The 144,179-nt window shown below is 31.3% G+C and overlaps 1 protein-coding gene across 1 annotated transcript; it reads right to left on the reverse strand.

The window, feature by feature from the left end:
• Positions 1–11,208: 11,208 nt before the first annotated feature.
• On the reverse strand, positions 11,209–117,833 carry LOC142333793 (putative fatty acyl-CoA reductase CG5065). The gene is made up of 9 exons (XM_075381315.1): positions 117,761–117,833; positions 30,038–30,237; positions 23,784–24,032; positions 23,544–23,689; positions 21,737–21,846; positions 20,094–20,286; positions 14,623–14,871; positions 12,949–13,206; positions 11,209–11,406 (listed from the first exon to the last, which is right to left on the reverse strand). The coding sequence occupies exons 1-9, from the start codon at positions 117,765–117,767 to the stop codon at positions 11,253–11,255; spliced, it is 1,566 nt and encodes a 521-aa protein (XP_075237430.1). The 5' UTR covers positions 117,768–117,833; the 3' UTR covers positions 11,209–11,252.
• Between the last annotated feature and the right edge of the window lie 26,346 nt (positions 117,834–144,179).

Here is a 144,179-nt window from a genome sequence, read left to right on the forward strand (position 1 = left end):
GCCACTGATCTTATGTAAAAAAATTTTTAAATAGAGATAGCTTTAAAAGTTCACACAATTGGTGATATTTTTAAATAGTAATTAATCAGGAAAAATAATTGTTTTATAAATTTTCAATGTTTATAATATTGCAACACATTTTTTAGTCCTTCTCTTTAAATAACGACAGGTGAATTAAATATCTAATAACCCATATAGTTCTATAAAATCAGAAATAGCTCACGAAGTGGAATTTTAAAAATGAAAGGATATGAAATAACATAAAATATCAACAACCCAAGCAAAATTTAACATATTTAGATTCAATAGATGCATTACTCGTGTTTCCATCATTTACTTAGAGGATCCTACAGAAATTAATTCTTATCCTTTCATTTTAATACATTAGTACATTTCCGACTGCTTTCCTGGTTTTAATAACTAGTACTTGAATTTATTAGTTCTGAAATAAACTATGTAAATATATCATAATTTAAAACTAAACAATAATTCTTTTTTTTAAGACTTTATTTTATACTTCGGCTGCATGTATAAACAAAGAAAACATAACTTAATTGTTTTGAATTATTTTTCCATTATTCCATTTGTGTGTTTCTCCAGGAATCGTTTTTTAAATTATATTCCATTTAAATTATATAAAATCTAGAAGTGAGGATGCATTTCAAACCTGGTATAGAGATCAGTAGTATTATAATGATGATTCAATTTTGAATGAATTATTGTATCAATACAAAAGCAAATTACATTAACTAAACCAAAAACATATAGAGAAAGTATAATATGTACTTTTGTTTGTTTTCATGGTTCGCATCATAAAAACATGGATAGGCTGGGATGGAATGAATGCTCCAGGCACCTAATCATTCATGTATTTCTGGTCAGTAGTATCATGTTACAGCAATAAGTTCCATCATTAGTTATACAATATATTATTGTGAAGTTTCTCATGAATATAGAGGGTCAAACCCTCTGAAATTTAAACTAAATTGCATGTGAAGTTTTTTGGAAATGATAGTGTCACATAACCAAGTAAATGAATACGTCAGCAAATTTAAAAGAAGGCATGAAGCTGTAGAAAATGAGTCGAATTAAGCACTCAAGAACAAGTGTGATAAATGATAACAATCCATTTATTTTTGACTTCATTGAAGATCGGAGGAAACTTATGGTTGATGAAATTGATTTGGAAGTGGATATCAGTCATAGAAGTGCCCATTCCATTATTAGAAAGTGCTTTGGGTTTTGCAAAGTTTGTATGAAGTGGGTTTCAAGACTTTTGATGCATAATCAGAAACATCCAATAGGAAATTTGCCACAGGATCCTGAATCAATTTTGATGAGGGGGAAAAATAGGACATAAGTAGCATAGGAGTGGAGAATCCTAATCCAGCGGGTTGGTCTAGTGGTGAAAGTGTCTTCTCAAATCAGCTGATTTGGAAATCGAGAGTTCTAGCATTCAAGTTCTAGTAAAGGCTGAACTTTTATACTGTTTTGAATACTAGATTGTGGATATCGGTGTTCTTTGGTAGTTGGGTTTCAATTAACCACACATATCAGGAATGGTCGAACTGAGACTGTACAAGACTACATTTCATTTACACTCATAAATATCATCCTCATTCATCCTCTGAAGTAATACATGAATTCCTGTAGGCTAAACAGGAAAAACAAAGAAAATGGAGTGGAGAACCCTAACTGAAAGAGTAGGAGCCAATAGAGTAAGATAATATGTTATATCATACCATGCCAAAATCAGTCTGCAAATTTGATGAATTGAGAATATGTTTGTTTGCTCAATGTTTTAATATCAAGATAGATAGGTTGTTGACGTTTTATAATGGTAGTTTACAGGTTAACTTGATGATTCAGATTATTTATTTTGAGTGTAACCGATATATCCATCTATCTTAAAGTTTATAGTGTTATTTTTTGTTATTATTAGTTTATAGTATTGATCATAAAATTAAATTCCTTTTTGATACTAGAATAAAAATATTTATTTTAAAGATATTTTACAACCAATGAAGTGAATTCTTTAAAAATTTAAAAATATACTAATTCTTCTGTTCATAAGAAAAGGATGATATACGCTATCTTTTTAAGGGTATGAGGATTTCGGCCGTTTACATTACTGCTGCTGGACATGTTCGTTATATCAGCTACGTCATTGTTTAGATGAGTGAAACGACTTATGAATTTTGCTTTTTCTAATACTATAGCAGAGCTACAACTGTAGAAGGGAAAGTATTGTAATCAGTCCAATTTGGGCATGTGTGGTTTTCACTGGATCTTGACACCTAAGGAACCCAAAAAACCAGATGGAAATGTTCACAAGTACATATATGTATTTGGTGTTTCACGCCTTATACAACACAACTACTTGTCCGATTTTGACCAAACTTTGTCAGATTACTTCTATTTATGGGGCATTGATGCCATTAAATTTTCAACTTAAAAGGTCAAGGAAGTGAGGCTGTAGAGCAAGGTCAGTACCTCAAGATTTCACATAATTAAGGTCTTATTTATTTTTCTTAGGCACATTTGTTAACAATTAAAAAAAATGTTCGAAAAACTTTTTGCAAAATCACACCCCCACCCCAAAAAATGCTCTAAATAAACTAGTGACTAAATCTGTATAGTGTGTAATTAATACCCACTCCCACCACAAGCAGTGCTAGTGTAGCACTGATGTACAGCTGCTGTAGTCGTCTGCTATGTTGCTACAGGGAAGAGGTAGTATTAAATAAATTAATAATATTTAAAGTGTAAAAAAGCATTTATGTGAGCGTGCTTTAGTTGAATCATTGAATTAAATAAAAAATATTATATTTAAATAAAATGATAAATATTTTAAATTAAGTTGTGTGTGTAAGATGTGCATCAGAAAAAAACCGTGTGCCGGGAAAGTCCTACAACTGTGTTGTCAGTTTTTTCATCTGAGAGATCAATAAATTTTGTTCTGTAATCAGTAATTTCTACCCTTAGTTCTTCAAAATTTCTTTTCTAATAAACATCATTTTTTTACAGTTTCTACATTATTTATTAGCAAGGAAATTTTATCATCCAATACAGTTTATTTTATCATCCAGTAACATTAATTTGAGGCCTCTAATTTTTCTCATTCCACGAAGTTCTTCTTTCAAAATTTTTGAACTATTTTTTCAATAAGAAGATACCATTTGAAAATCTATAAAACAAAGTATTTTAATTTGAAATAAATATGTGGGAAGATTTTTTAGATTGTTGAAGCAATTTATAAGAACAGAAACCAAAGCATGATTTTCATAGATTAAACTATTATGCTTTGTAAAACAAAAACATTTCTGATTGATCGTTGAAGGTTCTTCCAAGTGTAAATTACTTAGGAAGCAATTTGGTAATGTCTGAAATACTGAAATTGGAAAATTTTCAAACGAAATCTTTTGCTTGAAAAAACAGATTTCCAACTTCAGTATTTCAGACATTACCAAATTGCTTCCTACGTAATTCAAACTTGGAAGAACCTTCAGCGACCGATCAGAAATATTTTTGTTTTACACAATAATACTTTAATCTATGAAAATCATGCTTCAGTTTCTATTCCTACAAATTGCTTCAACAATCTAAAAAATATTCCCACCAATTTATTTAAAATTAAAATGTTTTGTTTTGTAGAAATAATAATGATTTTTTTAATAAGTTCTTACATTAAACTAATTACGTAAACCAGAATTATCTGTAAACCAAAAATCCCTTCTTCATAAACACACACATAAATATATATATATATATATATATGGGTATCTTTTCAGAATTACACAGTTAAAAAAATTTTGTATATTTAACATTAATTAGACTAGGTTAGCATAGGTTAAGTTAGGTTAGGATATGTTCTTCTTCTTCTTTCTTTTTCCAGTTTAGCCTCCGGTAACTACCGTTTAGATAATTCTTCAGAGGATGAATGAGGATGATATGTATGAGTGTGAATGAAGTGTAGTCTTGTACATTCTCAGTTCGACCATTCCTGAGATGTGTGGTTAATTGAAACCCAACCACCAAAGAACACCGGTATCCAAGATCTAGTATTCAAATCCGTGTAAAAATAACTGGCTTTACTAGGACTTGAACGCTGTAACTCTCGACTTCCAAATCAGCTGATTTGGGAAGAAGCGTTAACCACTAGACCAACCCGGTGGGTAGGTTAGGATATGTTAACTTTCTTTTTCTGTTTAGCCTCTGGAACTACTGTAAGGTATTACTTCAGAGGATGAATGAGGATAATGTCTATGAATGTAAATGAAGTATACAGTCTTGTACAGTTTCAGGTCAACCATTCCTGAGATGTGTAGTTAATTTGAATACTATATCATGGATACTGATGTTCTTTGATGGTTGGGTTTCAATCAACCACACATCTCAGGAATGGTCAACCTGAGACTATACAAGACTACATTAACTTACATTCACACATATCATCCTCATTCATATTCTGAAGTAATACCTTATGGTGGTTTCAGAGGCTAAACAGAAAAGTGGTAGGTTGCAGTTAAATATGTTAACTCTTCAATATAGTTAACTATGTTGAATAATAAACAATAAAAAAAGATTTATTGTCTTCACTGAATAGGAGACTTTCATATAAAGAAACAAGTTACTTTTTTCCATGAATAATACTGTAGCAGCATTTTAAATAAAGAAAAAAAATAGGATTAGAACAAATATAGTTATTTTTAAAAAAAAACTTTACCATGGTTAGTGTACAGTTAATAAAACAGATACCAAGATTAATAAACTACATAAAGCAGTAAACATGAAGGAATGTAAAATAAATAAAAAGTAAACATAAACTAATTTTTAAAATTCAACATACATCATATTTTCTTTTTACACAATTTATTAAGAAATTTTAATACAAAATTGATCTATTCATATAAAAATCATTACTTACAAAAAAATATACATAAAAAAACTATTTTCCAAAAAATAATATAAGCTACAATTACAACAGAACTACTGAAGAAAGAAGCATACAATATACTTAAAGAAGATCTATATATAATTTTTTAATCGAAACTGTCTTATTTGCTAGCAGCATTAATTAAATTAATGCGATACGTTCATAAATTTTATTTTATTTAAACACATAAGTACCACATATTGTTCATTATATTGTTTTATCGTTCGTTCAAACAATATATACTTTTCGAACAATTCAATCATTCAAACAAGTTGTACTTCTTAATATGAAGAATTTATCTAAAATTATATTTGTATTTTGGGGATAATAACGGAAAACACTAGAGTTAGAACTGTATTAAAAAGTTACAACTCAAGAAGCAGCTACAAATATTTGGGATTTTGAGGCTTTTCATTGTTGTTAATATGCTAAATTCATGAATGTTATTTAGTTACAATTGGCAAAAACATTTAATAAAATCATGTGTAATGAAACATGGTGTAACATTTTCATGGTGGACTGTAGGCCAGCCTTTTTCTAATTTTTAATAAAATAAATGCACCAAATTTTAAAAAATGACACTAAATAATAACAAAGTATACTTTTTCATATTTTTATCACTTTTTTAATTATATGTTAAATTAAAACAAAACATCTGTTAACAACTAATAAACCTTCTAATTTGGCTACAACTTCTGCAAAGTAAAAATTAAAGAAAAAGGAAAATTAAAATGAATAAACATAATTTAAAAGTATATTTTATTAAAAATTTTTATTTAATATATATTGCTATGCTGACAACAAAAAGTACTGTCAATATAAAAACAAGTCATTTGTAAAATACTGTAGTTTGATAACAAAAAAAAGATGTAAATCAGTTTTATTAAGCTGTGGAACAAGAAAACTTACAATTTTGTTTTTTTGCATAAATTCATTTATAAATCAATGAGTATATCCAGGACCTTACCAAGGCACTGGCAATGGGACATTTGCCAAGGGCGCAAAAATCTGAAGAGCGCTTGGAATGTGAAACAAACCTTTTTTTATGATGAAAAATACAATATAAATAATAAACCATACATTTATTAAAGGGTTTGTTTCAAGTTTAGACCTAAAAGGATCGTCATGGGTACCCATTCATGTAGGTCATTTTTTTAACCAACATTATTGTTTTAAACTAAGTTTAATAATAAAATTGCTAATATAAATTAAAACATCTAGTTAATTAATATTTATATACATATACGTAAAAGTCAAATTACTTTAACATTACATTGTGCACACCTATACATAAAACTTGTAACTCTTCGAAAGATAAAAAAACTCATAAAACCATGTAATATTTAATTATAATTAAAATTGGTTTAGTAGTGCGTCATTTTCAGACACGATGTTATGCGCTACAAAATATAAAAGGAAGAAAATGACAGATGAACTTGCCAATGATGAACAGCTGAGTTTAGATTTCATTAAAATGTTACGTTACAGCATTATAAATGCTATAATATACAATTGGAAGAAAGCTTTCACTGCATTCAACAGATTGCACAAGAGATCTATTTTTTAACCGTGAAAGGTTTAATTTCATCATTGATAGATGAAATATAAGAAAAAGGAAATATATATTGACAGCAGCTTATCCATAAATAGACAAAAATAAATTCATAAATGAACTGAAATGTTTTAAATACCAAATAAAAAATTTATTGGAATGTAAAGTTTTCAGCACTATTTACCATATGGATATTTTAAATATACTGAATAAATGGGATTTAGAAGAATCATATTCAAGTATTGTACAAGCTACATGCATATTTCTGACAATGTCAGCAACAATAGCCACAGCTGAAAGAAGTTTTAACAAATTTAGAATAATGAAAAATTATTTGAGTTCTACAAGTAATCAAGACTGTACTTCAGATTTAAATATTTTGTCAATAGAGTATAAATTAGTGAGTGATTTGAAATTTGATGACATCATTAATGATTTCGCTAATTCAAAAACGAGAAAAATAAAACTATATGTGCATTTTTTAATTTAGATTTTAAGTATGAGGAGTTAAATTAGTACCACAAATAAATGTTATGTTTTATTGTAAATTTATGTTTTACATTTTTATTATTTACAAAAAAAAAACTTAATCTTGTACAATTTAATTTTATTGCAATAATTCTCATAATAAAATTATCTGTTTTTGCCGTTTAGTTGTTAAAGAAATGACATAAAAGGGTGCAATATTTGATATTTGCTAAGGGCACCAAAATCATTGTTATGGCTCTGGGAATATCATCTTGTTTTAACAATACAATACAAAATAATTATAATAATAAAATTCATTAAATTGTACATCTAGAAAGTGCATGCATTTTTCGATGAGACTTAAATATATATATAAAATAAAATAAAAAAAAAAAAAAAACAGAAAAAAGCTCAAATTGAGAATATTCTTATTATCTGAAATTGGTTAAAAATTCAAGACAACAATAAATCCAAAATAATTATTCATATACTTGTAGAGTAAATTCAGAATATAAAAGTCCAAATTAATATAGTTCAGCATATAAAAATTCAAAAAAAGCTTATACAAAAAATTTTATTAAATATGAAAGAAAAAATTAACTACTGATCTTCTATAATGAATTCCAGAATGATAAAAACTACGAAAATAATCTTATAACTAAAATATATCATGGTAACAAAGATAAAATCAAACTTAACCGCATGCAATACACAAACACAAATACATACATTAAAGAAAAAATACTGATATAAAGAAATACAGAGTGGTCCATAAGTAGTAATCCACATTTTGAATCGCCATAACTTCTAGCGGAAGTGCATTTTCTGACAAGTTTAACTTTTAACATATGGCAGAAGTTTTTTTTTACACGTTGAACTTCTGTAATAGTGACTAGGATTCTCTAGAGCAATAAATTCAGTATATACGTTTGTACTCTGCAACCAACAACTTGCAGAAAGTTCATCACTGTATGCGTCAGGAATATGTACTGGATAGACCACTGCATGTTTAAACAAATACTTCAATGCAACTGGCACCATACTGGATATGCCACGTACAGGGTGAACAAGAGCTATGAACGTGGCCAAGAACAAGGAGCAGTTGCAGCAGGTGTTGATGTCATCACCCCAGAAATCGTCGTCTGCTCGCACCACTGACAATTCCCAGAACATGCTCATGCTCAAAAATATGAAATTGAAACCAAATCATCTGAGATTCATCAACAAGTTGAATGAAGATGATCCTGATTGCCACCTGCAGTTTGCTGAAGAATGGCTCACCAAGTTACAAGAGGACCAACAGTTGGAACAGAGAGTGGTGTAGACTGATGAAGCCAAATTTCACCTGTTCGTTAGTGTAAACAGACATAATCATATTTACTGGTGTATGTCAAATCCAAATTTGGTAATCAAATACGATGATAAAAGTCCCGGCATCATGGTCTGGGGAGGTGTTACGTACCAAGGAATCATTCACCCTTTCTTTTTTGAAGATGGCATCAATGATGAGAATTACCTTTCTTTTCCTGTTTAACTTCTCGGAATTACCATTGAGGTATTACTTCAGAGGATGAATGAGGATATGTATGAGTGTAAATTGTCTTGTACAGTCTCAATTCGACCATTCCTGAGATGTGTGGTTAATTGAAACTCAACCACCAAAGAACACAAAATTTAGTATCCAAATCTGTATAAAAGTAACTGCCTATACTAGGACTTGAACGATTGAACTCTTGACTTGGTAAGACATGTTCACCACTAGACCAACCCGGTGGGTTGGTGAGAATTACCTGGAGCTCATAAGAAACACTGTTTACCCTTTACTCTAACAGAGAGACTTCTTTTGATCAGTTGTGGTGGCAAGGATGTAGTTCCCCTTCATTATACAACAGTACAGAAGCAGTTGGACCAAGCATTCCCTGGACTTTGGATCGGACACTGCAGGTCAATAGAATGGTCGACCTGCTCTCCTGACCTCAACCCACTAACTTTTTCCTGTGGAACTATTTAAAAGTCGTAATTTATTCCTGGAACATCAACACCTTAAAGGACCTGATTTTATTACTGAAAAATTTACTACTGTTCCTCATGAACTGTGGAAAATTTTGTGAAAATGTGTCTTGCGATCACAGGCCTATATTGACACTAATGGCATGCTAGTTGATGACACAATGGAAAACCGATATTAGAGTGTTTCTAATACAGAATAACCCATCTATTTGTTTTTCATGCCTACATTGCAAGAAGTTATAGCACATTAAGGTACGGTCAACTACTTATTGGCCACTCTGTACATATATTATATAAAAAAAATTTTATGGACGTTGGAAAATGTGCAATTAAAACAATTTTTTGTTCTAAAAGAATGGATCATTGAGGCTGATATAAAATTGCTCTGGATATTAAATATTGTGTAGGTTGAATATTGTCTTGATATCTGCAGGGTAATTAAAGAAGTGTATATGAAAGTAGACTGATTAGGTAACATTCTTGACAAGTTTTTTGTCATTTTGACACATGTTTATTTCACATATCTGTCATGTTTTTTCAAAATTACGACTGTTTGAAACGCCACCATTATTTTACAAATACACTGTACTACTACAGTATTATTCAATAAAATTACATACCAACAAAATCAAAGTAAGTTTTTCTGATTTCATTGTTCACACCTTTATAGATTTTAAATTCTTAAAGTATAAAATTAAGCAATATGTTAACCAAAGAAACAAAAAATAAACAGTAAGTTTTAATAATCTATATCAGTCCATTAATAGTGTTATAAACTGAAATTAAAAGCTGAAGAAAAAAAGAAATAAACGATTAAAAATAAATTTAAAGTTCTTCATTTCTAATACATACTAGGTTTTAAACAGTTTTCTTTTATAAATTATCTAGAATGATATTTTTAATTAAAAAAATTAGATGAAAGAAGAAATCAGTTATAAAAATAATTGTAATTCAAGTGAAAGTCTAAATAATTAAAATGAAATTATGAGTATGGATTATAATAAAAATATATTTTTGTTTATTTAAAAATTATTTCTGACTGCCATATCTATTATAAATTTGTAAAATACGTCAACTTTATAGACGTTTAGCTAACCTCAATTCATAATAGTAACTTTCTGATTACATATTACTCAAGTTTTGAAAAACTGAGTAAAACCAACTTTATATAGCCGTTTTATAAAGCAATCACGAACTGTAATATTTCTGAACATAGCTATCAATTTTCTTTCTTAAATATCCAGGAAGTATTTTCTTGTTTTCATCTGAGAGACTGTCCAGGAGTTATTGTTTTAAAGGTTATGCAAATAATCAAATTAGTGTCTCAGTATTTAATCAAATTACTTCCTAGTTCCATTAAAATTGAAAATGAAATGTACATTTAGAAAATATAACAGAATTTATAGGTTAAAAAATTCAACATAGTATAAACAAAAAATATTATTTTTGAATAATTTTTAGACTGTAAATGGGTAAAAAATAAAATGTTATAATAATAATACACAAAGACACAGTACAAAACCAAGATCTATTTAAAAAACTTATAAAAAAAACGTTAAACTCCCTGAGAAAGCCAAAAGACCAGGCATTAAATAGATTGAAGAAAGAAAACGAGAAGAAAGTAGTAAAATGACAGAATACAGGAAGAACAAGAAAAATAATTCTGTTTGACTTTATGTGTGCATGGTCTCTAGACGTCTAATTGAAAAAAAAATAATAATAATACGTGGTCAGGATGGACCCAAACAGATTAAATAAAAAAATCTTTGATAAGGAAAATGAAAAGCAAATTAAATTACCTGAAACAGATGGAAAAGGCTTTCTAAAGGATAGGTTTGAAAGAAGAATACTGTTGGGATAGAGGTAACTTCCGAAGAATAATTTACTGTATAAAAGTTTTTATGGAAGAAAAAAGAAAGTTAGAAAGAAATGAATAGATGAGAAAAAATAAATCCTTGCTGAAAAAATGAGAAATGCATAGAACAAGAGAAAAGAAACTAGGAAGACATGATATTTATGTAGTTAAGTTAGCCATAATACCTCACTCCAATGACCATTTTTAAAATTACAGTTAATACTTATTTCATGAAACACTTTCTCTTTATACTGCATTAAAAATAAAATTAATATTTACAAAAAACAGTTAAGTTTGATAAATCAATTAGTGTTTAAATTAAAAAAAAAAAAACATGAATTTAACAATTACTAATATTTTTACCTGAAATTATATAAATCATATTACAAAATGATTAAATTGGTAGAGTGGTATGATTTTCAAGATGAAAATTAATTAGTCATCGTCAAAGAATTTATTATCGGCGTATGATGTAAATTATCCGAATATAGTACGAAACATTTAAAATTATCAAGCCAAGATACTATTACCCACAGTATAAAAAAAGCTAACGAATATTTGGTTATTTTATCTAGCCAAAACAGCCTGAAATCAAATAAAAGAAAGAAAAAAATTATATTTCATACATAACAAAAAATAATCATTGATCATTAACAAATCAAAATAATAGATTATAAATGCACATTAAAAACAACTTGTATAAAGAAAGTAATTTACCTGAATGTTTAAAGAGATGTCAAACAACTCAAAAAAGTATAAAAATAACATTGAATATCTGTGAACTGAATGATAGACATTTAAGAGTTTAAAAAGATGTACAATTCTTTATTTCACTAAGAAAGCATTATCTAACTTGAAAAATTAGCATTTGCTATACTGGTAAATCAATTGAGAATGTAACTTTTTATACAGGTTTAAATAGAATTTTAAGGATGATTTTAAAAATGTCATCCGATAGGATTGCAGAGGAATTTAATATTAAAAATTTAAAGATTCAATAGACAATTTAAATATCTTTTTTTTCATTCACCTCTATATCTCAATATCTGAATAAAATGTAAGATTTTTTGTTTGTTTCTAAACAAATCTTGCCATAATTATTTAGCTATATGTACAACAATTACTAACAGATTACACAGGATCTCTTTATTATTTTGCAATATCTCACAATTTAAGATCAACTGTTACCTAACTGTCTGTTATAACTATCCATTCATTTCTTGGGTCCACAGTTTTTAAAGGTTTCATTTGTTCTATTCTAATTTTAAGAAAAAAATTTATTTTACACATTCTACAATTCGACTAATATTTTATGGTAAATACAAGGGTTATTTTTTTTTTCAAGGTCCAATCGGTCACAAAATTAAAACCACAGTGAAAATAAAAAAAATGTTTATTTGTAACAAGTATTTACATAGTTATGCTATTTCTTACATAGTTGCCACTCCGATGTAGACATCTGTCATAGCGTGGTACCAACTTTCCAATACCCTCGTCATAGAACGGAGCCGCCTGTGTTTTCAGCCATGTTACTACGCTGGTCTGCAGCTCTTGGTGGAATTCATGGAACGTTGCACAACCATCACTGCAGCCTCATATTGCATGACTCTTCAACGTCTACGAAGGGCAATTCAGAATAAGCGGAGAGGAATGTTGTCATCAGGCATTGTCTTTCTCCATGACAATGCTTGGCCACACACTGCAGCTGTAACAAAGAAGTTCCTGCAGCGTTTTTGTTGGGAAGTGTTTGATCACCCACCATACAGCCCGGACTTGGCTCCATCCGATTTTCACCTCTTTGATCACATGAAACGCTGGCTAGAAGGACAACATTTTGGCACATACATCGAGCTGCAGACCAGCGTATAAACATGGCTGAAAACACAGGCTACTCCATTCTATGACGAGGGTATTGGAAAGTTGGTACCATGCTACGACAAATGTTTAAATCGGAGTGGCGACTATGTAGAGAAATAGCATAACTATGTAAGTATTTGTTACAAATAAAAAAAATTTTATTTTCACTGTGGTTTTAATTTCATGATCGATCGGACCTTGAAAAAATAATAACCTCATATATTATAAATAAAACATAAATATTAATTTAGTGAAAAAATAAATACTAACATCTTTAAATTACGTCTACAGCGAGGTAATGTTGACAATGGTTCTTTCATACAATACTGACGTGCACCTAAAAGTGTTGAAGTTAAATATTCATCGATATCATAATTACAATTTTCCAAATAGAATGTTTCACGATCTTTTTCATTCATTAAATATGTAAGGCTACGAGCACGATCTATTTTAAAATGCCAGTTACGTATTGTAAAATATTGTAATACTTCCATACCAACCCATATACGATTTTGAACGTGTACCATACTGGAAGAAAACAAAACAAACATAAATAAGTATAAAAAAAAAATTAAATTAATGAATGAACAAGTTTAAATGAAAAATAAAATCTAAAAAAAAGTCAGAAAACTAGTATATTAAGAAATAAAACCCAATGAATTGGATGCAATAATATCTATTCGTGGATCTGATGAAACAGAAATCATTCACAAAAAAATAGCTATTTCTTAAAATAAAAAGCATTTGATATATTTCATTAATAGAGAAAATAAGAAGTCAAATAGTTATCTGTTTCATTTTCTTATGATCGGAAATTTGATTTACTAGATTGAGTCAGTGTCCATCTAGTATTTCCTGCTTAGTGGCAATGAATTTAAGCTGCAACCTGAGGAAGTCTGTCTCAAACAGCTTTAACATGGCAAGAATAAAAGAAAATTAGCATTTTTGTAGGTATATTAAAATTGGTGAGGAAGTTAAAATACAGCAGAGACTATCCTATATAATGGGTACCTCCCCTCTCAGTGTTAAAAGTAAATAAAGAGAGTTTATAATGAATGACTAATGTCACAGCCAATGGTTGCTCATTATATTATTTGTAATGTACATTATATTAGATGATTCCCAACCGACCTTTCTACAATTAACATGTTGCTGCTGTTCTGAAAGTCATACGGTAATCAGTTCTTAAATAATAATTTCATTACCACTATCGGTATACTTCCTTTCAAGGTCACACAGGATACTCGCTTATTCTCATGTTACAGTTGCAAAACCATGTTATATTGAAGGGATGGATTTACATTGTATTGAGAAGTGATCGACAACATGTGTTTGAGTGCATGATTGACAAAACAAGGTGACAAACAATGCTGCAACTCATGAACACTTTAACAAATGCCTGCCTTGTAAAACAGTAATAACTACTTGTAAGAGTGTTTCTGGCAGTGTTAAATAACTACTTTGTTTCTGGCAGTGTTAAAAGCAAGTTGCATAGTAAATGAAAGATGATGCATGTAACAAATCTTGCTGTTGTTGATTCAAATGAACAATCTCTGATTAAAGCTATTAATAAATGAACGACTATACTTATGTATTCATGTGGTTAGCAATGTATAATTGTATTGAAAAAAACCTTGAATATGAAACCAATGTTTATGAATGAATTACTGGTTGGAGACATGGAACAACGTGTTGCAGCTTTTCTGCCGCATTTCCAAGTATGTCCTTAAGGCAAAAAAAATTAAAAAGACCAATTTTTTAAGATTTTTGTTTTTATCTATCTATATACTTCCCTGTTATAGCTGTAGTGGTATATATACTTTCACAGCTGTGAAAGTAAAAGAAAAGAAAAGACTTATAGTAGATCTGTTGATCTACCTAAATAACAAACTAACGAACTAAGAGTTCATAATCATGAGTTAAAACAAATTGTTCACAACTTACAATCGTTTTTGTCTTGCAAGTAAAAATATGAAGTCAATTATATAAGCCGGCACAATTTGTAGAAAGAATACAATTAGAAAATGTATAAGACGATTTGTTCTGATTGTTCCATTTGGATACCATAATATGTTTTCAAATGGATAAGTATATCCAATCTTACGACCTCTTTCTAAAACTTCACCCCATGTTACTGGTATAACGTCACCTATAGATAAATTGTAACACTGTGTTGGTTCTTCAGATGAAATGCTGTTATAAAAAAAACAGAAATAATAAATATTATTTAACATATAAAACAACATTTTGAAATATTAACAAGCAATAATAACAGTCACAGAAAAAATAATTCAATGTATCGTAGTTCCTAATATCTAAATTGTTTTGAATATGTTTTAAATTTTACTTCAGAATTCCTTAATTACATTCAGTTGTAATTCAATAACTAACTACATTAATTCATTTCCACACAAATATTCCTAAATTTAGATGCATGAAGTACTTAAAGCTTAAAACCATAAATGTTTTATTAACTCAATAGATGTAAACACTCAAATATTTATTTAGACTACTATTTTTATGAGGGATATTTCATGCTTGAAAAGTAATCTTTTGCATATTTGCTGCCATTAAGTATTGCTGAAGCTAGTTTGGAAAATATATTTGTCAAATAATGTTGCACCAGCCCAAGTGACTGAAAACATGTTAAAATGATATAGCTTGTTAGTTTATAAGGTTTGGCTAAAAAAAAAAAAACAAAAAAAAACGGATTCATGCTATAAAAACCTTTATATTTTATTCTCCACAATTTTAACATTATTTCTTTCAACATACTCCCCTCCACAATCCCTTCATCACTCCATGCTAATTTTCCATTGGTCAAAGCAGTGTTGGAAGTCATTTTCAGAAAGCATGTTCATTTTCTCCATCGTTTTGGTCTTTCACAGCTTCAACTGTCTAAAATCTAATTCCTTTCAGTGCTGATTTCACCTTGGGGAACAAAAAAAGGTCACACAGGGCAAGGTCTGGTGAATAGGGTAGATGTTCCAACATAGGAATCCCATGCTTAGTCAAAAATGTCTTGATAGACAATGCAGTATGGGTGGGTATTGTCCTGATGAAGAATCCATGACTTGTATTTCCACAATTCAGGGTGCTTTCTTCTTACTCATTCATGAAGAGAAGTTAGAACCTCAAGGTAGTATCCCTGATTCACAGTTTGATCTTCAGGTACCCAATTTATGTACACAACAGCATAATGTTGAAAAACATGGTTGTCCTGACATGGGTCATTTTCAATCACTTCTCGTTCCTTTTTGAACTGTTTAAACAACTCAAAAACCTGAGTGCATGATAAACATTCATCAGTGTATACTTTTTCTAACAAAGTATGAGGTTTTGTGGCAGATTTTTTGAATTTCACAAGAAATTTCACATTTGGCGCTGTTCTTTTAAAACACTTAATATTTTTCCGACAGGCTGCAAATTCCAACGAAGGGGTCTGCAGTCAACTCGGCGGCAGGGATGGAGAGAGGGGATCTCAAGTGACTTAGCCATATGCCTTTTGACCATCACGCACACATTGTTTGTCGTGATCTGTCTTGCTTTCTTTTAGCCACACCTCATGTATCCAATAAGACAGGTATTCCATAATTGATTTTTTAAGGTCAATAATATACAACTCATCATATTTTCTTTCTGCTAAATTTTTATCTTAGATACTAGCTAGGCAGGCCTCACTTTTCTCATCCTTCCTGGCTAGTGTTCATTATCCTCATGTTTGTGAGAATAATACTGGTAAGTAACAATTAAAGCTTATTTACATTACAAAAACTATCAGTGTATTATAATTTCTTCAGAGCAACAGTTTGGTCAGCACATGGCTTGAAACTTTGTGTGATCTATAAATATACAGCTTTCAGAATCGGCTTCCATCTTAAAAATAAATAAATGTGCGTCGCACATTTAGTAAAAGTGGCAGTGGCTGTATTGGCTGAACTGCTGCGCCGTACACCATCACGCATTTAATGTCTAGATAAAATAGACTTTTTTTGCAGAAAAATTAATTTCAAATATTACACAAGTGGTCTCTGAATTCGATTTGACCAATGGACTGAGTATAGTCATGTTGAATATCAGGAAGGAACATAATTCGGTTGTTACCGCAAGCCATTAAAACAACCACCATCCTGAAATGGAGACAACAATAGTCTTATGTTCTTTCCAGGTATAAAAACTATGTTAAAACAAAATGTCAGCTCAATTGGATAAGTAGTTTTTACATGAAAAAGTGTCACAGACACTACTAATTTTTTTATATATGTAGTAGATAATAAATATATAACAGATTTTTTATTTAGTAGCTTTTTATAACAACTCAGTAATTAGTTATTCAAAATTAAAATTATTACCTTATAAAACTTGTTATAAAATCTTAACATCTTTGGTTTTTGGGTGATAAATTCATCACATATACTCAGAGTGAAGACAGGAAATACAAAATAAACATTTTTTATGTAAAAAAAAAATAGTTATGCTTAACTGGGATTCAAACCCAAAACCTTCTGGATGAAAATCTGAGATGATATCACCGCAATGTTATAATCATAGAATGATCAGTTAATAAAAAATTACATTTTTTTTTTTTTTTTTGTCTTCAGTCATTTGACTGGTTTGATGCAGCTCTCCAAGATTCCCTATCTAGTGCTAATCGTTTCATTTCGATATACCCCCTACATCCTAAATCCCTAACAATTTATTTTACATATTCCAAACATCGCTTGAATACACAATTTTTTCCTTCTACCTGTCCCTCCAATATTAAAACAACTATTCCAGGATGCCTTAATATGTGATGTATGTCTCTTCTTTTAACTATATTTTTCTAAATGCTTCTTTCTTCATCTATTTGTCCCAATACCTCTTCATTTGTCACTTTATCCACCCATCTGATTTTTAACATTCTCCTAGCACCACATTTCAAAAGCCTCTATCTTTTCTTCTCAGATACTCCGATCGTCCAAGTTTCACTTCCATATAAAGCGATACTCCGAACATATACTTTCAAAAATCTTTTCCTGACATTTAAATTAATTTTTGATGTAAACAAATTATATTTCTGACTGAAGGCTCGTTTCGCCTGTGCTATTCGGCATTTTACATCACTCCTGCTTCGTCCATCTTTAGTAATTCTACTTCCCAAATAACAAAATTCTTCTACCTCCATAATCTTTTCTCCTCCTATTTTCACATTCAGTGGTCCATCTTTGTTATTTCTCCTACATTTCATTATTTTCGTTTTGTTCTTGTTTATTTTCATGCGATAGTTCTTGCGTAGGACTTCATCCATGCCGTTCATTGTTTCTTCTAAATCCCTTTTACTCTTGGCTAGAATTACTATATCATCAGCAAATCGTAGCATCTTTATCTTTTCACCTTGTACTGTTACTCCGAATCTAAATTGTTCTTTAACATCATTAATTGCTAGTTCCATGTAAAGATTAAAAAGTAACGGAGATAGGGAACATCCTTGTCGGACTCCCTTTCTTATTACGGCTTCTTTCTTATGTTCTTCAATTGTTACTGTTGCCGTTTGGTTCCTGTACATGTTAGCAATTGTTCTTCTATCTCTGTATTTGAACCCTAATTTTTTTAAAATGCCGAACATTTTATTCCAGTCTACGTTATCGAATGCCTTTTCTAGGTCTATATACGCCAAGTATGTTGGTTTGTTTTTCTTTAATCTTCCTTCTACTATTAATCTGAGGCCTAAAATTGCTTCCCTTGTCCCTATACTTTTCCTGAAACCAAATTACATTCTAAAATACCAATTTTTATGGCTAAAACTTGTGAATGGTAAAACAAAAAATAATGTAAAAACTAATAAATTAACTTTTGCACAATATAAAGCTGCAGAAACATGCAGCTATTTTGAGTGAAGCATCTATAATTACTTTTAACAAATTGGGGTACATGCTAGTTTTATCATGGAAAGAACGGAGATAAATTTTTTTTTTTGTTTATTCTGTGTAAAAAACACTTCAGTATTATCATTGCCTGGGATAAAATAAAGTTTTGGAAAAAAACTGGTGTTTTTCACCAGTTTTCCAAAACTGGGAAGGTGAAGTTTTGGAAAAAAAACACAAAAGTATTGACAATACAGAAATGAAAATATTTCAATGTTATATAATCATTGGAAACAAAAGGCAGAACAACAATAAAAGTGGGTAGACACAGATGCAAAGATAAGACCGAAAAAAGTAATTTTTTATCATTTATTTTCCCGAAAAAAAATTAAGAAAAATTGTATAACTTTCTTTGAATGTCAAACTTAACTAATTTTCATCAATTATAAACGATTATTAAAAATAACTTCATTAATTAATTGTACTATGTCAATTTTCTCCATTCTTCAATATTTTAATTACTGTAATTTAATTAAAAAAAACAAAAATAGATTCAAATTCAATTAAAAGAAATATTAAAAGATAATAAAAGCTATATTGTAAAGAAATAATTAAAACAGCCTAAAAACTGTTTTATCTGAAGGGACAAACCTGCAACAAAGAAATCATGAATTCCTTGATGTACTGGTAACTGATATAGGCAGTCATCTTCTCCACATACTGAATTATTTAGAAAACCACTACTAGGCAGTGTTCATTGCTATATTTATCTGAGTAAATATGTCAACCATCTCGATATACTTCAAAAAAATTGTATAATGTATTGTTTTGATTATCAATACAATAAACGCTTTGATTAAAACAGCTGTGTATGTCAATGACCTACAATTCATACAATTTGATAAACTTACAATCATAAGCATAATATTCGAATAAACATACATACTGAACTCAGTAAACAGCTAGCTATAATAAAATAACAGAAATGAATGTTTCTGAATAAATACAATTGAAAAAAGAAATAAATATAACCGCATACAATCTTTTTTTTTTTGTTTACCACCATTAGGTATTGCTTCAGAGGATGAAATGATGAATGATTTGTAGCGTGTGTGAAAATGCCATGCCTGACTAGGATTCAAACCCGGGACCTCTGGATGAAAGGCCGAGACGCTACCACTTGTGCCATGGAGCCCAGCGGTGGTTAGACTCGTCATTGCAAAATCAGATGATTTTTAAAGTCAAGAGTTCTAAGGTCTGAGTCCTTGTAGAGGCAATTGCTTTTATTGGATTTGAATGCTAGACTGTGGATATCAGTGTTCTTTAATGGTTGGATTTCAATTAACCATACACCTCAGAAGTTTAACGAGACCCTTGTAGGTACAGTAAAAAAAAAAAAATCCATGGTGAAGTGGTAGGGTCTCAGCCTTTCATCCAGAGTTTCTGGATTTGAATCGCAGTCCGCACGATATTTTTCATACTCTACAAATTTCCATTCTCATAAAAAAAAATTACCAAACCAGTCAATACTCATCATCTAAAAAAAAAAAAAATGTAATAAAAACTTACGGAGTTATTCCACGTAAACATGAAGCAGCAATAATAGCATTAATAGCAATATCTACTGGTATAACTTCAGCTCTATTTTCACCGTGGCATAACATAGATCTAATTACTCCTTTAGCACCAGCAACTATTACACCGACTGGTCCATTAAGGCTATCAACCCATCCTGGTACTGGTTCTCTAAAAGCTGGACAAACTAAAAAAAACAAGAAAAAAGTTAAAATAATTTTTAATATGTAAATGAAATAATCTCATAAAGAAGATAAGTAGAGTTTTTAATTGTGTCTAATTGTTAATTTGTTAATCTAACAAACTAATCTCATCATCATAATGTAGAGATTACAGTATGTTGTCTAATATCAAAAATGTATTGAAATGAATGGCAAATATATAGAAAAATGGTATATATAAATATATGTCTATTTTTTGTAACAATGTGTTTATATTTTTTTTTATCACCTCATACCAGGTGTGTAAATATGAAACTGGATCTTTGTACAGAAAATACACATTTGTTGTATAAAAATGATAAAAAATATTTTATTTGAAATATTGTCCATCGTTAGCTATACATTTTTCCCATCTCTCTGACAGTTAGATCATAATATATATCACACCCTTTTGATCCCACCAAACACACATCATTGTATTCTTTCCAAAGCGATTTGGCCTTGAAATCAATGTTGATGTTTCGTCTGGAGTTACCCATGATCTTTTACGCTTAGGATTCTCGAAATATATCCACTTTTCATCACCTTCACAATTTAATGGAGAAATGAGATTTCTTTTGTACTCAGCAAGCAGCATTTCACAAGTGGTATTTTGGTTTTCTTGCCGTCTTTCATTCAGTTCATGTGGAACCTATTTACCCATCTTCTGGATCTTTCCCATGGCTTTCAAATGTATGGAGATTGCTTCTCATGTTACATTTAATTGATCTGTGAGTTGTTGTTGTGTTTGAGCATCATCCTCATCCAACAATGCTTGCAATTCGCTGTTTTCAAACTTTTCGGTGGTCTTCCACGTTCTTCGTTTCTCACGTTAAAATTGCTGCAAATCATAGTTTGTAGATACAAAATTCGACATGATCAACGCTAATTAAAATTACGCTGTTGTATGAAACTTGTATTGTTGTGAGTTGTAAATCTTTGTCAACTGTCAAAAAAAGAAAATGGCGCCAATGAAGCAGTTTGACAGTAACTACATTGACAGCTTGGGCCATCTATGGGCAAATTCCGGTTTTATATTTACAACCCGGTATTTACAAACCTGATGGGATTGAAGTAATACCTATTACACATAATTAACAATAAAGTCTACTTTTTAGTGCAGTCTTATATATTGTTATTCAACAAGTGTTATAACACACTATTCATAGCAAAAAAATACATCCTACCTTCAGTGAAAGTGAAAATATTTATTTTTATCAGTAATTTCTATAATTCTTACAGATTTTCTATGAGTAAATTGATAACTCTCAATAATAATGCAGAAAATAAAAACTTTTATTAAGTTATAAAACTAAATTTTTTTCAGTCAAGAGGTTTGCAAGAAATAATAATTCTGCAAAGACATGAGAAATATTATAGTTTCATTTTGAATCTGTAATTTTATTAAAATAATTAATTTAATTCATTAATACTAACCAATAGATGGTCTAATAACAGCAGATGGTATTCTATCAGAATATTCGTTTACCAGACTTTCAGCTAATCGTTTCGAATATGTATAACAATTTGGATGTGGACCAAGCAATCTGAAAAGAAATTCATAAAAGTTACTGATAATTGAATATTAAGCTTTTTTTATCCATTTTTAATCATCTTAATTTTAGGTAGATAACAAAGGAAATAGTTCAATCACTATTTTGTCTTGATTTACAGGTTTCGGGGAATTCTGTAGAGTATGTTTTTTTTAATAACATTAGGTATAACAGTGGTAGAGAATCAGATCAAGAACTAATATTTGAGGTTTCTATCGGATGGTTAAGCAACATCTAATCCTTATGTTATCAGGAACAGGAAATGGAATCCTTGAACAACCTACAAAGGGGAAGGATTCCCATCCAATTTATTCAGAAAGAAAGGGGTCTCATTGATACTAAACGAATAATAATGCTTTACATTCATAATGCTTCTTTCATACAAGGGATTACTTAAACATCTCACTCAGATTCAGAAAGATTAATGTACTTTTAATGAAAAGAACTGAATTAACACAACAATGAAACATAATTTTTGTATAAATCTGATAATAAATAAACAACTAATTTTCATTAAAAACCAAAAATTTTAAAAGCATAAGGATAGGTTCAGATTTCCTGAGGAACATTCAAGCAGGGAAGTTCTTCCAATTAATTATTTTTTTTACAGTATGTAAGAGCTATAGAATGTATGTAGAATTCTTGTAAGCAAACATGATCAAGTCAGTTATTTTCCCAGCAAAACAAAGCTTTATTTTAACAAACTCTGTCTACTTGTGACACAGTTACAATCAAATTCATTTCTAATTTTTATAAAATCCTGCAGTAAGCTTCCTTTTGATTAGGTATGTGTAGCAATTTTTTATAATATTATATGGTTTCAACCCTTCTAAACTGAGGAAACGAATCACTGCTCGCATTTCTTCTTTGGTGACAAATCAGACAAAGGAGCATGTATTTTAAACACAATCACAAATAGGTAGCAATGGAAAAATACTTTTAATGAACAGCTGATAGATGCTATAAGGTATAGCAGAACAATCATTACTGTCTTATATGTGATTAGGAGGGAAATCAAAATTTCCCTTTACTTTTTGATTTTCCCTCATATATACAGAATGTCCCATGAAGAAATGGAGTTACTATCAGGACATGTTCTACTGGTGAAAATAATAAAAAAAAGTTTATATAAACAGGTCTGAAAATGTTCTGTTTTTGACGTACGGCTAGTGAAAATTTTCACCCGGATTTCAGCACTTCTCTTAAAAAGAAGCCACACTGTAATTTTTTGAATCTAAATTAATGGTTTCTTATGTAATTTGAGCTGCGAAATAGGATAAAACAGCTCCCAGAAGTGTAACTTCAGTAGTTTTTAAGATATCCGAAGTAAAACACAAAATTGTAACTGGAAAAACAAGTTTTTTTTAGGCTTATAGTATAATAGATTTGTTAAATGACTATAAATACAGAAGATTTATTAACAAAAATTGCACAGAATTTGGTTCTGAGAAAATTAATGTAAATAAAATGGTAATTTTATTTCTCAAAAAAAAATAATACAGTAGTTTTTATTTCCCAAAATAAAAATTAAATAAAAAGATATCTAAAACCTTCAATAAAGTAAAACTTTAAACCTTCGAACATTTCAGTTTCAAAACCATCTCTGTATGATTAACATTACTGGAGCTAAAAATTCTTCAAATCCTGATATTATTAATTTTTTAATAACTCATATGATAAATCAAACAAACCTCGGTGTTATCATTTCAAGAGTAGTAGGATCCATCCATTGAACCGCTCTTATAATATCATGTGGATTTGCAGGAGAAGGATAAACAGCTTCTTCAAGTATTTCATATTCACAATGACAAAATGCCGTTGAAAGATGAATGAATGCCTAAAAAACACAGTTAACGAATCGTTAATTTAATAATTTTTTTAAAATTTACATAATTCTATAATTTTAAGATCAATAAATAAAAATTATATACTTTTAAATCAAGCATTTCCGTGCATAGTTCTAATATCCTTTGTGTGCCGATCGTATTATGTTCAATAGCTGGTTTTAAACCGGCTTCCAGTCTTAACAAAGCAGCAGCATTAAATACAACACTAACTTCTTTTATAAGTGTTTCTTTCTGTTCTGAATTTAAACCAAGACATTTTGCGGTTACATCGCCCTCAACTGCAACCAGTTTCTTAAGTAAGTGTGGCTGTTCTTTTCGAAGCTTTTCAAATACCTTTAAACAAAAAAAAACAAAAAACAATCATTATATTCAATCATTCTCTCTAATGATAGATGAAAAATATATATAAAGCCTAGAAAATTTTGGTGAAGTGTATTACAATATTATGAAATATGTGTGTAAATGAATTTGAGAAAACTGAGATCTGCGATGAGATTTTTTTAATATAAACCTAAAAATATAATCTTTTTATTTTTACATTTATTCTAGAAGAATCTTTTAGAGCTTTATTTAAAAACAACTGAAAAAAATAAAAACATATGTTTAAAGCTTCAATTCCAAAGGCCTTACTATGATTAATTTTAATACAAAAAACTCTTTGGGCCTGACTTACAGAACAAAGTTTTTCGAAGGAAGTTTTAATATTAGAAATAGACACTCAGAGTCCATTTTCTACAGTGGCTACATTGATCAGATGTGACCAATTGTGAGGCCATTCTCAAATTCAAAAAATAAGAGCCTATTATTCCATACGATGACATACCACACTGCAAACGCTGTTGTGTAGCAAGTGCTATTGTAGCTGTGAAGGATTCAAAACTAAAAGGACAAAACAAAAATTTTGTTTATTAATAAATCTGTTAAGGCAGAAATGGGCTTCATAAAAGGCCCACAGTCATTAATAGAGTTACAGTCTTTGTATAAATATTTATGATCATTTGTTGAAAGAATTGTTGGATTTGGTTTCAGTTCTCAGACAATCTGAAACTTGTACAGATGGTAAAGTAATTCTTGCAACACTTGAACTATGTAAAAACATTGCATGATGACAAATTGAAGATGTGGGCTTTGTATGACAGCAGCTCCCAAAGTGTCAATATTGTCTGGCATATGAAGGGTCTCCGCCTTTTCATGTAAAGGAAAGGGCCTGGAAGTTTCTTTTTAGTGCTGAACCTGTTTCTTCAAAATCATGTACCCATGTGTTGGCCGTACACGATTGTGGTGTCCTAAATTAAACTGGCAGTGAAATTGTATAGATGCAGCCTCCATAGTGTCAATTTTACAAAAAGCTTTAATGACAAAAGCATGTTGTGCACCACTCCAAGTATTCATGATTATTAAATGGCAAGTTGGCATGAGCTGGTAAGTTATTCAGTGCTGACACTCTATCAATACTACTACCACAAATACCAAAATTTCCCATTTCACTAAATCACATGTACATTAATGGTTCAATCTAGAACCACGTCAAAAGTATCGTAGAAAATGATTTAGGCCTTTGCGGTGCTTATCTATAGAACAGTGTTTAACCATGTAAGTGATAAATAACTATTGATTTTTCAACAGATATGATGGATGTAGTTCAAAATAACAGTAAAAAAATCAATGTTTAATTTATAACATTCCTACAGAGTGGCGTGTGAAATGATCCAACACTTGGTTGGGTTAAAAAATATTTATTTGAATCACAATACAGAGAAGTAAAATACAGCGTGTTTACTATATACCTAGAGATTATGTCCTGCTTATCACATGTCCAATATGAACACCATCACATCTAGCAACTTCTTCAACACAAACGCCTATGTTGTTAATAACTCAACGACCCATATCTTCGGTTATCTTGTTGCATGTTTCAATGATCAGCACTTGCAGTTCCATCACAGTATGAGGATGTTTAGGGAAAATCTTTTCCTTTAGAAATCTCCAAAGAAAATAATCACACAGATTAAAATCAGGACTGTTCTGGGGCCAGTTCTGTCCACATGTAAAACGATTAGGAAATCGGTTTGAAATGATATTTGCGTTAAAAATTTCATGTAAAAAGTCATGTAACAATAGCTGTGTATGGTCTGGCTCCATTATGCCAAAAGCTGTTTTATGTCATTTTCTAATCAAAACCCTTTTGTAAAAAGCCGAGGAACAAAATTATTACACAGCATTTTTAGATAACATTCACTATCTGTTCAAAAAAGAATGGCCTGTTCAAAAAAAAATACACATTTTGTTTATTAACAACTCCATCTAGGTGAAAATTTGCATCAACTGGAAACCAAATATTGTTCAAAAATAAGTCTTGGTTCACAGCCCATTCAGCGAATACATTCTTTGATGTTTATTGTCAACTGTTAATTTAGGCAACACTGTTATTTTGTATACATACAAATACAAATCAGTTTTTAAAATTCGCAGATTGCCTCAAAATTCCAAGTTGTGCTGCTGCGTTTCTTGTTGATTTGCTCGGGCTCCTCAGCGACGCTGCTCTGACAGCTTCGACATTCTGTAGAGAATGAACATCGGCAGGCTGTTTGTGCTTACTCTCAAATACTAAAGCATCACTATTAAATTTTTCGTAAAGTCTACATATTGTTTTATATGAGGGCGACCACTGAGTTTGAAATTGTACTATCTTTGTGTAAGCAACACACTTTTCGCTTCATTAAAAAAACAACACAGTCTTTACGCACTGTTCAACAGTCAGTCTTCCTTTGACAGCCATCTTGGAATGATACACAAACAGTGCACTTGAAAGAGAAGAAACTAATATTCATGAACTCTTGACACTTCTGCTAGCATAAAACACATCAAAAATTATTAACATTAACAATTACTGCCCAAAAAATGTTGGATCATTTCATGCGCCAACCTGTATTTCTAAAAACTCTGAAGCACATTTTTAAATTCTTTGTTATTTTTAGTTTTAGTTAAATTTTTATCAATGTAGGTATTTTTTAAAAGTGTGATTTGAAAATGTAAATGCAACAGTTGTTAGTGCTGTAAAAGCTAACCTGATTTATCTGCTCAAAAGTTGTCTCTATTTGGATCATATAAATAGTGTTTTTTTATTAGTATAAAAGTATGATGATGAATCATTAAAAGAAAGTGGCATAATTATAGCATAAAAATGTTATAACAGTGAAAGTAATAATTTAATTTTTCTAGGAATTAGCAAAGATGACTTGAATTATGAATGAATCATATCATATTTGAATGAATTTCTGGTTATTTACTGGATAATTGATAGAATTTATTTAATAATAATAAAATCAATCACTAAAAAGATTTATGCTTGAACAAAGCAATCACAATGGAAAATATTTAAAAAAATAAAATTAAAAAAAAAGAGGTGCCTGTCCTATAAATAAAATGCTATCATAGTACTCTCCTTTTATTAAAAAATATAATTTACTTTGAATGAATTCAAATAATCTTAAATTTTAGATAATTAATGATAAAAATATTCTTTTAAACCATATATCTCACATTTTTAGTTTTTAATTCCTTCTCATAATTTCTCTTTTTCACATATATTATTTTTTATATTACAACTTCCTATATTTTAATAGGTTTCATATTACTTTCACATGAGATTCATTAAATATTATATAAGAAATTATCTTTAAAATGATATATAACACAACCGATTTATATTTATATCCATAATACCCAAAGCTAATTAAAAAAAAAAAACTACTGTACAAAATTCAACAAATAGGTGTAGTAGTAGAGAAGTCTAATACTACACTTTAACAGGTTGACTGCCAGACTGAAAAATGAAAACATTTCTATCACTGCTATACTTATTTTGCTAAATATATCCATCAGGGCTGCCATTTTTTTTTTCAATTTCAATAAAGATTTTATTACCCTATTACTAATTTTTGATACCAATTTCACTTTTTGAAATATTCAAAAATAAAGCTGAGATATCAATTTGTGTCTCATAGCAACTGAGGATAACAAGACACCAATTGATGTCTCAGAATGTTTAATATATTTTAATTGAATTAAAATATCTTATACTTACTAACAACTGATTGTATTATTTTTAATTCTTCAACTCCAGAATTGTTTAAATACTATTTTTGTTATATTAATTGCTATACTTTTTAACATAAATTACTAAAAGTCACTCACTTCTGTAATAAAATAACATTTTATTGATAATTATACTTTGAATTGAGATTTTTTAAGTAAAATTTGAATACTTGATATTAAAATCTAACTAAACTTTGTCATTAAACAACAAAAATTAATGCAAATTTTATTACAACACTTTTTAATTACGTTTACTTTGCTTTTATTTCATGATTCCCAAAAAAAAACACTCTTTAATTTGAAATTTAAAGAAAAACTTCCGTGATATATACAACACAAAAATATATAGAATTTTATCTTTAAAATAATATGCAATTTGATATAAAAAATAATTTAAAAATAAACAATAATATTACATCTTAAGTGTGACAATATGCTGAGACATCATTTGATGTCTCATAACAGTATTGGATTGCGAAAATGAAAAATCAAATGATGTCTCGTAGCAATAACTGGCTGAGACATCATTTGATGTCTCATGGCAGTCAACCGGTTAAGAGTTAAAAGTAGTAGAAGGGTTAGAGTTCAGAATATGAAAGTTCTTAAAAGGTCACCACATCTAAGGTAACCAGTAAGATAGATAATCATTAAAAGGAGTAAAATAAAACTTGATTTTTTGCATATGTAATATGTCATCCATAAATACGATATACCTTCCTCAGAGAAGAAAGTAGCTGGATTTCAAACCTCATTTTCAAAAGTAAGCCTGGTATGAGATAACTATTCATTTTTGGGAGTGACTTGTGACTTATGCCAAGTTGCTTATAGTCATTATGACTATGGCATTTAACATACAGTAATGATTTTATTTACAAAAAATGTTTTTTTTTCTGTGTCTTCTACAGAGAAGAAGGTCTCCTGTAAATAAGAGAATATTTTTGGCTGAAGAACAGCAGTAGATAAAACTGATAAAGATGTATAATTTTAAACACAAAACGCTAAAAAATTATTTAAGATAAAATAAAACATTTAAAACAAGATGCAAATTTTGACTGTTAAACAATCATTATCAGTCAAAAAAAAAAATTTAGAAATGATAAATTTTAAAACAGAATTAAAAAAAAAAAAAAAATAGAAAATAAAACAACTTTAATAAAAAAATAAAGAATGTAAAAAAGTAATACAATATTGTTTTATGCAGTTTAAGTCAAAAATAGAAAGTTAATTCAAACGCAGTTCAGTCATTTCAATCATTCAAAATGGTCAGTCCAAGCTAGAAATTAAAGTAGTTTAGACTATGATTAAAATACAAAACTTTTGAAATGAAAACTTTAGTGTTACACTAGTTTTACACTTTTGAGTTGAATAAGTAAATATTACACAATTTTTTTTATAAATAATTTCTTTTTTTTAATGTTTAATAAACACAGGAATCTCCTAATGAGTTTGAAGTGGTCTAAAATTAAGCACCTTTTCAAAAAACAGAAATGGATATGGTAATTTGTTGCTTTAATTTGTGTGTTCAAATCTTCTTTCTTATGGTTATGATGCACATAAAGCACCTGAGGAGAAACGGGTATCATTCATGGCTATTTTCTCTAAGAGTAATGATGTTCAATATACAGCCAGCTCCTTTGGTAAATAGAGTATAATTCTATTTATAATACCGACTATCACTTCATTTCGGATGCCTGGCTTTGCTTAGCATTAATATATTCAGTAGTAGAAAAAAATAAAGGGAAACTACTTCATTCCTCATTCTCCAAGCAAACCTGGCATGGGATGATTTTTATTCTTGATAATGGCTTTGTTGTTTTTGGGAGTGATTTGTGATTCGTATTGGATGGCATTATCATTTAGATAATCTTTTTGGGGTGTTTCTTAAATATTAGTTTATTATTTGTTTTTGTTAATATTTCTCTTTAAGTTTTATTTTTGTATTTATACTTAACTTTACCACCAGTCCAGTATCTACTGAGATAATTATTTAACTATCAAAATGTACATTTGATTTAAATATCTATTTTTTAGTAAACAAGTTTTAAGCGTTCCAAATTATGATCTTTCTTCATATTTTGTAAGTACTGACGATTTTCACAGTTCATCAAAAAATATCACTTAATATCTTAAAAGACAAGAATTTCCTAAAGAAAATATAATCAATCAGCCGTATTCTGGTAATTCTAACTGGAACTACTTAAATTTAATACAAAAAAAAATGTAATAAATATTTATCTTACCGGTAACTTGATTAATTCCGTTATTCTTGCTTGAGGAGCAAATCCTCTTTTAGCGCGACATAAAATATAGATTGTTTTTATATTAGGGCAAGTTCTTAATAATTTTTCAACTAAAACTTTACCCATAAAACCAGTACCTCCTGTTATTAAAACTGAACGATCTCTATACCATTCTGGAATACCTCCATCATCTGATAATTCTGAAATAATAAATTCAACATTACATTACAAATTAATAAGTATTATATATATATAGTATAAATAAAAGTCAATATATGTATGTGGTTATGTAGGTATGTATGTATATTTCTTCCACTTTTCTTCATAAAACCACATGATCAATTTCAACCAAACTTGGAATAATTATTACTTATTAAACAAAAGTACTGTGGGTGTTAGACAACCCATAGGGATATCTAACATGGGAAGAACGAGGGGTGAGAACCTTAAAACATTATAAAAGGTTAAAATTCTGGAATTTTTTTTGAGAATATTCCACAATATTTTTGAATAATATTAAATTTTTGAAATCGATAGAACTTTTTGTTTTGACAAGCGTATAAAAAAGAAAACAAAATTAATAAATTTGTCCAAGACTGAACTATAAACCTGCTAGATTTGAAAGATTATATTCAACAAGAAGGAGTGCAAAGGAACTTTATATTTGTTGTAGAAAGTTAGTGAGAATTAAAAAAAAAAATGGATGGGCAGAAGAAATTATGATCCCCAACCAATGCCTCGTATATAAGTTAGTATATATATATATATATATATATATATATATATATATTTAAATTAAATAATTAATTAAAATTTTCAACTGCAGGTTGGCATCCATTGATTTAGAAGTATTGCCTTTTTTATAATATGGGTAGTGATGAATTTTTCAAAATGTAAAAAATAACAAACCTGGCTAGTATCTGAATCTAGAAGTACCTGAATGAACAGCAAATTTTAAAAATAAAATTTAATTTATATTTTTAAAATGGAAAGCTGAATCAAATTTAATAGATATAACATTTTTAATTATTTCAATGACTTACTGCTGTTCTCCCCCTAGTGTCTAATGTCTATGTAAATGTTATTACTAGTGGTTTATTTCAAGTTAGGTGGATGTATATTTAGAAACTGTTGTCAAAATGTATATTGGATTGAGTAAACATAAACAAAATACACTACAAATTTAACTTGCTGAAATTAATAAAATTAAAAAAAAAAAAAGGTAATAAATAAATTTTTTTAACTTTCATCACAAAAAAAAACACTCAAAATTAACATAAAACAAACACACCATATATTTTTATTCATAATGCATCAAATCATCCAACCTCGCATAAAATATCTACATTTAAATGTATAATCCACAAATCAAAACATCATAACAAGGTCACCTGAAGATGACCACAATATAAAATACCTGGAAAACAACAGATACAACACTGACACTTTAACAAAACTCACATTAATAATTATAAAAAAAATTCATCGAAAATATCGCGTAATTTTAAAAAAAGATTCAGATGAAATGTGATAAAACAAACTATTACATAAAGAAAACAAACAGAATCACAAAATTGAGTAACTAAATTGCTCTGACAGCAAAAATTTCTTTCTATATTGGTCAAACAGGATGTTGTCTTAAAACAATGATACAACGAACAGTTTTATTTAAATAATTAACACCTAAAAACAAAATATAAGATAAAAATCTCATAAACATGATTTTTCTATACTCGGACAAAAAGGAAAGGAAATTTATATATATTCAAATATATAATATATAATATTATATTATTATATATATTATATATAATATATATTCAACATTAAATCTAGAAACAAGGTCAGACACAACTTCAGAAAAATCAAAAGAACAATTTATTTTATCCAAAATGCAAGAAAAAAATAAAGGGAAAGAAAAAAAAATAAATCAAATACCAGACCAAAAGTAATACAAATCAATTAAATTAAAAGATTTACAATATAAAATCAAACAAAAATAATTATAAAACCTAACCTTAGAAGAAATTTTATGTACACAACCTTATTTTTTCCCTCTGCGACCATCGTTAGGTATTACATCAGAGGGTGAGATGAAATGGCAATTTTGTAGTATGTGAAAATGCCATGCCTGACCAGGATTTGAACCAGGGACCTCTGGATGAAAGGCTGAGATGCTACCACTCGCACCATATAGGCTGGCTTATGAAAACACTTGATAAAAAATAAACTGAATTTGATGACCAAGCAGCAATTATAATAAAATTAACTCTAAACCCAGAAAAACATTAAAATGTAATAAACCGTAAATAAATCCAATGTAATTAAAACTAAAAGGAAATAACAATCAAAATGATAAAGAAATTAATAATCCTAAAATTCCTAATTCTACTATTCCTTACACAGTAATATATATTTGATCAATCCAAGGGATGCCAATAAAAAATTCAAAGTTAATAATAATTTTAATATTCTGTTTTCTACAAAAAAAGATGCCCACACATTTAAAACAAAATGAAATATAAAAAAACAGACTATAAAATACTAAATATATACAAAGCTTAAATCCAATTAACCTTTCGACTACATACTTAATACATCACGGACTAAGTTAAAAAAAAAGGAAGGTGCCAGTAATACATCAACTGATGTATTAAAGGCTGTTATTTTTATACAGAATTAAATACTAGATTGCGGATACCAGTCTTCTTTGGTAGCTGGGTTTCAATTAACCACATATCTCCAGAATGGTCGACCTGAGACTGTACAAGACTATACTTCATTTACATTCATACATATTATAACAAGATCGATATAAGGGACCTGGGTAAAGGATTCCTGCCAGTTAAGAAGAAAATAGTAGAAAATGTAATAATAGTAGGAATCCAGAAAGGGGCTAAAAGAAAACCTTTTAATTACGGTAACAGGGCTGCTTAACAATCGTCCTTTGTAATACTGCCCACTGACACACCTAAACAGATGTTGTTCAATAAAAAAAGTTACCGGACCAGGATAGGAATCTCATGGGAAAATGTGAGAGCAGATTATCATTCTCATGCTTCAAGTTGGGTCCAGTCTTGCAGGATAGGATAGGAGTATAAACAGTTGAAGACCAGTTCTAACCAGTTGACAGACAGTCTGCAAGAGAGTTCTAAGCGAGGAGTTATTATGCGAGTTTGAAGTGAGACTATTTAGCGAGGAGGTCAAGGAGGTGAAAAGTGAATTTCTAGTGTGTATGACGCGATTATGCTGACGTCACAAGTAATTCCAGTACATGAAATGTTTCTGTGAGTTACTGTTAGACTATAAGTGAAAGAGATAATGTACTAAATTTCATTCATAAATTGTTAGGGTAGTTTTATTTGTGAACAGCACAGGTATTTGCAGTAAAAGAACTTCATACTTGTCTTATCTATTGTATTATTGTTTTTAATACAGGACTAGTTGTTAAAAGTGTTAAGATTAGCGGTCCTGCTAATGTCTTTTACCAATGGGACTTAATTCTGGTTTTATTTAACTACCTGTGCATAAATCCTAATGATTACTTTAATTTTTTTTGTATGTAATCACTGTTTATTATCATTATTATTTGTTGTTGTGGTTGTGATTATTATTATAATTGTGAGCTATTTATTATTCTTATTGTCATTGTTATTATTGATCTGCTCTGTTTTATTTATGTTTTTAAACTAATAAACTGTAATTATATACACACATTCAGTTTTTTTTTAATATTAAATATTCATTATCCCTGGATGGATATAAAAAAAAAAAATTTCTTAAGAGGGCCATGGAATCTATAAAAAAAAATATTTAAATACAAAAGTTATAATTTATAACTTTTTAATCTAGGTCAAAATAAGTTTCTCCTGTTACTTAAAATCATTTTGGAAATTATTTTTGTGATGAATAGTCATACAAAAAAAAAAAATGAAATAATGTGATAAAGTGCTTTTATTATTTTTATAAAAATTAGAAAGAGAGAGAACAAGTGAGAGAGAGAGGTGAGACGCATTAAAGATGAAGCAATAAGTGAATTATTAAGATAAAATATTTTTAAGAATTTTCAAAGAATAATGGAGAGAAAGTTTTATATATATATATTTACATTAAATGTACATTATATATTATTTCTTGAAACAAAGTAGTAATATTTTTTTTACTACAATATACTTTTAGTAATAACTGAATTTTTTATTATTCTCTTTGTTTAATAGTATTTTATATTGCAGATAATTCACTTTACATTTTTTTTTTTCATTTTATTTTATGTATAAGTACATAACAATTTATATTTTATTATGAGTTAGAATTTTTTTTTCTTTTTTGTAATTTGTTTTGTAATATAAAAGAAAACTGAAGTGCTAACAATAACGTAGGATAAAAAAAAAATAAAAAAAAATTTTTTTTCAGAATAAAAGAAAAATTAAAAAACATAATTAAAAAAAAGTTTCATATTAAAATTTTAAAATTGCAAATAATATTAGGAAGGATCAAAAAGAATGTCTTATACTTTTTGGATCATCATAAACTAAACTTTCATGAAGAAAAATGGTGTTTCTATGATTTGTAACATCCTTTAACAAGTCGCAAGAATCTGCATAAATGAAAGTAGATTTTTATTTCTTTAAGGTATACAGGTTTAAATCCAATGAAAGGTTATTTTAGAGAAGGCATATTATTTTGATATCTGCCAATTTACTGGCTTCCTTGATAAAATTTTAGAATCCCGCCTTTCATCTAGATAATCCTGGCTTTGAATCCTGGAATCATGATGATTTTCCATATTCCTACACATAAACTATCTAGTACATGTAGTGAATTATCATGTTTAAATAACACCAAACTTAGCTGAATTTGAATACAGAACCTTCTAGATAAAACATAGTGATACTATCATTTAACATACATCCATTTATATAGCAATTCTTCATAAGGTAAAGAAATTAAAGCAAAAATACCTGGACTTTTTTAATGTCAATTTAATTTAAAAATTCATGTCTCTAACTAAGAAGTAATCAAAACAATGATTGTTACTGAAGTATGGGATAAAAGTGTTCTCAGTAAGACACAAATCTGTGCTTTTCACTTTCAAAATAAAAAATAAAATCATCTAGACCTTGGTTTGAATATTACAGCAATCCAAGATATTTAGGAGTCACGCTTGACCATATATTATCATTTAAACAGCACTGCATGGAACTTAAAAAAAAGATTTCTGCGAGAAATAATATTATTTGCAAACTGATAGGTTCGACATGGGGAGCACAACTGTAATGCCTTGAGCCACGGTAGTAGCTCTACGTTTTGTCGGTAGGAGTGTATGCAGCCCCAGTATGGGAAGAATCTATACATGCTAGAAACATCAATGTAGCTCTGAACGATACCCTGCGCATTGTAACTGGTTGTGTGAAATCAACACTAATTCACATGATTTAAACTTTAGGTGGTATAATATCTCCTAGCATAAGACAGAAACTGGTGGGAGAAAGGGAAAGGAGAAAACATCAACAGATACTGAACATCCTACATGTAACCATGTGGGTCTAGAAAAAGCTGAATCCAGAACAGAACCTATAGAGGCTTTACCAACAATTCAATGCGAACAGTTGTGAAAGGAGGCATTACCAGATGAAATGTATCTTTTACCTGCAGGGGAGTTTCCTAGAGAACATCAACTGCTATATTCTACTTGGTGAATGCTGAATCGACTTAGGATTAGAATGGTAAGAAATCGAAGTAATGTGATGAAATGGGGATTTGCAGAGAGTGATAGGTGTAATTGTGAGGATATCCAGACAATGGAACATTTGCTCCTGTGCTCAAATTTGGGAAAAGCTTGTACACATGACGAACTGCTGGTTTCAAGTATCAAGGCGATCTGAGTTGTTGAGTAATGGAAGTGGAAAATATGATATTTTTTTTATCCCTGGACACAGATAAAATGGATAATGGATAAAGTAACTGAGGAAAATATTTAATAATTCTTTGAAATGTTTGGGAAAAAGTCCATTCACCAGAATCACAAAAGATGAGTAATCTATCTATACCTTGGTAAAAATAATGAAAGAATGCAATTGAATGATGTAACATCTACTATTCATGTCCCGAGGCTGTGTAAAAAATGGTAGTGTTGTTCTTTAAACCCCAATTCTTTAACTAATCTTCTTGACAATTACTATTAGAATTTATTTTCCACTTAGTAAGACTAAGTGGTTTATAATTTACTTGGATACTCCCATAAATTCTGGAGATGAAGAGGATTTTCATTAAAAAGAAATTTGATTTCTGAAAAGTAATTTGTTGTAGCATGATGTGACAAAAAAAATCATTTATTAATAATGTATTTCACCCATCCTGAATAACAATATTCCAATTTTCTAAGAAATTATAAACATGATAGACAACCATTGTATGTCTTGAAGCATTCCTTTGGTTGTGAGTGGTAATATTTTCAGCTATAGTAATGTACAAAGATTATTACTTCAATCTGTGAACAGACAGGAATACTAATAATAATATTTTCATATAAGTACAAACCTTAAGAACAAATAAATTAATTTTAGATTATTTTTTTGTTGTAAAGTAAGTACTTATAGTGGAGATAATTTTTCTCTAGTATAAATAAACCAGTCAACGATTTTTTTAAAAGTAAAATAATACACGGTAACATTGATAGTGTACGATTTTCTTAAGTTTATTTGTCATTATCATTACTAAGCACAGTGTTTTTATGCATAATTGTATGTAATTTGAAGTCATTCTGAAGCACAGACTTTTTTTACATTAATTATCAAGAAGATTAGTTAGAGAATTGGGGTTAAGAGAATAACACTGCCATTTTTTCCACAGCCTTGGGTTATGAACAGCAGAAGTTACATCATTAAATTGCATTCTTTCATTAATTTTATCAAGGTATAGGTTATTCATCTTTTATATTTCTGATGAACGGACTTTTTTCCATATAGGCATTTTGTGGAGGCTATCTACATAAAAATAAAATTACAAAATTTATAAAAAAAAAAATTATATATACATATACCGTGTGTCCCACAAAGATTTTGATTTAGTATCACTCACCCATTCGCCCCACCAATTCTACTGAAAATTTACAGACCTTTTAATGAAAGTTCTATGAAAATTTCAATCTTCTAACATTTATAGAAACAAAATGCCGGCTTTCAAATATAAACATCGATTTCAGATAAACCAAATTTTTTATTCATTACAAAACGGCTGGTATGATCAAAGATAGATGATAATTAAAGTTATTAAAAACAGTTAGATAATTAGTAATGGTTCTGACTAAATATTAACTTGTTTTATTCAATTTAAACAGCTATCTAACAATACATCATCTGTTTTTAATCATTTTTACTAGCTACTTTGTAATGTATATATATATAAAACTTCAAAAATTATACTAGTCAAATTTTTCTTTTCAACTATGTGATTTCGATTCAAAATTGAGTGGTAATTGCTATTTTTAATTTAGTTTCAACTTTTAAAAGTAGAAAATTAAATAAGAATTGCATTTTAATATTTATTTGGTACTTTTCAAGAAGATGCTCTCAGCCAATCTGTAGTTAGTCAATTGTCATTGTAGTTAGTTACTTGTTAGATGGTGCCACTGAAAGAAGAAAATAAATAGTACATATTTTTTAAAAAAAATATATACATTGTACTGTAATATCATTAAAATAATATGAGGTCTGTAAATAAAGTAATGAGACTGGATCAGAAAAACTTTTTATTTACAATCCAATTATATATTTTAGCATTTTAGCACCTTCAAAATAGTTCCCTTGGGAAGCCATACAACGCTTCAAACGGATTTCCCACCCTTCATAGCAATGTTGGAACTCAAAAACTGTAAAGTCCTTCATATGGTTGGTTATATTTTTTTTATATTTTCCAACTGTTCCAAAATGGTGTCCTTTGAGGCATTTTTTAAAGTTGGGAACAGTAAAAAGTCACAGGGAAGGTGAATACGGTGGTTGAGGAACTACAGGAATGTTTTTCTTTGCCTAAAACTCATTAATATAAGAATGCAGTGTGACATGGTGCATTGTCATGATGCAGCATCCAGTTGTCTTTGATGGCTGGTATAATGCGAGCAACTCTTTTCTGCAGTCTTTCAAGAATTTCTTTGTAAATATATTGATTTACAGTCTGTCCTGTAGGCAAAAACTCCTTATGGACAATGCCATTACTATCGAAGAAACAAATTAGCATGGTTTTGACTTGCTCATTTTTTTTCTTTTTTGGGACGTGGTGTTTGAATTGTGCCATTCTTTTCTCTGGTGTTTTGTTTCTGGGTCATACTCAAATATACAAGATTCATCACCAGTAATAATATTTTTTGGAAAATCAGGATCAAATTCAATTCATCCTAGAAGATTGCAGCACACTTCCACCCTGTTGTTTTTCTATTCAACAGTGAGGTTTTTTGGGACCAACTATGTACAAACTTTTTTTATGCCCAATTCATTTATCAAAATTTGATGGACTGTGGTACGGTTCAAATTCAATTGTTCAATCATTCTTATAGTTAATTGCTGGTTGTACCATATAAAGTCTCTGATTTGCTCAAAATTGTTATCACTTTTTATGTTAACACTTTTCCAAAGAGTCTGCAACTGATTCCTGGCCATCTGAAAATGCTTTAAACCACCTAAAATCTTGGGGTCGTGACAGAGGGTCATCTCCATACGCCCTTTTCAATTTTGAAAAGTTTCAGTAGCATTCTTACAGAGTTTAACACAAAACTTAATCGCACAAAGTTGCTGATAATTAGAATCACTCATTTTTGTAACGCACCAACATAAACTCGTTTCACGAAAAGTTTGTTTACATTCTACGTGGCAATAAAACACTAAAAATATTAATACAAAATATAAATCAGCTGTTCATATAACTGTTTACTAGTAACTTTACAGTGTTGCCACTTTATAACTGTATAACTTAATAAAAATCTAACCTGTATTTCTGCATTAAATTTAAGGTGCACTGTATTATAAATTTATATAAAAATACAATACAAATTTATATAATAAATAAATCTAAATGTATAGCGTATGTTTGGTTAGATTATATTTATATTTATCTATTTATTACATGAAGTTACATTATAATTTTAATTAATTTTTTCTTTTTTCAGTGATGCCATCTAAAAAATAACTAACTAACTAAAATGATAACTGACTAACTACAGACCGGTTGCGAGCATCTTCTTGAAAAGAACTACTTATTTTTTAAAATTTATAAACAGACTAGTTGAAAATTTACTTTTTACACATCATTGGTTAATTTAAAAAAAATGGAAACTAAAGTGTCATTAAGGTTTACTTGTAATACAAATTTTTTATAACTTTTATAATGTTAATTTTTAATAAAATTAAAAAAAAATTCATATACGAGATATCAGCACCTAAATAAAGATTAGATAATTAATTTTTACATCATAAAAACCCAGTCAGTTTTTTTTTTTTTTAAAGCAGTTCAAAGATGCAATATTAAAATGTTTCAAAGCAAAATATCACTGATAAATTTATATGGAAGGGCCAAGGTACTATTTCAGATAAGGGTCTCATGGAGAGATGGGATTATCTTTCAAGATCCTTTCTTTTTCCCGTTTAGCCTCCAGTAACTACCGTTTAGATAATTCTTCAGAGGATGATATGTATGAGTGTAAATGAAGTGTAGTCTTGTACATTCTCAGTTTGACCATTCCTGAGATGTGTGGTTAATTGAAACCCAACCACCAAAGAACACCGGTATCCACGATCTAGTATTCAAATCCCTGTAAAAATATGGAACTCTCGTATAATGGAACTCTCGACTTCCAAATCAGCTGATTTGGGAAGACACGTTCACCACTAGACCAACCCGGTGGGTTACCACCGGGTACTTAATAAAGGGTACTATTAATAAAGGTTACATGCTTAAAAAACGAAATAAAAAGTAATATAGTTCGATTTTATTACAGATGAAATTTCATTGACCAACAAGAATTTTCCATCTTATAATATACCCAGTAATTTTATACTACGGTAACAGCCTGTTACTGTTTTTTTTTTTTTTTTAAATGAGTATAATGTACACCATATTATAAATAGTAAATCTACTAAAAGATAGACATGCAATTATTAATCCTATATTTCATAATTAAGTTGGATAACAATAAACCATCAAGTGAATATTTTTATTGAAACTTAAATTACACTCTCTGTTTGTGTGTGTATATATATATATATATATATATATATATAAAAATATGTATGTATGTGTACAGTCATTTCAGCCTTTTTTAATGAGTATAATATACACCATATTATAAATAATAAATCTACTAAAAGATAGACATGCAATTATTAATCTTATATTTCATAATTAAGTTGGATAACAATAAACCATCAAGTGAATTTTTTTATTGAAACTTAGATTCCAATCTCTGTTTGTGTATATTATATATATATGTATGTGTACAGTCATTCCTGCCGTGGTGTAATACATTGGTTGTGGTAATAGCATACTGTAAATAATTGCCAGGTAAATAAACTATGTATAATTTACACTTCCTTTATTTACTTTGAATTAATTAATTAATACATTAAATCATAATAGTTTCATACTTTAGTTAATACAAAATATATGTTATAGTTAGAGCAGATATAAAATTAGTAATGTTGTTTTGTTCACAGTTTAAAAGAGAGAAAAGTCTTAAGTTAATAATTTCCATTTTCTTAATAATACTTACGCTCAGCTGGTTCATTATTAAAAAATTAGAAAATTATATGATATGTATACATTTATCAGGAGTTTGAAGAAAACGCATGAATATATAAACACACATGTGTTATATACATATATAAATATATATATATATACATATATATATATATATATATATATATACATGTGTGTTTAAATTAAGTATGGTAACCCTTAAATAACATTTTAACAACAAAACAAAGAAAAATGAAATCTAGTAAATGCTGTAACTTCAAACTAATCTATTTTATTCAGAATGGGACTATCACACAGTTGTCTTCTCACCCTAAAAAATTACCCATAAAGGGAATAACAAATTTTAAATGTAAAGGATAAGGGTTGTGATAAATAATTTTAAACGTTACGTAAAAAAAAAAATCTGATGTAAAAAATTTCAAAATATAACAACCTTAACCAAAAAAAAAGGTAGCTGACCTTTTTCAATGAAAATTTTTTTTTAATGAGAGAGTATAAATCATTTATTTTTTAATTACTGTTGAGTTTTTTAATCGTTTTATTTTGAGTTTATATTATACTTTTTAAAATTATTATTATCATTTTTCTTTTATTATATATATATTAAAATTGAAAAATCCATTTTTTTGTTGTTGTATTTGTTATATGTTATTGTATTTGTGAAAGTATTTTTATATTAACAATAAGCATAAGGTAAGAAGCATTATTGAATTCTATACTGTTGGTGGTAAAAACTTTTTATACTTTTGTCTTTAATATATGTATAAACACACACACACACACACACACACACACACACATATATATATATATATATATATATATATATATATATATATATACATACACACACACGCACAGAGAGAGAGAGAGAGAGAGAGAGAGAGAGAGATGAGCAAAATGTTAATAAAGGTTAGGCACCCTTCAATAACTATTTAACATTAAATTTATCAAAATTCTCCTACCTAAAAGCAATCATGTTTTTCTAAATTTGATCACCAGAACCCAAAGATGCCATGGGGGTCAGTAAGCAAAAAAGTTAAATTGAAAAGATAGTACTACATCATTTTCAATGATATTAAAAAAGAAAAATATTAATGTGAAACCCATCAGGCTTTGATTTCCTAACCAAAAAGGTGTTCAGTTAATATTTTTCACAGATAGTTTTAAGAGTAGCCTACAGTACACCTCAAATAATGGTCTTACACTGAAAGATAATTGTTTTGAGTTAGTAGTATTCACTTGACTTACATAATCGGTAGTGTTTCACTATTGAAGCCCACCGGCTGGTCTAGTGGTTAATTTGTCATCGTAAATCAGCTGATTTCAAAGTCGAGAGTTCTTAGGTTAAAATCCTGATAAAGGAAGTTACTTCTATTATGGATTTGAATACTAGATCTTGAACACCGATGTTCTTTGGTGGTCAGGTTTCAATTAACCATATGTTTCAGTAATGGTTACTCTGAGACTGTACAAGAACCCACCGGGTTGGTCTAGTGGTGAACACGTCTTCCCAAATCAGCTGATTTGGAAGTCATGAGATCCAGGGTTCAAGTCCTAGTAAAGTCAGTTATTCTTATACAAATTTGAATACTAGATCATGGAAACCGGTGTTCTTTGGTGATTGGGCTTCAATTAACAACACATCTCAGGAATGGTCGAATTGAGATTGTACAAGACTACACTTCATTTACACTCATCATATCATCCTCTGAAGTAATACCTGAACGGTAATTCCCAGAGTCTAAACAGGAAAAAGAAAAAGAGACTGTACAAGGCTACACCTCATTTACATACATTCATACATATCATCCTCATTCATTTTCTGAAGCAATACCGTACTGTGGTTCTGAAGGCTAAACAAAAAAAGAGATCTGTTTTTTACTATTGAACAGTGATGATATTTATGTGATGACAGTATGATAGCAATGATGATACTTATATTGAACATGATATTTAAGGGGTAAAGTAATCCACTTTTTAAACTAACTGAAAATATTAAACGGCTACCGTTTTGGTTAGTTTAATCAAAGTTTTAGCATCATAATTTTTTGTTTTTCAATACTTTTGATGTATAGCAATCTTACCCTTTCTGTTTAAAATTTTTTAGCTGTCCCCGTAAGAGCTTGGGGTGTGAAGGTCTCATACTAAAAAATAGGTTTTTTTAGGCTAACATTTTATAAATTTCTTTTACTTTCTCGTCTGTGGCAATATATAATGTTACTACTATAATGGGAAAGTATATACATTGAAAAAAAAAAATCTAAAAATTGGTCCTTTACATTTGTGCCTTAAGAAGATAAAAACTTTTTTAATTCTATACTTCGAAGTCCAAAAAATGTATTTTATGTATTATGTATGTATTAGGTCTTATAACTCTTAAACCTTGTTGACTAATTTTCTTCAAACTTGGTAGACAACAGGTATGAAACAGGGGACAGGGGAAACAGGGGAGAAATAATGTATTAAATTTTTGTAAAGTTAAAATAATTTTTACAAACAATGTAAAACTTTTTTATTTTAATCAACATCCCACATCAAAAAAAAATCTTTATTTAATATTCACCCCTCTTCAAAAAATTATTTTATATATTTTTCTTTTTACTTCCCTGTATGAAGTAAAGGAAGTATTATGAACGTGAAAAATTTAGGTTTTCAAATTTCAAAGGAAATATCTATTTTGACCATTCCTGAATCCATTCTGACTAGTTTCAGCGTGACATCTGTACATACCAATGTATCTTGCATAACTCAAAAACGATTAGCCGTAGAATGTTCAAATTTTGGATTTAACACTGTTGCAACATCTAGTTGTGCACCTTACCTTTTGATAGCAATCGACTGGACCAATGTCCAAAAAAGCTCAAAATTCAAAAACTTTGGATTTTGGACTTTTTTTTAACTGCAGGAAAAACCCTCGTTGAGATCTTTTCAACGAGATATCTCAAAAGGTACTTATTTTCATTGGTTCCATAATTATGGGATAATGCAATTTTAATTAATGAAATATTTGTATTGTACAAGGGGAAGGCACATCAGTTCGAATCCGACTTAATTTCCAATTTTTTTTTTTTTAATTTAAATATATTGATTTATTAATAATTATTAATCTGTGATTGTAAAAAAAAATTAACAATAAATAATAATTCAATAAAAAAAAAAAAAAAAAAAAAATGAAAAAATTAGAAGTTATTAGTGAAATAAAATTTTATGTACTTTTCATTTTAATTTAAAAATTGTTACAGAAGTTAATAAATATTAATAAATCAATATATTTAAAAAAAAAAGTTAAAAAAAAAAAAAAAATATATATATATATATCCGTCAGACTTCAAAAAAAGTGTTGTAGTAATGATACCAAAGAAAGCAGGGGCAGATAAATGTCAAGAATACACAACAATTAGTTTAACTACTCAAGCATCAAAAATCTTAACTAGAATTCTATACAGAAGAATTGAGAGGAGAGTGGAGGAAGCGTTAGTTGAAGACCAATTAGGTTTCAGGAAAAGTATAGGGACAAGGGAAGCAATTTTAGGCCTCAGATTAATAGTAGAAGGAAGATTAAAGAAAAACAAACCAACATACTTGGCGTTTATAGACCTAGAAAAGGCATTCGATAACGTAGACTGGAATAAAATGTTCAGCATTTTAAAAAAAATAGGGTTCAAATACAGAGATAGAAGAACAATTGCTAACATTTACAGGAACTAAACAGCAACAGTAATAATTGAAGAACATAAGAAAGAAGCCATAAAAAGGGAGTCCGACAAAAAGGGAGTCCGACAAGGATGTTCCCTATCCCCGTTACTTTTTAATCTTTACATGGAACTAGCAGTTAATGATGTTAAAGAACAATTTAGATTCGAAGTAACAGTACAAGGTGAAAAGATAAAGATGCTACGATTTGCAGATGATATAGTAATTCTAGCCGAAAGTAAAAAGGATTTAGAAGAAACAATGAACGGCATAGATGAAGTCCTACGCAAGAACTATAGCATGGAAATAAACAAGAACAGAACAAAAGTAATAAAATGTAGTAGAAATAACAAAGATGTACAGCTGAATGTTAAAATAGGAGGAGAAAAGATTTCGGAGGTAGAAGAATTTTGTTATTTGGGAAGTAGAATTACTAAAGATGGACGAAGCAGGAGCGATATAAAATGCTGAATAGCACAGGCGAAACAAGCCTTCAGTCAGAAATATAATTTGTTTACATCAAAAATTAATTTAAACGTCAGGAAAAAATTTTGGAAAATATACGTTTGGAGCGTTGCTTTATATGGAAGTGAAACTTGGACGATTGGAATACCTGAGAAGAAAATATTAGAAACTTTTGAAGTGTGGTGCTATAGGAGAACGTTAAAAATCAGATGGGTGAATAAAGTGACAAATGAAGAGGTGTTGCGGCAAATAGATGAAGAAAGAAGCATTTGGAAAAATATAGTTAAAAGAAGAGACAGACTTATAGGCCACATACTAAGGCATCCTGGTAATAGTCGCTTTAATATTGGAAGGACAGGTAGAAGGAAAAAATTGTGTAGGCAGGCCACGTTTGGAATATGTAAAACAAATTGTTAGGAATGTAGGATGTAGAGGGTATACTGTAATGAAACGACTAGCACTATATAGGGAAATCTTGGAGAGCTGCATCAAACCAGTCAAATGACTGAAGACAAAAAAAAAATATATATATGTAAATGAAATCGGATTCGAACCGATGTGTGCATGGTTACGGTTCCGACACGTTCTCACTTAACACCACATAAGTATTTGAGGAACGTGAAACAAAATTAATAAATAAATTATTATAATATGCTAATACGGACACCACAAAAAAATGTAATTCAATGTGGTGTCCACCACAATACAATTGTGTTACTGTCCTCTTTATTAAAGAACTGAAGGATCGTAACTTACTTTCAAATAAGTTTAAATGAAATGCAACAAAAAATATGTATGTGTTAATTTAATAGGCGTACAAGGAAGTCATGTGGTGTCTACATCAGATTTTTTTTATAAAAAAAATCGTAATAAATTTTTAAAATGCAAAACAATTTTAAAATAAATTACTATTTTCAATAAAAGATAAATTGATATATTTCATAATGTTTGGTTGAATACAATGATTTTTATTGTAATTTAAGATTAAATTATCTAATAGAGGAAAGGAACATAAACGTAATACGCTCCATCGTGATATCATCATATTTTAAATTACTTTTAAATCGAATTCCTTTCCCTAGAATTATTTCATATGTAACACATATAATTTGCTTAACGCATTCTTTTTTTTTACAGTTTTTATTTTAATTTGTATAAAATTTAACTTAAAAAAAAAAAAATAAAATTACATTTTATGTAATGAGGTAGTATTTAAAATTTCTTTTTTAGAAGAAAAAAAAAATCGATTAGATATCATTATTTTAAGCTGTATAATTATCATTTCAGAAACAAATAACATAAACGAATGTGTGAATATCTATAGAAAAGTAAAAGTCTATTTCATATAATGACTTAATAATTAAAAATTTTGTAATAAAAAAAATAATTACATAGCACGTGCATAGTTAATAATTATATACGAATATTTCGAAAGTTTAATAACATTTCTTATATCATTATTAAAATTAAAGAACTTACAAATTAACTGTTATCTAATCAATGTTCTACAAAATCTACTGAAGATAAACTGATAACAACTTATGTAGATGTTCTTATATACGTAAATAATAAGAAAGGAATTTTTGAAAATCCGAATTTAAAGGGTTAAAATTGAGTAAAAACGAAATTTACTAATTTGTTTTCAATTTCACGGTAACAAATAAACATAACAACTTGATTTTTGGGGTACATAATTTTCATGTGAATATCTAAAAACCAATTCTTTAAATTCAACCTTGAAAGGGGGCGAAGAAGGGAAAAAAAATTGATTAAAAATTTTCCCAATTTCAAAATACTATTAAACCGAGGTATTCAGTAGATTAGACCTCGTAAGTACTTTTGAGATAGACCTCGTAAGTACTTTTGAGATAAATATCAAAAAATCATTTCCTTGTTTTTCTTAAATTTCAATTTTTTAAGCGATGCGACGATGTACGGCTTAACCAAAATACAAGCAACCCATCGGGACGGTCTAGTGATAAAACTTGTGATTACAAATCAGTTGAGAATCGAGAATTCTTAGGTTCAACTCCTCTTTACACGGATTTGAATACTAGATCGTGGATACCGGTGTTCTTTGGTGGTTAGGTTTCAATTAACCACACATCTCAGGAATAGTCGAACTGAGAATGTACAAGACTACACTTCATTTACACTCATACATATCATCCTCATTCATCCTCTGAAGAATTATCTAAACGGTAGTTACCGGAGGCTAAACAGTAAAGAAAGAAGAAGAAGGTTCAACTCCTCATAAATGTAGTTATTTTTATTCGGATTTCGATTCTACAAGAGATATCTCTAAAGTAAAGACCGCTGGGAAATTTCTCTCGTTAAGTTGGAGAACTTGTATCGTTCATGGTCAAGGTAGTAATGTACACACTACATTGTTGTCAGTAAATTGTCGCGTTGCAGTATCTTTGATTACGTGAGAGTTATTAGGTTATTAAAAAAAAGGAAACTCGATGTTGCCGCCGACTGTGAAATACGTGGAGTTATACGTTTTTTAAACTATCAAAATGTTAAGCCGGCTGAAATTCATACGCAGTTGGTTGCTATGTACGGTGATAATGTAATGAATAAAAGAAACATACGAAAATGGTGTGAAAGGTTTAGAAATAATAGAATTAATGTTCACGATGAAGAAAGTTTAGGGAGGCCCTTGATAATCTCTGAGAACTTGTTGAAACGCGTCGATGATGAAATCAGAAAAGATTGTCTCACAACGATTTCCGACCAAGCACTTATTTTTCCTGATATTTGAATAACTGTTATCGGTTGCTTTGTTCATGATCGTTTAGGTTTCACAAAGGTTTGTGTTGGGTGCCGCACGTCTTACCGGAGCTACAAAAAAATTTGAACGGGATCTGCTTTCGAATTTTTGATGCGCTACACAGAAAAACGATGATGGGTTCTTTAATTCAATTGTTACCGGCGATGAATCATGGATTTCGTATTACAAGCCAGAGAGAAAACGGCAGTGAAGTGTATGGCGTCATTTCTCAATCATCAACCAGAACGACAAAGGTCAAGTCACAGCCATTTGGACGCAAACTGATGGTCACAGTCTTCTCGGATCGGTGTGGCATACTGCTGATCGATTTCATGCCTGTGAAATGACTATAAGTGCAGAAGCCTAACGCAAAACTCTACGTAAGTTACAGTACGCCATTCAAAATCGCCGACATGGGTGGCTGACCGACGGCGTTGTCCTGTTGCACGATAATGCACGTTCACATGTTTCGGGTCCGATAAGTGATTTACTGAGAACATTTGGATGGGAAATTTACGATCACCCACCATATAGTCCGGACTTAGCTCCTTCTCATTACCATTTGTGTGGGAAATTGAAAGAAATTTTGAGTGGTAACGATTCGCGGGTGATGATGAACTTAAAAATGCTGTTAATCGGTGGCTAAATGGACTGGCGGCAGAAGAATACAACGAGGGTATATTGAAGCTGGTGTATCGCTAAAATAAATGTCTTAATTGATGTGGCGATTATATAGGAAGTAGTATAAGGTATGTAGTTCAAGAGAAATAAAAAATATTTATAAAGTTTTCAGAATAAGATTTTTTACAATGAAACGTTTTTTACTTTAGAGATAACCTTTTGGTGTTCGTTGACGGTTGGGATTCAATTAACCACACCCTCAGGAATGGTCGGTCTAAGTCTGTTCAAGACTACACATTTATCGGTATATTTACAGTTATACTCCAGTCTTTAATGACTTTAATTGTTGATGCGACTACAAAAAAAAATTAATCGAATTTCAACAAATTCGATTAATTGGTTGGTCGGGTTTCAATTAACCAGACACCTCATTTTTCGACCGGAGACTGTATAAGACTATACTTCATTTAGGTTCATACATATCATCCTCTGAAGTAGTACCTTGCGGTGGTACTGGAGGCTAAACAGAAAAAGAGAGAGCCGACACTCGCTAACGAAGCGTTTTTGAACCTATGTGTACAAGGTGTGGTTATTAAATAATGAGACAAATACTGCTACAGAAGAACTGCGCATGCGCTAAATTCGTACGATCGACAGCTGTGTAGCGTGAAGTCTTCTCTTTCGATTGTTGCCATTTCAGTTTTTGTAGACATATTAGTCCGGCCGTGGCCTTCGTTTGGATAACATCTGTTTTTATTGTTTTGCCGAAAAAATGATAAATGTTTTATTATAGCAAAGAATTGTCGTGAGATTTCATATGAAACTTGAAAAAACAGCTACTGAAACTTATCTTTTATTAAAAAAAAGTGTACAGAAATGAATGATTATTACGTGTGCGGGTTTTTGGGTGGTTTAAGACTTTCCAAGATGGCCGAGAAGACGTTGAAGATGATATATTCACCCGGGTCGCACTTCCACATCAAAAACTGATAAAAATATTGAAAAAAACTGATAATCTGATCCGATCTGATCGTCGGTTAACTATTCTTGTCTTAATTCAAGGTCTTTGCTCAACTCTGAAAAAATAAGAAAAAAACGACTTGAATTGTGGAAGAACAAGTCATGGGTTCTTCATCAGGACAACACACCGGTTCACACTGCATTGTCAGTTAAGACGTTTCTAGCCAAGTATAACATTCCAGTGTTAGACCATTCGCCTTATTCGCCTGACCTTTTTCTTTTTCCTGTTTAGTCTCCGGTAATTACCGTTTAGATAATACTTCAGAGGATGAATGAGGATGATATGTATGAGTGTAAATGAAGTATAGTCTTGTACATTCTCAGTTTGACTATTCCTGAGATGTGTGGTTAATTGAAACCCAACCACCAAAAAACATCGGTATCCACGATCTAGTATTCAAATCCGTGTAAAAATAACTGGTTTTACTAGGACTTGAACGCTGGAACTCTCGGCTTTCCAAATCAGCTGATTTGGGTTTGGTGGGTTTAGGTAACGGTACCCAAATACGCCAAACATAACTATAGATACCGCAGATAAAGAAATGTCAAATCCAACTTAAAAAATCACGCTTCTACCTCACTTCCGTCAATTTTTTCGAATTTAAATTGAGCGTAACTCAAAAACAACTAAATTAATGTTCATCAAATTTTCACGGGTACAACATCAGATACACTACTACAGCATAACTAAATTTCAATGAAATTTATCTAGTAGTTTCGGATATTTTCGAGTCACGAAGTTTTATATATATATATATAAAAGGTCTCTATTTTAAGTCAATTGTATTTTCGTACTCCTATTGGATTTTGGACTTTTTCTTAACTGTAGTAATAAACCCTTATTGAGAGCTTTTCAACGATATATCATAAGTGGTACTTATTTTAATTGGTTCCAGAGTTATAGTCAAACAGAATTTTAATTAATGAAATATTTGGATTTTACAAGGAAAAGGCATATCGGTTCGAATCAGACTTCATCTCCTTTTTTTAAATTTAAATGTATTGATGTTGATTTATTAATAATTATTAAACTGTGATTGTAAAAAATAATATTACAACAAATAATAATTCAATAATAAAAATTAAAAAAAAATAAAAAGATTAGTGAAATCAAATTTTATGTACTTCTAAAAGTGTATATATTGTAGCCGAATGGCTTAGACGATTCGTATTTCATAACCTTGTGGTGGTCCTGAAAAGGGCCGTTTTTTGCTTTAGCTCTGAGAAGAGCTGTTGGGTCCGGAAGCTGATCTCCGTTGAAGTCGGGGAGTTGCGGCTCGTCCATTGAAGTCTGACCGGGCTTTCCCTCAGCGGCAATTGGGTCCCCACTACATCGTGGCAGAGGTGGCCCCCAGAGCCCCGCAGTGTCGGGTCGGCGTCGGTCGTCCTTCGCCGGCGCGGTCGAGGCGTTTCTCCCAGAGTAATTCCACGCTGGACCGGCTCTTGTTATTGAGCCCGGCCAGCTGGAGCTGGAGCGGAAATTTAGCGTCCGTGTCCACCGAATCCCTCGGCGGGCCGGCCAGGTCTGCTGCTCCGGCGGAGATGTTGGCATCCGCCGGGAAGCCAGAGAACTTCTTCTTCTTCTGGTGGTGATCGACGATGAATTGCGTTCACTCTCGTGGTGCACGCTCTTTTGTTGGTGCCTCAGGGTAGTGGGGGCTGCAGCGCCGCTGTGGTGGGAGAACTGCGCGGTGGGATTGATGCTTGTATCAGCGCGTCCGTATACTGTGCGCCCCGCTCACATCATTGCTACCGTTATCGCCCGCCGATATTAAATTAGGTATATATGTGGTAACAATATATAATTTAATAGGCGTACAAGGAAGTCATGTGATGTCCACATCAGAATTTTTAATTATATAAACTTTGAAGTACATAATGGGGAAGAGAGAGAGATCGAGAGAGAAAGAGAAAGATTGATCAGTTTACCTTATCGATCTCATTTCGTGTTACGACAATGCTTTTAAATTCAACTTTAAACTGAAATAGAATTGCGAGAAAAAGTTAAAGCTTAGTGTATAATTCCCCAAACGTATTGATTTTTAAAGTTGTATTCTTTTACATAATGAAAGGTACAATTAGCTATGATGAGTAAACAAAAAAATAAAAAAATAAAAAAATTTTTATATAGAAAAAAACAGCTGTCTCATGTATTTAAATATACTTATTTATATTTTTTTTTAACAGAATATATGATGACATTTGAAATGGATGGTATAAAAAATGTTTTAACATTTTAAAGAAAAAGCACATAGCAAAGTTGTAATACTTTATTGGCATTGGTTATTTATTTTTGTATAATGGAAAAAAAAATTATACATGAAAAAAGTTACCCAATATTTTCACTTTTGTGGTGGGGTTAATTTATGATGAAGCTTTATTATAACATTATTTTATTACATGTTTAAATAAACCAAAAAAGTTTTAAAAATTCAAAAAATTCGTTTTTTTAAATTTATTTCTGCTCCCCACTTCCAAAAACACCTTTCAAAATCTTTTTTTTGATTTTTCTACGTTTAGTTTGTTAAACGGAAGAAACTAAAAAAAAAAAATTCCACTAAAAAATGTATAACCAGGTACCTAAAATTCCATTTTTCTAGAAGGCGGGGGTTAAATTAAGGGCAAATTTTATTGTAATATTATTAGTAAATGTAAGATTTTTATTGGAAGAGCTGAAATCCGAGCGAAATAATTCTCTAGCCGCAACTAGAACAGAAAGTGTTTCCAGATCGTTTATATGAATTTTTTTCATTATTTTCACCACTAAAATATGTCCTGAAAGTTTCTCCTCAGGACACCTGTATATATATATATATATATATATATATAGAGAGAGAGAGAGAGAGAGAATTTCTAAAATGGTGGGCTGGCTATACTTTTTCGGATTCTACTTGTAAAACTAAACAAAAAATATCCTTAGGAAAAATGTCAATTTCTCCTTCGTTCTCCCACTGTCCGCCATTTTCTTATTTTTATATAAAAATTTATATCTCAAGTTCGGATAAATGAATCACGTTAATATTTGGTAAACGTGTTTGTAATAAAGTGTTACATCTAGCAAAAAAATCAGGAATTAAATACCTTTGCAAATCCCAAAATGGCGGCCATGTTTATTTTTCAATCCGTTAAATCTTCATAAATATAAATTTTATCAAAATGTATTTTTTGATAATATATTAACCCCTTTATTTTGAACAAAATGATATTTTATTTTTTTAAATCGGTTAGCAAATAGCCGAAATATGGTAGAAAATTGATGTAATTTTGTGTCTGTTTTCATGTCCTCCACTTTACGTTTCATTAAATATTAATTGTTTTTATTTATTGTTAATTCTAATATTGTAAATTAGTATCAAATTAAGTAATAATTTTCTTACAATAATAAAACTAATAATTATAAAATTAAAACAACTATTTGTGATAATCTTACGTAAATTGTTGTAGAACAATAGATATCCTTTTTTTATAAATAAACAGTTAACAATTGTTAAAAGATATAAGAGATGTTCACCATTATAAATTACATAAGTCCCCAGTCTTTTTCTGAGAGATTGTCTTAACCGTTCAAAAATTCCAAGAGTATTCCTAATTTCTTGAAATTCATTTTGTATTATTTGTTGAAGATCCTCAATTTTGAGTATTGGAGTAGAAAAAACAATATGTTTTAAATGGTCTCCACAAGTAGAAGTAAAAAGGGTTTAAATCAGATGTTTGGGCACTTGCCCTTCGCGGCCTATCCATTTTTTCATGGAAAGACTGATGCAGGAAATCTGATACCGACTGACTGAAATGTGCTGGAACTCCAACCACATATTCCCTCTTAATTTTAGAGGTAGGTCTTCCAAAAAGTATGGAAGATTTTCGTTCAAATAAACAAGATAATTTTCTCCATTTAAATGATCTGATAGAAATAATAAAAACTAAAAGATAGTCATTAAAAATACCTGCCCGTATCTTCAGGGAAAATTTTTGATGATGGTTATTTTGAAAAGTACCATAAGGATTTTATCGTCGCTCAAGATACGTTGGTTTTGAATTTACCATTCCGGTTAAAAAAAGGTACATTTTTATATTGTTAATATGATCAACAGTAATAGTCGCTGTGTGAAATTGTTCAAAAGTGAAAAATTAATATCAATTGTTTTATTATTATGCAATATTAAATTTTATTTTAAGAAAATTATTACTTAATTTGATACTAATTTATAATATTTGAATTGACAATAAATAAGAAAAATTAAAATTTAATCGAACTGAGCGTAAAGTGGAGGACATGAAAACAGACACAGAATTACAATATCTCCCATAACTCAACTATTTGTAAACCGATTTAAAAAAATAAAATGTCATTTTTTTCAAAATAAAAGGCTTAATATTTTAGCAAAACATAACCTTTGATAAAAATGGTATTTACGGAGATATAACAGATTGAAAAATAAACATGGCCGTCACTTTTTTAATTATATCGAAGGTATAAGTCCTGATTTTTTTCTAATTTTAAATCTTTATTACCTACACGCTTACCAAATACAGGATGTCCCATATAAAACGCAACCCATCAATCACTCATTCATAAAATGTCAAAAGTCAAGCTTACTCGTTACTGAAATGGACTCGTCCAACATCTGAACATCGCGGCGACGCAGTAGAACACTACCGATAGTAACAAAAATGCAATCATAACGTTCAGTGTATTGCTAGAGACAAGATGGTGTTTTCGCTAGATGAACGTGTTTTCATTGTCGAGTCGTACTTCAGTACGAAATCAGTGGTCGCAGTGCAAAATTTGTTTCGCCATAAGTACCCAGATAAACCAGCGCCTAACAGAACATCAGTATTAAGGTTAGTTGCAAAATTTAGAGAGACCGGTTCTGTTAACAACAAGGAACACAAAAAATCTGCGTCAGTGTTGAAGATACAGTCGCTGAAATCAAAGACCGATTACTCGCCTCGCCAAATAAATCGATCAGACGTTTGTCTGCTGAAATTAATTTGCCTAAATCAACTGTTCATCGGGCGACCAAACGATTACAATTACGACCTTATCGCATTCAAACGGTTCATCAATTTCCTCAGCCCGACAAAGAAAAACGGCTACAATATTGTCAACGGTTCCGTCGATTTCTGCGTGAGGGAATTAACGTTATGGATTCGTTATTTTTCACAGATGAAGCACGGTTTCATTTGGATGGCTACGTAAACAGCCAAAACAGTAGAATTTAGAGTGCTGAAAATCCCCACGTGTATCACGAAAAACGATTACACCCGCAGAAGTCAGGCGTGTGGTGCGCGATATCGCGGAAGAAAATAATCGGTCCAATTTTTTTCGAGTACACCGTTAATGCAGAACGTTATCAGGATATTTTATTTCAGTTCATCGCACTCTTGGAAGAGGAAGACAGACACTGCTGGCTACAACATGACGGTGCGACATCGCACTACGCAGGTTAAATTTCTGATTTCGTCGAGGAATTCTTTGGTAATCGTGTTATCGGTCGAGGCTTGTGGCCACCAAGATCTGTAGATTTGACTGCGGTGGATTTTTTTCTATGGGGTTACCTGAAAGTAAAAGCCTACATCAACAAACCACGAACACCTGAACGACAGAAAGTCAATATTGAACAAGCTGTATTAAATATCCGGCCACAAACTTTGAAAAAAGTTGCAAGAAACGCTGTAAAAAGAATTGAAGCTTGTATTAAAGAAGATGGCGGCCACTTCCAACATTTACTCTAAATGTAAGGTAATGGATGGTAATAATAAAAATTACATTTACATTTACACATGCCTTTTTATTATTTCAATACCTACCAATATAAGGTTGGGTTGCGTTTTATATGGAACACTCTGTATTAATATGAATCGTCTATCCGAATTTGAGATATTAATTTTTATATAAAAATAACAAAATTGCGTGTAGGGATTTCTCCTTGAAATTTCCCTTTTTCCTAAGGATATTTTTTGTTTAGTTTTACAAGTAGAATCCGAAAAAGTATAGCCAGCCCACCATTTTAGAAACACTTTGTATATATTAATATATATATAATATTAATGTATATATATATATATATATATAATATTAATGTATATATATATATATATATATAATTAATTAAATATATATATATATAATTAAATATCGTACGGGGTATCTGAAATAAAAATCTATCTAGAGCAAAACTAGGAGTTATGCAAGCTTTGACGAATTTAATATTATATATAATTACTGATTATTATACGAAATGTAGTTTTTTTTTTAAATAGTCGTATAATAATTTAATTCTCCCCAAAAGTAGTAAAGATTTTGAATTAAATAGTTAATTAAATTTAAGATTATATAATATATATATATATATATTATATATAATTTAATAATTTTTAAGAAGTAATTTTAACTTAACAAAAAAAAAAAAACTTACAAAATTATTTTAAATGAATTAGATACAGACCAGATAATACGAGTGGACATAGCAATCAAAACTAATTGAGTAATTTAAATATATATATTTCCTTATTTATGAATAATATTATAAATTCTTAACAAACAAAAAAAAAGTGAAAGTGAAAATAAATTATGTATTTTGGTTTAAAGTAAAATCAAAATAATCGCAATGTAATTTCAAAATCGCTTAAATATGTTGGTATGTTATGTTATAAATTTACATAATATATGAACTTGACATAATTTCAGAAAAAATCAGTATTAAAAAAAAAAAAATAAAGTTGTTCTAATAGGAAAAAATATTACCGTGGGTAAAATAATATATAATTATTATGAGAAATCTGGTTTGTAAGAATTAGTTACATTTATTTATTTGGCGAAAATACGGAATAGATAAATTATAGAGAGTACAATGAAAGCGAATGAATAAGTGAAAAAAAACTATAGGTTGATTACACGTATTAAATGAATTATTTTTTTATATTAATGTAATGTAAATGATTTCATTCATTTTAATATTGTTAATTTCCCTATTATATAATATTTTTATGAAAAAAAAAACATAAAATGAAAGGAAATCAACTATTAGTTTCAATTTAAAAAGCAATAAAAGACGTGACAAACATTATGTAAATTTGGAGCATATACCTCAGATATCTATTATTGTAGCGTAACTATTTTTCTTTTAATAAAAAAAAATATATATATAAATTTACGTAATTGTAATATATATATTATTATTAAAAACATATAACACGTACATAACCAAAAAAAAAAAAAATACATGTGGTAAATGATTCAATTATACGCAGTTATATTATAAAATAAAAATATATAACTGTACAATAAAAAAAAAAGACTTTCACTAATAACAACATTATACTAACCACAAAAAAAAATCCCTTAAGCACGTCTTAAGGCGGTGATAGATTTCACCTGTGCTAATTAGAGGATAAAAAAGATTTCCACCTTTAAGTTAAAAAAAAACAACAAATTTACTTAATGGTTGCATGTAAAAAAAAATCACATGTTTAGCATACAAGCCCTTTTTATAATTCCAGGAACATTTTGATCATCCCTTATCGAAAGGGTTGATCATATTAAAAATTGTTTCAGATAAAAGTTTTAGGTAATATTCAGAGGACTAACGACCACTTTAAATCGATTCGATACTATGCCTATTTATAAGGGATGTATGATATTTATTTTCTTCGAAACTCCATTTTTTCAACCCCCTGAACCAATGGTTGGTGATATCAAAAGCTTTACTTACATAAATTTTAGACCCTTTAGAATAGTAGGAATTTTAAACGTATTCCATATTTTATTGAATAAGAAAGTTATAACGATATATATATTTTTACAAAACCCTTCCCCCGGATTTCCACCCCGATGGTCCGATTTTTCCCATTAACAAATTCGACCGAAATTTTGGGTCGTTATATTTTATGTGTCAATTTGAAAGTGATTAGCGTAAAATTACATATAATAATTATTAACGTGTTTTATGTTGGGAGACGTTATAGCAGCACTTCATGAATTAGTTCTTGTTGGAGAAGTTGGTAAACGTGATGGTGGTCATATGAGTCGTTTAGTTTCATAACCAGACATATCAGAATTTTTTTTTTGTCTTCAGTCATTTGACTGGTTTGATGCAGCTCTCCAAGATTCCCTATCTAGTGCTAGTCGTTTCATTTCAGTATACCTTCTACATCCTACATTCCTAACAATTTGTTTTACATATTCCAAACGAGGCCTGCCTACACAATTTTTTCCTTCTACCTGTCCTTCCAATATTAAAGCGACTATTCCAGGATGCCTTAGTATGTGGCCTATAAGTCTGTCTCTTTTTTCTTTTAACTATATTTTTTCAAATGCTTCTTTCTTCATCTATTTGTCGCAATACCTCTTCATTTGTCACTTTATCCACCCATCTGATTTTTAACATTCTCCTAGCACCACACTTCAAAAGCTTCTAATCTTTTCTTCTCAGATACTCCGATCGTCCAAGTTTCACTTCAATATAAAGCGACGCTCCAAACATATACTTTCAAAAATCTTTTCCTCACATTTAAATTAATTTTTGATGTAAACAAATTATATTTATGACTGAAGGCTCGTTTAGCTTGTGCTATTCAGCATTTTATATCGCTCCTGCTTCGTCCATCTTTAGTAATTCTACTTCGCAAATAACAAAATTCTTCTACCTCCATAATCTTTTCTCCTCCTATTTCCACATTCAGCGGTCCATCTTTGTTATTTCTACTACATTTCATTACTTTTGTTTTGTTCTTGTTTATTTTCACGCGGTAGTTCTTGCGTAGGACTTCATCTATGCCGTTCATTGTTTCTTCTAAATCCTTTTTACTCTCGGCTAGAATTACTATATCATCAGCAAATCGTAGCATCTTTATCTTTTCACCTTGTACTGTTACTCCGAATCTAAATTGTTCTTTAACATCATTAACTGCTAGTTCCATGTAAAGATTAAAAAGTAACGGAGATAGGGAACATCCTTGTCGGACTCCCTTTCTTATTACGGCTTCTTTCTTATGTTCTTCAATTGTTACTGTTGCTGTTTGGTTCCTGTACATGTTAGCAATTGTTCTTCTATCTCTGTATTTGAACCCTAATTTTTTTAAAATGCTGAACATTTTATTCCAGTCGACGTTATCGAATGCCTTTTCTAGGTCTATAAACGCCAAGTATGTTGGTTTGTTTTTCTTTAATCTTCCTTCTACTATTAATCTGAGGCCTACAATTGCTTCCCTTGTCCCTATACTTTTCCTGAAACCAAATTGGTCTTCTCCTAACACTTCCTCCACTCTCCTCTCAATTCCTCTGTATGGAATTCTAGTTAAGATTTTTGATGCACGACTAGTTAAACTAATTGTTCTGTATTCTTCACATTTATCTACCCCTGCTTTCTTTGGTATCATTACTATAACACTTGCCACTTTGTATTAGTTTTAAAATTATCAAAAAATCAGGACTTAAATACTTTCGCAAATTATAAAATGGCGGCCATGTTTATTTTTCAATTCGTTATATCTCCATAAATATAAGTTTTATGGAAATGTATGTTTCGCTAAAATATTAAGCCTTTTATTTTGAAAAAAAAGATGATATTTTATTTCTTTAAATTAGGTTAAAAAATAGCCAGTTATGGCCGAAAATTTATGTTGTAATTTTGTATCTGTTTTCATGACCTCCACTTTATGTTCACAATTCGAATAAATATTAATTGTTTTTATTTATTATTAATTTTAGTATAGTAAATTAATCAAAAATTAAATAATAATTTTTTTCACAATAATAGATCTAATAATTAAAAAAAAACTACATGTAATAACCTTATTATATATTGTTGTAGAATATTAAGTGTACTTAAACCGTTAACAATTGTTAAAAGTTATAAGAAAAGAGAAGTTCAGAGTGTCCATCATTAGAGATTACACAATTCTCCAGTCTTTTTCTAAAAGATTAACTTAACTGTCCAAAAATTCCATGAGTATTTCTAATTTCTTGAAATTCATTTTGGATCCTTTGTTGAAAAATCCTCAATATTGAGGATAATTGAATAAATAATGTGTTATAAATGGTCCCACTGGTAGAAATCAAGAGGGTTTAAGTACGGTGATCGAGCACTGGCCCTCCGTGGCCTATTCATTTTTTCTTGGAATGTTTCATGCAGGAAATCTGATACCGACTGACTGAAATGTGCTGGAGCTCTATCATGGTGAAACTACATATTTCCTCTTAATTATAAAAGTTCCAAAAAAATGTGGAAGATTTTGAGTCAAACGAGGGAAGATAATTTTTTCAATTTAAATGATTTGGTAGAATTACAGGACCAAAAATATAGTCATTAAAAATTCCTGCCCATACGTTCAGGGAAAATTTTTGTCGATGGCTACTTTGGAAAGTACAATCAGGATTTTCGACGCTCCAGATACGCTGGTTGTCATAATTTTGAACACCATTCCTGTTAGAAGAAGCTTCATTTTTAAATTGTTAACATGATCAGCAGGAATAGTCACTTCGTAAAATTAATCAGCAGTGAAAAGTTAATAAAACTTTTTTTTTTTTATTATTATTTTGTAATATTAAATTTAATTGTGAAAAAATTTATTACTTAATTTGATACTAATTTACAATACTAGAATTAACAATAAATAAAGGCAATTAATACAGGGTTATTATAAAAGAATGGTGCGGTTTTGAACATGGTTTAAATTAAAACAGAATTACTTACAGTTTATATTTTGTATTTTTCAAATTTGTCGTCTCAAACATTTTTTTACATAATTAATCAATTTCAATATGTGCGCCCTTAGTCGCTCGACAAATGTCCAAACGATACTCAACTTCTCTCCAAACATTAGTTAACATTTCTTCGTTAACGGTTGTCATCGCTTCATTAATCCTGTTTTTTAAGCGGTTTAGGTCGCGAATGTTTTGTGTATAAACAACGCTTTTGATGTATCCCCGCAAGAAAAAGTCGCAAGGTGTCAGGTCTGGACTCCTTGGAGGCGAAAGTACGGATCCTTGCCGGCCTATCCATCTCTCTCCAAATTTTTCGTTCAAAGCGTCCGTGACCGATGCATTGAAGTGAGGAGGAGCACCATTTTGTTGGAAATGAAGTCGATGAATGTTTTCGAGTTCATCCGGCTGAGGAAAGGAATAATTGGTTAACATGTCAAGATACACGACTCTATTAATTGTTATTTCAGCAAAGAAGAAAGGCTCTATTACACGATTTTTCATCGCACCACACCAAACATTAACTTTAGGCGAATCGCGTTGTTTCTCGATAATTGCGTGTGGGTTTTCAAAGTCCCATATTCGTGAACTGTGTCTATTAACGCATCCATTCACACGGATTGTAGCTTCGTCTGTAAAAATTATATCGTCAAAAAAGATTCGTTTTCGCTTATTCCGTCCGACATTTCAACAGCGAAATTGTAACGTTTTACACCAACATCGGGTTTCAATTCCTGCAGTATCTGGATTTTATAAGCGTGTAATTTCAGTTTTTTATGTAAAACTTTGTGAACTGTTGATTTTGGAATACCTAATTCATCGCTTCGACGGGGGATGGACTTCCCAGGACTTCTAATTGCCGATCGTCTAATTAGTTCAACCGTTTCGTCTGGTACACTTGGTCTGCCGGTTGATTTCTGTTTCTTAACCGATCCGGTTTCTTCGAATCGTTTGAACCAACGTTTAATGTTATTTTTGTGTGGTGGATCTCTTCCGAATTCACGTCGAAACGCACGTTGAACTAAAATTACGGATTTTAATTCAGGTATCAATAAAACACACTTTGCTTTGTCTTTATCCGAGAACATAGTAACCCATTAAAGTCACCGCAACAACAATATAAGAACTGAAGTTATGGTTACAACTGCTGATAAAAACTTTTGGGTTGGAGACTTTCAGGGATACTAATAAAACACCTAGAAGTTTCCCTACAATCTTCCTATGAATTACTGAAACCGCACCATTCTTTTATGATAATACTGTATTTAATCGAACTGAACGTAAATTGGAGAACATGAAAACAGACACAAAATTACAATATCGATTTTCTGCCATAAATCAACTATTTGTAAACCGATTTAAAAAAATAAAATGTCATTTTGTTCAAAATAAAAGGCTTAATATTTTAGCAAATAACATACATTTTGAAAAAAAAAAAACTTATATTTATGGAGATATAACGGATTGAAAAATAAACATGGCCGCCATTTTGTAATTTGCGAAGGTACTTATGTCCTGTTTTTTTGCTAATTTTAAAACTTTATTTCCAAAACGCCTACCAAATATTAATATGATTCGTTTATCCGTATTTGAGATATAAATTTTTATATAAAAATAACAAAATGGTGGACAGAGGGAGAACGAAGGAGAAATCGCAATTTTTTCTAGGGATATTTTTTGTTTAGTTTTACAAGTAGAATCCGAAAAAATATAGCCAGCCCACCATTCTAGAAACACTCTGTATATATAGATTTCATTTTTCATTTCACATCGACAAGAATTTGTGTCAATGAGTTTTCAAGCTCTTGACTTTTTTGAGTTATTGAAAAAATAAAGACAGTTAATGCTGCAATAGGCAATAAATCATTAAGTCGTTAAAATCATTAACATAAATGGAAGAAAGTTACAACAAAACTTATTACTGCAATATTTTTATGGTTACCTGAGTTTACCTTTTTTTTATAGTAGTAACTTAATTATATATTTTGTTTGAAATGACGACCTTCGTATATTTTACATATATATATATATATATATATTTATATATATGTGCAATATAATTGTCGTAAACACAATGAGTAATTATGTAATTAAGATGACTTCTAATACTAAATGGAATTTATGTACATTATTTCAAAGAAACGTTACTCATAAAAAAAAAAAAAAAACTGGGAGTAGTTTGTTCATTTATTTTTACGAGTATTATGGAAACAAATTTTTATTTGGAAATAAGAAAATTTAACTGTAACGAAATGTCCATTTTTATAAGCGTTTCATAAAAAATTAAATAAACAAAAATTCCGTTTCGAATTACGAATTCTAATGTAAGAAAAATAAATTTATTTAAATTCATAAATAATACTTCACCTTAAAAAATTTCTGCTGCTGATGGATGAACGTAGAAAATATAAGAATGATAGTGATGAAGAAAGTAAAAGGAACTATCGGCAATTAAGAAATGCTATAAACAGGAAGTGCAATCTGGCGAAAGAAGAGTGGATTAAAGAAAAGTGTTCAGAAGTGGAAAGAGAAATGAACATTGGTAAAATAGACGGAGCATACAGGAAAGTTAAGGAAAATTTTGGGGTACATAAATTAAAATCTAATAATGTGTTAAACAAAGATGGTACACCAATATATAATACGAAAGGTAAAGTCGATAGATGGGTGAAATATATTGAAGAGTTATACGGAGGAAATGAATTAGAAAATGGTGTTATAGAGGAAGAAGAGGAAGTTGAGGAGGATGAAATGGGAGAAACAATACTGAGATCTGAATTTAAGAGAGCATTAAACGATTTAAATGGAAGAAAGGCTCCTGGAATAGACGGAATACCTGTAGAATTACTGCGCAGTGCAGGTGAGGAAGCGATTGATAGATTATACAAACTGGTGTGTAATATTAATGAAAAAGGGGAATTTCCGTCAGACTTAAAAAAAAGTGTTATAGTAATGATACCAAAGAAAGCAGGGGCAGATAAATGTGAAGAATACAGAACAATTAGTTTAACTAGTCATGCATCGAAAATCTTAACTAGAATTCTATACAGAAGAACTGAGAGGAGAGTGGAGGAAGTGTTAGGAGAAGACCAATTTGGTTTCAGGAAAAGTATAGGGACAAGGAAAGCAATTTTAGGCCTCAGATTAATAGTAGAAGGAAGATTAAAGAAAAACAAACCGACATACTTGGCGTTTATAGACCTAGAAAAGGCATTCGATAACGTAGACTGGAATAAAATGTTAAGCATTTAAAAAAAATTAGGGTTCAAATACAGAGATAGAAGAACAATTGCTAACATGTACAGGAACCAAACAGCAACAGTAACAATTGAAGAACATAAGAAAGAAGCCGTAATAAGAAAGGGAGTCCGACAAGGATGTTCCCTATCTCCGTTACTTTTTAATCTTTACATGGAACTAGCAATTAATGATGTTAAAGAACAATTTAGATTCGGAGTAACAGTACAAGGTGAAAAGATAAAGATGCTACGATTTGCTGAAGATATAGTAATTCTAGCCGAGAGTAAAAAACGGATTTAGAAGAAACAATGAACGGCATGGATGAAGTCCTACGCAAGAACTATCGCATTAAAATAAACAAGAACAAAACAAAAGTAATGAAATGTAGTAGAAATAACAAAGATGGATCGCTGAATGTGAAAATAGGAGGAGAAAAGATTACGGAGGTAGAAGAATTTTGTTATTTGGGAAGTAGAATTACTAAAGATGGACGAAGCAGGAGCGATATAAAATGCCGAATAGCATAAGCTAAACGAGCCTTCAGTAAGAAATATAATTTGTTTACATCAAAAATTAATTGATGTAGGATGTAGGATGTAGAGGGTATACTGAAATGAAACGACTAGCACTAGATAGGGAATCTTGGAGAGCTGCATCAAACCAGTCAAATGATTGAAGACAAAAAAAAAATGTCTAGATTAACGTCACGTATATACACCGTACGTTTAAGAATATTTGATTACTTGGCCGTGAAATGTATAAAACAATGCAAAGGATTTTAGAGCTTTAAAAGCATATAAAAAATCCCTTTCGGATAGCCGGAGATAGATTTCACCGGTGCTAAGTAGGTGATAAAAAAATCGTCCATCTTAAAGTTAAGAAAAACTTCAAAATTACTCAATACGACAATGGTTGCATATGAAAAAATTTTCCAAAATGCTTCTTTCTTCATCGATTTGCCGCAACACCTCTTCATTTGTCACTTTATCCACCCATCTGATTTTTAACATTCTCCTATAGCACCACATTTCAAAAGCTTCTAATCTTTTCTTCTCAGATACTCCGATTGTCCAAGTTTCACTTCCATATAAAGCGACACTCCAAACATACACTTTCAAAAATCTTTTCCTGACATTTAAATTAATTTTTGATGTAAACAAATTATATTTCTTACTGAAGGCTCGTTTAGCTTGTGCTATTCGGCATTTTATATCGCTCCTGCTTCGTCCATCTTTAGTAAGTTTACTTCCCAAATAACAAAATTCTTCTACCTCCATAATCTTTTTTCCTCCTATTTTCACATTCAGTGGTCCATCTTTGTTATTTCTACTACATTTCATTACTTTTGTTTTGTTCTTGTTTATTTTCATGCGATAGTTTTTGCGTAGGACTTCATCTATGCCGTTCATTGTTTCTTCTAAATCCTTTTTACTCTCGGCTAGAATTACTATATCATCAGCAAATCGTAGCATCTTTATCTTTTCACCTTGTACTGTTACTCCGAATCTAAATTGTTCTTTAACATCATTAACTGCTAGTTCCATGTAAAGATTAAAAAGTAACGGCGATAGGGAACATCCTTGTCGGACTCCCTTTCTTATTAGGGCTTCTGAGAAAAACTTATAGGCCACATATTATGGCATCCTAGAATAGTCGTTTTAATATTGGAAGGACAGGTAGAAGGAAAAACTTGTGCAGGCAGGCAACGTTTGGAATATGTAAAACAAATTGTTAGGGATGTAGGATGTAGGGAGTATATCGAAATGAAACCACTAGCACTAGAAAGGGAATCTTGGAGAGCTGCATCAAACCAGTCAAATGACTGAAGATAAAAAAAAAAATGCGGTAGATAAAATTATATCATTGTTTGACTGCAATTTAAATGACGTATGATTATTATGTTCAGACTTATTGATTTTTAATTTAAAATTAATATTATTTATATGAATAATAGTGTTATGTTTTTGAGACAAATCTCACATACACCTTTTGAATAACATTCGTAAACTGAAAGATCATTAACTAAACAACAATTGTGATGTTCCGTAAATTCTTTCCGTTCATCAACAGAACAATTTCTTACAACAATGTAAATACTGATTAGAATTACAAATTAGACTGCTGATAATAAAATTATTTTTCCTATACTGCTTTTTTTGAATCTATATTAAAACGTTTAGTGTAGGATTTAGTTTCATTATTGTGTCGTTTTCCCTTGTAATTATATCTTGATGGTTTAACTTATTTGCATTAATATTTATGATATTTGATACTTTTGATTGCACTTTCCCATAAACCACCAAAATGAGGAGATGAATGAGGAATAAATGACCTCACTACCACCTAGAAGTCCGAGAATTTCTTGATACTTTATTCCCAGATCGGTAGATATCTTGGAAAGTTCAATCGCATGGCCATCTAGCTCATTAAATTTGACCACGTTAAATTTTTTTTTGTCGGGTTTCATTAATGACCGGGTTTATGTACCACCTTTACCTGCTAACCTTATTCTTGAAATGACTTCGAATTAACAATGCTTGACTTTCTGGCTACAGTCTGGAATGAAATAGACTTCAGGTGGGATGTATGTCGCATTACAAATGGAAGTCTAATCGAATCAAAGTGATTGTTGGGTGTCAAGCATGATTTGTTTTGCCATGAAATGAGACCTCAACCGAATCTGGAAGTTATCTCCATAAATTATAGGTAGATTTCATATAATAAACGGTATGTAGTTCTGGTCCGATTGACGTCGGTTCTTTTTTCTTTTTTTTTTTTTTGTCTTCAATCATTTGACTGGTTTGATGCAGCTCTCCAAGATTCCCTATCTAGTGCTAGTCGTTTCATTTCAGTATACCCTCTACATCCTACATCCCTAACAATTTGTTTTACATATTCCAAACGTTGCCTGCCTACACAATTTTCCTTCCAAAATTAAAGTGACTATTCCAGGATGCCTTAGTATGTGGCCTATAAGTCTGCCTCTTCTTTTAACTATATTTTTCAAAATGCTTCTTTCTTCATCTATTTGCCGCAATACCTCCTCATTTGTCACTTTATCCACCCATCTGATTTTTAACATTCTCCTATAGCACCGCATTTCAAAAGCTTCTAACCTTTTCTTCTCAGATACTCCGATTGTCCAAGTTTCACTTCCATATAAAGCGACACTCCAAACATACACTTTCAAAAATCTTTTCCTGACATTTAAATTAATTTTTGATGTAAACAAATTATATTTCTTACTGAAGGCTCGTTTAGCTTGTGCTATTCGGCATTTTATATCGCTCCTGCTTCGTCCATCTTTAGTAATTCTACTTCCCAAATAACAAAATTCTTCTACCTCCATAATCTTTTCTCCTCCTATTTTCACATTCAGTGGTCCATCTTTGTTATTTCTACTACATTTCATTACTTTTGTTTTGTTCTTGTTTATTTTCATGCGATAGTTCTTGCGTAGGACTTCATCTATGCCGTTCATTGTTTCTTCTAAATCCTTTTTATTCTCGGCTAGAATTACTATATCATCAGCAAATCGTAGCATCTTTATCTTTTCACCTTGTACTGTTACTCCGAATCTAAATTGTTCTTTAACATCATTAACTGCTAGTTCCATGTAAAGATTAAAAAGTAACGGAGATAAAGAACATCCTTGTCGGACTCCCTTTCCTATTATGGCTTCTTTCTTATGTTCTTCAATTGCTACTGTTGCTGTTTGGTTCCTGTACATGTTAGCAATTGTTCTTCTATCTCTGTATTTGAACCCTAATTTTTTTAAAATGCTGAACATTTTATTCCAGTCTACGTTATCGAATGCCTTTTCTAGGTCTATAAACGCCAAGTATGTTGGTTTGTTTTTCTTTAATCTTCCTTCTACTATTAATCTGAGGCCTAAAATTGCTTCCCTTGTCCCTATACTTTTCCTGAAACCAAATTGGTCTTCTCCTAACACTTCCTCCACTCTCCTCTCAATTCTTCTGTATAGAATTCTAGTTAAGATTTTTTGTTAAACTAATTGTTCTGTGTTCTTATTGGTGTCATTCTACTAATGTGTTATTTTCTATGGTTTAATTGTTATTGATCTGAATTTGTGTTGAAATTATGTATTATAGTTTCGCAATCGTACGAGTGCGAAACGTTGAGGATTTACGTTAAAACATGTAATTAAGGTATTTGTAATATAGTATTTGAAGGACGTGATAAGCCATCTTTTCATCAATAAAAGGAACCGGAATTGGTCTTAGAATGAATAATAATTGTAGGTTAGTCAAAAATGAGAGATAATTAAGTGTTAATTAATGTTTTTTCGTAGTTAATCGTTTATGTTTTAAGTTTTACAGACGTGTATAAATTAGCATAGTATAATCTATGGCACCACATGGTCATAGGTTTTCGGCTGTAGTTAATTAAATAATTACCCAACGAACGGATTAACATATTATAGAACGTAACGTAAATTAATTTAGTGTTCAGCACGAGGTCGCGTGGCGGATATAACAGGCGTACAGTGGTACTAATTGTGTTTAAATTAATATTAATTTTTATATTTTATTCTTAGTTTTAATTTAATTCTGAAACAAACCTCTCTGATTATGCGAAAGGTTAAAATTGAGTAGTTAGAACTTAGAAAATTCTAAGTCCTACAGTCTAGTATACAGAAAAACAATTTTTTTGTTTTTCTCATCTCAGAGCCGCCGGGACTAAACCCTTTGGGTCCTGATAGATCCCCACCCATAGTGTGGGAACCACTTTTGTGGAGTCCAATTTTTGTAGGGACTAACTAGTGTGCCACGACCTACACGGTTTTTGTGGGAACCACACTTCCAACAATATAGTTAATAATGTAACGGAATAAACCCGTAGAGGAGATATACATAGAAGACGAAGAAGGGTTTAGGAAAAGCAAGAAGACGCTGAGATTACCTAGATTTTTATTATTACCAGTGTAACATATATTTAATCTATTCCTTACCATACACCCTTTTGATACCTAAACTCAAATATTTAATGAAAAGATAACTTAATTAGTTACAAACGTAAAATAAACATAAATACAAAATTTGAATAAAAAAAAATATATCAGAAATTGAAAAGTTCGCTAAGACCGAGTTATCTTTGAATTTGGGTATCATTTTAGAAAAAAAAAAAAAAATTCATCATTCCAAAAAAAAAAAAAACATTGGACACCTTCCTTTCGCTTCCCTGTTTAGCTTTCGGGAATCACCGTCAGGTATTATTTCAGAGGATAAATGAGAATATGTACGAGCGTAAGTGAAGTATAATCAAAACTATACTAACTCGTACTACTAAAATTTTCATTATGTTAATTTACAATCGAGAGAGGTAACATCTTTGAATTTCTTTTTGGAATCATAATAAATTCCCATACAATCAAACTACCATATACAGAGTTTACCACAACGTTCTCCCGGAACGTTCATAACCTATTCTACTCGAGAAACTAATAGAAAAAATTACATACAAACATATATACTAAAAAATTTCGTTTACGAGTTACGGCTGGTGAAAAATTTCGCTCAGATATCAGCCACCCTAGTGAAAAGTAGTATTTTTTTTTCTTTTAACTGTTTAGCCTCCGGTAATTACCTTTCAGATAATACTTCAGAGGATGATATGTATGAGTGTAAATGAAGTGTATTCTTGTAACAGTCTCATTTCGACCATTACTGAGATGTATAGTTAATTGAAACCTAACAACCAAAGAACACCGGTATCCACGATCTAGTATTCAAAATGCAGTACTACTGATGAATTTTTAATTTTTAGGACGTTAACTTAGGAGCTAAATTAGTGATGTCTTATGGTTTTTGATTTGAAAAATCGTAAAAAATAGACCCCAGAAACGTATCTGCAATAATTTTTAAGAAAATTGGTGTAAAAGACTTCGTTTTTTTTATGTTTGATATAAATTAACTTTGTTAAATGGATAATGAATACATAAAACGTTTAAACAAAACATGTAGAGAATTTTTATTTTGAACAAAATGATGTAAGATAAGTTGAATAAAACAAAAAGTAAAGTTACAAAGATTTTTAATTTAACGTATCAAGATTACAAAACTAAATTAATTTAGGTACATCACTACCATCATGTTAAATAGAATTACGTTATATAACTCCAAAAAATACCACGTGGTAAAAAGGAAAAAAAAGGTTATTGTAGAATCCTGCTTTCCCTTTTTGATTTACTTAAACATATACGTCCTCATAAATAAATAAATATATATATATATATATATATATATATATATACATATATTACATTAAAAAAATAACAAGTCTGGAGTCACGGAATCTTAAAATATTACAATGTCTAGCCTTAACACTCGTATTTGTAGGTGTGTGTGTATGTGAGGTGTGTACGCGTGTGCGTTGAAGTTTGAGGTGAAGCAAAAACTGGTTTTATTATAAATATATGACCCAGACACTTAAGGAACTCTTCATAGGAGCATAAATCAAAAGACTTGTTTAATTTTATTAAATATCCAGTAATAATTGTGAGTGAAACTTTCTAATAAAATATAGTTAATAATTTATTAATAAATAAATAAACTATTTTAATAAATATAAATTAAATTAATCTCACACTGAAACCAATCAAAATCTAGCATAATGACGTGATATTTTATAGTTTATAAATTATTAATCCCTATATATATCTACTAGCCGGACAGGGCTCGCTTCGCTCGTCGCTGTGTTTGTTATCCTCGTGGTTGTGAGAATAATACTAATAAATAACAATTAAAAGCTTTAAAATTTTTCAATTAATATTTAATTGAAAAATGGAGATGAAGCACGGTTTCATTTGGATGGCTACGTAAACAGCCAAAACAGTAGAATTTGGAGCGCTGAAAATCCCTACGTTTATCACGAAAAACAATTTCAACCGCAGAAGTCGGGCTTGTGGTGCGCGATATCGCGGAAAAAAATTATCGGTCCTGTTTTTTTCGAGTACACCATTAATGCAGAACGATATAAGGATATTTTATTTCGGTTCATCGCACTCTTGGAAGAGGAAGACAGACACTGCTGGCTACAACATGACGGTGCGACATCGCACTACGCAGGTTCAACTTCTGATTTCGTCGAGGAATTCTTTGGTTATCGTGTTATCGGTCGAGGCTTGTGGCCACTAAGATCTCCAGATTTGACTGCGGCGGATTTTTTTCTACGGGGTTACCTCAAAGAAAAAGCCTACAGCAACAAACCACGAACACTTGAACAACTGAAAGTCAATATTGAACAAGCTGTATTAAATATCCAGCCACAAACTTTGAAAAAAGTTGCAAGAAACGGTGAAAAAAGAATTGAAGCTTGTATTGAAGAAGATGGCGGCCACTTCCAACATTTACTCTAAATGTAAGGTAATGGATGGTAATAATAAAAATTATATTTACACTTACAAATGCCTTTTTATTATTTCAATACCTACCAATATAAGGTTGGGTTGCGTTTTATATGGGACACGCTGTATATATATATGTATATACAATAGGAACGGAACGAAACGCAAAAATGGCGGGAGTTTCAAAAATTCTCCCTTCGAATCGTAGAGCCTGGACAGTGTTCCTTGCTGCTGTATGATTCTGTAATCGGGCGTGTTTCAAAAGTTTATTTTAATGTCGATTATAAGTTTTGTTATATTTTATTTTATGGACGGATTTGTGTTTACCGTTCCATATCCATTCTGGTCTAGCGTTCTCAAATCCATTACTGGATCCGACCGCGGGAGACTAGGATTTTAAAACCTGCGCTCCCGACGTAATTCCTCTTCAGACCGTCCGCTGAAGTCCTTTCGGTGCTAGCGTTTCATAGGCTAGCAGGAATACGCCACAACGGGACCCTAGTTGTTTGGATGAACTAATGCGCCCCCTTCTCCGGAGGGAGTCGCAATTGCTGATTTAATATACAATAGTTGTGGAGGTGTGCCGTAGGCCCGTCCTGTCCCTCCGGGCGGGTTGTCATAGCGGGCGGTGTCTCAGAATGCTATTATTATGTTTCCAAAATTACCCATCGGGTTGGTCACGTATGGTGAACGTGACTACGCAAATCAGCTGATTTCGAAGTCTAGAGTTCCAGCGTTCAAGTTCTAGTAAAGGAAGTTACTTTTATACAGATTTGAATACTAGATCGTGAATAACGTTGTTCTTTGGTGGGTGGGTTTCAATTAATCATACACTTCAGAAATAGTCGATCTGAGACTGTACAAGACTACAATTCATTTACACTCATACATATCATTCTCATTCATCCTCTGAAGTAATACCTGACGGTGATTCCCGGAGGGTAAACAGGGAAACGAAAAGAAGGTGTCCAAAATTGGTTACCTCTTGTGTAAAATTTTTTTTTTTTTGAATGATGAAAATTGATCTGGGGTGAAAACCAATAAATTGGAGTAAAAAATGGTTTTTTATGTTTGACGTACAGTAACTTATTCAACTGGGTAACAAAAAACATAAAACTTTTAAACAAAACCTGTAGAAAATCTTATTCTGAATAAAATGTTGTAATATAAGTTGAATAAAATGAAGAAACAGTACACTAGACCAAAGTGCATTATACGTACCAGTTAATAATACATGATTAAAAATTAAGTTTTAAAACGTATTTCTTGGCACGCTTCTGTACTGCTTTTGCTGTTCTTTTAAGTTGTTTATGGCAGTACTTACGTTGCTCAGCCACATCCATAATGCGGACAATTAATTCCTCACGAGAATGCATTTTTGTTTATTGTACAATATTTTATTTTACACACATGTATGTGTATGTGTTCGGTATTGACCTGCAAATCACTCCAGACCTACTAGACCGATTATGACCAAACTTAAAATAATTAAATTAATAAGGTGGTGAGGCTGTAGAGAAAGTTACCCTCAGTATCTCGAGATTTTTCCTAATTAAGGTCTTATTTTTCTTAGCTACATTTGTAACAATTAAAAATAATAATATTTGCAAAAAAAAATCATTATTGCACCCCTACCCAAAAAAAAAATGCTCTAAATTAGTGGCTAAGTGGGTATACTCGGTAAATAGTACCCCAGGTCACAAAGAGGAGCGCTAGTATAGCAACACTGTACAGCTGTTATAGAAAAATATTATATTTAAATGAAATTATAAATATTTTAAATTAAATTGTGTGTGTAAGCTGTGCATCAGAAAAAACTGCGTGACGGGTAAGTCCTACAACTATGTTGTAGAACCCACCGAGTTGGTCTAGTGGTGAACTCATTACTGTAAATCAGTTGATTTCGAAGTCGAGAATTCCAACATTTCAAATGCTAGTAAAGGCAATTACTTTTATACGGATTTGAATACTCAATCGTGTTCTTTGGTGGTTGGGTTTCAATTAACCACATATCTCAGGAATGGTCGACCTGAGACTGTACAAGACTAATTTCACTTACACTCATACATATCATCCTCTGAAATAATACGTGACGGGGATTCCCGGAAGATAAAAAGGAAAAAAAGTGTTGTCAGTATTTTTTCTGTTGTCTTCATATTTTTTTTTCAACAAGAAATATTTTTAAAGCTGTAACCCTTTGTGTATAAAAAAAACTAAATAAAAAATTACAACTGAATCTGTTACTATGAGTAACAGTGTATACATAATAATTAAAGTTACATTTATGTATATATATATATATATACGTATGAAGGTCTTTCCTAAATTATCATTACAATAATTATGAAAAATTAAACTTAACACATTTGTTCTTGCGTATCATTTAATTATTCTTTTTTTGTAACACTTTTATTTAATTACCTTTTTTAACCTTTATTATTATTATTATTATTATTATTACAACAATTATTCATAATAAAAATAAAATTACAAACCATTTTTATAATATATATGACTAAATAAATGGGAAACCCCTTAAACTATCTCAGATATTAAAAATTCCCTATTTTTTATACGCTACAAAACTTCACTTCCATATTCCCACCGTGTCCAGTGAATCAATGAATTAATTCATCATCACAAAAAATAAAATGAATATATGGAATGCATGGATGCAGGAAGACTAAAAACTAAACAGTACGTTCCGCTTAGAAGGGATTTTTCTCATTTTTTCCTAGTAATATAATCAAAAACACTTGAATTATCTAGCTTTAATTGACATCTAAAAAGATATATTTTTGTATTTATTTTCTTTAATACTACTCAAAATTATATTTAGTAAGATTTTACAGATTTCCTTCAAAGATTAAAAAAAAATTTGATGTGGACAATATATAACTTCCTTGAACGCCTATTAAATTACATATACACATTGTTTTTTTTTATCAGAAGTTAGTAATTATTAATAAATCAATATATTTAAATTTAAAAAAAAATAAATAAAAAAAAGAGATGAAGTTTCATTCGAACCGATGTGCCTTCCCCTTGTAAGATAAAAATATTTCATTAATTAAAATTTCATTTGGATATATAACTTTCACTGGAACCAATGAAAATAAGTACCACTTCTGATATATCGTTGAAAATCTCTCAATGAGGGCTTATTATTGCAGTTACGAAAAAGTCCAAAATTCAAACTTTTTGGGTTTTGGTCTTTTTGGATATTTTTGGTCCCATTGATTGCAATCAAAAGGGGAGGTGCATAACTAGATGTTACAACAGTCTTAAATCCAAAATTTTAATATCGTACGGGTCTTTGAGTTATGCGAGATACATAAGTACGTACAAACGTCACGTCGAAACTAGTCAAAATGGATTCAGGGATGATGAGAATGGATATTTCCGTTGAAATCTGAAAACCGAAATTTTTCGTGATCACAATACTTCCTTTACATTGTACAAGGAATTAAAGAAAAAATTTAGATATTTTTATTTATAATCTTCACAGAAAACGTTTTGAAATGCGTCAATGATGAAATCAGAAAAGACCGTCGCTCAACGATTTCCGACCTGGATTTTCCTTTTCCTGATGTTTCAAGAAATTTTTTCGGTCGCATTGTTCATGTCCGTTTAAGCTTCAGAAAGGTTTGTCTTAACGGAACGTCACAAAAAAATCCGAACGGGATCTGCTTTGGAATTTTTGATGCGCTACGCAAAAAAAATCGGTGATGAGTTCCTTAATTCAATCGTTACTGGCGATGAAACATGAATTTCGTATTACACACCAGAGAGAAAACGGCAGTCAAGTGAATGACATCATCCTTAATCACCAACCAGACCGTCAAAGATCAAACCACAGCCATTTGGATTCAAACTGATGGCCACAGTCTTTTGGGATCGGTTTGGCATACTGCTCATTAATTTCGTGCCACGTGGAACGACTATAAATGGAGAAGCCTACTGCACCGTTCAAAATCGGCGACATGAGCGGCTGACCGACAGCGTCATCCTACTGTACGATAATGCACGTTCACATGTTTCGGGTCCGATACGTGATTTACTGAGAACATTTAGATGGGAAATTTACGATCACCCACCGTATAGTCCGGACTTAGCTCTTTCTGATTATCATTTGTTTGGGAAATAGAAAGGATTTTTGAGCGGTAAGCGATTCGCGGGTAAAGATGAACTTAAAAATGCTGTTAATCAGTGGTTAATTGGATCTAGCGGCAGAAGAATATGACGACAGTATATTGAAGCCGGTGTATAGCTACGATAAATGTCTTGATTCATGCGATTATATAGAGAATAGTATAAGGTATGCAGTTTAAGAGAAATAACAAATTTTTATAAAGTTTTCAAAATATATTTTTTTACAATGAAATGGTCTTTACTTCAACCTCTCGTGTGTGTGTGTGTATATATATATATATACGAGGTGCGACAATAAAGTAATGAGACTGATGTGAAAAAAAAAGTTGCTTACCGTTTTAGTCATGTTTAGTGTTGTCTCCTTCAAAGTAGTTCCCCTCTGATTGCACACACTTATTCCAGCGCTTCTACCATTGATGGTAACATTTCTGGAACTCATCTTCTGTAATATCCTCCTAGACCCTCGTCACAGCTTTTTGGACATCTTGTGTTGTTTGAAAATTGTGTCTCTTGACCGCCATTTTGACTCTTGGAAATAGAAAAAAGTCGCACGGAGCGATATCTGGTGAATAGGGTGGCTGTGGTAGTACTGAAATTTGTTTTGAGGTTAAAAATTGCTGTACTGACAGAGCAGTATGGGATGGCGCATTATCTTGATGCAGAATTATCAGCGATGTTGGCACGGACACGAAGAACTCGTTTACGAAGTGTTTCTAAAATTTCTTTGTAGAAATATCAGTTAACTGTTTGTCCAGGAGGCACCCGCTCTTTATGAACAATTCCCTTGGAATCGAAGAAGCACACAAGCATGCATTTCACTTTTGACTTTGACATGCGAGCTTTTGTGGTCTGATTGATCCCTTTGAGCACCGTTGCGAACTTTGGCGTTTTGTCTCTGGATCGTATTGAAAAAACCACCTTCATCACCGGCGATAATACGGCTCAACAAATCTGGATTGATTTCCGTTTGCTCTAACAGATCGGCTGCCACATTTTTCCGTGTTTCTCGCTGTTGTTGTGTGAGATTTTTGGGGACCATTTTTGGACAAATCTTTCTCGTACCAAGATCTTCAGTTAATATTAGACGAACAGTTTCTCGATCGATGTAGAGTTCTTCTGCGATCATTTTCACGGATAATCTTCGATCAGATCGTACGATTTCACGCACCCTGGTCAAGTTGACATCTGTCCGTGAGGTTGATGGTCGTCCGCTGCGGCCATCATCTTCAACATTCGTTCTGCCTTCACTAAAAATTTTACGCCACCGAAAAACTTGAGCTCTTGACATAACCTTCTCCCCAAAAGCCTTCTGAAGTTTACCGTAAGTTGCCGTCTCGTTTTCACCCTATTTAATGCAAAAAGAAATGGCATACCGTTGAGCAATATTTTGGGGTTTCATTTCTGTCACGAGAGACACAAACACGTGTTCACTTATTACAGCACAACTCACGGCTGAGCAGTTACATCAGTGTGCCGCTTGGACTAGAAGTAGCTTATAGACCAAGGTCAAAGATGGTGTGCCTACGCAAGCTGCAGGGTTGCCACATCTTGCAAAGAAAAATCAGTCTCATTACTTTATATACAGTATATTTTAGTAAAAATTTAAGAGTAAAAAATTTAATCTTCCAACTGATTTGAACGTAAATATGGGAAAATTAGAATTAACTTTTCTAATGATTTATTTAAAGCCTAATTGTCTTTTTATCGATTTTTCTTTGTTCACAGGTGTACTGAATACATCTAAAAACGGCTTTGTTATTATTATTATTATTTGGATCTGAATTATAAAGATATATCTCCTAATCCGAAAACCCGGAGGAAAACGAATACAGATAGTTAATAATAATAAAATAAAAATAAACTATAGTAATAATAATTTTTATTACTTTTATTAGCATTCCATCAATGAATAAATTTACAATTCCTTACAAAATATTAAAATATAAAGTTTATTGGAGTAAAACGTTCTAGATGCCATAAAATCTACCGAACAAGAAAATAATCAAAATATAAATCGATTTTTAACACGCTTAACAACAAAAAGTAGTAAAATGAACTGTAATAAAATTATATGAGAGAGAAAACTATAATTCTATTATAACTCTACAACATAGAAATCATTATTTTTAGGCCAAACGTGTAACGGTTGAGTAATTTAAGTTAATGTTAAAATTGCTTTAACACAGACTTTATATACTATACATATCACATTATACAGAGTATCCCGGAAGTCCTTACCCTACAAATCAAAAAAAAACTCAACACCATAATAATTGATTTCTCGTATATATTTTGTTAAACGTTGGGGGATACCATTCTTGTTTAGAAGGAAAAAGGATTAATCTAAAGGATTTATTATTTTTCCGGTTATATAATTAAACTGTATAGCCATAGTACAGTGAAGGATTAAATTTTATATATCAGGACATTTTATATTGTAAAGTTTCATGATTTCCTTTAATCAAAAACCACAATTTTAACATTTAATAATTTCGGAACTATATATATATATATATATATATAGTTAATGTTTCCCGACCGGGTGAATCGATTCGTTGAAATTTAACATAATGAACTGAGTATCGATTCCATTTAATTTTGATCAAAATCGATCAAGAAGGCAGGGAAATGTACGGATTTTATACAGAGTGTTTCTAAAATAGTGAGCTGGCTATACTTTTTCGGATTCTACTTGTAAAACTAAACAAAAAATATCATTAGGAAAAATGGTAAATTTCCTTTCTTCTCCCACTGTCCGCCATTTTCTTATTGTTGTATAAAAACTTATAACGCAAGTTAGAATAGACGATTACTATTAGTATTTGGTAAGAGTCTAGGTAATTTTTTTTTGTCTTCAGTCATTTGACTGGTTTGATGCAGCTCTCCAAGATTCCCTATCTAGTGCTAGTCGTTTCATTTCGGTATACCCTCTACATCCTACATCCCTAACAATTTGTTTTACATATTCCAAACGTGGCCTGCCTACACAATTTTTCCCTTCTACCTGTCCTTCCAATATTAAAGCGACTATTCCAGGATGCCTTAGTATGTGGCCTATAAGTCTGTCTCTTCTTTTAACTATATTTTTCCAAATGCTTCTTTCTTCATCTATTTGCCGCAATACCTCTTCATTTGTCACTTTATCCACCCGTCTGATTTTTAACATTCTCCGATAGCATCGCATTTCAAAAGCTTCTAATCTTTTCTTCTCAGATACTCCGATCGTCCAAGTTTCACTTCAATATAAAGCGACGCTCCAAACATATACTTTCAAAAATCTTTTCCTCACATTTAAATTAATTTTTGATGTAAACAAATTATATTTCCGACTGAAGGCTCGTTTCGCTTGTGCTATTCGGCATTTTATATCGCTCCTGCTTCGTCCATCTTTAGTAATTCTACTTCCCAAATAACAAAATTCTTCTATCTCCATAATCTTTTCTTCTCCTATTTTCGCATTCACTGGTCCATCTTTGTTATTTCTACTACATTTCATTACTTTTGTTTTATTCTTGTTTATTTTCATGGGATTGTTCTTGCGTAGGACTTCATCTATGCCGTTCATTGTTTCTTCTAAATCCTTTTTACTCTCGGCTAGAATTATTATATCATTAGCAAATCGTAGCATCTTTATCTTTTCACCTTGTAGTGTTACTCCGAATCTAAATTGTTCTTTAACATCATTAACTGCTAGTTCCACGTTAAGATTAAAAAGTAACGGTGATAGGGAACATCCTTGTCGGACTCCCTTTCTTATTACGGCTTCTTTCTTATGTTCTTCAATTATTGGAAAGGTAAGGTTAAAAGGTTATTAGAAAGGTAATAAAGTTTTAAAATTAGAAAAAAATCAGGACTAAATACCTTCGAAAATATTACAAAATGGTGGCCACGTTTATTTTTCAAACTGTTATATCTACATAAATATTAGTTTTGTCAAAATGTATGTTATATGCAAAAATATTAAGCCTTTATTATTTAAAAGATAAAGGAATCTTGGAGAGCTGCATCAAACCAGTCAAATGACTGAAGACAAAAAAAAAATTTAAAACAACTATTATGGTTAAAAAAAATCCAGTCTATATTTTAAGTCATTTAAAAAAACTAATATTTCAGCAACTATGTAACCATCAACTTTATTAAAGAATTGGAAGATCGTATCTCACTTTCAAATTAAATAAGTTTAAATGAAGTGCAGCAAAAAATGTGTGAATGTAATTTGGTAAACGTACAAGGAAGGAAATATATAGTGATCGATACTGTGCTGTTGAAATAAATTTCTATTAGCCATTTAACAGAAGCGGAAATCAATCATGCGGTTGATTCCAACAAGATGGCACTACAGAACACACAGCTACCATTTTAATGAATTTTTTACGAAATGTCTTTGATGAACGAATCATTTCGAGGGGGTAACCTGTACGATCGCCCAATCTGACTTCCCCAGATTAGTTTATATGGGGGGCATTGAAATAAGCCGTGTATCGCAACCGATAACGCACGAATGACTAAATAAAACCGTAATAACCACATACGTACGAGACATTTCAGTATATAAGCTGTTAAAGTGTTTGGAAACAAATTTACACGTGTAAATTATTGTATTAGTGTTGAAGGAAATAATTTTCAACACCTTTTATAAAATATTCCAGTTATTGTAATATCCGTTTCCAATAAAATAATGAAATAAAAATACAAAGTAATAATTAAGAAAGTTTCGTCACTTCCACTTCTATAATTTCAATCCACAGTAACATTCCGAACGTATTGTAATATACGAATTATTACAGTTTTATATGTAATATTAAAAGTTAACATCAATCATGTATTTTTTTGTTATTTATTAAATTAGAAAGTTAGTGAAAAGTGTTGCGCACTAATATGTTGCGCAGTACATCTCGTCTTTACACATATAAAATATATTCACAAAAACACATAATAGATACGTAATATATTTATATAGTTTAAAATAAATTATCGTGTATATTTATTACTGACATTTATTACAAGACATATATACTAATTCGGACGGATTTTACACCTTTTTTCACTAATCCTTACTAATATTATAAATGTGAATGTGGGTTTGTTTGTTTGTTACGCTATCACGCAGAAACTACTCAACCGATCATCATGAAACTTCGTACACATATTCTCAAAGGTATTGCGAAGGACATAGGACACTATTTAGTAAAAAAAAAAAAAAAACAATATTTTCTCGGGAGGGTAAAACAATTTATATTGGTAGGTATGATCGTCCGACAAAAAATTTGACCAAATTCAACGCCATCTGGCGTTCCAGTAAGTAAACGAAATAAAGTGCCAATCCAAACTGTAATACCGATGGTCAAGTCACTATTAAATTTAGTATAGTGCTTCTGCAGTTTCGAATCCTTCTATATTTATTGTTATTCTTCTGTCACTTCTAAGCAATACTAAAACTTTTCTAGTTTTTGAAGTTAGGTGCCTGTTTATTGTTTTACTTCTAACGCTATTTTCAGTTTTTACTGTGATTTTTTTTTTTCTAAAATGCCTGCGAAAGCGCAAATCTAACCTGTCCAGGGATTCCTTACGGGTCCGGGTGACAAAAGTTGCTGGAACTCAAGAATCTTCCGTACACGCAGAACTAAGACGACGACAACAAGAACCGAGGCGACAATGTGCTTTGAGGGCTGGTGAAACAACTTATCAGAGACAAGAAAGGTTAGATGAGCAAGCTGAACGCCAAGCTACCTTAAGAGCAATTGAAACGCCGATTCAAACACAAATTCGTTTAGAAAGACAAGCTGAACAGCAGGCAGCTATAAGAGCGAGAGAAACTCAAGAACAATCGCAGGCGGGAAGAATCGTTCAAGTAAAGTCCGAAATAAATGTGTTTTCAACATTTTTTCGGACTTTTACCAAGTGACTTGGTAAATGTTAGCATTTACCGGTAAAACTTAAGATTTACCGGTATTCGGGGTTTTACCTAACATATATATATATATATAGATTAAATGAACACAACTGAAAGCTTGATAAAATATTAAAAAACTAAACATTACAGAACTTCACAAAATTTAATCTTTCCCCTTTTCCCCTTTCTCAATTTCCCCTTTTCATTTAATTTTTCGATTTTCCCCTTTCATTTCCTTCTCTATTTCTCTCCCTTATTTAATCTTTTCCTTTTCCATTTCCTTTCCCCCGTTTCTCACTTTTATCATTTCCCCTTCTTCCCTTTCATCTTTTTCGATTTTTCACTTTCTCCCTTTTCCCCGCTCGTAAATCGGTCCAGTAGTTTCTTAGTCTGTAGCGGACACACATATCGGAAACACTGAAATGGAATCGTAAAGGATTTAGTATAGCAGATAGTGTTGTTTTTTTTTTAAAAAAAGCATTTTTACCTGTCACAGATGTACATCTTCGGTATAAAAAAACACGCGCGTATTCAAATGTCAAAATTTCAAAGAATCGGTGAAGAACTTTTGAAGATTTAAAATTTTGAATAAACGAGCATTTACATTTTTATTTATATAGATTTAACAAAGATATTGTATGTCAATAAAAAAAACAGTGTTTTAACCCAATTTATTGGCTTTCACATCAGATTTTTCAAAAACTTCTGTAGATACGGTTTTGAAACCAACTAATACCATTGATTTTTCAGGTCAAACACCATCAAAAATCACTAATTCTGTCCCTTCATTAATGGTTTTCGAACTGAAAAATCTAATAAAATAGATCTTAGAACTGTATCTACAGCAGTTTTTGAGAAATTTTGGGTGGTAACCAATAAATTGGGGTAAAAAACCCTGTCCTTTTTATATATCTTTATATATATATATATATATATATATATATATTTCTTGTGTGCGTGTGTATGTCACTGAACTCCTCCTAAACGGCTGGACCGATTTTGATGAAATTTTTTGTGTGTGTTCAAGAGGATTCGAGAATGATTTAGATTCACAATTTGGTCCACTGGAAAATGTTTTTTAATTGATTTTTTTATTTATAAGTAGTTGTTGATTTTGGAATGTTTTACATTGGATCCGGCAGACTGCACTACCATCGCAGTAACGAATATTCAATAATATTCTGTTTTAATTTTAATTTGTCCCGACAGTTGGTGCTGCGATCAAATTGAGAAAATATTTCGTAATTTTGTGTTATTATTGTGTTACAAAAAATCGCGAGAAAACAGTTTTTTAATAAATAAGAGGCTAATAAATCAGATGGAAGTGTAAACAAAGGAAAACCAATCAGATCAATGCATGATGGCCGTTGTCAAACACAATGACCAATCACAAAGAGCCCGTATGGCCGTTGCCAATGTAAACAAAATCACAACTGATCAAGTAACAAGTAGGCAGCACTGCGATCGCGTTTAGAATTGTGCGCGTATTGAGAAATATTATATTATGATTTATTGAAATAACGTTTTAAAGAGTAATTAAAAAATATACATTGTGCAAATTTGTAAGGTACAGTATTGAAGTGAAAATGTTGTTTTAATTTATTTATGTGTTGTTGATCTTGGGATGGTTAAGGTTCACAATTGGGTCCGGTAGGCAGAGTTGCGATCGTGTTTTAGAAGTTTTTTTTTAATTTTTGGTTCATCAGTCAAACCCGCTAGTTGGTGCTGCGATCGGATTCTAGGAATTTTTTTTATTTCGTTGCTTTTTCGCATATCAGTTACTTGCGTCGTAGCTTAGTGTTGTTCTTACATTAAAATTCGTTTTTATAACGGACTACTGTGTTTAGAGAATAGTTTGAACTAAATCCGATAGGTTGTGCTGTTCTGACAATTGGATTTATTTACATTCTGAATTTTATAAAGTTAAAGGTTAAATTGCTAATGTTCAGTTTTTTAAGGTTTTATGAAACTTTCAATTGTTGTTATTTAATCTGTATGTATACTCAGCTCTAGAAATAGCGAAGCATTGCCGAGTCTGCTAGAATTGCGCGCTTATTGAGAATATTATATTATATTATTATTTATTGAAATAACGTTTTAAAGTTTAATTAAAATATGTAAATCGTGCAAATTTGTAAGGTGCATTATTGAAGTGAGTATTTTACATGATTTTTCATGAATTTTAATGATGGATACACGCGCATTCAATAACAATTAACTTAACCTACAAATTTAAATTGTCAGATCTCATTTGATTCTATGCAACTTATGAAGTATCGAACGGCTCTTTGAAAATAAAAATTTAAGTTTGTAAAATAAATTATAACATTTATAAAATTAAAATATAAGTTACTTATAATATATAGTTTAAAGTATATTTAAAAAATTGAATTTATAATGTTTTAGCCGATTAATTTTATAAAAAGTTGCTAAAATTATTTTTAATTTACAATTATCTAAAATTTGGTAAAATAGATGTTATAATAAAGAATGATAAAAATGATAAAAATTTCTACTAAAATTTTAACTACGTTGCTTTTTTACAGCGCTTTAATTTTTTTTATTAATTGATTAATTAAGCTGTTATATGGTTATGAAACATCAAAATTATTAAATAAAAAAAATAATATGTAGGAGGTAATTTTTTAGAATGATGTTAAGTGAAAATTAGTAGTAATGTGAATGAAAATTTATTAATAAGTGAAAATTAGTAGTAATGTGAATGAAAATTTATTAATAAACTAATTATTAATTTTACGACGTTTCGATTTTTTAATTCAATTTTCATCGGACATCTCAATATTTAGTGAAAATAAATATTAACCATACTATACATCACAAACTGATAATATCATACTAATAGTCATTTTAATGAAATTTAGAACACATTCCTGCTAATTTTAATTTAATTAAGTTACTTATATTTATGTGTCTGCATTTATTACAGAATAATGCCGCGTCAGGACAACGTTTGTCGGGTCCGCTAGTATATATATATATATATATATATATATATATATATATATATATTTGACGTACAATAGTTTTGTTAAATGAAAAAAAAATAAATAAAACTGTAGAGAATTTAATTTTGAACAAATGTTTTTACGATAAATTGAATAAGACAAAGTAAAGTTAGAAATAAAAATTTTATTTAGAAACAGTACGTAACTCACACTTGTCAAAAAGGTACGCATTTAAAGTACACAAAAATCAATATTTTTTTTGGTGGTGTAAAATATTTGTAAAACAAAATCTACTATTAAAAATTGCTATTAAAACAATTAAAAAAAAAAAAAAAAATCAATTAAGTTCAAAATTAAATTAAGTTTTGTTTAAAACTTCTGAAGCGTCTTTTTGAATCACCCGGGTGGGTGCGCACGCGCGCGTGTTGTGACCAAAGTAATCATAGCTTAAGTTGATTAATATAATAACAGAAGAATGTTTATTATTTCATAGGATAGAGATATCTAAATACGACAAAAACAAGACAGAAAAATTCTTGAAATGGTATCTTTAAGTTGTAGGAAAGAATACTTAATTTTTTAAATATTATAATTAGTAAAAAAAATATCTAGTACAAGGAAGTATAAATTTTAAAAAAAATTAGAGCAAATATCAATTTAATTATAGAGGAGGAAATAAAAAAATAATAAATAATTTAAATTAAGTATGCATGAAAAAGAGAATTAAGGACATCAAATACAAATAAAATTGAATTTTTTGTTAAAAATATGATAGAAATCAAAATGAAATGTTAGATTATGTATTTAATAATAACAATTTTATAATATATTAGGTGGTAAATTAATTTTCAAATGTTTTACAAATGTGGTTTGACTTTCTCTACTACGTAAATATATAATTACATCTTGATGTTACTTGCAAAAAAAAATCAAACCTAAAAAAGCTTAATATTTAATACTAGTAATAGTATTATTAGGAATAATCATAATAATAGCATTTATATTAATATTTCTTTTCAATCTTTGTAAAAGTTTACATTTCAAGCTTTTCCTTACTTACTATTTTATCTATTTATTTATTTTTTAAAGATAAGTACTTCTATAAAAAAAAAATAAATTAAAATTTTTACTTTAAACGTCAGGAAAAGATTTTTGAAAGTATATGTTTGGAGCGTAACTTTATATGGAAGTGAAACTTGGACGATCGGAGTATCTGAGAAGAAAAGATTAGAAGCTTTTGAAATGCGGTGCTATAGGAGAATGTTAAAAATCAGATGGGTGGTTAAAGTGAAAAATGAAGAGGTGTTGCGGCAAATAGATGAATAAATAAGCATTTGGAAAAATATAGCTAAAAGAAGAGACAGACTTATAGGCCACATTTAAAGCATCCTGGAATATTCGCTTTAATATTGGAAGGACAGGTAGAAGGAAAAAATTGTGTAGGCAGGCCACGTTTAGAATATGTAAGGTAAATTGTTAGGGAACTTATAAGGTTTAAAATTAATATAAATCATATAATAAAAATTTATTAAAACGAAAGTCAAAAAAGGGAAATAAAACTCAAAACTAATATCACAGACGGAGTCTTTAAAATATAAAAGTTAAAATAATAGAAAAAAGAAACTATACAAAACTTACCTAATTTCGATAGGTTGTGCAAAAGGCTCCCGTCTCGGATAATAAAATTAAAGACATAGAACCAAAAAAATCAAAATTGAAAGTAAAGGAAAAAAATTATCAAAAACTCTTCTAGCGTAAAAATATATATGATAATATTAATTTTTTTTAAATAACCTGATACTACGCGAAAACAGAAACATCTGGTTAAAAATTTCGTTATTATTGTACAAGATACCACGGACGTTTCTGGGTAGATTAAATTTACGACGCAACGCCGCATAATATATGCAGTCTATAAGAATATGGTGCACAGTCATGCGGCAGTTGCATCGTGTGCATAGGGGTGCGTGTCCTTCTGACATAACGTCCTCGTGTGTGATCCTCGTATGTCCTATCCGTAATCGGCAGAGGACTACTTCCTCACGATGCGTTTTTCTGCAAGAGGATTCCCATGGCAACACTGAATCTTTAATCCGTCGGAAATTACTATCGACGGTAGTCGCCCAGTCACTTAGCCACCTCGCTCTCAGTTTTTGTTTTACACGATTAATAAAATCAGAGGTAGTAACTCGGGTGGTGAAAGGAGGTTGAATATACGCTTCTTTTGCAGCATAATCTGCTTGTTCATTACCTGTAATCCCTACGTGGCTAGTGACCCAGCAAAAACTTACTTCTGTGTTGCGATTAATCAACTCAGCGATTGCATTGTAAATTTCAATGACGACAGAATGTTTGGAATAAAAGTTTTCTAACGTCTGGAGAGCACTACACGAGTCACTGCAAATAAGAATGTTTCTATATTTAGGGTTAATTATATTTAGAGCCTTATTTACAGCGAGTAGTTCAGCGGTGAACACACTCGTAATACCGGGTAGTCCAAACATATAAGTTCTTTCATTGGTGTGTGTACTTCAGTTACCATAACTACTACTATTCTAATCCATCGGGTTGGTCTAGTGGTTAACTCGTCATCGTAAATCAGCTTATTTCGAAGTCGAGAGTTCTAAGATTCAAATCCTACTAAAGGAAGTAGCTTTTTTACGGATTTGAATACTAGATCGTGGATACCGGTGTTCTTTGGTGGTTGGGTTTCAATTAACCGCACATCTTCATTTACAATCATGTATATCATACTCTGAAGTAATACGTTATGGTGGTTCCGGAGGTTAAAAAGAAAAACTACTATTATTCTGTCATTCGTAATTTAATTTCTGTTTCAGGTTTCTATACAGCCTGAATACTTTATTATTTATCACTATTATCTAACAATCATGAGCACAACGAACAGTGCGGGGGTCCAGGGGGCGGAGCCGTCTGGGTTGACGGGAATATCGCCTGAAGCGAGATTTGTGAAGGCGCCGTCCCCCTGCAACACAGGAATGGCAAGCGAAGCGAGCTCTGCGGCCCTGGAGTAGGCCCCTGAATTGGTTCCGGGATTCGCCTGGACCCTGAGGATCCAGGTTCTCGCCAGACGGAACCCGTATTGGCAATCTACATGGCGGAGTGGTAGCGTCTCAGCCTTTCATCCGGAGGTCCTCGGTTCGAATCACGGTCAGGGATGGCATTTTTCATACAGAGTCGGACCTGTTTTAATATGAACACAGCCCCAAAGAAGAATCTAGGGGAATTATTCAATCCTGCACTTTTTCCGCCATTGGAGTACCATGAACTTTACCAATAACGTGGACACGAGGTACCACCCTTGTTTGGTCTGCAGCACAGTTCTTATGATGTTGTCTGGAGAAAGCACACCATAATTACCTACCATAAGCATGCAGGAATCGATCACGTACAAATACCGTGTGTTTTGCTATATTCTCCACCTCTTCATAGGTCATATTCTGCAAAGGATCTCAACGTCTGCGCGCATAGATATCCTTTAGAACAACCGTGACCGAAAAGAAACAAGGTAAACTCTTACACTAATTCGTATTTGTGGTCCTGCAATCTCTTCCAGCCATCTAAACTTTGTCGATTGATCCCATCTCTCCTGCCATCTGCGGACAAGCAATGATTTCGAATCTGCCTTACTTGCACACTACTGTACATCTCCTCTTCCTTCCGAACGAGGAAAAAATTTAATATTTTTAGATTTTTTTAAGGTAATTCTACGTAGGTGATTATTTAAATTTGTGAAAATAAGAGGAGAAAAGATTTTGGAGGCAGAAGAATTTTGTTATATGCGAAGTAGAATTACTAAAGATGGAGCGATATAAAATGCCGATTAGCACAAGCGAAACGAGCCTTTAGTCAGAAATATAATTTGTTTACATCAAAAATTAATCTAAATGTCAGGAAAATATTTTTGAAAGTATATGTTTGGAGTGTCGCTTTATATGGAAGTGAAACTTGGACGATCGGAATAACTGAGAAGAAAAGAATAGAAGCTTTTGAAATGCGGTGCTATAGGAGAATATTAAAAATCAGATGGGTGGATAAAGTGACAAATGAAGAGGTGTTGGGGCAAATAGAAGAAGAAAGAAGCATTTGGAAAAATATAGCTGAACGAAGAGACACACTTATAGGGCACATATTAAGGCATCCTGGAATACTCGCTTTAATATTAGAGGGACAAGTAGAAGGAAAAAATTGTGTAGGCAGGCCACGTTTGGAATATGTAAAACAAATTGTTAGGGATGTAGGATGTAGGGGGTATACCGAAATGAAACGATTAGCACTAGATAGAGAATCTTGGAGAGCTGCATCAAACCAGTCAAATAACTGAAGACAAAAAAAAGGATTATTTAAAACAATATTTCAGTTTTTATCAGAATTATTTTATACACACGGATAAAAATATTTCATTTGTAACATATCGAGAGTTTTACTGATATTTTTTCTTTCATTTATATTTTTTCATATACTTATTTGTGTGTACGGTGATAATTTAAAAGATTATCACAAATTTTAGGTCGAAATGCCAATTAGTCTTGTAAAAAAATTAATTAAGTTATAATTTTCATTATCACAGGTCAATAACCTTTAATCCTTGACAAGGTTATATAATCCTTATATAAAAAAATAAATCCCATCTAACATGGTTTACATCACGAATTCCTATACAACTTTGCTGGTGTTCTTTTATGTAACAAGTCTGTAGTGTATGACAGCATAATAAGTAGTTATTTACTAAGAGTTGTGAAGCAGGTTATAGCAGATGCTTTCATTCATTATTCTTTATATATATATATATATATATATATATATATATATATATATATATATATATATATGGTAAATAAAGACATTACATTATACCTGCTGCATTTTTAACTTTTAAAGTCTCGGTCAAGGTGAACGATGTGTTTTTTACTTAGTATTTTATCTTAATATGTTTATGTTCAATTTTTTTCTCCTCATGATTTTTTAAGAATTTATTTCTTTTATTAAAAATATAATCTATATTAATTAATAAATATCTTTTTAAGAATTTGGAAGCTAAATAACATTTTTTTCCTTGTATGAAGTAAAGGAAGTATTGTGATCGCGAAAATGTCCCTTTCAGATTTCAACGGAAATATACATTTTGACTAATTTCGGCGTGACGTCTGTACGTACATGCGGTATGTATCTCGCATAACTCAAAAACGATTAGCCGTAGGATGTTGAAATTTTGCATTTAGGACTGTTATAACATCTAGTTGTACACCTTCCCTTTTGATTACAATCGACTGGACCAAAAGTGTCCAAAAAGCCCAGTTTTTGGAGTTTTCTTAACTGCAGTAATAATACTGCAACACATCCTTGGCCATCCTAGATCACTTCTTTCAGAAGTTTAGTAATTTCATTCACACATATATTACATACTAGCCAGTCAGGGCTTTGCCCTGTGGACTCTGGACACCTGCTGTGATCATTATTCTCATGCTTGTGAGAATAATACTGATAAATGACAATTAAAATTTGTTCAATTTCTATCAATTTCAAAAACTATCATGTAATTTCTTCTTCAGAGCAACAGTTTGGTCAGTACAGAAGTTAAAACTTTGAGTGATCTGATCTTTCAGAATATTCTGCGTCCCATCTTAAAAATAGTAGTTATACCTAGGTTACCAGTCTTCATTCAGATCAAAAAATATTTTATACAGTTTTTTGCATTACCTGACAAATACCACAAGGAAGTGACCATCATTTCTCATTTTATGTTTTTTAGTTAAATAACAGGAAGAAGATGATGCAACCGGTCGCATCACATAACAGTTGCAATAGATGTGTTGGTTGAGCCAGTGCATCGTACACTGTTGCACCTTTGAAGCTACTTTCTTTTCTTGATAAGTGAAAGAGATATTTGAAAAGACAGTGACCGTTTTTTAAAGAATATAAAATTTCAAGTACCGAAAAATGGTTTCTGAATTTGATTTAACCAATGGTTTGGCCTTAGTAACGTTGAATATCAACAATAAACATAATCCAGTTATTACCGTAAGCCATAAAAACAATACCATTTTGAAGCAGTGAAACATTTCATAGCAGTAGGCCTATGTTCTTTCCATGTGTAAAAACTATATTCATTCAAAATTTCAGTTTAATAGGTTTAGTACTTGGCGTTAAAAAGTAACAGTAAACAGACTTACAGACGGCACTAAATTTTTTATACATAACAGATTTGCTGGTATTCTGAATAGATGTTTCCACCATTTTCATCTTTTTTTTTTTCTCTTCAGTCATTTGACTGGTTTGATGCAGCTCTTCAAGATTCCCTGTCTAGTGCTAGTTGTTTCATTTTGGTATACCCCCTACATCCTACATCCCTAACAATTTGTTTTACATATTCCAAACGTTGCTTACCTACACAATTTTTTCCTTCTACCTGCCCCTCCAATATTAAAGCGACTATACCAGGATGCCTTAATATGTGGTCTATAAGTCTGTGTCTTCGTTTAGCTACACTTTTCCAAATACTTCTTTCTTCATCTATTTGCCGCAACACCTCTTCATTTGTCACTTTATCCACCCATCTGATTTTTAACGTTCTCCTATAGCACCACACTTCAAAAGCTTCTAATCTTTCCTTCTCAGGTATTCCAATCGTCCAAGTTTCACTTCCATATAAAGCAACACTCCAAACGTATATTTTCCAAAATTTTTTCCTGACATTTAAATTAATTTTTGATGTAAACAATTATATTTCTGACTGAAGGCTTGTTTCGCCTATGCTATTCAGCATTTTATATCGCTCCTGCTTCATCCATGTTTAGTAATTCTACTTCCCAAATAACAAAATTCTTCTACCTCCATAATCTTTTCTCCTCCTATTTTCACATTCAGTGGTCCATCTTCGTTATTTCTACTACATTTCATTACTTTCGTTTTGTTCTTGTTTATTTTCATGCGATAGTTCTTACGTAGAACATTTATATTTTATATTGAAACGGTTTTTTATACTTTATTGTATTTGAACAATAGAAAACATGTGGTGTTACACAGTGGAGGATCGTGTAGATAAAATTAGTGGGGGGTGTTGCTCCAGAAAAGGTTTTTCTGGGCCTTTTCGAGGCCATGGTTAAAGTTTTCTGGAAAATAAATGAACCGAAATAAAAAATGAATCGAATAGAATAGCTTAAAAAGCAGGATAATAATCTAATTCTACACCTTATCACATTCAGGAATACGGTACACGGTTCCAAGGATGGTGTCTTCCCTTTCAAAGCCAAGAAGTTGAAATACTGAAAACGTTTGAGTAGATGACTAACCAGAATTGAAATTATAATTTCCTTCATGTGAAACAAGTAAAAAGTGTACACTGTATATATATATATTTTTTTTTTTTTGTTTGGGGGCGAAAAACGCCTGTGCATTATCATCGTCCCCAATATAGAATATATAAAATTAAAATTAAAATAACAATAAAATTATTATAAATACTGTTTCATAGCGATGCGTAACTAAAATAAAATTCATATTTACTTTACTAATCTGAAAACAGTAGACATGTAAAGATGGCTACTATGTCTCGAAGGCTTGTCTCTGGGTGGTTGTGTCATGGTACCATTGCACCCCAATGGGTGGCTGAGCACCAGTTGAGACACTGGGCTCATGATCCTCGGCTCTCTGAGTTGAGGACGCCATTGGGTGACAAGCACCATGTTATTAGTTTTTGACAAGCTGTTGGTTGCCAGCGGGCGACTAGTGATAGTTAGAAGCCGCAGTGGGGGGGGGGGGGGGTAACGCAGTTCTTAGGTTGACGTATTACAGACTGACGAACTACGGCTTTTTTTACTTCCTCGCTATCACCCACTGGGAAGCAACAGCTTGTCAGGAACTGGTATCATTCTATTTGTCATTGGGTGACAAGCCTAAGATGAAATAAATAATAATAATAAAAACAACGGTTGGCTGAGCCTTGGCTCAGCCACAGATTAGCGACATTTATTTTATTAAGTAAAATAATATGTTTATAATGATTGGTGAAAAAATATCTAACCCTTGTAACTAAGATCGGCTGATTTAGAAGCCTGCAATTATTAACTGCAGTAATAAGCCCTCGTTGAGAGCTTTTCAGCGATATATCATAAGTGGTACTTATTTTATTTGGTTCCAGAGTTATAGCCAAATGAGATTTTAATTAATGAATTATTTGGATCTACGGGGAAGGCACATCGTTTCGAATCCGACTTCATCTCCTTTTTTATTTTTTTAACATTTACAATTTTTTTTAAATTAAACCCGACTGTAAAAAAAAATTACAATAAATAATTATTTAAAAAAAACAATAAAAAAAAATCAAAAGTCATTAGTGAAATACAATTTTATGTACTTCTAAAAACGTGTATATGTAATTTAACAGGCATTATTACGTATGTATATATTTAATAGAGATGGTGAAAATCTGATTATGTAATATTAATTGAAAATTATAATTTAGAATCGAATTATTTTTGAATTTCCTACTTTAATTTCTATTTAATTTTATTCAGTTATTCTGGAATTTCAGTTTAAATTTACCTACATTAATGTTAACTACAGAGTGACTGAAAAATAAACTCTTACAAGAACAGCAAATACACTGAGACATACATGCCCGATCTTTAATAAATTTCAAAAAGTTTTTTATTTTTGGTTCATAACTCCTCTGATATTGTCGGACAATATTCTTCCTAAGTCGGAGTTGATCATTTCGTTAATTTTTATTTTGTTGCCAATCATTTAATCGGTCTTTGGTTGATATAATTCTTCTGATTTTAATTTTTGTACACGTTCTCTAGTTTTTAAATTTTCTCTCCCGTTCTATTCATCATACTCTCTAAGCTTTTTATTCTTTGCTTAGTCGTAAAGTTTTCTTCCTCTTTATACAGGTTGATTCAAAGAAATGGGAAAGTTTGAAAGTTGTGTTGTTAGCCGTGGGCGATTGGTACCACTTGATAAGTGGCGCCTGCCTCTCTAACCTAACCTGCCATTTAGTTGTCGTGGATCCTTGGAGTGGTGGTGCGCAACGTGCATTTGCTATCAAAGCGTTTTACAAAAACAATGACAATGTAGAGGGAATTATTTCCCTCCACACGTGCACACGGGTGGACGTGATAGCAAATGCACACGTGTATTTGCTATCAAAGCGTTTTACAAAAACAATGACAGAGTGGAGGGAGCGCGTAGAAAATTTCGCCGTCATTTTAATCTGGGACGGCACGACCGTGTTCCATCAGCACATGCAATTAAAACATGGATATCTAATTTTAAGGAAACCGGTTCGGCAATGAAAAAGAAACCTCCAGGCCGTGAGCGAACCGTCCGTACACCACAGAATGTTCAAGCTTTACAAGATGCTGTCACACGACGTCCACATCGGTCAATCCGTAGTCTCTCAGCATCTTTACAATCGCATAGTTTAAGTGTTCGAAAAATGTTAGTGAAGGACTTACAATACCATCCGTACAAGTTGCAGATCGTCCAGGAACTGAAACCGAACGATGCAGTTGTGCGAGCACAATTCTGTAATGTAATGCTTCAGAAGATAAACGATAACGAAGAGTTTGTTCACGAACTGTGAATGTCAGACGAAGCGCATTTCCACCTCAGTGGATTTGTTAACAAGCAAATTTTCAGATACCGGACACAAGAAACTCCTACGCAGCTACACCAGCGTCCGTTGCACAGCCCGAAAGTGACCGTGTGGTGTGCTATGTCATCTTACGGTGTTATAGGCCCTTATTTTTTTGAGGATGACAACGGTCTTGCGATTACAGTGACGTCAGCTCGTTACGTAGCCGTGCTTGAAACCTTTGTTGTGGAACAACAAAAGAGATTTCCACCGATTCTTAACACAGCCTGGTTTCAACAAGACGGAGCAACGTCACATACTGCACAAATATCGATGGCAGCTGTACGCCGATTGTTCGGACAACGTGTCATTTCACGAAACGGTGACATTAGATGGACTCCCAGATCGCCTGATCTCTCAGCTTGCGATTACTTTTTGGGGGGGTCACCTTAAAAGCAAAGCGTTCCGCAGTAGACCTGATACAACGGAACAACTGAAGGCAAAGATCCGAGAAGCAATTGCGGAAATTCCAGTCGAGATTGTTACGTCAAACCATGAACAATTTAACGAAGAGACTTCGTGAGTGTTTACGTAGAAGAGGAGGTCACCTGCAAGATGTCATCTTTTAAAAATAAACTAAAATGTATGTATCCTAAAACGGCAACATTTGTACAATTACATGAAATAAAATTAATTTTCTAAAAAAATGTTCCATTAACGTTATTTAATTTTTAAAATTTCCCGTCTCTTTGAATCAACCTGTATTTATCACCTTACCTAAATCTTTTGATTCTTTCTTTGATTTTAACATTTTATTCCTCTTCATATTCATCTTGTCATTTTTATTTTCTTGTGTAAAGTAAAGGAAGTATTGTAATCGCGAAAGTTTCGGTTTTCAGATTTCAACGGAAATATTCATTTTGACCATCCCTGAATTCTATTTGACCAGTTTCGGCGTGACGTACGTATTCATCTCTCATAACTCAAAAACGATTAGCCGTGTTGAAATTTTGGATTCAGGACCGTTGTAACATCTAGTTGTGCACCTTCCTTTTTGATGCAATCGACTGAACCAAAAGTATCCAAAAAAATCTCAATATACAAAATATTTGGATTTTGAACTTTTTATAAATTGCAGTAATACGAGTAAGCTCTCATTGAGAGATTTTCAACGATATATCATTAATGGTACTTATTTTCATTGATTCTAGAATTATAGCCAAACGAAATTTTAATTAATGAAATATTTGTACCTTATAAGGGAAAGGCACATCGGTTCGAATCAGACTTCATCTCCTTTTTTTTTAATTTAAGTATATTGATTTATTAATAATTAATAACCTTTAATTGTAAAATTTTTTTTACGATAAATAATAATTCAAAAATAATAATAACAAAAATATCAGAAATTATTAATCAAATATAATTTTTTGTAATTTCCAATTTAAAAAAAAAAAGTGTATATATAATTTAAAAGGTATATAAGGAAATCATGTGATGCCAAAATCAGATTTTTTTTTAGCTTCAATGACCACCGTTAGGTATTGCTTCATAGGACGAAATAAAATGGCAATTTTTAAACGTGAGAAGATGTCATGCCTAAACCTGAGACCTCGAACCCAGGACCTCAGGATGAAAGGGCCGTGATGATACAATTCGCGCCATAGAGGCCGGCATGCTAAAAATAACTTGACTGTTAATAAAAGTAATAAATTAATAATTTTTTATTTATCTATGAGAAAAGTATCATAGATAAATGAAAAAAAAAGAATAGAATTATAATTTTCATCTATTTATTTAGATAAATAAAATACATTGCATTTCAATACTAAAATAATTCTCAACAATAAATGAAAGAAAAATGTAATTTTTTTATAATTCGTTTTATCTACCAATAAAAAATACATAAAAAAGTTAATTTAAAATTTGTTTTATTTATTCTCTGATTAATCGTAGTTTACTGTACGAGTAGTAGTTCAGTCAATAGGGAAATGTTTTCTAGAAAATTAGTAGTTTACAAAAGTACGTGGGATTGTAGGTTAGGGTAAATATAACTGGTTTATATGCGACTGGAGAAAATGGCGTCCGTACAAAAGTGGTGAAAATAGGTTTTTCAATTTTGTAGGTAAAAGGTAAACTTCCTAGGGGGTCTCATGGATAATACGAGTACCACTATAACTATCCAGTAAATAGTACAACTATAAATAGTACTGGATAGTATAAATATCCAATAAATATCTGTCCATGTTCGGTGGATTTGCGCAAAATATTGCGCAACGGTACGCCATTTCTTTTTGCGTTAAATCGGGTGAAAACGCGACGACAACTTACGGTAAGCTTCAGAAGGCTTTTGGAGAGGAGGTTATGTCAAGAGCTTAAGTTTTTCGGTGGCATAAAATTTTTAGTGAAGGCAGAACGAATGTTGAAGATGAAGACCGCAGTGGACGACCATCAACCTAACGGACAGATGTCAACTTGACCAGGGTGAGTGAAATCGTACGATCTGATCGAAGATTATCCGTGAAAATGATTGCAGAAGAACTCAACATCGATCGAGAAACGGTTCGTCTAATATTAACTGAAGATCTTGGTACGAGAAAGATTTGTGCAAAACAGGTCCCCAAAAATCTCACACAACAGCGAGAAACACGGAAAAATGTGGCAGCCGATCCGTTAGAGCAAAGGGAAATCAATCCAGATTTGTTAAGCCGTGTTATCACTGGTAATGAAGGTTGGTTTTTTCAATACGATCCAGAGACAAAACGCCAAAGTTCGCAACGGTGCTCAAAGGGATCACCCAGACCAAAAAAAAGCTCGCATGTCAAAGTCAAAAGGGAAATGCACGCTTGTGTGCTGCTTCCATTCCAAGGGAGTAGTTCATAAAGAGCGGGTGCCTCATGGACAAACAGTTAACCGATATTACTACAAAGAAATTTTAAAAAGACTTCGTAAACGAGTTCGTGTCCGTACCAACATTGCTGATAATTGGATTCTGCATCACGATAATGCGCCATCCCATACTGCTCTGTCAGTACAGAAATGTTTAACCTCAAAACAAATTTCAGTACTACCACAGCCTCTTATTCACCAGATATCGCTCCGTACGTCTTTTTTCTATTTCCAAGAGTCAAAATGGCGGTCAAAGGCCACCATTTTCAAACAACACAAGATGTCCAAAAAGCTGTGACGAGGGTCTAGGAGGATATTACAGAAGATGAGTTCCAGAAATGTTACCATCAATGGCAGAAGCGCTGGAATAAGTATGTGCAATCAGAGGGCAACTACTTTGAAGGAGACAACACTAAACATGACATATATATATATATATAATATATATAAATATATATAGATATATATATATATATTTAGACCCACCAAAATTAACCTACGCTCGCTAATCAAGATTAGCAAGCGAACGTAAAGTAGCAGCCGTAGGTTAAGTTTTGTTACATTATATTTATACTTTTAAATTTATTTATTACATAAATTTCTATGTATATATATATATATATATATATATATATATATATATAAAATTTATCTTCTTTCTTTCTTTTTCCTGTGTACCCTCCGGTAATTACCTTTCAGACAATACTTCGGAGGATGAATGAGGATGATATGTATGAATGTATATCAAGTGTAGTCTTATACAGTCTCAGTTTGACCATTCCTCATATGTGTGGGGTTAATTGAAACCCAACCACCAAAGAACACCGATATCCACGATCTAGTATTCAAATCCGTGTAAAAATAACTGACTTTACTAGGACTTGAACGCTGAAACTCTCCACTTCCAAATCAGTTGATTTGGGAAGACGCGTTCACCACTAGACCAACCCGGTGGGTTATATATAAATTTATCTGGTTATCTAATAACCGAACATGGACACATATATTTAGTGGATATTTATACGTAGTGATGGTCGTATAGCCCATGAGATCTCTCCTAGGTACGGATCTACTACGTTTTTAGTAGATTTTTTGAAATATGTAACATAACTTTGTAATAACGCTGAGAGACAGCAAGGGGCCACTAGTTAAATTTATTTGTATAAGGAAACGATTTCGTTCCTTATGTTATTATTTTATTGTACAGAATGCTTAATTATTAAAAATTGGGTTATACAATTTTTTTAATTATATTTTTTGTATCATATCAATCCTTTTACAATCGTTTGGTTATGATATATATATAACAAAAACCAATTAAATGTTATATAAAGATGTTGATAAGTATTATATATATAATTAAAAAAGAAATATCATATAGCAATCTATAATTCTAAAGATGAAATATGAGCGTTCACATAAAGAAGAGTTAATACTGTCACCAAAGAGAAAGTGTCGATCATTGGTCTAAGATATTTTTTTTTGTAATTTAACTTTACAACCTCATACAATGAACAAGATTATAATTATATGCAAAATGACGTCATATTTCTTTAATTTATATAATTAAGTTATTATATCGATAATAAAAAATAATTAAATAAAATAAACCCTAAAATTAATCAAATATTACGATAAATAAAAAGTAAAAATCCATCAATAAAAACACATATATAACTACAGAAAATAAAATTTCATAATGTATAGAGAAAATGTATTAGTCATCGAAACACCTTTAAGAACGGAACGCACGAATGGGAGGGAGATTCAATATTTCTTCCCACAGATCGTAGAGCCTGGACAATATCCCTTGCTCTTGTATCATTCTATAATCGGGCGTGTTTCATGGGTTATATAGTGACAGTTATAATTTTTACGTTTTATTTATGGACTTTGTGATTTGGGTTTCTATCCGTATGAACCGGCGTGGAAATTATTTACTAGGTCTGACCGTGGGAGACTAAGCTTTTGAGCCTAGTGCTCCCGAATTTATTCCCTTTCAGTCCGTCCGCTGAAGTCCTTTCGGTTCTAGCGTCTTATGGGATAGCAGGAATACTACAACATCACTTCCACCCACTGATACTGATATAAGTAAAACTACCAACTTAATAGATAAAATACTTCGTATAAAATTAAATCAAAAAGTATTTTTTACTTCCTTGTACGAAGTAAAGGAAGTATTGTGATCGCGAAAAAAATTCGATTTTCAGATTTCAACGGAAATATCCATTTTAACCATCCCTGAATCCATTTTGACTAGTTTCGGAGTGACGTCTGTACGTACGTATGTCTCTCGTATAACTCAAAAATGATTAGCCGTAGAATGTTGAAATTTTAGATTTAGAACTGTTGTAAGAAATAGTTGTACACCTCCCCTTTTGATTGCAATCGACTTGACCAAAAATACCCAGAAAAAGCTCAAAATCCAAAAAAACTGGATTTTGGACTTTTTCATAACTGCAGTAATAAGACCTCATTGAGAGCTTTTCAATGATATATCTTTTTTTTTTGTCTTCGGTCATTTGACTGGTTTGATGCAGCTCTCCAAGATTCCCTTTCTAGTGCTATTCGTTTCATTTCGGTATACCCCGTTCATCATACATCCCTAACAATTTGTTTTACATATTCTAAACGTTGCCTGCGTACACAATTTTTTCCTTCTACCTGTCCCTGCAATATTAAAGCAACTATTCCAGGGTGCTCTAATATGTGGCTTATAAATTTGTCTGTTCTTTTAACTATACTTTTCAAAATTCATTATAAAATGAAAAACAATATTGGTCGACACACATGAATTTAATAAATACAGAAGGGTTCAGGAATCAGACTTCCCTGACTAGACGGGATGATTGTGTAAAGAAAACCCTGATCTGCTAAACATTTCCAAACCGCGACCGGAAATGAAAAAAACCATATAGCGCGGGCGAAGCCGCGACGGGTCTGGTGGTTATAAATAAAGTTTTGATGTAATAACATCATTTAATCGAGAAGTCAACTAAAACTTAAAACTTTGTACCAAAATATTTTTGTCTGAATTATACTTTAAATATTGCATAGACTTTTTTTGTGGCAAAAACATCATTTGTCACGGAGGATCAATCTGAACCCAAATTTTTTTTTTTAGTTAGCTTTTAATCTTTTTTCAAATCTACTCTAAATATCTGATAATTAATTGATTAATATTTAAAACAAATATGGCATTTTTGAAATAGAAAAATCCCTTTCGGCACGCCGGAAGGCGGAGAGGTAGATTTCATTGGTGCTAAGTAGGGGATAAAAAAGATTTCCACCTTAAAGTTAAAAAAACTTCAAATTTACTCAATACGACAATGATTACATGTAAAAACATGTTTAGCATACGACAAGCTCAATCTTCTTACAATTCCACCAACATTTTGGTCATCCCTTGTCGTAAGGGTTGGTCATATCAAAAATTGTTTCAGACAAAAGTTTTAGGTAATGTTTAGAGGACTAACGTCCACCTTAAACCGATTCGATACTGTGCCTATTAAGGGAGGTATGAATTTTTGTCTTTGAAATCCCATTTTTTCCAACCCCCCCCCCCCCGGGGATAATGTTTCTGATATATAAAACCTTTACCTAAATAGGTTTTTGGCTCTTATCCAAAGAATAGTAGGAACTTGAAATGAATTCGATATTTTACTTAATAAGAAAGTTATAGCGATATTTTTTTAAACGAACTTAATGTATCAATTTGAAAGTGATTGACGCAAAATTACGGCAGTTATCGTGTCAACAACAAATATATATATATATATATATATATATATATATATATAATTTTGAACTGACGGTGGTTTTGAGGTCTGGGGGATTTGAAACGCGAAGATATGTGGAAATTTTCCGGTAGTCGAATTATGGAACTCATTACAATAGGTAGATTTGTTATTAAATCTACCTAAAAGTTATCAAGATAAAATCTAGGAAAATTATACAACCATTGTCAAATTTTATTGTATTTAATTTCCGTGGTAAAATGCTAGAATTAGCATCTTAATTTTTTATACATAATTCTGGGTTCAAATTCCTATATCAGGAAAAAAAAAATATATATATATATTTATATATAATAGTTGTTACCTATTTTGTTTGTAATATTAATAAATTAGTTTTTGATAAATTAATTGTTCTTTTAACGACTTTTCGAAGAAAAGTACGGTATTACATAACGTCGCATAGTGGTATGGGGGGGGGGGGGCGGAGGTGAAAAATAATTCTCTTTACGTTTTGAGATATGGGGACTATGAAAATACCATTCACTTAAAATGTAGTTTCCTTATTCATATATAGATCTATGGTTAAAAGTTTGTGGCTCGAAAATCTCCAAAACTACTACATCAATTTCTTTGAAATTTACATTTGATGTAGTAGTGTATCTGAAGTTGTGCATGTGAAAATTTTATGAAGATTGGTTGAATTACGCTTAATTTAAGGTCGAAGAATTAAGATTGTGTTGATTTTGTATTGTTGTATTTTTCATACCCGCTTATACAATGATTCATAGCGGTGTACGAGTTGAAAATTGATGCTTATGTGTGGATCTATTCGTTAATTGAACTTATGTAGTGTGTAGAACTCTGAAAATCACCGCGTTTCTGATTACGAAATGAGTGAGGGCGTCGGAAACGAAGAGCCGGTCTTTTTTTTAAATTAGTATAATCTTTCTTAGCACAATACTGGTAAAAAAGAAACACAGAAAGAAACAGAATCTTAAATTACAGTAATTAGTTTATAAAAATAATATAAAATTAAACAGAATTAAATTCAATTAAAAAATTTTCTTAAATGATAAATGTAATTTACTATTAGCAATTACATTTATAGGATAATGATTAAGCGTTTATGTACGAGTAAAAATATATATATATATATAAACATGCAATTTCAGCTCACATCTCCATTAATTTATTAACTAACTCCTTTTAATAAGCAAATATCATATATTAAAATATAACTAATAACCTAAATTTAGACAAATCATTGTCCTTCTAGAAGGACATATTTTTAAATTAATAGGTATAACATTATACAGCTATTTTACAACATAACAACAGACAAAACAGAATCGATTTTACTTCAACTCATATAAAACCGACCACTGTTTCAGTACAATATATATATATATATATATATATGTAAATCTTAAATAATGAACGGATATTATTTATGTTTCAAGTAGGCATGCAAGTTTATCTGTAAACTAAATTTTCTTTATAATAATTTTTCTCATTTAACCACTTACCCGATTTCGAAAAACTTTTCTCTCTCTCTTAAAACAACATCCCATAATATTTATAAAATTGTCAATTAAGTTTGAAGCTAAATTAATTTTATTAATAATAATTATTAATAAAAATCGAATTAATAAATAAAAAAGATTTGATGTGGACAACACATAAATTTCTTGAAAGCCAATTACATTTTTACATTTACACATTTTCAAAAGTACATAAAATTTTATTTCATTAAAAACTGCTGATGGTTTTCATGTTTTTATTTTTTTATTATTGAATTATATTCAATGTAAATTTTTTTTTACAATGAGAGATTAATAAATTGTTAATAAATATATTTAAATTAAAAAAAAGTTAAAAAAAATGGAGGTGAAGTCAGATTCAAACCGATGTGCCTTCGCTAAGATCCAAATATATGATTAATTAAAATTTCATTTGGCTATAACTCAGGAACCGATAAAAATAAGTACCACTTATGATACATCGTAATTACTGATGATATAGTAATTCTAGCCGAGAGTAAAAAGGATTTAGAAGAAACAAATGAACGGCATAGATGAAGTCCTACGCAAGAACTATCGCATGAAAATAAACAAGAATAAAACAAAAGTAATGAAATGTAGTAGAAATAACAAAGATGGACCGCTGAATGTGAAAATAGGAGGAGAAAAGATTATGGAGGTAGAAGAATTTTGTTATTTGGGAAGTAAAATTACTAAAGATGGACGAAGCAGGAGCGATATAAAATGCCGAATAGCACAAGCTAAACGAGCCTTCAGTAAGAAATATAATTTGTTTACATCAAAAATTAATTTAAATGTCAGGCAAAGGTTTTTGAAAGTGTATGTTTGGAGTATCGCTTTATATGGAAGTGAAACTTGGACGATCGGAGTATCTGAGAAGAAAAGATTAGAAGCTTTTGAAATGCGGTGCTATAGGAGAATGTTAAAAATCAGATGGGTGGATAAAGTGACAAATGAAGAGGTATTGCGGCAAATAGATGAAGAAAGAAGCATTTGGAAAAATATAGTTAAAAGAAGAGACAGACTTATAGGCCACATACTAAGGCATCCTGGAATAGTCGCTTTAATATTGGAAGGACAGGTAGAAGGGAAAAATTGTGTAGGCAGGCCACGTTTGGAGTATGTAAAACAAATTGTTGGGGATGTAGGATGTAGAGGGTATACTGAAATGAAACGACTAGCACTAGATAGGGAATCTTGGAGAGCTGCATCAAACCAGTCAAATGACTGAAGACAAAAAAAAAAAATAATGATACATCGTAGAAAAGCTTTCAATGAGAGCTTATTACTGCATTTAAGAAAAAGTCCAAAATCCAATTTTTTTTTTTGATTTTGGGTTTTTTTGGACACTTTTGGTTCAGTCGATTGCAATCAAAAAGGGAGTTGTACAACTAGATGTTAAAATATTCCTAAATCTAAAATTTCAACATCCTACCGCTAATCGTTTATGAGTTTTGCGAGATACATATGTACCCGTATATAAAAATGAATGTTTATTTATATGTCCCGTATGCATTCCTATACCATTCGTCTGATTGCAATAAAACTTTGTTGGGTTGTACGCACGCCCGCAAAGGTTTCTAGATTAGTTTGGACCCGCAAGATGGCGCTGGAGTGGAGATAATTCGAAAAATTATATTTAAGGACCGATTTGGCTCATATACAAAATATATATATATTAGTTACGTGAAAAGAAATATTTTTTTACGAAAAATGGACCCGCTAGGTAGCGCTGGAGTTGAGATATTTAGAAAAAATTGTATTTATGAACCGGTTTTGCTCATATTCAGCACATATATATTAGTTATGTGAAAATAAATATTTTTGCAAAATCTATATACTCGCTAGATGGTACCGGTGTCGATATATTTACGAAAGAAACAAATATATAAACAGAATTTCTTCTTTTATATATAAAAAAGGCAATATTCGTATGTGTGTCCGCTATAGGCTAAAAAACTACTGGACCGATTTACTCGTGGGTTTTTGCAAAATGGTCCGCGTTGTCCGGAGAAGGTGTAAAGCTATTGAAATCCTCGATCTGAGCAGTAGAAATAAAGTTAGGGGTATTTTGAACCGACTACTGTGTTTAGAGAGTAGTTTGAATTAAATCCGATAGGTAGTGCTGTTTTGAAGATTGGATTTATTTACATTCTGATTTTTATAAAGTGAAAGGTTAAATTTTGTGAAGTTCCGTAATGTTTTGCAAGTTTCTTAATGTTCAGTATTAATTGTGATGATTTTTTAGCAATATTGCTTTTCGTAAAAAAGTTATTTTCCACAGATTACTGCGTTTAGAGAGTAGTTGCAATTAAATCCGATAGGTAGTGCTGTTTTAAAAAATTGGATTTATGTACATTCGAATTTTTATAAAATGAAAGGTAAAATTTTGTTTAATTCCGTAATCTTCAGTTTTTTAATGTTTTATCAAACTTTCAATTGTGTTCATTTAATCTATATATATATATATACTCAAATCTAGCAATAGCGAGCATTGGCGGGTCTCCTAGTACCTTATTAATTTTCCAATGAAGAATAGATATGTAAATATTATTTTTGTTTATGAGTTCTGCAATGAAAATGCACAGTAAGAATATCATGAAAAATGTACGAAGATTCCTTGCTATAAAATCTTTGCTTCGGTATTTCGGTGCTTACCTACCACTAAATCGGCATATCATTGCCGTCTTCTTCAAATCTATAAAAAAAAAACACATTTTACGGACTAATAGGTCCAGGGTTCTAATCCCGGTCAGGCATGGCATTTTTAAAACGCTAAAAAATGTAATTTCCATCTCCCACACACCAGCTATTACAAGCTTATACGGCGAGATCATGCACAAAAAAAAAAAAATAAATAAAAATGCATTTTGAAAAAATAATCAAAAGGATTTTTCAAAGACAATAAAACCAATTTTTTGAAAGTAAAATAAAAACCAATCAATGTAAAATAGATACAGAATGTCTTAAAAAGTAACGAAGAAACTTTCCCGATACGATCTACTGGTGAAAATAATAAAAAAAAAGTTCATATAACATAATTCTGAAAACGCTTTGTTTTTCAGTTACAGCTAGCGAAAGATTTTAGCTCTTCCAATAAAAAGAAGCCCTATTGCAATTTTTATCGGGTTGGAAGATATGTCCCGTCCAGAAGACACACAAAGCATAATGATAAAAGGAGTTAAGAGACCGGGCCGACCGGGCTTTCCCTCAGCGGCAGTTGGGTCCCCACTACAGCGTGGCAGTGGTGGCCTCCAGAGCCCCGCAGTGTCGGGTCGGCATAGGTCGTCTTCCACCGGCGCGATTCTCCCCGAGCGTTCCCACGCCGGGCCGGCTTTTGCTGCTGTGCCCGGCGAGCTGCAGCTGGAGCGGGAATGTAACGTCTGCGTCCAGCGGCTCCATCGAAGGGCCGGCCAGGCCTGCTGCTCCGGCGGGGATGTTGCCATCCGCCGGTAGGTCCCACGTTGAGCCGGCCACGGAACTTCTCTGGTAATCGAAATACGGATAAAATTACGTGAACTTGGGGCTCTCTCTTCTGCAGACAGAAGATGATGGACGCGTACACTGACGGAGAAAATGGAGAACAAGTGGCAAGAACAGTGGGACGGCAGTACAAAAGGCAGATGGTCATACCGCCTGGTGAGAGACGTAAGGCGCTGGTGAGGGAAAGCTCATGGCTCGCTGGATTACTGCCTTACCCATTTTATGGCGAGCCATGGGGAATACAGAGCATACCTTCATAAGTACGGCCTCGACGATGAACAGAACTGCCCGGTATGCAAGGAGGAAACGCCATACCACGTGTTCTTCCACTGTCCGAGGTACGAAGGACCTAGGACAGACCTACTTGACGTACTAGACAGAAAAGTGGTGAATGATAGAAAATAAAGAAAACTGGAAGGCGATCAATACGTATGTGAAAATCATGATGAGAGACCTCCAAGCATGTGAGGAGTAACGAAACAGTAGGCGGCGTCGGAGAATGCGGGGGCGGACAGGTTCGCGAATAAGCGACTAGGGGGTCCCCCGTACATGTGGGGGTCGCCTTGACGTGAAGAGGCCGCGCACTCTGCTCCCGTATCTGATGGGGTCCGCATGTAGTTAGTATAAGGGGGTATATGTCCCTGGTTAGTTTACGATGAAAGTTTGCTGTACTGATATGATGTAATTTTTTTTTTACTTGAGTATTTTGCTTTTGATGTATATTACGTCTTTCTGATCTTGAGCTAATTCCCTTTTTCTTGGGATCTTATTGTAGTATGTAGTATTTTGTATCTTCTACATTCTATTTTGCTGTTCGGGTGCACATTTTTTTTTGCTAACCGATCTTACATTTTTAGTGTTGTGTTGTTGTACTGATCGTCTAATATTAATGAATGTCTCTTTTCAGGCGTTTCTTTTTGTATGTTCCTGCTGATTTATTTTCTATGTTTATATTGTTGTGAGACTTGTTTTTTGAGTTTTTCTTATTTTGTATTTGTATATATTGTGTGACTTTTTTCATTGAATCCGTTTTCTGTATCTTGATGTATGATGACGTATCCTGTTTGCTGTGACTTGATATGTTTCTGTTGATTTTCCTATTATGTTGCGATTGCACTATGACGTATGAGTGTGTGAGTGGGCGTGTAAAACCCCCCGTTCCAGAAGGAATGCTTCGTCAGCGGTTCCAGGAAGAGTGGTAGCCAGGAGTAGAGGTTTAGTCGGTAGTGCGCAGGTTTACTACGCATATTAATAACATCTTGCGGCACCTTTTAGCGAGCCCGACACTGCTTAGGCGTCCATAAATGGGATTCTCCATCTCTTTAAATAAAAAGGGAACTTCTGTCTTCTTCCATCTTCTTCTTGGTCTTTCCAAATGGTGGTCGACGATGAATTGAAAATTCATAGAATGGAACGCAAAAGTGGCAGGAATTTCACAAATTCTCCCTTCGAATCGCAGAGCCTGGACAGTGTCCCTTGCTGCTGTATGATTCTGTAATCGGGCGGGTTTATTTTTATAATGACGGGTCTAAGTTTTAAGTTTTATAATATTTTATGGACGGATTTATTAGCATTCCATATCCGTTTGTACCAGCGTTCTCGATCCCATTTTAGGGACCGACCTCGGGAGGCTAGACATTTAAAACCAGTCCTCCCGACGTAACTCCCCTTCAGACCGTCCACTGAAGTCCTTTCGGTGTTAACGCTTCATAGGCTAGCAGGAATACGCCACAACGGAGCACTAATTGTTTGGAGGGAGCCAATGCGCCCCCTTCTCCGGAGGGAGTCGCTATTGCTGATTTAATTTAATTTAATTAATTGTAAGTACAGAGTGATTCAAAGAAACGGGAAATTTTGAAAGTTGTGTTGGTAGCCGTGGGCGATTGGTACCACTTAATAAGTGGCGCCAGCCTCTCTAACCTAACATGCCATTTAGTTGTCATGGATCCTTGGAGTGGTGCGCAACGTGCATTTGCTATCAAAGCGTTTTACAAAAACAATGACAGTGTGGACGGAGCGCGTAGAGAATTTCGCCGTCATTTTAATCTGGGACGGCACGACCGTGTTCCATCAGCCCGTGCAATTAAAACACGAATATCTAATTTTCAAGAAAACGGGTTGGCAATGAAAAAGAAACCTCCAGGCCGTGAGCGAACCGTCCGTACACCACAGAATGTTCAAGCTTTACAATATGCTGTCACACGAAGTCCACGTCGGTCACTCCGTCGTCTTTCAGCATCTTTACAATTGCATAGTTCAAGTGTTCGAAGAATGTTAACGAAGGACTTGCAATACCATCCATACAAGTTGCAGATCGTCCAGGAACTGAAACCGAACGATGCAGTTGTGCGAGCACAATTCTGTAATGTAATGCTTCAGAAGATAAACGATAACGAAGAGTTTGTTCACGAACCGTGGATGTCAGACGAAGCGCATTTCCACCCCAGTGGAATTGTTAACGAGCAAAATTTCAGATACCGGGCACAAGAAAATCCTAAGCAGCTACACCTGCGTCCGTTGCACAGCCCGAAAGTGACCGTGTGGTATGCTATGTCATCTTACGGTGTTATAGGCCCTTATTTTTTTGAGGATGACACGGTCTTGCGATTACAGTGACGTCGGATCGTTACGTAGCCGTGCTTGAAACCTTTGTTGTGGAACAACAAAAGAGATTTCCACCGATTCTTAACACAGCCTGGTTTCAACAAGACGGAGCAACGTCACATACGGCACGAATATCGATGGCAGCTGTACGCCAATTGTTTGGACAACGTGTCATTTCACGAAACGGTGACATTAGATGGCCTCCCAGATCGCCTGATCTCTCAGCTTGCGATTACTTTTTGCGGGGTCACCTTAAAAGCAAAGCGTTCCGCAGTAGACCTGCTACAACGGAACAACTGAAGGCAAAGATCCGAGAAGCAATTGCGGAAATTCCAGTTGAGATGTTACGTCAAACCATGAACAATTTAACGAAGAGACTTCGTGAGTGTTTACGTAGAAGAGGAGATCACCTGCAAGATGTCATCTTTACAAAATAAACTAAAATGTATGTATCCTAAAATGGCAACATTTGTAGAATTACATGAAATAAAAATAATTTTATAAAAAAAATTTTTCATTAACGTTATTTAATTTTTAAAATTTCCCGTTTCTTTGAATCAGCCTGTATAAAGGAATTGAAAATTCACTCTCGTGCACGCTCTTTTATAGCAGGCTGAGAGTGATGGGGCTGCAGCGCCGCTATGGTGGGAGTGATGCTTGTACGAGCGCGTCCGTATACTGTATATCGTTGCTACCGTTATCGCCCGCCGATATTAAATTAGGCATATATGTGGTAACAAGATGTAAAACAGGAAAATTAATTAAAAGCCTGAGGGTTCCGAAAGGGGAAAAAATTATCCAAAATAATAACCAAGGGATGGAAAACAGAAGATAGAAAATCGGCTAAGAAAGAAACTGGGCTAATGGATAAGAAAAAAAAAAGATTGTTAATCGTGGTCCTTAGAAACAAAAGTGAAGAAATACTGAAAAATTTCATTGCAATTTTTTATTTACTTTTATTTTAGCAATCTGAATTAAGGTACTTTACATTTGAATAAACATTACAGGAACAGAAAAGTTAAAAAAATTTATAAAAAATGTTAATGTGTAATTTTTGAACAAATAAAAAAATCTTTCTCTAGTTTAAAAATTAAAATCCGCTATCAAATTAAATGATTAATATTATAATAAAATACAAGTGAATAAAAAGTTTCGTGTAATTAAAATAATCACATATTGTTAACCGGTGATACGCACCAAAGATTACTATGATTAAAATAAATTAATGCGAAATACTCAACATATAAATAGTCTTATGTTTACACGAATCAGAAAATTAAAACACTAATTACCAAAAAAAAAAAACGTAATCAGAATAGTTAATATATATAATCAAAATAAATTGCTATAGTTTCGACAAGTCTTGCATGAACTTCCGTGAATAATGTAGTACAGTAAGTAGTATTTAATAACTTTCAATAGGTTTGGTTACCAAATTAGACTAATATATTACTACAAATATTTCTCTAGCAATAACTCGTTAAGAAAGCGTTGCCAGAACTATATTTATATGAATTTTTTTTTCATTATTTTAAACAGTAGAACATGTCCTGAAAGTTTATCTGTTTCTTCGTGGGACACGTGCGTGTCCTAAGGATATATATCCTTAGGAAAAATAGCAAGTTCTCCTTCGTTCTCCCACTGTCCACCATTTTATTATTTTTACATAATAATTTATAACTTAATTTCGGATAGACGAATCACATTAATATTTGGTAAACGTCTTTATAATAAAGTGTTAAAATTAGCAAAAAATCAGGAATTAAATGCCTTCGCAAATTACAAAATGCCGGCCATGTTTATTTTTAAAACCGTTATATCTCCGTAAATATTTTTTTTTTTTAAATTTATGTTGTTTACTAAAATATTAAGCCTTTTATTTTGAAAAAAAAACGACGTTTTCTTTTTTAAAATCGTTAAAGAAATTTCTTTTGTCTTCTGTCATTTGACTTTCTTCTTCTTTCTTTCTTTTTCCTGTTTAGCCTATGGTAACTACAGTTTTAGATAATTCTTCAGAGGATGATATGTATGAGTGTAAATGAAGTGTAGTCTTGTACATTCTCAGTTCGACCGTTCCTGAGATGTGTGGTTAATTGAAACCCAACCACCAAACAACACCGGTATCCACGATCTAGTATTCAAATCCGTGTAAAAATAACTGGCTTTACTAGGACTTGAACGCTGTAACTCTCGACTTCCAAATCAATTGATTTGCAAAAACGCGTTCACCACTAGACCAACTCGGTGGGTTCTCTGTCATTTGACTGGTTTGATGCAGCTCTCCAAGATTCCCTATCTAGTGCTAGTCGTTTCATTTCGGTATGCCCCCTACATCCTAAATCCCTAACAATTTGTTTTACATATTTAAAATGTGGCCTGCCTGCACAAATTTTCACATGCACAACTTCAGATACGCTACTACAGCATATGTAAATTTCAATGAAATTGATTTAGTAGTTTTGGAGATTTTCGAGCCACAAACTTTTATACATAGATCTATATATGAATAAAGAAACTACATTTTAAGTAAACGGTATTTTCACAATCCTCATACCTCAAAACGTTTTTTTTTGTCTTCAGTCATTTGACTGGTTTGATGCAGCTCTCAAGATTCCCTATCTAGTGCTAGTCGTTTCATTTCGGTATACCCCCTACATCCTAAATCCCTAACAATTTGTTTTACATATTCCAAACGTGGCCTGCCTACACAATTTTTTCCTTCTACCTGTCCCTCCAATATTAAAGCGACTATTCCAGGATGCCTTAATATGTGGCCTATAAATCTCTCTCTTCTTTTAGTTATATTTTTCCAAATGCTTCTTTCTTCATCTATTTGCCGCAACACCTCTTCATTTGTCACTTCCTCCACCCATCTGATTTTTAACATTCTCGTATAGCACCGCATTTAAGCTTCTAATCTTTTCTTTTCAGATACTCCGATCGTCCAAGTTTCACTTCCATATAAAGCGACACTGCAAACATATACTTTCAAAAATCTTTTCCTGACGTTAAAATTAATTTTTGATTTAAACAAATTATATTTCTGACAGAAGGCTTGTTTCGCCTGTGCTATTCGGCATTTTATATCGCTCCTGCTTCGTCCATCTTTAGTAATTGTACTTCCCAAATAACAAAATTCTTCTACCTACATAATTTTTTTTAACAATCACGAAAAAAAAACTAAAAACAACTTAAACGGAAAATCTGTTTAAAACAAATTAAGAAAATTGATGTTGTAATTTTGTTTTATAATTATTAGGTATATTATTGTGTGAAAATTATAACTTAATTAGGTACTAATTTACAATCCTAGAATTAACAATAAATAAACATAATTAATATTTAATCGAATTGAACGTAAAGTGGAGGACATGAAAACAGACACAAAATTTGAACATCAATTTTCTGACATAACTGCTATTTGTTACCAGATTTAAAAAAATACGATGTCGTTTTATTCAAAATAAAAGCCTTAATATTTTAGCAAATAACATAAATTTTTATGAAAATAATATTTATGAAGATATAACGGATTGAAAAATAAACATAGCCGCCAGTTTGTAATTTGGGAAGATATTTAAGTGAAAATTTAAACTGGTATCAAATAAGTAGATGGTCTTTTGTATTATTTAATTTTATTTTAAAGTAATTTGTGAACGGTGAAAACAAATTAAAAAACTAAAAATTCCAATCACAAGAATGGTAACATAAGACAACAAAGATATATAAACAGGTGTTAAAATCCATTTAAATATTAATAACTAAACTCTCCAATTGTCACACGCGATTCAGTGCTACGTAAGCAAAGATGTGAGTGTTCAGATCTACGACAACTCTATCTGGGTTAGTCCTTTGTAGTTTATGAACTATCACACCCAAGCACAATATTAGTGGCAACATACGCCGTTTCATTTTATCCTGTTTCCGTAAAGGATTAAATTCGATAATACCTCTAATCGTACTGGTATAAAATTCTACAAAGACCGTTTATGGAAGTTCCTCGGAGTCAAACTATTCTCGACGTAGCGCAGACCGATCTATTTTTCTGATTATATCAGTTAATTTTTGTTCTGGTTTGGTTCCATCGTGACTTTGTATTATACTATCAAATACCCGGACTCAATTTTGGAAATCCGATGATCGGTTGCTAAGATATAACATTTCCGATTAACCGTAACGTATTAGATCGAGAGTGTACCTGAAACTGGAGAAAATTAGTCTTAAATCTACTAAAAAATATCCCGTTTGAATTTTGTTCAACAACGGTCTGTGATATGAGAAGAGACGTAAAGCATAATAAGCAGCGGTAGAGTTGCTCGCGTCGTCGCCGTCGTTCACTAAGCGCGCCGTGCCGGTTTGCGCCCTCCGAAACAGTTTCGCTCGCTCGGCACCGGACATCGGGGTACCTATGTGCGGCCCATAACTTTCCCTTTTCAATGATGTGCGTAATTTATATTTCCGGGTGGCTTTTGCGTGGGCTGAGGCTGACATATTGAATTTTTATACTTTTTTACACATAAATATTATCAAAAATACATTTATTATTACTTAAATCGTTATATCTCGACAAACTGTACACACAAACACACGAATCACCGCGCTATCACGTCTAAGTCGTAAGCTACTCTGAGTGGAAATGAGCGAGAGCGCCACTTTTGGCCGATCTGCGATGTGCCCCCCTCCTCGTCAATCCGCTTACCCAGTAACACAAACTCAAAGTCGTATCGGTGAGCTGACTGTGTAAGTTATAAAATGACACCGCATGAGATTAATAGTTAGGGAGTTATTAAGGCAGGACGCTACAAATTTCTCTTCTGGTACCCATATGTTCCGGTGTGATTTTAATAACGTTTCTCGTGTCAAAAATACCCTCTCAAATATCTGTTAAAACTAGATACCGGTACAGATTCCACGTAAATATTTAGTATCATATTACAGGCAACAAAATATCGGAACAATTTATTTTTAATGAAAACGTTTCCATTGTATGAAACAATGGAAACGTAATTATGCTACAAATTTTTGTAGCATAATTTGCCAGATTTACTTGAAGATGCACCTCTGATAACAAGATGGCAGATGATTTACCGACACGATGAGGCAATTCGCACTGAACGAAATTTTTCGCCAATCGATACACGCTAACGAAATTTATGTGAATTATTTGTTTTTTGTAACAAAAATTTCAGGACATTTTCTATTGATAAGAATAAAAAAAACGTTCATATATACAAAAGTTAGGAAATGATTCGTTTGCGAGTATCGATTGGCGAAAGATTTCGCCCTGATTTCTGCGCCTTCATTAAAATTAACCCAGACTAATTCTTGGGACTCAAATTAAAGGGTAAATTAAGTAGTTTTATATGAAATCTGACCTGATAAATTGGAAAAAGAAAATAGATCCTAAAACTATATTCTTAGTATTTTCGAGAAATTCGAGGTACAAGATAAAAAATTAACGCCTAAAAAAAACATACGTACTTACGTATTAACGCCACCGCAGCTACAGCTTTATTTAAAAACAATCGGATTCGGTGGATTAACATTAATTGGATTTCGGTGCTATAATATTAAGATTATAAAAGTTGTATATATTATGTATATTTAATGATAATTATAAGAGATTTGCGAGCGAAGCGAGCGTAAGTTATATTTAGTTAGGTTATTTTGATATAACCCACCGGGTTGGTCTAGTGGTGAACGCGTCTTCCCAAATCAGCTGATTTGGAAGTCGAGAGTTCCAGCGTTCAAGTCCTAGTAAAGCCAGTTATTTTTATACGGATTTTAGTACTAGATCGTGGATACCGGTGTTCTTTGGCGGTTGGGTTTTCAATTAACCACACATCTCAGGAATGCTCGAACTGAGAATGTACAAGACTACACTTCATTTACACTCATACATATCATCCTCTGAAGAATTATCTAAACGGTAGTTACCGGAGGCTAAAACAGGAAAGAAAGAAGGTTATTTTGATATACGTACGATTTATCAGTACACAAAATCAACATAACCTAAACAGCAGCTGTAGCTGCGGTAACGTTAATACGTAAGTACCAAAACATATTTTATGTTTTGGCGTAAAATAATTTTGTTAAATAAGTAATAACCACGTAAAATTTATAAACAAAACTTGTAGAGAATTTGATTTTGCGTAAAATTATATAAATAAAAAGCAGGGAAAATATTGTATGACTTTCCTGGTTACGCCGGTCGAAAGTAGTGTTGTAACATCGTAAAAAAATTCCACAATTTGTAAAAAAAGAAGTACTGTAAAATAGTGAAAAATTATAAAATAAATAATTTTACAGATCCGTAAAAAAAAAAAAAATAAATAAAAGTCTAGGCCTAAAAGACAAAGTAGAAACAAATGAAATCGTAAAAATTTCGACGATAAAATATCCATAAAAAAATTATTATATTGTTTACAAAGTTTAGTCGTATTTTATAACACTAATGTTCACCAGAATTAATTTTATATACGGCGATATCATAAAATCTGAAGTAGATACCACAAGACTTCCTTGTACGCCTATTAAATTACATATACGCATTTTTACTGCATTTCATTTAAACTTATTTCATTTGAAAGTGAGATACCATCCTCCAATTCTTTAATAAAGTGGACAGTTACACAATCGCATTGTGGTGAACACCACATGCATTACATTTTTTTTTTTGTAGTGTTTGTATCAGTATTTTATATTGGTTTATATATTAATTTTGTTTCACGTCGCTCTAGTAGTTTTGTGGTGTATCCGACACATTTCACTAGACGTGTCGGATCCGTTACCATGGATATATAGGTTCGATCCGACTTCACATACATTTTTTTTTAACTTTTTTTTTAAATTTAACTATATTGATTTATTATAACCTCTGTAAAAATTGGTTAATTAAAATGAAAAATACATAAAATTTTATTTCACTAATAACTTCTGATATTTTTATTTATTTATCTTTTTTATTGTTATTATTGAATTATTTACTTACTGTAAAAAATTGTTTACAATCACAGGTTAATTATTAATAAATCAATATATTTAAATTAAAAAAAAAGAGTTAAAAAAAAGGAGATTAAGTCTGATTCGAACCGATGTCTTCCCCTTGTAAGATCCAAATATTTCATTAATTAAACTTATATTTAGCTATAACTCTGGAACCAATAAAAATAAGTACCAGTTATGATATATCGTTGAAAACCTCTCAATTACGACTTATTATACAGTTAAAAAAACGGCAAAAATCAATTTTTTATTTTGATTTTGAGCTATTTTGGTGAAGTCGATTGCAATCAAAAGGGGAGGTACACAAATATATGTTATAACCATCCTAAATCCAAAATTTCAACATCCTTCAGCTAATCGTTTTTGAGTTACGCGATATATATACGTACAGATGTTAACGCTGAAATTAGTCAAAATGGATTCAGGGATGATGAAAATGGATGTAGAAATCTGAAAACCAAAATTTTTCGCGATCACAATACTTCCTTTACTTCGTACAAGAAAGTAAAAAAGGACATAAAACCAGACTTAAATCTTTTTAAAATTTTTACAATTTTTGATATTTTATGAAGTTGTTAAAAATGTAACACGAGATAGCTATCGAATAAAGTGCTCAAATCTTTTTTTTATCATTATACTCTAAATACAGAATAAGTTTTATGAAAAATAAACACTATTTAGTCACGGGGAATCAACTGGAACTCAATTTTTTTCTGTAAAAATTAAAATTTGTTTTGTATTAATGTTTAAGGTAAAATATCATTTTATAAAAATGGTAAAATCAGATTTACATTTTTGTTATATAGAATATTTTTTTTCTTCACAATTTTACTTTAAATATTGCATAATTAAATCATTATTAATTCAAAATTCTAGTATATATTACAAATAAAAAAATGTCAAAATAAAAAACCTATTTATTTTGTGACGTTGTTCTCATTAAATGTTTTACCGCAGTTTTCCTTGATCTATCCAGGCAAACATGTCAACATTTCCATTATTTTTTATCCTTGTAATAATTTATTAATACATACGGAATATATTTTTATTTATTAATTTTCCAGCATATCGAAAACTTTTATACGAGAAACAACTTTTGCAATATTCAAATTTATATAAATAAATTGAATGTATATCTTTTCTTCTCAGATATCGGAGCTATATAAAATGCCGATTAGCACAAGCGAAAAGCGCCTTCAGTCAGAAATATAATTTGTTTACATCAAAAATTAATCTAAATGTCAGGAAAATATTTTTGAAAGTATATGTTTGGAGTGTCGCTTTATATGGAAGTGAAACTTGGACGATCGGAGTATCTGACAAGAAAAGAATAGAAGCTTTTGAAATGCGGTGCTATAGGAAAATGTTAAAAATCAGATGGATGGATAAAATGACAAATGAAGAGGTATTGCGACAAATAGATGAAGAAAGAAGCATTTGGAAAAATATAGTTAAAAGAAGAGACAGACTTATAGGCCACATATTAAGGCATCCTGGAATAGTCGTTTTAATATTGGAAGGACAGGTAGAAGGGAAAAATTGTGTAGGCAGGCCACGTTTGGAATATGTAAAACAAATTGTTAGGGATATAGGATGTAGGGGGTATACTGAAATGAAACGACTAGCACTAGATGGGGAATCTTGGAGAGCTGCATCAAACCAGTCAAAAGACTGAAGACAAAAAAAATTAATAAATAAAATAATCTACTATAGTTGATATGAAATATAATTTATATATTTTTATTTTTTTCAAAGGAATAATAATATAAAATCGATTAGAATAAATATATATATATATAAGCTTTTATTAGCCAAAAACTGGAAAGAAGTTGCACAACACATTAAAGGATTAGAAAACCAACCTGCTAAAATGGGACTAAAAGTCACATTTGAGAAAACAAAAATTTTGACTAATTATAAAAAGTGCCCGAATTTCCTTAGTATACCTAAAAAAAAAAAAAAATAGAGAAAATAGATATTTTCAAATATCTCAGAGGATCAGTTGGAATCTTGTAGATAAACAATTAGAACTAATAAAATGGAATTAGTTTTCGACCTAATGAAAATATAAAATATATAACAAACAATCTTGGAACACAATATTTCGATACTATAAAACTGTGGTAATGCCGGAAGAAAATTATTCGGTAGAAACCTTAACATTATACAACAAAAGTTCATTAAAAAAAATCTAAAAAAAAAAAAAACCAAAATTATAAGAAACATTTTAAGGTCCTAAGTTTCAAAATAATCAGGTAAAGAATTAATTCCAAATAAACATTACAGGAAATTGAAAAACTATTAGACGCGATAAGGAAAAGAACGAATTGAATTATACTCCCACTTATTTACGATGAATAACAATAAATAAATTTTTGATTTCTTTCAACAAAAAAAAAAAAAAAAAAAAAAAAAAAAACAAAAACTAAAGGCAAATGGTCCATACAAATCCAAGAAGACTTAAAAAGAACTGAAGAAATTATAAAAGAAAGAAAAATTTTAAAAATAATATTAAAAGAAGAATGCCAAACACGCAAGAACAACAGAACTGAAATTTCTGAAGAATAAAGGAAACAGATATGAGAAAGAATGAAGAAGTACTGGACACACAAGAAAAAAAAACCGCTAAAAAAAAAAAAATGATCTAACATGTTCCTAGGTGAACTATTCGGGAGAGAAAAAAATCTTATTTAAAAAAAAATTTACACTATATAAAATAAAAAAAAGCATAGTTGTTTTTTAATAAAAAAAAAAAAACATACGCAAATAATTTTTAAATACAAAGCCTTTCGTATATATAAAAGGTTCTCCGTTCGAATCCCGGTTTAATATTCTTTTCTACCCGTTAAAATATTTTTATTTATAATCATTAACTGTAATTAGATCCAGTAAATGTATTTTTATTTGAAATAATAAATCGTATATAAATTTAAAATTAGTGGATAAATAATAATAGATTAACAGACCGGGTTCGAATCCCGGTCAGGCATGGCATTTTTCACACACGCTACAAATCATTCATCTCATCCTCTGTACAGTAATGCTTAACTGCGGCCCCGGAGGTTAAAAAAAAATGATGATGGTTTTAAGCCGAAAGCAGTATGTTAAAAAAAAATTGTAAAAATTAAATTATATCCGCAAAAGTAAAATTGTTATTTCTTTTTTTTTTACAGAATTAATATTATAAATTAAAAAGAAAAAAAAGGTAAAATTTACTTACGTTTCATTTTGTAATCCTGTAATGTCTTTTATTTTTTTAACTACTTTAGAAATAAAAAACAATAAAATAAAATTATGAATTTAACAGTAGTAATAAAAAAATAAAATTAATAAAAATTAATTAAAAAAAAAATAATACGAAATTATTTTATATAAAAATAAATAATATTATTAAAAGAAAAAACAAAAATTTTACAAATAGAATTGATGGATATGTAGTTAAAACAACCAATACGGCACGTAAGGAAACAGCAGAGTGTTCAGAACAAGAAGACACTTGAACAACAAATACGATCTACTGTAAAGGGTCTCTTTAAACACAACTCGTCCTGGCCTTGTATACTTCTATATTACTCACCGTCTCTTTCTTGAAATCAATTTCTCTCTCTCTTTATACACCGATAGATAGATATATACAACACACACACACACACACAAACAACCTTTCTTATAATGTTCTTTCCACGTAATGCTGAGCTGTCGTATCCCATTTCTCTTATTAAACAAATTCCTTTCATCATTTCTTTCATCGTTAACATCCTTTAACTTTTTTTAAAATTATTAATTTCCTCAACGTTTTACACATAAAAGTTTACAAAGATAAATAATTAAAATTAATAATCTTGAAAAGATTTTTTTATTTCTTTATGATATCGCCACGTATAATTGAAGCTTGCGCGTGGGATATAGAAATGGAATTTTTCGTAGCGTATGAAAAATGCCACGCCTGGCCGGGATTCGAACCCGGGACCTCCGGATGAAAAGTTGAGATTATTACCCCACTGCCACGGAGATCGGCGGAAAGATACAGTATTTAAAATAAAATTCTTTATGATTAATTTTATTTATTTTTATTTTTTTTTTATAAGTAGAAATATATATTAAAATTTTGAATTAATGATTTAATTATGCAATATTTAGAATTCAATTGTGAAAAAAAAATCAAAACGTTCTGTATTAAAAAATGTAGATCTGATTTTACAGTTTTCATACAATGACATAATTTTAAAAATTAATAGAAAAAGATTTTAATTATTAGAGAAAAATATTTGGGTTCCAGTTGACTCCCATTGAGTAAATAGTGTTTATTTTTCATAAAAGTTATTCTGTATTTAAGAGTATAGTTGGTAAAAAAAAATTTTTTTTTTTTGTCTTCAGTCATTTGACTGGTTTGATGCAACTCTCCAAGATTCCCTATCTAGTGCTAGTCGTTTCATTTCAGTATACCCTCTACATCCTACATCCCTAACAATTTGTTTTACATATTCCAAACGTTGCCTGCCTACACAATTTTTTCCTTCTACCTGTTCTTCCAATATTAAAGCGACTATTCCAGGAAAAAAAAATAATTAAAAAATTTTAGGAAAAGATTTAGTTCCATTTAAGCACTTTGTTCGATAGCTATTTCATGCACCTTTATAAAGTATCTGAAATTATAAAAATTTTAAATTAGTCTAGTTTCATGTCCCTTTTTAATTCCTTGTACGAAGTAAAGTATTGCGATTATAAAAAATTTCGGTTTACAGATTTCAACGGAAATATCTGTTTTGACAATCCCTGAATCCATTTTGACTAGTTTCAGCGGTACAGCTGTACGTACGTATAACTCAAAAAAGATTAGCCGTAGGATTATGAAATTCTGGATTAAGAACTGTTGTAACATCTAGTTGTGCATCACCCCCGTTTGATTGCAATCGACTGAAGCAAAAGTGTCCAGCTTTCATTTTCCTGTTTAGCCTCCGGTAACTACCGTTTAGATAATTCTTCAGAGGATGAATGAAGATGATATGTATGAGTGTAAATGAAGTGTAGTCTTGTACATTCTCAGTTCGACCATTCCTGAGATGTGTGGTTAATTGAAACCCAACCACCAAAGAACACCGGTATCCACGATCTAGTATTCAAATCCGTGTAAAAATAACTGACCTTACTAAGACTTGAACGCTGGAATTCTCGACTTCCAAATCAGCTGATTTGGGAAGACGCGTTCACCACTAGACCAACCCCATGAGTTAAAAGTGTCCAGCTAATCCCAAAATCCAAAAAAATTGGGTTTCAGACTTTTTCTAACTCAAAAAAGATTAGCCGTAGGATTATGAAATTCTGGATTAAGAACTGTTGTAACATCTAGTTGTGCATCACCCCCGTTTGATTGCAATCGACTGAAGCAAAAGTGTCCAGCTTTCATTTTCCTGTTTAGCCTCCGGTAACTACCGTTTAGATAATTCTTCAGAGGATGAATGAAGATGATATGTATGAGTGTAAATGAAGTGTAGTCTTGTACATTCTCAGTTCGACCATTCCTGAGATGTGTGGTTAATTGAAACCCAACCACCAAAGAACACCGGTAACCACGATCTAGTATTCAAATCCGTGTAAAAATAACTGGCTTTACTAAGACTTGAACGCTGGAATTCTCGACTTCCAAATCAGCTGATTTGGGAAGACGCGTTCACCACTAGACCAACCCGATGAGTTAAAAGTGTCCAGCTAATCCCAAAATCCAAAAAAATTGGGTTTCGGACATTTTCTTAATTTCAGTAATCATTGAGAGTTTTTCAATAATCGAAAGTGATACTTATTTCCATTGGTTCCAGAGTTATAGTCAAATAAAATTTTAATTAATGAAATATTTGGAACTTACAAGGGGAAGGCACATCGGTTCGAATCAGACTTCATCTCCTTTTTTATTTTGTTAATACTTTTTTTTTAAATTAAATATACTGATTTATTAATAATTATTAACCCGTGATTGTAAAAAGTAATTCAATAATAACAATAAAAAAAATATGTATATACATTAATTTAACAACAATTAATGTAACAATTTTCGTACTATTATACTTCATTTTAAGTATTTTAGCTTTTGTTTAGGTAATTTCGTACTTCTCAAAAGTAAATAAAATGAATTTTCCATAATGTAATCGAAGGTAATACTATACTTTCCCTTGAAAAGTCCTAAAAAAAACGCAATTAGATAAGAAAAGAAGAAGATAAGAGTTGAAAACATCTTACTGACAACAACTGACAAGACACTTTTCTTTTAACGTTGACTTATTTTAACTATTGACAATCAACCATTATCAAGATAATAATTTAAAATGTAATTTTCATTTTAATTCCAATTTATAAAAATTGATATGCACAACAATAAAATTCATAATTAATCAGTAATTCCTGAAGATGGAGGAATAATCCGAAAGCGCTTGGATAATTAATACTCACAAATTGTTAGTTAGTGGATACTCTATTTTTATATAAATTGTATAATACCAACGGTACCAGATGTTTAAAAAAACTGAAAAAAAAAGAATCTAATTTCGTAAAAATCCAAAATTTGTTCTTGTATGAAGGAAAGAATTAGTATCTTAAAAAAAAAACAATTTTGAAGTTTTAATCGTTTTCAATAATTTTATTTCTGTTTACCTACGGAATCACCGTTAAAATATTACTTCAAAGAATAAATGATAGGGATACGTATGAATGAAGTATAGTTTTGAACAGTCTTAGGCCAACCATTCCTGAGGTGTGTGGTTAATTGAAACCCAACCACCAAAGAACACCGGTATCCACGATTTAATCTATAAAATTAACTGCCTTTACTACGATTTGAACTTTAGAACTCTCGACCCCGAAATCAGCTGATTTACGAAAACACCTCTAGACCAACCCGGTGAGTTAACATTTGGTAATAACATAACATGAACCCACCGGGTTGGTCTAGTGGTTAACGCGTCTTTCCAAATCAGCTGATTTGGAAGTCAAGAGTTACAGCGTTCAAGTCCTAGTAAAGCCAGTTATTTTTACACGGATTTGAATACTAGATCGTGGATACCGGTGTTCTTTGGTGGTTGGGTTTCAATTAACCACACATTTCAGGAATGGTTGAACTGAGAATGTGCAAGACTACACTTCATTTACACTCATACATATCATCCTCATTCATCCTCTGAAGAATTATCTAAACGGTAGTTACCGGAGGCTAAACAGGAAAAAGAAAAATAACATAACATGAAAAAAAAATATCACGTATCAAAAGCAATATTATTTTCAAAAATCAATACAACAGTGCAATATTCATTATTTATTAACTAAAACCCCAAATCTGCCCTTCTGACGCAGTTACTGCGACATATTTTTAAACTTTGAATGCATATTTTTCAATAAATATAGCTGTACATTGAGTTCACAACACATTAATGGAGCAACGGTGAAAGGATTAAAACGTTTCGCGATTAAAATCCTTAAATTTCAAGACTACATGAAGCGGATAATTCTAAAATTTGTACGTTAAAAATACTTTTTTACATATTTGAGATGTAGGAACCCTATTTACAGGCGCCTAAGCAGTGTCAGACTCGCTAACAGGTTCCGCAGATTGTTATTACGTGCGTATGTATACCTGCGCAGTACCGACTAAACCTTTACCTCTGGTAACCCTCTTCTCCCTGGAACAACTGGTAGAGCATTACTTCAGAGGTAGGTTAACGCCCCCTCACACACAATTAGTCACCACAAAGAAACATCAAAACCTTATCATCACAAAAGAATATCAAACACAGTTTCAAACGAGCAAAAACACTCCTACAGGCATATGAGATCTCCTCAAACACATATACGGGTACAGACTCTGCCAACGCACAGACATAGACATCTTAACAATTCAAGCGGAGAGAAAAACCAAGCACGAAAGACACTCTCGAAATAGGCGCTCATCAGCCACACATGTACTCGCCACGCACACAAACCTAGCAAAACATGCACTCTAATTACACACATATCTATAACATCCATCAGTCGTTGCTTCAGTGATGAGGGCAACACGGTCAGGCACCGGGAACGGAGTGTCCACGACCCCAACGCGCCAAGGCGGGCGACCCCCGCACGCTCACAGGAGTCCCCCAGGCACTCAGCCGCAGGGACCTGTCCAGCCCGACACCCCCGACGTCTTCTCTCTGCCAGAACTCCTCCCATGGATGGAGTTTGTCTGTCACTTTCCTAGCATCGATTTACCATAGTCCACTCTTCCTTTCCGCTCATTAATATTCGTAATTGTCTTTATCCAGACAATTGCTGATACATATTTCTGGAGGAGCATATTTTTAGGATATTTAGGAATACACTCTTCATGTGATACAATTTTATTGTATTGATCTATAATTATCTATCAATAATTATTCTATAATCTATAATTATTGTGTTATTGTATTAATCTATATAATGGTATATTACATACCAAACAGAATAAAAAAATTAGGTACTTGGTTGTCTGGACGCAACATATTTTTCACTTTATCTCTTAAAAACTGCCATGAACAAAAATAAAACATTCGTTAGTCACTCGGCATTTAATATTTAAAGTTAATTAGATGAAGTCAGCGTACGTTAGATTATATTATGTTGATGTATTTCGAATCGTTAATTACCTAACATTAACCTAAAATTTCTAATTTCTAATGAAATAAAAAATTATCTAAGATAATCAATAAAAATAAATAATACTGCAGATAAAGCCAGAATACACGACAATCAATGTAGCGTCCGGATAACCGTCAAGTTCAAAAATTTATTAATAAATGAATATTTTAACTTAAGAATAAAGTACAATTTTTTTTAAATTTTTTACTAGATCTGACTTGAAAAGGATTCATTCTGAATTTTTGAAGAAACCCCAAAATATAACTATGTTGTTTCAAAAACAAATTATGAAAATAATAATCCGCCGATATATGTGGTGGTATGGTAACATCTTGGACTTTCACCCAGAGGTTCTGCGATCGAATCCTGGTTATGCATGGAGTTTTTTCAAATGTTTCCATTTCATATTTCCATAGCAAAAGCTTCAACCATTATGTGGCAATTATATAAAAATAAATTAAAAATTACTTAAAACATAATTTTAACTGAAATAATAGAAATTTTTTTCCTGTTTATCCTCCGGGAATCACCGTTAGGTATTACTTCAGAGGATGATATGTATGAGTGTAAGTGAAAAGAAGTCGTGTACAGTCTCAGATCGACCATTTCTTAAATGTGTGGTTAATTGAACCCCAACCACCAAAGAAACACCAGTATTTACAATTTAGTATACAAATTCGTATAAAAGTATATGAACGTTGGAACTCTCGACTTCCAAATCAGCTGATTTGGGAAGACGCGTTCACCACTAGACCAACCCGGTGGGTGAAGCCGACTGACCTTCTTTTCTTTTTTCCTGTTTAGCCTCCGGTAACTACCGTTTAGATAATTCTTCAGAGGATGAATGAGGATGATATGTATGAGTGTAAATGAAGTGTAGTCTTGTACATTCTCAGTTCGACCGTTCCTGAGATGTGTGGTTAATTGAAACCAAACCACCAAAGAACACCGGTATCCACGATCTAGTATTCAAATCTGTGTAAAAATAACTGGCTTTACTAGGACTTGAACGCTGGAACTCTCGACTTCCAAATCAGCTGATTTGGGAAGACGCGTTCACCATTAGACCAACTCGGTGGGTTGAAGCCGACTGACCTTTTTTTTTTCACTCTTCACTCTACTCCCCTGGGCCGGTCCGACTGGTTGGTATTGCGCCACCCAGGGGAGTGTCTGGTAAACTCTAACGAGCCTCTCCGCCTACCGGCTGAATGTCCGGCATTGCAGGTCGGCTCGCCGGTGTCACCTCTTTTGAGTGATTTTCTGTTTGCCCATTTGGAAACCACGACATATCTCGAATAGCCGTAACGTGGCAGCGGATCTTTTCTTACTCTTCTTCTTCATCAGAACCTATCTAAACCCTTGGAGTCCTCAGTGGATCATTGAGAACGACACACCTCAGCGTGCCGTCTCTCACCACTGAGGCTGTCCACCCTACCCTATTCTACACTAGTAACCTAGTCGCCTTTCATCTATATCCTTCTCTGTTAATACTGCTACTATAAATTCCGTAACCTTCTTCCAGTTTATTTCGCTCCTCAACATGTGCTCTAGGACCTCTGCTGGGCTCATACCTATTATGCCACAGTTCCTTCTTTTAATTGCCCACCTCTCGCAGCAGAAAAATGTGTGTTCTGCATTGTCAATTCTCTCACAGTACATACATTCTGGACCTGGCCTTCTTCCAACACGATGGAGGTAATCATTGAAATTTCCATGACCTGTAAAAAACTGCGTGATATGATAATTTAACTCACCATGCTCCCTGTCTAACCATAGTGCAAGATCTGGAATCAGCTCCTTCGTGCGTCTGGCTGGTCCATCCTCCTGCCATCTATTTTGCCATCTATGTCTAAGTCTATCTTTTGCTTCATTTGCTTCGAGCAAAAGATAGACTGACCGCACTGCTCAATCCTCACCGTAAGCAAAATATATGAATATTCTACAATAATAAAATTATTTGCGTTATTCTTTAAATAATTCAAATAAAATTTGGATGAAAGAAACAGACGACGACCTGGAATGACTTAACATCTCAGAAGAAGAAATAATGAATAAAAGGAAATTTAGGGATGAAATTAGAAATAAGAAAAGTGCAAAAAAGAGAAACGATAGGAAGAGGATGGACGGAAGAGATAAATAAGGAACATAATGAACGGATAAAGAGATTTTGGGAAGAAAAGAAAAGAGAACAAAGAAGTAAAACCATAATTGGCTCACGTTCACGCGCTCTTCTAAAGAGGAATAATCGGAAATAAATGATAATAATAAAATATAAAAATAAATTAATTAAAAATATAATAAAATTATATCAGGAGAGCATTTAATAACGTAAAATGAAATAAAATTTCTAAAATTTAAAAAAAGTTATTTATTGAATATCCCATGAAGAAACAAAGAAACTTTCAGGACATATTTCAACTGGTAAAATCATTGAAAAAATTCATATAGACATAAATCTAGAAGCGCTTTCTTTTCGAGTTACGGCTAGCGGATTTCAACTCTTCTAATAAAAAGAAACACTACTGACTTCTAAATCAGCAGATTTAAGAAAACGCGTTTACCACTAAATCAACTCGGTGGGTGAAATACTACAACTTAGCTTTCCATTTTATAGATTGCAATTTACTCATTTATTAAAATAAATGAAAAATTAAAAACAAAAAAGATTTAAAACAATTATGTCGATCTCCGTGGCAACATCTCGGCCTTCCACCTGGAGATCCTAGGTTCGAATCCCGGTTAAGCATAGCATTTATGCTACAAAATTCTATTTTCATATCCGACATAAGTTTACGTGACGATATCAAGCATCAAAAAAAAAGTAAATAATTTTTTTTTGAACTACCGTTTTTATTTGTTTTTAAATAAAAGAAAATATTTTTTTATTTTGATAATTCTATAAATAAATAAACAGTCACAAAATAATCTGATATTTAAAAGATACTTAGTAAACAAATAAAAAATATCCATACTGGAATCAATTACTAATACAAGTAATGCCAACTCAAACAATAAAAAAAAAGAAAACAAACAGAACTGCAAATAAAAAAATGCAAGAACAAATATATAGCGGTGTGTATGTCTACAGTAAGAAAGAAAGAGATGAGTTTAGGAAATTAATTTCTTAGAAACGAATTTAAGATTAATTTTTCAACATTTGGAAGAATAGAAAAAAAAAGTATATATATACAATGTAAAGAAGAATGCAAAATATATATAAAGACAAGCAATCACTCACACACAAAAGACAGAGAGAGTGTGTAAGAGCAAAAGAGTGGAGGGGAGAATTGAATTGTTCCATGTTATTTACAGCTGAAGTTAGTACACAACTAGGCTTTTTATACCTTAATGTCATTTATTCTCCATAAAAAAAAATTGCTAACTATTAAGCATTAATAACAGATTTGCAATTCTTTAATTTTATATATACATATATATATATATATATATATATATATATATGTGTAGAAACTGACAACACAGTTCTATTACTCTTCCATCGCACTGTTTTTTCCTGATCCACGTCATACACAACTAGATATAATATTTTTGTACGGCTGCATGTCAATGGTACACTGGCGCTCCTTGTGGTGACAGGAACTACTACCGATACAGTATAACCACTTAGACATTAATTTAAGAGAATTTTTTTGGGTGGGTGGGGATGCGATTTTGAAAAAATGTTTTTGCAAATATTATTTTTTAATTGTTAAGAAATGAGCCTAAGACAAAATATTTAATGTAAACACCATATGACTTCCTTCTACGCCTATCAAATTACATAATACATTTTTTTTTTTAATTAAAAGTACGTAAAATTTTATTTCATTAATATCTTCTGATATTATTTCATTTTTTTATATTTCTTTGTTATTATTGAATTATTATTCAGTGTAAAAATTTGTTTACAATTTGAGGTTAATTAATTATTAATAAATCAATATAAAAGGTGTCCCATATAAAACGCAACCCAACCTTATATTGGTAGGTATTGAAATAATAAAAGGGCATGTGTAAATGTAAATGTAATTTTTATTATTGCCATCCATTACCTTACATTTAGCGTAAATGTTGGAAGTGGCCGCCATCTTCTTGAATACAAGCTTCAATTCTTTTTACACCGTTTCTTGCAACTTTTTTGAAAGTTTTTGGCTGGATATTTAATACAGCTTGTTCAATATTGACTTTCAATCGTTCAAGTGTTTGTGGTTTGTCGCTGTAGGCTTTTTCTTTGAGGTAACCCCGTAGGAAAAAAACAGCCGCATTTAAATCTGGAGATCTTGGTGGCCACAAGCCTCGACCGATAACACGATAACCAAAGAATTCCTCGACGAAATCAGAAGTTAAACCTGCGTAGTGCGATGTCGCACCGTCATGTTGTAGCCGGCAGTATCTGTCTTCCTCTTCCAAGAGGGCGATGAACCGAAATAAAATATCCTGATATCGTTCTGCATTAATGGTGTACTCGAAAAAAAATAGGACCGATTATTTTCTTTTTCAATATCGCGCACCACACGACCAACTTCCGCGGGTGTAATTGTTTTTCGTGATAAACGTGGGGATTTTCAGCGCTCCAAATTCTACTGTTTTAGCTGTTTACGTAGCCGTCCAAATGAAACCGTGCTTCATCTGTGAAAAATGACGAATCCATAACATTAATTCCCTCACGCAGAAATCGACGGAACCGTTGACAATATTGTAGCCGTTTTTCTTTGTCGGTCTCAAGAAGTCGATGAACCGTTTGAATGCGATAAGGTCGTAATTGTAATTGTTCAGTCGCCCGATGAACAATCGATTTAGACAAATTAATTTCAGCAGACAAACGTCTGATCGATTTATTTGGCGAGGCGAGTAATCGGTCTTTGATTTCGGCGACTGTAACTGTATTCAACACCGACGCAGATCTTTTGTGTTCCTTGTTATTAACAGAACCGGTCTCTCTAAATTTTGCAACTAACCTTAATACTGATGTTTTGTTAGGAGCCGGTTTATCTGGTGGGTACTTATGGTGAAACAAATCTTGCACTGCAACCGCTGATTTCTTACTGAAGTACGATTCGACAATGAAAACACGTTCATCTAGCGAAAACACCATCTTGTGACTAGCAATACACTGAACGTTATGATTGCATTGTTGTTACTATCGGTAGTGTTATACTGCGTCGCCGCGATGTTCAGATGTTGGACGAGTCCATTTCAGTAACGAGTAGCGGAGTAAGCTTGACTTTTGAAATTTCATGGATGACTGATTGATGGGTTGCGTTTTATATGGGACACTGTATTTATATTAAAAAAAAGTTAAAAAAGAAAGGAGATGAAGTCTGATTCGAACTGATGTGCCTTCCCCTAAGATCCAAATATTTCATTAATTAAAATTTTATTTGGCTATAACTGTGTAACCAATGAAAATAAGTACCACATATGATATATTGTTGAAAAGTTTTCAATGTGGGCTTATTACTGCAGATACAAAAAAGTCCAAAATCCAAATTGTTTTGGATTTTGGACTTTTTTGGTCCAGTCAATTGCAATCAAAATGGGAGGTGCACAACTAGATGTTACAACAGTCCTAAATCCAAAATTTCAATATCCTACGGCTAATTGTTTTTGAGTTATGAGAGATTCACACATATATATATATATATATATATATACGTAAAGATGTCACGCCGAAACTAGTCAAAATGGATTCAGGGATGGTGAAAATTGATATTTCCATTGAAATCTGAAAACCAAAATTTTTCACAATGGCAATACTTGGTTTACGTCGTACGAGGAAGTAAAAAATTATTAACTTTCTGTTTGAAATTTTTATGAAATTTAAGTCTTTGTTGATTAATATTTTTCTTTGTGCTCTGGTTTTAAAAGAAAAGGAATCCATCTATAAACCTTTTTTATATTATAGTTTAATATATAGTATTTATTTAAAAATTTCTTAAAAAAATCACAAGCAATTCAACAACTTTGATTTATCTGGTTTATATAAACTTGACTTCTCACATTATAATATATCTACATAGGACAAACAGGATGTAGTTTTTCCCCAAAAATTATACAAAATAGAAAACATACAAGTACCATTGATCCAAGACTTCATCGTTAATTAACTTTTAAAAACTGAGTTTTTGAAACACACAACACATGTACAAATATAAACAAGAACAAAGATCAACAACATGAAAATCGTATACACAAACAACAGATGCAAATAAGAGACGTTTGGATAAATCAATATAAACAAACTGAAATTTTAAATAACAAACAAAATTTGTTAAATTTCAATTCAAAAACCAGTGGCATATCCAATGATACACAATGCTCTGAAGGTTTAAATTAGTGCGATGCGACAGCTAATTCGGATATGACCTTCGTCTTAAAATGAAGAAATGCAACCGTCATTTTTTTACATTTTTTAATAAACTTCTATCCAAAAATAGTTTATCTTTAATCTGCCTGACTTTTAACTTAAGAAAAGAAATCCTTTCAAATAACAATATTGAATGAAAATAAAAATATCTATTGCCACATTTTGTAAAGTATATTTATTTACTTTTAAAATTCATGTTACGCAATCTATCACAATAACCTATTGAGGTACCATTCTGTAAATAATTATAAAAAATTATTTTTTTAAAATTTATTTTGCTTTGTTTAAAATTATCCCTAAAATTACAAATTTCTTAGAAATTTTAGAAATTTAATATCAAAATTTTAAAACGACCAATATTTTGATAATTGAATTTTTTTTAAAGAAAAATATACAGACAGATAGAGCAATGAATTAATAAATCTATGATGTTCGGTGGACATATTTTTTTCTTCAGTTAAATATTTGGAATTATTTTCCGATGTTAACAGGGCCATGTAACTTTTCAATTGCAACATATTTTGTGTATATTTAATTTTTAATTTGATATTTAAAATAATTTTTCAAAGTATGATGATACAGCATTTTTTAGAACAATACACATACTCAAAATTCTCGAAACAAATTTTGTTTTCCATTCTTTTTACAAAGAAACTGGAAACATAAAAAAAAAATACAAAAATATCTTTGGCATATCAAAATTTTTAACGAAAATAATAATTTTTATAACAGTTTGGAAGTTAAAATTAAAAAAAAAAAACAAAAAAAAACAACAAGGGTAGCATAGTTTACCCAGCTTTGCCCTTGACAAATTCCACAGGGTTTTTAAATACGAATGATTTTATTAGAATACAATTGCAAAAAAAAATCAAAACGTTAAAAAATATAGGTATATTTAAAATCATTTTTCAAAGTATGATGATACAGCATTTTTTAGAACAATACACATACTTACAATTCTCGAAACAAATTTTGTTTTGCAAGAAACTCAAAACATACTCCCTTTCAACAAATTATTTTTTTACTCATAACTTAAAAATTATGCAATAATAAAAGAATAACCAAGATAAAAATCTTTTATAAAAAATTTTGGATTCTACTTGACTGTCTTACTGAATGATTTTTTAATCATCATTATTATACTGCATTGGAGTACTGAATTAAAAAAAATTTAATAAAAAAATTTGGGTTACATACGAAACCCCCTGCTTGATAACTACCTCAGCATTTTTAATTACAACCACAATTTAAAAAAAATTAAAGTATCAGTTTAAGAAAATTACAAAAAAATTTTTAATTCTTAGCTCAGATCCCATGGGAACCATCTTTTTATAAAAAAATTTCTCGTATTGTCTAAATTATTGTTAAATTTTCAATCTTTAAGATTAAACTTTATAAATATTGATATTTTGAGTACAAAACTCGTTCAGGCAGCTTATTTTTTTAGGTTTTAAAATTTTACATAAAGTTGTTTCGATTGGTTCACTCTTACCTTGTTCAACAACACTAAAAAAAAAATTTAATTTAAAAAAAAAAAAAAACATGTTACCAAAAAGACCTCTTTTCTATGGAGTCAAAGCTTACACCAAAGTTAGGATATAAAACCAAATAATTGTGCTAAATTTCAACTTTTTTGGTAGGCGGGTTTTTAAGATTGGAGACAAAAATTGTTTAGAAATAATGTTAAATATCTTCCCCCACCCGAAAATTTGATCGATTTAAAATTTTGTAATTTTACATAAGTAATTTCGCCAAATTAAAGCTCAATTTTCTACAATCACTGCACAAAACATTGAAGATTCAAAATGGCGAAAACTACTCCTTCCTTTCTTTGAATTTTCTTCAAAAATTTATACTATTAATGTCGTATATGCAGGATGATTCAGGAGGATATAGCAATACTTTGACAACTCATTCTAGGGGCTAAAAATAAGAAAAAAGTTCATATAAACATAAGTCCGAAAATGCTTCTTTATTATAAGAATATAATTATATAGAATTTAATTATAAGAAGATTGATGTAAATAATGTCAATGATGTAAATAAAATTTTAAACATGTCGATTTTTATTAACAACAAAACAGATTAATTTTTAACAGATTGAAAAAAAACTTTTTCGTTATGTACAGTAGAAATTAACTGGAGGAAGAAAGAATACTTACTGTTTTTTTTTTATGATAATGATAAAATGCTGCTTACAAGGAGTATTTCATGTGGTTTAATAACTTTCAAAAATGCCACCGTTGTGTTCAACGCACTTTTCAATGCGTTGTACTAGATTTTTTGTTGTCAGTCTAACGGCGGTATCTTTCCGTTCCTTGATTACAGCTGCAGCGTTGAGAATGCGAGCGATCAGTTCATCGCGTGTGTCTACGTTTTGCTTGTAAACCTCATTTTTCAACCATCCCCACAAACAATAATCCAACGGAGTGAGGTCTGGGGATCTCGGTGGCCAATTAACCGGCCCTCCACGTCCTATGCATTTACCAGCAAACATTTCATCAAGACATCGCCTTACTTCATTAGTGAAATGTGTAGGAGCTCCATCAAGTTGGTAATACATTTCAATTCGTTTTCCTAAGGGGATATTTTCCAGCAATATAATAAATTTATTACGTAAAAATTCCCGATAATTTCTCCCTGTGACACGATGTTGTAGTATGAAAGGACCGATTAATTGGTCATCTGTGATACCGCACCAAACATTCACTGAAAATCGTTGCTGGAAATTTTTTTCCACTGTAGCATGTGGGTTTTCTTCAGACCACCGATGCGCATTCCGTGTGTTGTTTATTCCTTTACGAGTGAAAGTAGCTTCATCCGAAAATAGTATAAATGGAATTAAATGTCGATTAACCCGTTGACAAAACTGCAGCCGGTTGGCGTATTTACAGGCTGGAGATGTTGCACTTTCTGAATATGAAAAGAATGTAATCCATTATTATTTAATGTCCTCCATACTCTACTTTGTGAAATATTGAGCCGTGTTGCAATTAATCATGTGCTCGTTGCCGGACTACGTTGAACCATCTGCAAAATGTTTCCACCTTCATCAGCATGATTTGCTTGTCGTTCAGATGAAATATGAGCGCTAGGATGTGTACCATTCACACGAAGATTATTAAAAATTCTAATAAATACTTTACGATTTGGTACAACACGATCAAGATACCTATGTCGATATTCCGTAACCGTTGCCGTAGCACTTCCATTGCAAAATCCATAGGTGAAAATCGTGTCGGTATATTCGGTGTTAGAGAAGATAAGCGGGATTTTTGAAAACAAAACTTAACAGAATTTCACTTTTTTTAACAGACTTGATTTTTATGCACTGCAAAATGAATACAAAATTACACTTCTTAACAGTTTTCTGAAATATTTACGATAAGAATTCGACGTAATACTGCAAACACGATTGATCAGCGAAAGGTTATTTAACACGTTACCACAATTAACTGACAACAATGAGTAGTATTTAAACAAACTGTGATGAAAAAAATCAGTGTTGCCAACTTGTTTTCCGTAGGTCTAAAATTATTGTACCTACTAGATACATCTGTTTACTTTTTTGTAACATTTTCTTCTAAGTTTTTGTCGGTTTTGTTGTTAATAAAAGTCGACATGTTTAAAATTTTATTTGTTTTCTATTGACATTATTTACATCAATCTTCTTATAATTAAATTCTCTACAATTTACGTTTAAAAAATGTATGATTTATTGCCAATTTAACAACGTTATTGTACGTCAAACGTAAAAAAAATGTGTTTTTTGACCCTATTTTTGGCTTTTATATGGGATATCTTAGAAACTAAGAGTGATACAGTTCTGGGACCTATTTTTTTCGATTTCCCAGCTAAAAAACCATAAGAAACAATTGAATTTGCCCCTTAATTGACCTTCCCAGAATTTCAGAAAACCTTAATTTGCCCTGTGTAACCGAAACTCGGGCGAAATCTTTCACTCTGTATAACTCGCTAACGAAGCGTTTTCGGACCTATGTTTATTTGTACTTTTTTATTATTTTTAGCCTCTCGATGTCAAAATATAGCCCTATCCTCCTGAATCACTCTGTATATAAACTTTTTCAGCTATTTTCGAAAAATTTATATCTCACTAGTTTAGAAATTTTAATCAAAATACAGACCGACACATGTACATACATCTTTCTGGAATTTTTATTATTTTTTATGAGTTTTTTTTGGCTAAGGGAATCTTCAAACACTGACATTTTCAAAAACCCTGATACCCAAAATTTTGGCCAATCAATATACATTCCTTTTATACCTACGCTGCTGTAGCAGCAATAGAGTTATATCCAGTAAAGTAAAAATAATAAATAAACATTAAAAAACATTTTTTTTATAGTGAATTTAATTAATAACTACAAATAAAAAAAAGTAAGTGCTTTTTTTAAAATCTTTAATCAAATTAATAAAGATATTACAGTATTATTATATAACATTTATAAATATTTAACATGTAAATAATACAAGCTTTCTTCTAAACTTGTGAAAGTAGGGCACCTCATATGCATCTGTTGTCTTATAATAATAAAACAAACATAAATAAAACGACTACAGAAGTTTTTATAATACCGCCAAGCATATTTATATGAATATACACTTTGTTCTTAGTATATAAATGCAGAAAACATCCATAAATTTTACTATTAAAAATGCCAACATTAAAGATGCAATAATAACTTCACTATTTTTCATCCAAAAGGTTCTGGGTTTGAATCCCAGTCAGGCATGGTATTCTTCACAAACTAAACTATATATCATTCCCACAAGTAGATTTAGTTCCACGAAATAATCTGATAGTAAAAATCTCTTTGAAAGCTAAAAAAACCGGGGAAAATTGGGATTAAAATAAACATATGTTTTAATGTAACTTATTACATATATATATATATATATGATTAGGTTTTTTTTTTACTCATGAATTAATTCATAGATTATTACAAATAAGATTTTGTCTGTCAATATGAAAATGGAAATTTGTAATGTGTGAAAAATGCCTGACTGTGATTTGAAACCAGGACCTCCAAATAAAATGCTGAGATGCTACCACTCCGCCATGGATATATATATATATATATATAAAGAAACAAACAGAGAAGGAAGAAACACTCTCTCTAGAGGAGCAGCAACCTAACACTATAATATGATGCGGGATGGTGATAAAGCAGGAATTAGAGCATGGAAGGCTTGTTATTCATAAGAATAGTTATCCTATTTTCAACTATCCCAATTAACATAAATGTACAATCACAATTAAACTTATGTTTCGATCATGGGTGGAGAGTACACACACACCCACACAAACATCCACCCATACACACACACACACACAAAGTGTTAACAATGCATATTAAACCTAAATTTTGTTCGATTTTCAATCTTGAAAATTAGAGTTTATAAAAATTGATATTTTAGCTACAGAAACCATTCAGTGGCCTTGATTTTTAGGTCTTAAAAATGTATTGGTGTAATTATTTACTTGAGTAAGTTGGTTCAATTGGGGTAATCCATCTTATTCAACAAATCTAAAAAGAATTATGGTTAACAACAAAAAAAAAATGGTACCAAGAAGAGCTCTTTTCTTATGGGAATGCAGATTACACCAAAGGTGATATTCTATCAAAAAAGTATCGGGATTTTGGATTTTAAATGGGCCATACTAATGATTTTTTAAAAATCTTTTTTTTCCATATGATGGCATCATTGTACTTAAATACTATGCCCAAAATAAACACGATCTGTCTACAAGTTTGTTTATAGCAGCTGGTTAAATCAATCCACTTCAGGCGTGCGTCACTATTTTTACAATGAACAAAATTACTGAACAAAGAGTTTACCTTAAATTTTTTTGTTGCAAACAGAATTTCAAGCGCCAACTTGCTAAAAATGTTAGAAAAATGCTTATGGTGAATTAGTTTTTATCAAAAACACTTGATTATGAGTGGTACAAAGCGTTCAAAGGAAGGCAGAAAAATCGCCGAAGACATGCCTTGTTCTGGAAGACCTTCGACCTCTTCAACTGATGTAAACATCGAAAAAGTGAGGAAATTATGCTTTATAAACACCATTCAAGCTTAAGAGAGATAGCTCGTGACCTTAACATCTCTCACAAGTTGTTCATTCGATTTTGGTGGATATTTTGAGTCATGCGATGCGTTTCCGCACAGGTTGTTCCAAGACGGCTCAATTTTCTTCAAAAACAGTACCATTAGCAGGTCTCTTTAGACATGCTATATTGTGCCAATTCTGATCCCACATTAATGGAACACATCATAACTGGTGAAGAGACATAAGTCTACGAGTTTGACGTGCAGACAAGTCAACAGTCATCAAAATGGAGAACAAAAGATGAGCTGAAACTGAAAAAATCATGACATAGTAGCTGAAAAGTCACGGTGATGCTCATCGTTTTCTTCTATATTCGTGGTCTGGTATATCACGAATTCATTCCAGAGAGGCAGACAGTCAGTAAAGAATATTATATAGCTGTACTGAAGCGTTAGCATGAGTATATCCATCAGAAACGGCCAGATTTAAAGAAGAAAAATTTATAGATTTTACACCGACAATAATGCGCCATTGCATAGAGCAACAATTATGACCGAATTTAATGCCTAAAACACAATATATACCGTCGATCAATCACCATATTAATCAAATCTGGTCCCATCTGACTTCTATCTGTTCCCGCAGCTAAAATTGCCACACCAGGGTACCCGTTTTGACTCAATTGAAGCCATAAAACAAAATTTGAGGAAGGAGTTGAAAGTCATACCGGTAAAGCTCCTATAAACGTGTTTCGAAAACTGGAAAAATTGCTGGCAAATGTGTGTTCCATCAAATAGGGCCTACTTCGGAGGAAACAAAATAAATATTGATGAATAAATAAAAATTGTGTATTTTAACAATTCTCAGAACTTTTTTGACAGTGCATTATATATACATATATATACAAAAAAAATTGTATTATTAAAATTTTCAATACTTTTACATAGTTTCAACATAGAAAAATGAAATTTAGCAAACTAAATGTTTCTCCTACATCAAAACAATAAATTTTTCAATATATGATCAACCACACTCACAAAACCCTATAGGAAAGTAAATAAAAAATTATATATGGAAACGATAGGGTTATAAAATACTTTAAACAGCACTGGAAAAGAAATACAATCTGATGTAAAATCTTTAAGGTATGACAACCCAAAACAAAATAGCCTATTATTTAATATTTTTCAAAGGCAAAGTTTCAAAATACACCCCAAGTAGTTATATTCATTTGATAAATTTTATTTATTAGTTTCACAGTTGAGCAAGTATTTAAGAGGTAAGGTAACACACTTTTGAAATGAGGTCTGGAAAATATTAAATGGCTGATTAGAACTGCAATAAGCTAAAGTTTTTTTTACATCAAAATTGTTATTACTGTCATAACTCTTTGCAGAGTACGCATTCACTTGAGTACTAAATAGACAGATTAGAAATCTACAAAAAAACTAGCTTCATTCACACCTAATATTAAATATGAAACAAAGTACACAGAGTTGCTACTCTTTTAGATTTTAATAAAAAAGCGGCTGCCATGCTGGCTACCAGAAGATATCAAACCTGACATCCCCCATGGAACCGGGGCAGCTAACTCAAAACTCTATGGCATAAACCCAATGAAGGAAACAATCAACCTACAAAGGGAATGCCTTTAATCAGGGTTCGTTGGAATAGTTTAGCCTTCCTCAGGACTGTACAAGTTTGAACCATGTTCTTCACTGTTTGGTTCATATTTTATAGTTTCAACTACACGTCTGCAATTCATTTGCAGAGTACATCATATATTCCATCTCAATTGATTTTTTTTTAAAAGATCACTGCCTGAATATATACATTTTGACTCAAATTTTCTACTGTAATTTACTTCATAATTTTGTTTATTTTAGTTTTTCATCTTCTTTCTTTGGTTTATTTAATTTTGTTTAATATTATCAGCTATATTACGATTTATGCCTTTATAATATAAATAAATATGCATGTCATTTCAATAATGTTCATGTATTGCAATATATAAAAAGCATGTTCAATATTGCCAACTGTCACTTAACTAAACTAAGAATACATACATAAAATTTAAATATTATTTTAAGGAAAAAATAATATATTTTAATTTTAAAATATTTTTGAATCCTTTTTTTCTTCCAGCTTCAAAATTAATAAATTACATATGTTTAAATAGGAGACAAAGTGAAAAATAGGAGGAACATTTAAAAAACATGATTTTTAGTATATATTTCTACATGTCTTTATTACATATACAACAGGAAACATTCTGAGAAAAGGTGGTTTAAAACAGAGAAGAAATAGAAGTATATATGGGGTACATGTGTGGACATTTGCACTCGCATGCACAAAAAAACACAGGTGTACTTGTTCCTTCAACGATTTATATGTTGCAACAATTCACCGCAGCATTCATCCACTTAATTAGCTGTCAATTCTAAATAAATTGTTACTGATTTATTTTATTTAACAGTTTTTTCTTTAGCTACACCTTCAAATATCTATTAATACAAGAACACGAAAGTAAAATATGTATACCACAATTAATCTATTAACAATAAAAATAGAATGATTTATTTATATTCAGCTGTCAGGTTGATACATAATACGTATATAGTATTTACTTTCTAATCAAAAAAAATACTGGTTCGGATCCAGTTTAAATTAATAAAAAAAAAAAAAAAAATTAAGGCAACGGATGATAATTCAACTTAACATTATTCTTTGTTTTATCAGAGAAAATACAAATGAATAAAATATGATAAGAATAAATTTCATCCTCACCTAACTTTAGCTATAAAAAAATGTAACTTTGCATGTCTGATCTTTAAAATCTACACTTAAAAGCATAGATCTTTTAGTTTAAGACGCATCAGAATAAATAAACTCATTAAAAGCTGAATTCATGGAACCTCTCTCTCTCTTTTTCCTGTTTAGCCTCCGGTAACTACCATTTAGATAATTCTTCAGAGGATGAATGAGGATATGTATGAGTGTAGTCTTGTACATTCTCAGTTCGACCATTCCTGAGATGTGTGGTTAATTGAAACCCAACCACCAAAGAACACCGGTATCCACGATCTAGTATTCAAATCCATGTAAAAATAACTGGCTTTACTAGGACTTGAACGCTGTAACTCTCGACTTCCAAATCAGCTGATTTGGGAAGACGCGTTAACCACTAGACCAACCCGGTGGAATTCATGGAACCTGGAATCAAAATAATATTATTAATGCTGAAAACAGGTTAGCGGTCAATCATAAAAATAATTCACAAAGAATCGTGTTTATTGAATCTTAGAATTGAAAAAGGAGAAATTATCAATTATACATTTACAGCCAGATCTGGCAACAAATATATTGTTTTCATCAAGTTAAAAGACTTGATAAACAATTCATTATTTTGAAATAAATAAAAGAACTAGCAGAAAAAATAAATCATTCATGGTAACAGAAGCTGCTGTTAATGCATTACAAATCCCTGAATATGGTTGGCAAACCACTGGGTTGGTCTAATAGTGTACTCATCATAGGAAATCGGCTGATTTCAAAGTTGAAAGTTCTAAGAATCAAATCCTAGTAAAGGCAGTTACTTTTATATGGATCTGAATACTAAGATCATGGATATCGGTATTCTTTGATGGTTGGGTTTCAATTAACTACACATCCCAGGAATGGTTGACCTGAGATGAAACTAGACTACTCTTCATTTACATTCATACATATCATCCTCTGAAGTAATACGTTACAGTGGTTCCGGTGGCTAAACAAAAAAAAAAAAAAGAATTAAAAAACAAAATTTTTAGCTGAGTTTTTTATGTTTCCTTTAAGTACATACCAATTTTGGAATATCCTTTATGTCTGAGAAATAATAGGAACTAAGAAAACTGTATTAAATCACTAGAAATAAATGAAAAAAAGTAAAAAAAAAGTGCTAATATGATTTACTTCACTATTTTCTCTGATAAAAAAAAAAAAAATAATTATATTTATAAATTTAATAATTATTATATACAAAACTAACATCAAAATAAAGACTTGCTAAAAAAAATTTATACAAAGTTTATACATAATATTGCTAAGAAGGTCACAACCTCATTTAGATACTTATCAAATACATGTATTTCATAGTACAGTAATTCTACCACATATGCAAATTCTAACCTAGATCGTTAACTGTCAGGAACAGATATCTGAGAAAACTGTAAAGGTATGAGAAAAAAAAATGTATATATATAATCTTTTTTCTCTAATTTAAAAGTAGCAAATTTTTTTATGTTGAGTATGAATATAGATATACGTACATACACATATATAAATACATTTATGAATATATATTCATTTTTCCTGTTTTAATATACAAGATATATTCAGGCAATAACTGAACTTTATTTTTTTTTAATCTTATTATTAATTTTACAGATTATTGGTTCTTGTCCCCTTCAAAGAACTCTCCTCCCTATTCCCACACTTTTCCCAGCAGTGTTTCCACTTCGCAAAGCAATCCTGGATTGCTTCATTTGAAATGGCCTTTAAGGTCCATAATGAATTTGCTTTAATATCATGAAGTCTTAAAACGGCATCCTTTCATCACTGATTTTAATTTCAGAAACAGGAAAAAATCACAAGGAGCCAGGTCTGGCGAGTACAGACAAAACTGACAAATTGACAAAGCTGAGTGTGCGGATGCATTGTCATGAACGAACCAAGAGTTGTCTCACCACAACTTTGGTCTCTTTTTGAAGATTTTTTCATGTAACCACAGTAGAATGCCTTGATAGTACACACAGTTAATTGTTTCACTTTAAGGGCGCAAGAATTCAAAATCCAAAATTCCATTAAAATCGAAAAAAATAGAGAGCATTACTTTGACACTGAAACGAGACTGATGTACTTTCTTGAAACTTTGAAAATGAGACTTTTGTCTCAAGTAGTAGCCATAACAACAGCTTTCGTCTGCCATTATGATCCTTTGCATGAATGTTTCATCATCATTAGCTTGTTTAAGAAGTTGCTGACAAACAGTCACTCTTATGTTCTTTCTGCTGTTCGGTCATCAAACGAGGAACAAACTTTCCTTCAACTCTATGCATGTTCAATTTTTCAGTCAAAATGTCATGGCATGATCCAATAGAGATGCTAACCTCTTCTACAAGTTCTCCGACGGTCAATCTGCAATTTTCATGTACTAGATCATTGATTTTCTGAACGCTGGTGTCATCAGTTGAACCCTAAAGCCTTCCTGGTCAAGGGTCATTTTTGATTGACTGACAACTCCTTTTAAATCATGAAAACCACTCTTAACATTGTGTACAATCCAAAACATCATCTCAATAAGCTTTTTCAAAAGTTGAAACGTGTCCGTGTAAGCTTTCCCCAGTTTCACGCGAAATTTTACTTTGTACTGTTACTCCCAAAAATTGCTACTACAACTTAAACACATTGCAATCAAATAACAGTAACACAAAAACTAAAAGAAATATCAAGAATCCAAGAACATACTGTTACAGAGGAGGTTATGCAGAATATAATGCTGCCAACCAGCTGTCACTAAATATTTCCTTTGGCACGTAATTAAAAATGTTTGGTTATTTTCGGAATTGACCTGGTAATTTTTATTTTTGTCGGTGTAATTATGAGTGAGGAACTTTTTTAATCAATTTCAAAATTATTCAAGTTTTAATATTTCCTTTAATGTTTAAGATACGAATAAAAACAAGTTTTTTTTTTTGTCTGATAAATTAATTTACCATAGAAGCTTATAACAAAGAAACTCGAATGAGAATTTTTGGCATATGAAAAAGCCATGCCTGACCGGGATTTCCAGATAAAAGGCCAATATACTACCACTCTATCACAGATTTGTTATTTCTTTAAATACTTTAAAGTATTTAGCGACTTATTAATAATAATAATTGTAGTAATAAGCTATTTGGAATGTCCGATAATAAGATGTAAGAACAACTACTTAATTAGCTTGAAATTAAGATTAATTATTAATTAAGAAACAATTTTAAAATTCTTGTTCCAAGATGTAATAAAAATTCCCTTTGTAGGGCAGGTGACAACTTTCCTGTCTTCAAGGTAAAAAAGGTCTGTCATTCAATTCTCACGGTTTTATTTTTAAAAAAAATTAATTAGAAATTTTAAAAACACAATTTTGATTAAAAAAAAATTCTAAACAACTACTGTATGAAACAATTTGAAATCTTAAAGATGGGCCAAACATATGTTTTGTAAAAACCTTTTTATGATCTGCTAACCCAGGAAGCATTTTAATAAAAATATTTTGAGGGCTTAAGGTTATATAAATAGAATTTTAAATATCCTCAGAATAAAATATTTTTAGTACATTACTATGTACTCCTGATATGTACTCTTGTATACTCTTGGTGAAATTTTAAATTTAGAATAAATCCGCACAGGATGGATGAATATAAGCAAAAAATTTAAAAAGTGATAAAATATTTTTTTTCCAAATGAATATATATTACATCAAGTTAAAATCCAAAAACTTTAGATTTTGGACTTCTTCTTAACTGCAGTAGTACAATCACATTGAGAGCTTTTCAACATTATATCATAAGTGTCACTTATTTTCATTGATCCCAGGGTTATAGCCAACCCACCAGGTTGGTCTAGTGGTGAATCCGTCTTCCCAAATCAGTTAATTTGGAAGTAGAGAGTTCCAGCGTTCAAGTCCTAGTAAAGCCATTTATTTTTACACGGATTTGAATACTAGATCGTGGATACTGGTGTTCTTTGGTGGTTGGGTTTCAATTAACCACACATCTCAGGAATGGTCGAACTGAGAATCCACCATCTACTATTCAAATCTGTGTAAAAATAACTGGCTTTACTAGAACTTCAACGCTGGAACTTTCGACTTCCAAATCAGCTGATTTGGGAAGACGCTTTCACAACTAGACCAACCCGGTGGGTTAAATCATAGAGTCGAAATAACCAGTCATTTGTAACCAGTATACAAGAGTTCACCAAACGGAATAGTTTAATTATTTATTAACTTTTATTTATACGATACACCAGAAATCTGAAACTTTTGTTAATCAGCAACTCATGAAGATACGAATAATACTGATCTATTAATACGAGAAATAAAGGGAATTTTATTCTAATATTTCATGTAAGATTATTGGATTAATAAATGTATAAATATTTGATGTTAATAAAAACTAATATTTCAGCAATTGCGTAACTGTCCACTTTATTAAAGAATTGGTGAATCGTATCTCACTTTTAAATGAATAAGTTCAAATGAAGTGCAGCAAAAAATGTATATATGTAATTTAATAGGCGTACAAGGAAGTCATGTACAAACTTCAGATCTTAAACATCAGATTTTTTTTAATGCAAGTCATTTTCAAACACTATAATTCCCATTGTTCGATATTCGCACATCCACTGGTTTTTTAAAAGACACCTGACGTTCTACATTTTCACATCTTCTAACACTGTGTATCAATCACTGATAGAACTATTTGTAAATTTTATATTCAAATAGCGCAGATCAGTCACCCAGGTATGGTATGAATTTAATCTTTAGGATTACTCAGTCTGACATACAAAAATGATTGTGGAGGACAAATAAAAAATACATGCGCCACACAAAAGGGACATTAAATCAAGATGACAACCTCTCGATTAATCATAAATACTCATACAGAACATAAATAGTAGCACAGCCCAGGTGTTAAAAAGAAATAACCTTGTTATGCAATAATGTATAATACAAGCCCATTTTTAGAGAATTCTGGAGAATACACTTGGGAATATTATATTTGGTTCATTTAGATCCTCGAATTCTACAACTATAATGTAAAAATCATAACACATTCATGAAGAGTAGATTAGATTAATCAATATACAAAATCTAGAACAAATACTGTAATCGATCGCAAACATCCTAAAACAAACATTAACATATTTAACATCGCTCCATCAAACTTGGATAATTAAATTTTATACGTAATAAATGGTTATTGGGAATAATCTTAATTCAGTTATTGAATTTGTAACTCCAACAATAAGAATAGAAGTTTTTTTACGCCTAATAAAATGTAACATAATTTTTTAAAATTTCATCAGAAGTCATAAATTTCCCCAGAAATTTCTGCTTGTTTATGATTAATGAACATTTCTGCTTGTTTAAACTATTAATGAAACGATACGAACAATATAATGAATTTTGTTGGAATGCCCACATCATAATGAAACCTGGAAATAAAAAATTATAATCTAACATTCACTGCATATTTTAATCATTTCTTATAACCATTTACAACCGTAAAAAGAGAAACAAACATTAATATATCTTATATTCCAACACAAAATAATTAATATTTATGCAGTTATGAATTCTTACAATCCTGACAGCTTTTATTATGATCTCTATAATAATGTTTATATAATTAGATCATAATAATCAATTATAATTTTACTTATGATATGTAATTAACCGAATCTTTATATATAACTGCTAAGAAAAAAAAAACTGTTTTAATAGATATTATTATTATCATTATCCAGATTGCAATAATAT

Source organism: Lycorma delicatula, chromosome 13, assembly GCF_047948215.1.
Source record: "Lycorma delicatula isolate Av1 chromosome 13, ASM4794821v1, whole genome shotgun sequence".
NCBI lineage: Eukaryota > Metazoa > Arthropoda > Insecta > Hemiptera > Fulgoridae > Lycorma > Lycorma delicatula.

Excerpts from the sequence above, each read along its gene's own strand:
- LOC142333793 (XM_075381315.1), bottom strand. Across the intron at positions 23,690-23,783 it reads CGGAAATGCTTGATTTAAAA|GCATTCATTCATCTTTCAAC; the intron begins GTATATAATTTT and ends TGTGTTTTTTAG. Across the intron at positions 21,847-23,543 it reads CTTGAAATGATAACACCGAG|ATTGCTTGGTCCACATCCAA; the intron begins GTTTGTTTGATT and ends ATTTCTTTTCAG.